The 143,639-nt window shown below is 45.1% G+C and overlaps 1 protein-coding gene across 1 annotated transcript; it reads right to left on the minus strand.

Moving 5' to 3' along the window:
- Nucleotides 1-22,158: 22,158 nt before the first annotated feature.
- On the minus strand, nt 22,159-95,105 carry TET2 (tet methylcytosine dioxygenase 2). The gene is made up of 10 exons (XM_035540101.2): nt 94,970-95,105; nt 43,141-46,519; nt 40,809-40,899; nt 37,165-37,258; nt 35,820-36,028; nt 34,880-35,030; nt 32,630-32,719; nt 29,937-30,074; nt 28,203-28,563; nt 22,159-26,878 (listed from the first exon to the last, which is right to left on the minus strand). Exons 2-10 carry the CDS (start codon nt 46,472-46,474, stop codon nt 25,473-25,475), a joined length of 5,874 nt encoding a protein of 1,957 aa, XP_035395994.1. The 5' UTR covers nt 46,475-46,519; nt 94,970-95,105; the 3' UTR covers nt 22,159-25,472.
- Nucleotides 95,106-143,639: the final 48,534 nt, after the last annotated feature.

The raw sequence follows: 143,639 nt of genomic DNA on the forward strand, positions 1-143,639 counted from the left end.
TTCGTACGGTCACAATAACTAGCCACATTTGTTAGTAGCTTCCCATTTATTAGGGATTCTGGTGTATATGCTGCTGTCTCTGCATTTGGCTTTTCATTTAAGCCGATGATGTTTGTTTCACTGAAAGTGTGGTGTTTCGACCATATGCTCAAATGTTAACACGTTTAATGCCAGCAGCAGCAGAATATTTACATTAAAAGATGTGGAGCCAAGTTAAACTTGATTGCAACTTTATTAACTGGATTATAGTATTATCAGCAAAAAGCAGCTGTGATAATCAATTGAATGATCTCTTGCTTTTTTTTTTTCCTCTTTTTTCCAAACAAACTCAGGCAGATCTGCCCTTGTTGGAAGTTGTGCTCTAATTACTGTCTTAGGTCCTTGTGCAGCAGGGTAGAGGGGGTTCCAAGAGGCATTCCAGCTGGACCCGAAACCCTGGAAAGGGAGGGACAGGAACATAAGCATATCCAGGGTTTCATTCCATACTCCCTTGTGTCAGGGGAGTAAGGAAATGTTCCATGTTTTCTTTCAACAGGGCACTATTTAGCTGTGTTAAATTAAGCAGCAGTTCTGGAAGAGAGATTTTACAGGTGAGGCTGAGGCACTTGAGTGGACTGTCCCCAAAAGGCTGTGGGTGCCGTGTCTGCCTATAGCAAATGCCTCGTGAGGTTTCTACCTCTCAGATCAGGCTTGCGAAGATTTGATATTTTGATTGCGTAAGTGAACCAAGGACGTTCTGATAGAAATGGCTACTGGACAGATAAGCAGGCATTTCAAGTCAGCAAGTTTGAGGAAGTGGTCACAGCAAGGCGGGGTGTGAAGGGTTAGTGGTGGACATCTCTTCTGCAGTGCTGCAGCCAGGGGAAATGGCCTGTTTCTAGACAGCGTCAGAACTGGGGCTGTAAAGCAGGGCTAAAATCTCTCTGCTTTGTGTTAAACAGTAGTGAGCAGGTGGTTGCCTCTCCAGTGAGTTACAACTAACTGGTGCCAGGATCTGACCGTGAAGCTCAGACTTTGCATAAGCATTCAGCCTTCAAAAAAAAATAAATGCCCTCACAACAATCTCAAACCGTGGATCTTCATCTAAAAAATCTTTGCCAGTTTGGAAAGAGGATGAGAAGAGTCTGTCTTTTTATAGTTCCCCTTTCCATCTGAAAAAGAGAACCGTCTGAGGAGCACAGAAAGGAGAAGTTCAACCAACTCTTTTATGGTTTGCTGGCAACCACTTGGCCATTTTTCTTCCTCCCCACCCTGTCTCCCTTCCAAACTTGTTGATTCTAGTTAGACCCACTCTAGATGATCTTGGAGAGGAGTGACAGGGAGTTAACATCGTGGTATGATCCAAATACAAGTGATTTCTACAGAAGATGGAGCTTCTGCATCCCATATGCATTTTGTACTCAATATGGCTAGCCCTCAGGGGAGTTCTGCCTCTGTTGAGACAAGAAGGCGATGGATGGGGCACATAATTAGGAGTGAAAAGCTGAGGAACTTGCAGAGAGGAAAGATGAATCTGCCACATGGCATGAGGCAGAAATAGAGACTGCAGACAACTTTGTCTTTGCTGAGCTGATGTTTCTAAGGCTGGGGATGGTGACCGTTCAGACGACGTGAGGACTCGCACACTCATTTCTGGAGTGCACAGATTTGTCGGAAGGGGCATTGGGGCTGGACTTGTCTGGGTACACAAAGCGAGAGGAGGTGGAACGCACTGCAGTTCCTCAGCTCCCACCGTTACTGTAGGCACCAGCTACTTCTGAAAAGAGGACAGGCTTAGGGGGAACAGTTGATTGATTTACTTTGTAGGCCATCAAGCTTTCAAGTCATCTTGTCTTATTTTCCTAGTTAGCGTCTTCTCAAGAAAAGATCCTGTCTGATGCAGGCGCTGACCCAAGAAGGAAAACAGTAGTTGGAAACGTCAGGAGGAACAGGAAGGAGTACTTCCACATTTGCAGGAATTTTAACATTTGGTAATGCATTTACCATGGTTTTCCGATTTTCTTTTTTCCTTTTGGCCTGTATTTAGTGACTTGGTCCAATTTCTTGTAATGAGTTAGAACAGACAATGTTTTCTTCATTAAGGTGATTACATCTGAAAGTCTTCTGGAAAGCATGGCTCAGTGATGCAGGCAAATGAAAATAAGTTCAAACCTTAAAACATGTCTCCCCCTCCCCCCAAAACATAAAGATTAAGTTAAAATGAAAGTGTTATCCAAAGCAAACAGTGGGCTTAAGTCTAAGTTGATTTTCTTTCCTCTTGAAGTAGTTGGAAAATTGTCTCTTGCATTGCAAATTCCAAGTTGGAAGTGCGGCCGTGCTTTATGAGACTCGATTCCCAAGACCTATTACAGATGTTGATTTCTATATGTGATTCAGGGGTTATGGCAAGTGACAGATTTACAGCATGAGGACTTTCTACTTTTATTGCAGACTGAGTCATTTAGTGACCTTTGGGTGACTCTTGGTTAAACACCTACATAAGAAGCTCGATCTGCAGTGAGAAACTGCCACAGCTTCCCGGTGCTGCGCTTTGGCGTGGCCAAGACCCACGCAGAGGGGCCGAGACGGCTGCCCCTCGCTGTTGTCTGCCATCAGCAGGGGCAGCTAAGCAGCTGCCTTCTCTGGCAGTCCTTCTCCTTCCCTTTCCTCGCTTCTTGCCTCACAGAAGAGCAACCACAGAGCTTCTCGCTGCATGCACGGAGACAGGGACGGGAAAGGGGAAGTGGGGCAGCGTGGCAGCTCAGAGGGCTGCCTTCCTGGAAGCATGCTGCTTCCTAAGGATGTGTGCGTGCATGTGGCAGTTATGGCATTGCCTTTCTTTCCCTGATGCAGGACGCTTGGTTGAATGTTCTGTTTGCTTTCTTAACTTTGAAATGAGTTTGTGGCAAACATTTCAATACCCTGAGTGGAAATAAGCTGTTTGGATGTCCAGGAGACTCACAGGAGGTGAGGGAAGAGAAAAGGGAGTAAGATGAGGAGAACTGACAGCTTCATCCAGGTCAGCTTCCCAGTTAGCACTGCGTGGCAGTCAGATGACTGAGTGCAGCTGCACGGTCGCAGTATCCACATCCCCACTGACTCAGTGCTTTGTTGGACTTCAGCACGACCAGGCAGGGGAGGTAAAGGCAGTGGCTTCTGGGACCCACTGCCAGGTCTCTGCTGCTGCTTCTCGTGCTGAGACACTGGAAACAGTGAAATCCCTTCATGTGCCACAAACCACGCTCCCTGAAAACCCAGGCTTACAGGGCAAAGCACAAAGAAGTCTTGTGCAAACGAGTAAATGCTCAAAGGTTGCTAGTTTCCACCTTCAGCATTGTCTTTCTTATACAAAAGGACGTGGTGGCAGATGTAGGGCTGCTGGCAGTCACAGGAAGAGACGTTCAGCTGCATGGGCAGTATTTACTGTCTCCATTTCCTCCAGAGAAACAACTGTAGGCGGCCTGGTTTTATCACCTATCACTTTGAACTCGCTTTGCACCTCACGTAAGGCGTGCATACCACAGTTTGGGAAGTCCTGACCTAGATGAAGGGACTGCTCTCAAGCCTGTTTGAAAATATCGTGCCAAAAGTGAATGTTGCTTCTAAAAGGAGCCATTGCTGGTGGCATGCAGCAAATCAACGGTGGTGTTACTTATCTGATAACCAGCAGCACTTCTGAATCAGACCCAATATTTTGATTTCTCAAAACTTAATCCAACACGATGGAAAAAATAGGCAGAGGAGGGAGAAGCAGACGGGGAGGTGACCGAGTTCTGCTGCTGTAATGCTTTGGCTTCTCTGAACGCATCAGAGAGGGACGGGAGAGGTGCTCGTGGCTGGATGTGGTGAAGCAACTCCTGGAGAAAGTGTGAATCTGAAAGCCTTGGAGCCGTTTGGGCCATGAGCCTTGTTTCACTTGATGACAGAGAAGGAGGAAACTGGAGTATAGGAAGTCAGACCCCAGCTAAAGTCGAGCCCGTCTTCTGTCAGGCAAAGGGTATCCTGAAGGGCTGGCAAGGCTGGGCTGGCAGCAGGGCAGGGTGCTGCTGCCCCACCACTTCAGGGGTGGCCTTGGCTGCTTCTGTGGAGGGGTGGGAGAAAGAGAAGCTCTTCTTCAGTACTGGCTACAGTATTTCTCTGCTGCTCTGGAAATGCTCCAAGGCTTCAGTACCTTGTGTTGAATATACTTAAAACGGCTTTGATTATGTCTTGGGGCTGTTACAACATGCCTACTCTACTATTTTCACAGAACGCTATGTGTTAGTAGAAGAGGAGTGGGATTATATGCATGTGAGAGATCCTGGACAAGCTGGTTGTGAGCTTTGCAGCTTTTTCTTCTTAAAACAAACAAACACAAATGCTGCTTTTCCATTGGGGAATTTTGAAATGTTCACACTAAGCAGCTGGGTTTTCAGCTGTTGCAGGTATTAGACAACAGCAAGAAAATCTTCCATCATGACCTGTCACAGCCTTTCTTGAACAGCTGGGTTCATTGCTTGTCCTGCAACAGTAATCCTCAGCTTTTCGACTTGTTACCTGCACGATGGCTCCTCAAAGTTGTAAGCTAAGAATATCAAAAACTGAAATAATGAAATTGCAAAAGTCTAAGTGCATCCTTGACATTCACAAATTATGGGAGCTACAGTAAGTTGCTGTTGGGAATGAATGGGTGTTTGGAAGTGACCTATTTGGAAGATATTTTTCCTTTTTAAAAAATGCTAAATACTTTTTTCCCCATTGCAATGCAAGTGACTGCTTAATAACACCACTTTAAATTGTAGGGTTTTTTTTGTGACTAGTAACACTGAAAAATATTTATTGAAGTATGCAAATAAAATTCTTACTCGCTGACCTTCTCCACTCTGACCCGTGACCTTTTTCCCCGTGTTACCTGACCTTCTCTGACCTATGACGACGTCTTTTGTCTTTTCTGGCCTCTTCTTTTTTTAATCTCATCTTCTCTTACATCCTCTTTGACCATCTGTGACCATCTCTTCTCTGACCTTGTCAGACCTTCTCTTGTCAGACTTTCTCTTGTAGGACCTTCTTTGAGGTTAGAAAACATGTCTGGGAAGACAAAGCAAGAGAAGGTCAGAGTGTGCCAGAGAACATCGGAGAGGATCAGAGATGCTCACAGAAGGCCAGAGAGTGTCAAAGAAGCTCAGACAAGGTCAAAGAAGATTGCAACTTACTCTTTAATAAACAGGGCAGGGGAAAGGCAATGATGCAATGGGGGAAGTGGGAGCGGATACATTTTGGGTCCTCTGCTTAACTGTCACTTTAAGAAGCCCAAAAAACACGGCCTGTATAAGTGTTAGGACTTCTTCAGAAACCCTGGTTATAATTGCTATGGTTTAGTTTGTTTTTGCCGTGGTCAATAAAGGGGCTGTTTGCAGTATCGGTGGAACCAATCCTGAAAAATTTGACTGAGAATATCCTGTAGGCTTCCTTTACTTGGAGGCTAATATGTCTATTTCTGGCATGAATCTGCGTATTGTTTAGATTAAAATCTGCTTTGCATGGTCAGCATAATTGAAAGCCTTCTAACTCCAACATTATCAACACAAAAATAATTTTAATCACAAATAAAAAGGCAGGAAATAACATGCATTACTTGAAAGAGAACACTCAGCTTTCATGTTCAGGTTTTTAAGGCTAACAGTTACTTTCCCTTCTCCTGCTTTCAAATCAAAACCCTAGCTCTGCTTTTACCTTGGTTTTTGGTGCCTTTCAAACCTCCCCAAAAGCTGAGAAGCAGGCAGCTGTGATCTGTAATTGCTCGGATAAATAAAAGTGGACTTCTGCTGTGTCTAGTCAAGAATCATGTTTGAGATTGGAACCGTGAGTGCATTGTTGCTGCATTACAGAAATACAAGCATGGGGACGGTGTGAAGTGGAACTGCCGGATCTAGCCAGACCAGGGACCTGGTGCACTGCAAACGTGTTCAAATTCTGTGTGCAACAACAGCAAGTAATTCCTGGGTGGGGTCTCTACTCTCACATGTACAGCAGCCAAGGCCATTTCAGCTGGCTGATTGCATGGGATGGGTGTCTGGAAGATGACAGAAGTGGAGACAGCAGAGTCAGGAGGAAGGGATGCGGAAGGAGAGTACTGCCTTGCACCAGCTTGTATACATTGAGAGTAGTACATTGAGAGTTTTTTGGCCATAGCCAAAAAAGATGCATTTAAAAAGAGAGTGGATTTTCTGTCATGCTTGTCCCTCCCCTTTACACTCCTTCTGGCACTGTAAGTTTTTATAAAGAAAATTGTGATGTAAGGGTGAGACACCTTAAAGAATTAGTAGGCGAATACCAGCTCTCTGAAGACAAGTACAGTCTGTCTCGGAGGACTGGTTGATTATCCAACAGCAATTTGATCTCATGCTCTGTTGGTTCAGTGATCTGACACACAGTGTTGGCATTGTTATTTAGGGTGTTTCACGTAAACCAGTATGAGCTGGTTTATCCTGTTTAGAGTGTAAGCTAGTTCTCCCTCTTCCCGCAACTGAATCTAATAATTTCATTGCAGTGAATGCTTTCCTTATTTGTCTCTGAGCTCTTAACCGTGGTCATGAACAAAACAGCTATGACCTCTGTCTTTGACGTGAGGTTGTCAGGCTTTCCTTCATATAAGACAAGGGCTACTGCCTTATCTTGCTTTGGGATAGCTGCTCCCCATTAGCTTTGGAATGAAATCTTTTATAAAGGGTGGCGGTGTCTGAAGAACCTTTGTAACATCAGTGTTTCTCAGGCTACGGTCCTGGATTGCTGCTCGGCCATAGAACATGGAACAGTGTCCTAGGGAGGCTGGAAAACCCTCGCCTGGAGCACAGGCTGCTCTCCCTGTGCTCTTCTTATGTGCTGCCTCCAGAGGTTAGAGTAGTCAGACCTCCTATTTCTGTGGAAATTCAGCCCCTGTGAAGCTGAACAGGTGGATCCGAGTCCCAGCAAGTAGGCAGGGAGCAATGTTGAATTCCCACATCCTGAGTGAATGAGCGCTCTAACCGCTGAGGAAGGGCACAGAAACTGCTGCTTCCTCTGGCCACGCTGTGCAGCAAAGATGTTGCCCTCCCTCGGTTTCATCGGAGCAAAGGGGCAGGCAGGGCAGAGCTCAACGTGCTGAACTGCAAACAGAAGGAAGGGCCTGCTGCTGCCCTGCATAAAGAGCATGAGCCCCAGAAGAGGTGGCTTTGAGGAGCTTCTCCTTCCTCAGTCCTCCCTGGTGCTGTGTTCACCAGCTCATCACAGTGAGCCGTTTGGTGAGGATCTCGCTCTGAAGCACCAAGCTTTTCCTGTGCTTTGCACGGGGAACCTGCTTGCTTAAATCCCAACTGTTGCTTCTGCTGCAAAATCTAGAGGTTAAAATCGTTAAGTGCTTTTGTGCAGCCCTGCTGTGCAGAAATCCTCTGTCCACAGGTAGGTTAATAGCTTGTTCCTTAGGGGGCATTAACACCACAGTGCTCTCAAGGGTAGGAAGCGCTCATACTGGGAAAAAGTAACATTTGGTACTGCTTCCTTTCCAGGCCTTCCCCGCAGCAGCGCGTATATCAAATACACACAGCCCCACCCTGCACGCTGGCTGCACAGTTGTGACAGTTGAGCAGAGCTAAAGGAGCCAACGTAACGCCCGGCCCCGCGCCCCACCTGCGCTGCGGGCTGCTCTCAGCGCCTGCCGGTTGTGAGATTTGCATCTGCACAAGGGTTTCTTCCCTGAAAAAAAAGGCAAAGCAAAGAGCAGGCAGCCTTCCAGCCAGCCACCCTGATAAAGCTTATCAGTCACCGCGGCAGCAAAAGTGGGGTGAGGATAGCTCGTAACACTTGCAGCTCTTTGCTGTTAGAGGCGATGAGATGACGCAGGGCTGAGAGTCGGTTCCTTCCATTTCGGGGCAATTCTGCTGCTGGTGGGGCATCCTCCAGCAGTTAGATAAAAATCCAGCCGTAGCGTGTACAAAGCCCGCACTGATGTTTCCATGGGCCTAACATTCAATTTCTCAGTGTCCACTTGCATATAAAGCAATTTAAAGAAATATTGGCGCAGGAAAAACCAGTCCAGTTTGTCTAGAGTGCTCTAAGGTGCCAGGGGTGGTCTGACGCCTGGAGTCCTGGTGCCCTACACTTTACTGTCATTCCAGAATGGATGGCACCTTTCTCTCAAATAAGCAGCATGCTTAGCAAGAGAAATAAGGAGAGAGCACCTCTCCCAGTGGCTGTGATAATGTGTTGGCATTTTCTTAGGTAGCTCTGGACTTGCAGCACCTGCTCAACAACTGGTGGCCCCGAACTCTGAAGTTTCTGTGTATATTTAGCATTCCCTGCTCTGGATGGATGCCTTCTTTCTTTCTAAGCTAAGACCAAGCACTGAGGCAATTTAGTTTCAAGATAATAATGCCTTTAGTTAAATAAACCCAAGACCCTACCATTTTTTTCAATGTATCTCTAACCCATTTACCACAAATTATGGCTTTCCATGTTTGCACTGCTGTGGCTGTGCTGGTTCCTGATGTGGGCTCATTAATAGATTATTTCCTTGTTAGCTGCAGGTAGAGCTTTGACCTAGAGCTGATTAGGGAAAAGAACTTCTGTATCTATTGTCTTTTCTCTCTCATAATTAGTATAATTATGCTTCTATGTCCCAGACAGAAATCTCAGCCAGCCTGCTGTGGAGCCACAGAAACAGTCTGGACTGCAGAAATGGGAGATTGCTGCTGGGCAAGGGATGGACGGGTTCTGTAGTGTCAGAGAAAATCTGAATTACAGCATTACAAAGAAAGCAGCCAAACCAGTGGTGAGAGTTCCCTTCCTCCCCGCCCAGTTAAATCTAATTAACCAGGAGGAATGCAAAAGCAGGTTCTGTCATTTCCACTTTTTTAAGATAAATTGGTGTGCCTACGAGACAGAATTTTTTTAAGGGCACAGTATTTCAAATTTGGAGGTGGAAAACAGGCAGTGCTGGGGAGGAGAGCACCCCAATGAAACCGCTCTGGGTTTGACACGGCAATACAGCTTTGTAGTAACGTGCTCACACGGAGGCCTGCTCTCTGCAGACTTGTGCTGGCCGGGAGCGCTCACAGCTGAGTGCAGTGGGCGGCTCTGGCACTGGGTCTGGCTGCGGGGGCTGGTTGCTTCCCTGCCTTCCACAGGTGTAGGGGCTTCCCTTCCCAGGGTGCAGCGGCAGAGGCCAGCTGCCTCTGATGTCAGGTTACAAAACAAAGAGGGGAGAGGACTCTCTTGAAGGTAGATCCTTAGCAGCCTGTAGGGAGGAACCAGTTAATGAGGTGAGTTTGGTTTTGTATCGGGCTTTTATGAAGCTTCAACGTTTTTGAATGTAGCACTGAGTTCCTAAAGATCTCAGCTGAGGTGAAGTTAAGGTTTGCTTTAAAAAGGGGGAGGCTAAACTATGAGCGTGCCTGGAAAGCGTTAAGAGGCTTAACTGGCAAGAAATCTCAATGTGCAGGAGTTTAAGTGTACATTTGAGGAGACTAACGGCTGTCTTTGTTGCCTCCTGCCCTTCCCACGTGTTTGCAACTCAGAGTATGTGCTGCTTTTGCTTGTAGCGCAACTGGGCAGACAGGATTTAGCAGGACTGTAGTTCTTCATGGCCTTCTCACAGATTATTGCTGTGGTACTGTGGAAGTGTGATTCCTCTCGTGAAAGGACAGCTGTACCTAGACAGTTCCCAGCAGGACCGAAATGCCAAGCTTAATAGGAGAAAGGGGATTGTGGTACAAGGTAATGGTGAGGGTGCAGCAACTCCAAGTTCTTCCTTGGGCTCAGGGCTTGGATTCTCCACCTCAGGCCTTGCAAAGGACTTGCCCAGGGAGGTGGAAACAGTTTCAATCCATCCCACTGTGTTAATCTTGCAGCCTAGGGGAGTTAGAGTTGTAGTCCAAGTACCTGTATCTGAAGTGGAAAGCAAGGCTCTAGGGTTTCATGCTCTTGCCCACATCGTGGTAAATGCATGAACAGACTTTGGATGCTGTTAGCTCAAGCCTTAGGATGCTTTCTTGGGAACTAAGAATGATACATTTGGATTGACTCCAAAAAGGAAGGAGATTTAAGGCCTAATCTACCACCTTTCAGCTAAATGCCTCACTATTTGTGGTCTGAAGGAAGTGACTCCTGCTCTAAGAGTAGGACTGTGGGTGCTTGTTCTTAACCTGAGGATGTGCGTTCTTCATTAACCAGTGTTTAATAAGCTCCTGAAGGCCCAGGGCAAGCTGTAGGAGCTCTCTGCCAGGAGTCCTGGGTTGTGTCGCTTGTCCCCGCACCTCTTCTTGAGGTACCTGGTTGTATCTGCGCTTTGGGTGAGCTTAGTGATTCCATTAACACGGTCCCAGGTTGTGCTCCAAGCCTGGTGATCACGTTGGATCGTGCAGTGCTACCTGTGGAGCTGCTGAGTCCCTGGTTGGGCTGAGCTGCTTGCTGGTAGCATCAGCTTTGCCAGGAAATACATCACAAACTTGTGTGAGTACTTGGTGTACTAGAGTACCTGTCAGCTGGCAGGGGATGGTGGGATTTCCTCGTTTGTTTTCACTATACGATTTCAAAATAAATCTCTAAATGAAAAAATAACCCAGTTAAAAATGGAAAAAGCACTCGGGGTTGTGCTGCTGCATCCCGTGGTGTAAATATCCATTTTCTCTCTGTGCCCCACGAGTGGTGAAATAACCTGGGAGAGAGTAGGGTGTCTGTAATCCCACGTCCCTGGCTCCCAGCCTGAAGGTGCTCCATAAGCAGAACCGTAGATGAGATGAGATGTGATGTGGGGTGTGCAGTGCTTTTATGTGGCAGGGGAATGAGCGTAAGGCTGCGAGCAGGGTTCTTGGGATGTGCTGTGAGAAAGTAAAAGGCTTGTGTGGTGTTAGAGGAACCACAAAAGAAGCGCCTTGATGCTTGGAGGAGTCCATTCCTGCACTGCGTGGTTTTCAGGCTATGAGTAAATGTTCTCGCAGCTAGTGATTGTCTGAATTTTTAATATGCCATTGATAGGACTGTAGTGTTAGTGTAATAATTAACACGTTTTGGAGGTAATTAAGCACAAGAGCTTGTATGTCTAAACTAGGATAGTGGCTCGAGGCCCAAGGAAATGGGTAAAATTTCTGGTCGAGTGGAATGATCCTGCTCAATCCTGGAGAAATCCAAAGAGAAATTTGAGATTTTAAGCAAAGGAGAAACTGCCTGCATCTGGAAACACTTTAGGCTTCAGCTAGGTTTTACGAATTTTAAGAGACCACGTTCCAGCTAGGAAGTGTGAATTGGTTTATTAACTGGCTGTTGGTGACCTTTTTCTCTGTTTATTTATGTTGCTAATGCTTTCTGTGCATTAAATAAAGCAAGAAATCACAGCTCTCGTTTTTTCTCCTGTGGAGCTTTACTTTGCTGTGTGAAACCTCTCCGTGTAGCTGATAAGGAGCAAGCTGTGTTAGAGGTGTAGCTATTCCAAGTAAGACAGGGCTCCCAAGGTAAGCTGGGCTGGGTGGAGGCTTGGGAGTGCCCACGAGCAGGGGCTGCCTGGGTCCACGTTTCGGTGGGGACAAGCCCCACAAGCAAGGCTGGTGCAGCACAGGAGGAGGAACTGGGTGATCCTAACCTATTCAGACAACTTGCTGACTGTTTACTAACCAAATAAATAAACCTGCCTTCCGACCCTATCCAGATTGAGTCAGGTCATTTTACGAGATGTCTGTTTTGGTTACACGGGTGCTTGTGTTTTCTTAGGGAGAAAGATAATGAAGAGGAGCGAGACCGGCTGACTTGTAGTGTATGTGTGAATGTTCTCGTGTTTGCTCCAGGGCTTTCCTTACCTCCCGTTTGCTCCTCTCCTTGAAGTGTAGTATTTTTTTTTTCCTAGACTTTCTGACTGTAATTTGTTTTTATTAGTGATCCAGTCATCGTGCCACCTTCCAGCCTAAGGGAATTAGTCATCCCCAGCTCCTTTCTTCCTTTCTAATTTCCAAGGTGCCTTAAAATCAAATGTGAAGCCCTGCAGTTTGGGTGTGGCTCCCCTGGGTGAGTACTTGCAGGTGGTGTGGCTGATTGTTGCTCACTAACTTTCCTTTGCAAGTACCAAAAGTGAAGGTCCTTGATGTTCCTTTTTTAATGCTTCTTTTAAAATCAAGCAGACAAAAGGGTCATTCCAATTCCCAGCCGCTTTGTTAGTGCCTTTACAGGTTAGAAATAATTTTGAAATAACTTACGAAATTTTCTTTGAACAGAAATAACAGTGATAAGTAGAAGTCTCCTAAAAATTCCGGTGATACTTTTCCTTTTTTCCCCAAAGATTCCTTTGCTAGCTGATGGTTTTGAGTCAGTTGGGGTGACAAGCCTGTTAGAAGAGTGGAGAGCTCGAAAAGGGCACGATGGCTGCTGGAAAGCTGCAGTCAGCACATGGTGGGGTTTAAAGTGCTCAGATGGCTGAGGGATGATTTCACAGTATAAAAAAGAGTCTGGGCATCCCAAACGGGTAACAACCTGGGTAGTGGTGCTCACTGAAGACCCCAGTTACCTTCTCTGTTAGGGTGATTCTGTTTCTGACACGTCGTTAGATCCCTTCTGCACCTAAAAAGGGATGTGGAGATCCAAATTCCTGCAGGGATCCGGAGATTTGCAAACTGCAGCAACTAGCATGGCCCCAAAGAGGCCCTTCATGGTTGTTATTGACCTCTTTGTGGTGCCAGCTCTGAAAACTGCATTTGGGCTGCCCCAGCTTGATTTCTCTGCTGTTCCTGGGGGTTCACTTTACCCCCAGCTCCTTGTGCTCTGTTCCTGGGCACGTTCTGTCAGTAGCATTGTCTGCGTAGGGTTTGCATTAGGGTCCCTGCATGTGGAGCCTATCAGATGGAGGCCTCTGTTACAAACGAGAAACCTGGCACTTAGCACCTTACCTTCACTTCATAAATGATCCTCTTTGGCTTGGCCTGACTTCCTGCAGCACTGCAACAGGCGGCTGTAAAATCGCATCCACAGCAAGAAAGTGTTGCAATCTCTCTGTCATCCCCCTTCTGTATCATGCCAGGATTGTGCTGATTTTCACTATTTCTGTTTTTTTCTTTTAAGGAGGAAATTGAATGAGACAAAGCTTGCTCCTCTCTCACTCTCAAGCCAGTCTTTTCTCCATCATGTGTGACACGTTCAGAACTTCCCAGTCCGTGTCTTCCTTTAATTGGTAGCAGTTACAAGCTGGTGCCTCCTGTTCGATGTCACGTGTGTACATCTTGGAGTAAAAAGTGTATTTGGCCTGGTTGGAGGTCAGCAAAAATTGCTTGATGGCTGTATTGCTCCTAACAAATAGGCGAGAGTGAATGCAGCTCAGTCAGTTTTGGGTCGTTTCTTGTACCTTCACAGCTATTCTGTGCTCTGCAGAATGCCCGTGTTGTCTTGAGCTTTCCCACAAGCCAGCATCCTGTATCCATTGTAATCTTAGTGCTCTAAAACTTTACAAATTGCCTTTTGGGAAGGACCTTTGAAGAAGCAAGCTGTTGTGAGGGTTTCTGGCATCTTGAAAGGGTGAGAGGCTTGGCACAGCGCTGTTCTCAATAGCTCTTGCAGGCTGAGCTCAGCCTTGTAAGCAAGGCTCTGTTTACAGGAAAAACCATGCATTTCCTAAACTGTCTCCCTGCATCTGTACTGCTTATATCCCAGGTTTTGCCATGTACCAGAGACTATTTTAGGAGCATTCAAAAACTGCATAAACAAGATTTGCCTTTTGTAAATCTGTAATTACAGGAGGAGAAAAAAAAAAGGTATTTTAATAAGTATTGAAATAGGTGTTTATGTAGCGTGATCTACAGTTGGTCTGCACTCCTACTTTTCAAAGTGGCTAGCTGAGCGTTGGATGGTTGATGTGAGACATTAAAAAGAAGCTGAAGTACCTGCCTATATTCTCATAATCAGGTGGCTTTAAAAGGTTTCAAGCTGTGCACTCTGAAAAACTTGGAAGGCTCCAAGAGCTTGTAGCATATTTGGCCACGTACTTTCTATAGACTTCAAGATGTTGCTTCATTCTTTCCCTTGGACCCTAGTGATAAGGGGTGTGTGTGTTTGCTTTCCACATGTATAGAGTTAAACTAAAGGAAGAGAATTTGAGTATCTTTGCTTCAAATTACCTTGCCTCTAGAGAGTGCATTGGAGTAGAAACTACTCCTTGCCCTAGTGCCATTTGTGGTTCCCAGCAGCCCTGTAGAGCTCAGTGCTGGTTAGTCAGGGTGCTGCCCTTCTGTAACACAGCACAACGATGTGCCTGAAGCTTTACAGTCGAGCAGCTTGCCGAAGAAGGCTCGGACAAGGTTTGTACAGCGAGCTGTTTTGTTCACCACTGTGTGGTTATTTCCAACCAAGGCAATACAGCATGCCCGTGATGCTGAAAGCCGGTCCTTTTACATCACTCAGACATCCAGAAGCATCCTTGTTGAACTGTGCAGCACTTCTGTAGCTGAAAGTTGATTCTGTCCTCTGTTTTTCTTCTTTTTTTTTTTTTCCTCTTCCTCTCAGCTAGCCAGTTCTGGATGTGGTATGATTAGACTCAGGAAAGAAATCATTTTGTATGGATTTCTACTGGTAAAAAAAAAAAAATAGTCAGCAGATCTGCATCTCTGGGGATTTTATTTTTTAATTTTTTTTTCCAGACATGACAGCATCTTTCCTGTCTCTTGATGATGCAAATAGGATTTTATGGGTCATAATGAAATATTTTATCGATCATATTATGAAAAATCAATGGAAAAAGTTGCCCTGGCTGTCAATTCTGTGGTGCCTACAATATATGCAGTGACAGGTTTGACTGCTCACCATTGTGGCTGAGAAGAGAATACCTTGGGGTGCCCAATTATAGCAGCAGTGAGAGGAAATTCAGAAGAGTAATTTTGGCTTCCTTCATTGCCTTTATGTTGGCCTCTGAATGAGTGGCCGTTCCACTCCTTTCAGATTTCACAGCAGCAAGAGCACTAATGGCAACTCTGTGCAATTTTGACTTCTCATGTCCATGAGATTGAATCAATGCTTTTCCTTCCACATTTAGTAAAACAATTTTCCACGCACACTGAGCAGCTATTCTTGTCTATACCTGCTTTGAGATGGGCTAGATGAACTGGAAGATTTTATAGAAAGCTCTCTCTTCTTTCTTTCTCTTCTGCTCCTGCCACCCCCCCCCCCCCCCGTTTTATTTTTATTTTTTTATGAGCTGCAGATTGACAATGGAGTAATTCCTCTAAAGGAGGTAGTTTTTAAGGGAAAGAAGTGGAAAAGCCAAGTGTTTTAACAGGGCTCATCTCATAAAGGGTGGAAGTTTAAAGCAGGAAAGAAGAATGTTAACAGAACCAGAAAACAGCAGCTGAGCTCTCTCAGCTCAAGGAAGGATATGCACTTCAGGCCCTGTTACCGTAGCATCTGAACACCTGAATTGTTAATGTGTTTATTGCTATAACATTCCTGCGTGGCTTGGAGCAGAATCTTTTGCAAGGGAACTGTGACCTAGAAACCCAGTAATGACATTAGGTACCTAAAGGTGGTTCTGAGCAGAGTTTAGGTGCTGAAATCCATTCCTGCAGTCAGTAAGTTCCCTGTTCAGCTACCTCTGGAGGTGCTGCATCTACGGACAACTGGATTTTGCTTTTGTATTGCCTAGGACTGCTCAGAATTGGAGTCCCACTACGTAGCTCCTAAAGAAGCGTGCCCTGACCCCAAAACAAAGCATTCCTCTGCCCAAGTTCTGACCAAAACGTGCTGGTTTTTCAGGGGAGCTGAGCTTCTGATGAGCATCATTTCTCTGTTTTGGTCAATTTTAAAGCATAGATGGAAAAGGAGGGAGCCTAGTGGGGAAGGTGCTTCTTGGTGAAGACAAAGGCTGGGGTCAAGCGCTGTCGCTGAGCACTGTCTCTTAGTGTGCTGTTTAGCATGAAGATCGCATCCATGTGCAGAAATGAGAACAGGCAGCAGAGCTCTCCATTCCCACACCACAAAGTCATGCTTCCCCTTAGGCATAGTTCTCTCCCTCTGGTCCAGCAGATACGTGATTATAATTTAGGCTGAGTGTCAGGAGCAACTCATTCCTCAAGGATAGGGATGTCTTGGACTCTCTTGCTCCCTCTGTACCCTTTGTACCAAAGGCCTGAGTCTCTTATGGCAGTAGTTTAAAAATGGTGACCGTGCTTCTTAAGAGGAACCCGGCTGCATTTTTGGAAAACATCTGCATGTTGGTGGGCAAGAGATCTCTTTCCAGCTTCTGTGGCAGGAGGTCATGTGTAACTTAAAATCTCTCTTAACTGTAATTGATTGATCACAGTTAACTGAACAAGCAGGGACTTTGTTTGCCCTTCACCAGGGGCTGTTTGGGAATAGCCATGAGCAGGAAGACCGTCCACGGATCAGACAGTGTCTGGGCACTGCTTAGCTTGTGCTCCAGCAGCAAGGAGGCAGACATCAAATAGGCAGCAGATCTCTTTGGTTTGTTTTTATCAGCACAAGGTGTAACGCATAAGCCCTTCTAAAAGAGGGCGGTGGTTTTCCTAGTGTGATATTGTGCTGCGTAATATCATAATAGTGTGATAGTGTAAATTTTTCCCTAGTGTAAATTATGCTGCAGAGATCCACCTCCAGAGAAATCTAACAGCAACACACAGTTGGTGACTATCACCTGGCAGTGAACTTCCTCTCTGGAAGAAAACGGCTCCAACGTTCCCAACTACTTAAGACCGACTATAGTTGGCTGTATGGCTACTTAGTTATGTATTTATGTAGCTCTACAGTGTCATACTATAAATGCACGGATAGAGAGCACACACAAATATTTGTTGGGCACACAAACTTCTCAGGTCTCCTTTAGGCTTTTCTAACACAGTTCTCCAGCAAGGTTCCGTAAGGTTTTCTTCTTTTTTTTTTTTGGGGGGGGGGGGGGGGGGGTGGGTCTAAGTACACTTCTCTCCGCTTGCCTGTGTTCCCCAACGAAGCAGCTGCTGCCGTGCAGGACATGGTGTCAGAGGCACTGCTTTCTCCGTGTAGCAGCTGCAGGAGCTCTGAAACCTTGTGGCTACACTTGACCTGGTTTCCTCGACAAAAGCACATCTGGTTTTCAGTTCGATTTAACCTGGAAACCATGTCTCTGTGCTGGGGCTGGGATTCCTGAATTGCACACGCTTCTTTACAACTCCGGTGTGTTGCTGCTGGGCAAATTACCAAGATGGCAAATCCAAAACGTTCCCCGTGTGCTCTCCCAGTAGTCCTATAGGAGAGGCCCACCTCCTCACAGCGGTCACTGTTGATACAGGTGAGTTCCCTCGGTGCTCCCGCTAGTTCAGCTGGTTTTTGTTGCCCGGGGTTTTGGCCAGAAGAGCCCAGGGTGTCCTCTGTGAGGCTGGCGTGTGGTGGCCTCAGTCCCTGTCTTCCCTGGAGCAGCTCAGCTGAGGAACTTGTGCAGCGTGCCCAAGGGTGCTGCAGGAACCTGGGTGAAGATGGAAATAGGCTGCTCTTGTTTGCGCCCTGTGCCAGTGACATCCGAGTGCTCTGGTGCGAAGGAGCAGTCATCTTCACCTTAAATAAGAGCTGGGAGGATAAGTGCCTGCAAACTGCAGCCCTCTGACAAAGTGCATGCTTGTGGTGTGGCGAGCGTTAACAGCAGAGTGACACAGAGGCGAGATTTGCCAGGGTTACTGATTACAAGACACTTAAATTCTGGAAGAGCAGGCAAGCTTGAGGCTTTAAAATTCTGCCTTATACGGTCCCTTCCAGTCTCCTGTCCCTCTGCCTCGGGGAGGCTGTGTGGGTGCCGCAAAGGTTCAAAGGCAGCCGTAATACAGAGCCTGGATGATTTTGGCGAGGGCCCGGACTGAAGGGGCTGTCATGCAAAACAAATGTGCTGGGGGTGGTTGGTGGTGGAGGGAACAGCTAATAGATGTTTTCCCTTTGCTGGACATCTGTCACCTGCCCCCACGCCAACCCTCCCTCTGTTCCTAGCAAAGCATTTGCTGCCATTAATGAGGGCTGAATTCCTGCTGTCTGACCAGCTTTATACCTGTCCAAATGTCAGCAGACCTCGGGCCGCGCAGGTGGGGAGAAGGGCTAGTCGCAGGAAATCTGGTGCCTCTCTTTCAGGGGGGAGAGATGGGAAAATGCCACCCCCCGTCTAAATCAGGCACGTTCGCTGTGACGGTAATTGGAATGCAGACTGGGAGCCCCAGGATGCCACTTTCCCCATCCCTTTTCAGAGCAGACTGCACTTTAAGCCATCCCCTCCAGTTAAATGTCTTTACCAAAGTGGTCTCTGTGAAGGCTTACATACAGGAAGATAATGGTGCTGTCATTTTTACAAATAATCACAACAGGAGCAGAAAAATAAGAGGAAGATGATTATGCCTGAAAATCCAGCAAGGTTCCACTCGCTAATGCGGTGGAAGCTAAAAGAAAGCTGAACCACAGTTGCGAGCTGCTACTGCCAGGCACCAGACCAGCTTTTGTGCGGTGACTTAGGAGCATGCAGTTGTGTTTCCATGACATTAGGAGGAAGTGTGCTTACCCTGGAATGGTTTTCCTCGTGTAAAGTACTAGGAAGACAAAGCGGTTAATGTGCTAGTTGAAGCAAATCCTGACTGGGAGAAACAGGTTAACCTTGATTAGCTTGGCTGCCTTGTGAAGGAAGAAACTGTGAACCCTCTCATGGCCTCCTCCAGCAGTGACGCTGTTTGTATGCTGAGGATTAAACCCCATCTTAAAATGAAGTGGAACAGCAGGCTCCCCCTCCCTCCCTCCGCTCTGCCGTATAACGATTTGAAGTGTTTTGTGGCATGGAAGAACTTTGGGAGGACGGGAGCGACGTGCCTGCACATACAGCCAGAATATTTTAAGGCATTTGCATCCTGGATGCTCTGAATCGGCTCAGGGAGGGCCTGAATATCAAAGTGCTCAAAGCACTGGCCTAATGGAAAAATGGTCTGGGGGGAAAGTGGTACCATAGGGCTCCTTCCTACATCTGAAAGGAACAGGGACAGACTCCAAACCTGGAAGGAAGGCAGCCATGTGCAGTGAAAAATAAGGCAACGTCTGAACTTAAAGGCTTGGGGTACGTGTTTATACCACACAGTGGGAAGTGTGTGACTCCTCTCCCGATGGCTGGCATCTGGGCACCCCTCTTGTGCTCACAGGGGCTCGTGCATGGATTGGGGCTGCTGGCACCCCACTGATAACGAGGTGGCTGAACTGAGCATGCTGTTAGGGGCTCGAGTGCTTTGGGGCTCAGTACGTGAGTCAAGCACACAGCATCAAGCCCCAGTTTCCTCTGTTGATCAGAAAGGATGGCAGGATAGTAGGTCTTTAATAGGTATCTCCCTGTTTGTTACTTTCTTATTCCAGTGCAAATTTTTTCCTCTCCCTCTAAACAGGAGGATTTTTAATCAGCAGCACTTTCTGTGCTTGCTTCATACATACCAGTTACTCCCTTTGCAGGTCAGAGGTGAGGCAAGTAAAACATGGAGCTGATTGACTTCTTTGTGAGTTCTGCAAGAATTGCTCCTAGTACAATATTTGCCCTAATTAAACCAACTTAGGGAATCATTTACAGGTTGAAGTAAAGGGACCCACTTAATACATAAGCTCAGCTGGAAAACAGAACGTCTGGTGCAGTGATGGAGGGAGAACAGTTGCTGTAGCTCATGGGAGGAGCAGGGGCTAAAGCTGTCAGTCCTCAGACAAAATGGTCAGTTGCTGAATGCCTTAAAATTGTTAGTTATGTCCACACTAGGTAAGTGTAGCTGGGTGTAACAGAAATTTGACAGATGCATGTTCTTCAGGAAAAAATGTTACTGCGCCAGTTAAACAGCAGACTGTTGAGTTACTGCTGAGATGTGGTGGGAGCACCACCATTAAAATTGGTGGATGCTGGACTGTCAGCAAGCTTCAGTGAGGTTGGCATGACACTTGTCATGTGAGTGTGCAAGTCACCAAGATCCCTGCCTTGCAGCTCTGTAGGTAGGCATGTTGCTGTACTCTTCTGAGCAGAGAGATACCAAACCAATTGTGTGTTTCTAAAAGCTCTGCTTTGTGGCTAGGTGTCAAAGCGCAGGGTTTGCCTTTAAATCCAAGGTCTTGCTTCCGTGCTTTGAGACCTACCTGAATGAGAGATTTGGCTTTTTAAAATGTCATAATTAGTATTTTAAAGTACTGGTGAAAAAGTGCATGCAGAGAAACCACCACTTCTTAATCCATGCCTTCTCTTGTAAGATGATTTATTTTGGAGTGGTAAAACCTTTTGTTTATTTGTTTCTTCCCCACTCCTCCATGCTGGCTACCTTTCTGTGTCTTTGAGCAAACCACGTGTTGCTCTTAAATTTGCCTGGGGTTTGTTCACGCCTGGCTTGGCTTGTCATAGCCATTTTGGTCATTCCCATAAAAAAAAATGTATATATCATCTTCTGAGTCTCTGAGGTGTTAAGGCAGGAAACAGCCAGACAGAAGACTAAGAGGAGGAGGAGCAAGGCAGGAGCTACCTGTGGGAGCTGGATGCTCAGCTGCATGCCCCCAGGTGCAGCTCATTTCTGAGGGCTAGTCCCTGCAGTCTGGGGACTGACGGAGGTGGTACCTTGATCGCAGCCACCTGAGACATGAGCAGACTGCTCCGTGCTGGGGAGAGCGCGTGTTTGTGGGAGCAGCATGGTTAAGCAGGTACCATTTGACTTTGGCCTTGACCAGGGAGGGTTACGCATTGTTAGCAGCGCCTCTGAAGCGAGATCTGTCAAGAACTGCACTGAAGAGAGCTGCTTATGTGAAAAGGCAGCCGGTGGGAACGTTCATTAATGGCAGGACTTTTTCCTGGGAAGGCTAAAGGGGTGATAGACCTTTTGTTAAAGCTAGTGCATCTGTCAGTTCCAGCTGTCTAATGCATTAAAGGGCACCTGCACACAGAAAAGAGCAACACTTGGCTGCCGCAGTGGGTTCGCCTGCCTTGAGACGTTCCCATCTGGGAATATGCCCAGAGCCAGGGGTGAACATCACAGCTTTTCTGAGTTTTAAATCACTGATTCCCCAAGACACTTAGCCATATAAATGTACGGAGCATGGAGGCTTTCCCAAGGTGCATAGCATTGATGGATGGGGTAACCGGGGTTGACAGCAGACCTGGGGTCTTTAAAAAAGCAAGCTTGAAAAGCATGAAAGTGCTGATTGTTGCAGCGCTGTTTTGCAGCCACAGAGAGAGCAATTTCTGCCTCTTCTCACAGGAGAGGATATTGCAGGTTTCTGTCCTGATATCCCTTGAAGTTAAAAGAAGGGGCTGCGAAAATATGCTTTTGTCTAGTGCTCGCCAGTGCAGGAACATGTGTCCTGGTATTCGTTTAGACATAATTTCTTACTGCTTTTTTTTCCCTAGATTGTTTGATTTAAATTATACATGAGATTTTATTTTATCATTTTGTTTCTTAATACTGTCCACTGGAGCATCCTGACATTTGGAGTAATTAGAAACCAACTGAAAAATGCATAAATGGGTAGAAATAAACACCCAAAAAAACCATCCGAACCCCAGACTCCCTCTTGTTCTGCCTCTCCCCTCTGCCAGGTGTGTTTCCATGGCTGTTACTTGAGCAGTAAGCAAATTCCAGCAGTGAGTATGCCACATTCACCTGTGTCCACAGATACCAGGAAGAAGCCAGTGATGATGCTCTACAGCCTCTTCCTGTCCCTAAAAACGCCTCCCTCCATCACTTCAGACACGGATTTTATTTAGCAGTAGCCTGTGCTGGGTAGTGCCCGAAATCTTTAAAGGCTGGAGTCAAAGCAGACCTAGGAATAAGCATGGTGTCTGGGTCTCCTGGTTTGGAGTCTCCTATGATGTGTTTCATTTAAGCTTTTCAGTCGAGGAAGATAGAGGGGGGCTGAAACAGTGTGGTGTGCGTGGATGCTTTGCTGAGAAGTTTGGGCCTGCTTCTTTCCTGCTGCTTCTGAAGCTCAGGAACGGCGTTATCCCCATACAGCAGTCAATGCGCTCAATTTCTAGGCTGCTCAAGTATGCAGTTTCCTCTGTTTCTCATAACAGCTTTAATTTCTACAGCTAGCAGCTTCCCCAGCCCTGTAATTGTCATCCGGTCCCTACAGGGCTCCTGGCCTGTGGTTGGCACTAGGGGTCCAGTTTCAGCACGCTGCTGTTGTTGCTAACTGATAAAAGTGACAGGGAAAGACAAGGTTCTCCAGGACAGACTTAGAGTGCATTAAATAAATATAAATTTTATTAAAAACACCCACATCTCAGCGTTATCAGGAATGATATAATAATAAACAGCTTTCAAATAACCTGCATTACATTACAATACTTACAGTATTTATAACCATCCTCAGATTCTTTTTATAGACATACCAAACATTTCATGAAAATGAATGAAACTAAAGTAAAAAAAAAAAAAAAGTAGAACATAAGCATAGAAAATGCACACAGAAGTTCATTACCTTAGTGTCAAACTGCTAAAGTTTCCTACACAAGTTAACCACTAGCTTTAGAAGTGAACTTTATACCACTGTGCGTCAATCAAGATGAAAAATTCATTCAAGTAAAGTTGACACCACTCAGAAGCATCTTCAAGTATGGCTATAGTCAACCTGATAATCCTATACAAGCAATTTTATGTCTGCTTTGTCATTCGATCCAACTGAGGCAGGGTTCTGTACACCAAAAATTACAGTTCGGGTATTTACAATACATAACTGATTCACCAACTAAGCTTCCTGCTCTTGCTGCCAGCAGTTTGGCAAATGACAGTGCACGGCATGTTAACCAAACGTCTACTGTGGATCAGATGAATAATATAGGACTTAAAACATAATCACCAAAAGATGAAGATTAGAAATGATTTAATTAATCTGACACATAACCATCATTAAATTTTTCTTTAAAAAGGCGAAACTTTTGTTTCAATGCAGTGGGTAAAGTCACAGACTGAGAATTAAAAAAAAAACAAAATTGCCATAATAAATATTTGACCATTAAACCCAAAGGCCTCCTTTGATTTACTCAAGTTAGGTTGTGATTCTGTTAGATAAAATTTCTTTTGACCGAACTTAATCTTACAGTATATTGCACAAGATATATCTGGGACATGGAGGTTTGCATGTTTAGGGAAGCCCTTGTACAGACTGTACCTTTTTATACTTTTATTTTATTTATTACAGTATCCAAGAAGCCTTGTTTAGAGAGTGACTTGAAAAACTCTAGCAAACAGTCACTTGCCAAACCCCTGCCTTACATTTTTCCCTTTAATCAGCTCAGTGCATTCTACTTTCTTTTGTTTATTCATTTGAAACAGGCAAAACATTCTAAATCTCTTAAACACTTTCATTACAATAAAAAGAGCTAACGAATTTACAAAATTAGTTTTAGTTACATCAATACATGTACAAGAAAAATTAGAGAAGGGATTCAAAAGAAAAGCATTAAATCCCTGAAGAAAAAAAGAAAAAACAAAACAAAAGAATAATATATTTAACCTACAACAGCTTTACATACACACAGGTGACACATTGGCATAGGAGAACATGAGCTGAAATATCCCTGAATTTTTAGAACCAAAAAAAAAAAGTTGAAGTTCAAGTTATACTTGCTAAAATGTCAAGTATTGAGAGAGTTTTTTTTTGTTTTGTTTTTTTTTCAAAGGCTATTGGGGGAAAAAAGATGGTATACAATATATAAACTTTCACACTCAGTTCAATATCCTATTGCCAAACTAGTGTTGAGGTATATGACAAGTAGGAACATCACTCAAACCTTTTAATGTATTTTTAGCTCACATTATGATATATTTGTAGCAGGCTGAGTAGCACCATGATGTGAATTCAGCTCAAAACCCAAATATATATAGATTTAATATTTTTACAGTACTAAAATACTAAAGCATTGCGTTAAAAAAAGTTTTGTTTACAATTTAATTTACTATACAACTCTCCTGCTTTTTTTAATAGAAATTAATGTTTTAAAACCACCACAGCAAGCCAGCTGCCTATTTTTTTTTTCTATTTAATCAACGGAATCACACAGAACTAACCCTGTTTCATTCATCTTGTGTAGGCATCGGTCTGCTCAATCTTCCTGGAAAAGAGGACACTTGCACCGAGAAATGACTTACACCACAATGTACATAATTATCAACACAAAAGCAGTCTGCCATTCAATAGTTGAAGAGCATACAGATCTTTAAAAACAGCAGAAGCCCAAGCTAACTAGTTGTAGTCTGTTGCATGCTGCTAATTATTACCTGTGGTTAATATAAAATTCTTTCCTTAAAACTGTACATATTTGAGCAATGAACTTGTCATAATTGTAGAAAACAGTTTACAGTATAGCTGTGTGAGATGAGCACCAGAAAAACATGTGTTTTGTGTACTAAAGTATTCCCTTATATCCAGTAAGCCCCATTTTTACCATAACTGACTGTATTAAAAATGGATATGTAGCCCACTAGCAGATGCATGGCTAAAACAAAAGTATTTAAAAGCTTTTTTTTTTATTTTAAAAAAATTATCTTTGCATTTTAAAATCAAAGTAAACTCTTTTTTTTTTTTTTAATGTCTTAGTACCTTAGCATTGTTGAAGTTGCCAAGCTTAGGTAGACAAAGTGCTTTTGAAACACTATTTTAAAAAAAAATATCTCTCTCTATATTTTATTGTCCTTTTCTAGGACTTGACTGGATGAGCAAAATCCAGAGGTCTTTGTAATTCCCATATGTTAAAAAGTAAGCTTATTTTAACACCAGGTAAATTCAATACATACATGAATGAAAAGGTCCTCCCTGTTGTTGAAGAACATTTGAATACATCATTGACATTTTAATTGTTATAAAGGCATTAACTGTTTGACTGTTAAAATAAAGACACCGTTCTCTTAGATAGCACCATGTTTTTAGAATATCCAAACAAATTCAGTGTTTTGCTGTCTATTCATTATGTTTTATATGTATCTACTTTGTTAAATAAAATCAAGAGACTAATAAGATTACAGTAAAAACTGCATGTTAAAAAGCCATAATTCCAGTATTTCAGTACATCATAGATTCAGCACCAGATGTTATTTTAAGATTCCTGCAGTTGTAATACTACAGTATTATTTTTTAGGATTTTTTTTTGCTCCTGTTCCATGACTATGCAAACTCAATGACATTAAAAGTGGTCACAGATGTGCAAAACTGTAAGAAAAAAAAATCCATTTGCAGATTCTCTCTTTCAGTAATGGAGCCAGTGTTTTCAAATGTAAATTGTGAAACACTTTTTGTTTTGTTTTTGTTTTTGCATAGGATGCTTTGGTCTTGTTTCCTACATGCCATCTGTGACCACTTAAAAACCAGTGGAAAAGAAGTGCGCTAGTGAGATTACCTCTTTTTGCTGGTGTGCTGAGGCTTTTTCCACCGATGAGTTTAATAAAAACACTGTTTTCTCCTCCACCCTTGCCTTCCCCAAAACCTAAACGAGAACTACCCTACTGATGAGTTGTTTTTTTTTTTCAAATGAGGTAACCAACGAAGGTGTGAAGTTAGATATATCTGTTGTAAGGCCCTGTAACCCGTGTAAAGGCATATGGAGATGTTGTTACTGTGGAGTCTGTGGTGACCGACAGCGTCCGTTGTGCAAGAGACTTGATGAAGCGCACGTACGTTGGCTCCGAGGGTTCATGTGGCTCAGCAGGCTCCCGCTTTGCTTTTTTGCCATAAGATTTCTGAGGCACGTAGTCTGGACCGTATTTTTCACATTCCTCTTCTTTCTCTCTTGCCTTCTCAGCCATCTTGGCCTCCCACAGAGCCAGACCGTGTTTTGGCTCGTTCATACTCTTGTGCTGGTAAAAGACAAGGGATATTCTGGTGGGATGGTTCCTGTTGGGATTTTTTAGGGGGGTCGTTGCATGGAGCTCACGCTTTGCACACTCTATGAGAATTGACCCATGAGATGGAGCAACTGCCACTCCTCCAATTTCTGGATCCAGGAAGCTCTGTTCACTATCTGACCAGACTTCATCAGGATCCTCTGCTTTTTCAGGATTCAGCACATCGGTTTTATCTAAACCACCTTGGGGAGTAGTCCTATCATGGTTTTGACCTGGAAGCATGCTAGACAAACCATTGACTGCATGTGAAATCATTTCGCTATCCTTATTTTGGAGGTGCAACGAATTAGGAGGACCACTAAACATACTTGGAGCAGGATGGTAGTCGTGTGCTAAATGTGGAGGGGGTTGCACATGGTGATGTTCAGTGTTTTTATTCATGGAGGCATAGTCCATGCTTGGATTACTCAGATTAGATTTTAACCTTGAGGCTACCTCCAAAAAATGACCATCAGCCTCGTGGGTGGAGTAAGAGGAGAAAGACCCTACGTGGTGTACATTTGGTCTAATGGTGCAATTACTGAAGGAGTCTACCTGCATATTTTGGTTTCCATAATTCAAGTATTTGGGACCAAAACTCTGGTTATTCCCAAACCTGTGCTGGTATAATGTTTGAATGGGTGGCAGGCTTAGTTTAGACATAGGGTCTTGGCTCTGACAGCTATACAAGTCCATGTGCTGATGCTGGGAGGGGTAGGAGCCCAAGTAAGAGGGGCAGTTGTCCATTGGCATGTTTCCATTGCATGGGTACGGTGGATACTGGTTATTTTGACTTAACGATCCTGAATAAGGGTTCATGGGACTGGAAGAATTCAAATAAGACCCCGCAGGCTGTGATGAGGTGGTGTAAAGGTTCATGGGACTGGACCCTCCATAGGGATCTGAAGTGTATGAAGAGCTTGGATAACCACCAGCTGGATTAGGCAACCTTACATACAGATTTGCAGAACCTGAACCCGAGTAAGAGTTAATAGGATTTGACTGAGAGCTGTTAGGGAGAGTGCGCTGGGGATGTTGCTGCTGTTGTTGTGAGGCTGGTCCTGAAAGGCGTAAAAGATCTGTAGACGTGAAAAGAAAAGAACAAGCGAGCTTTTTTCTTTTTTTTTTCTTTTTTAAAATGCATACTTTATAGATTCCTTATGATATGTATCTATGAGTTTTCTAAGAAAAGTCTATCATATGATACATTAACAGAGGTTCCCTTTCTCATATCTCAAATGCCAGGCTTTAAGAAGCTGAATAAATACTAAGGCTACTTTTCCTTCTTGGCGTGCATCCAGCGAGATCAGATGCTAGCAGCAACGGGGAAGAGAGGACAGTGCAATCTGTTCAGAGTCACATGCACAAAGTCCAAAGAGTTGAATCATCATTTAAGTAGTCCATGAAATGGAGCATCGAAGTGCTCCCAAAAAGCCTCCCAAAAAGGTCGCACAAGGTGACCTTCTTTTCCCTGAGAATAAACAAATAAATTCTGCTACATCTATATTTATAGAACTGCCTCAGAAAAATGGACCTAGCTTAATGTTAAAAAAATAAATAAAATAACAAAGGTGACATTCACTGATAGAGAGAACATTTCAGTACCAAGTGAGATTAATTGAAGACACAAGGGAAAAGCCATCATTCATTAAAGTGCAATGGCATAGTTTAATGGTTAGAGCCCCAGCCTGGGTCACAGGACAGCTGACTTCTATTCATAGGTATCTCGGTGACCTTTTGGGCAGCCTTGGAGGTATCGCTTTATTCCTGTCTGTGGAAGCTGCTGTAACAATAAAATAGTCATGAGAGGGAGGAACTCCTTTGCCCAGGATTCTAAATCTACTGATGAGAACTGTCAGGGATTGTTAAATGGATTTTTAAACTCTTACTCCACTATGGAAAAACCTCTGCTCTGCTTTTGGTCTTGAAGCAGAGTATTTGTATATATAGTGGTAAAGAGGCTGGGCTAGAATCCACTCAGATTATGATGTTCTCTGCAACAGTGGCAGACAGTGAGTGATGTGCAGGTCACTTTTTCTTCAGCAGCAACATCACACACTTCTCTTCATAGCTCCTAGCACCAGTAGTCTTTTAAAGGTACTTTGCAATACATTGAGTTTGTAGAAGCACCTGACTTCTACAGGTGTTAACTATCCAGTCATGGATTTCTCATGGCTTTTTTTTTTTTTTTTTTTTTTTGCTTCTCCAGAGTTGACCACAGTTTGGCATTCTAGTATTTATAAACATACAATATTGATATTTACATTCAAGAATTCTCTTTGCTTTTTGTTTAAAATGTTCTTGTGCTGTGAAAAATGTTTTTTTAGAGACTCATTGTAAATGGCCTCAGTTTCTAGGAAGCTTACCGCTTGATAAAGATCCTGATCAGACTCATGTGTTTACCTGCTAGCTGCTTTGCATGACCTGCCGCTTCAGAGTTGCCTTGCTTGTTGCGTGCTGCAGCAGACTTGTCTCTTTCAGCTTTGCTAGACCCATTCTCCAAGGAGGAAAGCTTTTCTGCAGCTGCCTTCTTTGCTTCTAGCTTCCTTTGCCGGCACGTCTTAACAGGCTCTGCTAACATCCTTACTTTCCGACGAAAGGAGGTAAGGACCTGGATGCTGCCATTCCTCTTCTTCTCCTCCTGGCCTTCAGCGCTTCCAAACTCATCCACATCAGAGACTTTGTATAACGGGAGCACGTGGAGCTGCTCATCTTCAGGTGTTTGGCCAATTTCACGATTGTCTTCTCTAGTTAGTGTGCAAACCTGTCAGAAAGGTGTGTTAGAGTAACTCTCTCAAACCAGTCTGAGAAGAAGTTGCCTGAAATACTAGCTTGTGTGTTTTACCTTGCCCTGACACTGTCAGCATCTGGAAAGTTGCTTGGAAACTTTAAGTTTCTGCTCAGTTTAAGCATTATCACAAGAAGTCTGCAATTTCATTTCTTCCATTGCTCTGTTGGACAGTGTAAATAGAAACACAAAGTATATACATCTATGTTTCTTGTACCTGTACTGAAATGAGCAGTATAGTTGGATATCACCTAAAGTGAAATAAACTGTGTGGTCCATAGCACTGCATGGGCAGGGAGCTAAAACAGTGAGAACTGGGACTTTGTACCCAACTGAAGATTTTGCTATGCTAGATTATTAGCCAGGTACCTATTTGAAGTAGTGAGGAATATACTGCCATTGTATTTCACACCCCCTTACAATGGCAGGTTCCAGCACTTTGCAAAGGAGCAAGTCATGTTAACGTGCATGAAGATTTCAGGAGGGTCCTGTTGTGTCTTGTAGCATGCTCATTGTGTTAGCTCCAGCTAAAACAGGCATTGGGAGTATCTCAGTGGAGAAGAAGATGCTGATACAGACGTACTCTGTGGCAGAATCATTGAATCAGCCAATCTTAGGAAGAAAGCTCAACTAGGAATATGTATTTGATTGGTCGTGGTTGGCTTTTCAACTAAGTCAGACCCTGGAAACAGGGCAAATTTTAGTTGTTACTGGATTGTCACAGAGAGAGAATAAGCAGGGAACAGAAATAATCCAATACACATTGAAAAAAAGGCTAGTTTTTCTGATATCTTAAACAGAAGTGTTGCTGCAAATGCAGTGCTCAGAAGAGTTCAGAATGGAAAAGGGTCAAGTGAGCACGTACATTACTAAGGGTGGCAAGGCTTGCAGACTTTATTCTCGTCCCAAGCAGGAATGAAATCCACAACTTTCTAAACTCTCCTCGGAAGAAAGTTATGGAAAGAAGTCGTCTGTTTCTGTTTTTATTTTATTAGAAGATATATAATCCAAAGTAGTTATAAAAAAAAATTTCAAGACGACAAATATAAATCATTTTGTTCCAGGAACGCTGAAACAGGCATTTCAGCCCTGCTGGAACCTTCCTTCCATTGTCTCCACGGTTTCTCTTTTACCAGTTCTATATTAAACCTTTCTTTAATACATCATCAGTCTCATTCAGTTGAATGAAAAATTGTGTAGGGGGTAATAAGTTAGCTCAATTACTGCTTAACGTTTCTTTTTTTAGCAATCTACGTTATGCAATTATAAATTTAAACAGGCTGAAGATAATGAATTAACTATATGCAATTAGCGCTGGAATAAGGAGGCTCTGTGCATCGCTGACTTACCAGTGTACTCCCGTTCTGCATATTGTGTAAGTCTCTGTGAGCATGAGCACAGAAATCCAGGCAGGCAGTGACCCCGGAGAATGGGCGACCTTCTTTTAACCCCAGGCGACACTCGGGTGCTCTGTGTTCGTACTCGATCTGCAATCAGGCAACAGGTATCACTGCAACACACGGGCTTAGCACTGAACAACAGGCAGGTCTCCTAACATCTTCGGCGTGGTAACATACGGCTCTTAAAGGCAAATAAAATCAAGCAATTTTGTGGCAGTTTTATATGCCTACTTCATTCCTTGCTGCTTTCTTCCCTGTTACCTTCTGTCTCTGCTGTGATTGTGAAACTGGCCAGAAATACTTTTCTGTGCATATTACTTCTGATTCCCTGCCAGTGGTTTGTGTTTTTACATGACAAATACAATGCATGGTTTTGGTGTCTGGCACTGTAAGAGTGATGTGTGTTTGTGTAGTCTGGAAATATACCAAGCTATTAAGGGAAAATGACTTTAGAAAACTGACTTCAGAATGACTTCATGAAAAATAATAATTTGCTTTCTGATTTGTAATATTTTGGCACACTAAAAGCCTATTTCATTAGCTTTAGTGCAGCACTAACCCCTGACCAAAATGATAATTCAGTCAAGGCAGTATTTTCTATACATGTACTCATTATTAAGGAGCTTTGAAAAGAGTTTATAGTGCAACAATAAACTTTACACAAAAAGAAGGGATTTTGTAATGAAAGATCAAGCCTCACACAAATGGCAGTTTCATATTATATTTAGAAAATCAAAAATGAAACCCCATTTGTAAAATGCTTTGCTGAAATTCCTGTTCTAAGTTAATGGGAAATTAGAAATTTTGCCAAGTCTTGATCCAGGATCACTAAAAAGATGTCTAGTTTGCTCACAGTAATTTTGCTTTTAATATTTGGAATATTTACTTCACTGGAATCTAAAAACAAAAAATCAGAAGAAAACTTGAAACATGGAGACTCCTTTGGAATCCAATGAGAGTGGTTTGAAGTGTTATCCACATGAAAATTTGGTTAGATTTAAAGGGTGTGTTTAAAATGTATCTCTGCAAAGGTTGTATGTAATGTTCTGCTGGGTCCAGTTGTATAAACAGACGCTTTCCAATTCTAGATATTAATGCTGCTGCAGTCCCGACATGGATTAGAACAAACTTTGGAATTTGGAATCTCTTCTCAGGATTCGTAGCTTGGGATATTCTATGATTCAAAAGGGGACTGGCTTTGGTTAGAGCTTTGGTTTTTTATAACCTGTTACTGCAGCCATACAAATTAGGTCTTGCTCATCTCCCATTGAAGACACTGACAATAGCTTGATCTCTGTTTCCCCACAAATTCAAGGTTTGTGTGGAAGTCCTGAAATAGGCCAGGCTATACACATTGCTTATTATCTAAGGTAAAAGTTGAAACTTGCAAAAGTATGTATTTTCAGCTAATGTCAGGCTTACGGTTTATATGAAGAACTTTTATGAGAAAAGAAAAGCAACCCAAGCAAAGAACCATTTTATTTTTCACCACCCCCTCATTTTTAATTCTTCCTCTTCCTTTTTTCTCTTGAAGAATGTCTCTACGATATTTGGAGAGATAACCACAGCTAGTGGGCACGTAGCCACAGTTTCCTTCATAATGAGTCTCCAAGCGTTATCTGATCAGGTAAGTGAAATCGGATCAGTCTGTACTAAACCTGCTTACCCTGTCTAGTTGCTAGTAAATACGCAGTAAAGGAGTGAATTTAACTGCAAATATAAATGGAGAGTTTCATGTTAGCTTACTGTTTGCATTACAGTGGAAAATCTGTTCTGTGCTGATTGCTACAGCAAGTAAGTGTTTTGACTGGGCTTAATGTTGTCAACAGGAAAGAAAGAAGATGTCATAGTTTGCAGTGGTGCTGGTAGTCAGGAGGCTGTAAGTTCTGTGAGTGTTTGTAATGGTAGCAAGCCTGAACAACAAAAATGAAGGCCAATAGTTAACATATTTCAAAGGGTACGGCGTCAAATTTTGATGCAAATATCTGAAAGGTGTTTGGTGAAGGAATAGAGGTGAGAGGTAGCCACACCTGGGAGCCTCATACAGCTTTGAATGTGCTAGCACCTGTGAATACTGACCAACAGAAAGCTGCACGCACCACCTCCTCGTGCAAGAACGCTGGTGCAGGCACTTGCATGCATATGCAGGGCTGAGCGTGTTCAAATATGAAGCTTTGTTTTAAAAGCATGTCTGTAATGGCCACTTTGGTGAAAACTGTCACTTGAGAGAGCAGAACTGAAACTGTAGTTTCAAGACTCAAGTGCAATATAATTCACTGCCTAATGACACTGTTACCAGTCTTGAACCACCTCTGTGGCTGTTTTGCTAGTTTGGCTGGTGAATCACTCTAAATCCAGAAGCCTTGTGTTGTAAAGCTGGATTTCTGATCAAGTGTGAGGTAATATTGTTGTGTTTATGTAGGTGAAAAGATTAGCTTTATTTAGTGGATAAAATTCTGCTAGTTTTACTTTTGAAAGCATTTTAAGTGGCATTGAGGATTTCCATTTGTCTTTAGCCTGATGTCAAAGGAACGCTGGTACAAAATGTACATGAATGGTATGGCTCAAAGATAAAACACTGGGGAAAGTGTGGTAAAAATCAGATTCTGTGACTGTTCCAGTTCCCTTTCCCCCCACCATACCTGGTTGTTGTATGCATCGGGTGCAAGCTTCTTGTAGGTGGGCGCCATCAGGGTTGACAGATTCTGCAAATTGGATTCTAGTTTTTCTTCCTGTTAGCAGATGAAATAGAGTTCAATGACATTTTCCCTACTGTATGTATGGACCTAAAAAGTTACGGTCTGTTAAAATGCAGTGATAGATATGTAAAGGTCTAAATCGTGGTCATTCTGGTTTAGACAATAACTATTGTGAATCTCCTTTTAGTTATATTGTTTCACAGCCTTGAAAGAGACGTAATAGTAGGGTAGTGTGATCCTTGTGAGAGGATATCACAGACTATAATCTTAATTTGGTTTATATTAAAAAGAATTTATAATTTTTCGATATGAAGATGTTTTAGGTCCAAGCATGATGACCCTCATTATTTTCTCTACTGGAGTTTTGGGAAAATAATACTCTTTAGAAAGCTTGAGAGAAATAATATCTGAATGCTCCATGAAGTAAATCTGGCTAATTTAAGGGTTTTACACACTGTGATAACAGCACTTCAACATATTTAAATTGTCTTTTCATGCAGCAATTTAAAATTATTGTAATACATCAGACTTCAAAAAGTTCCCAATCCTTAAGCAATCAAGAATTGTGGACATGCCTAGGAGTTGGTGCTATGCAGGTAGGAGTGACCACATTTCATCTTTCAGTAAGGAGATGTACATGCTCTCAAAATGAAGGGCTCTTTAAAAATGAAGTACTCCAGTAACACACTCCAGAGTTGCTCCCCATCCTCTCAGGAAGAGAATTCCAAATTCAAGACCTTGCTTATACGAGGCCCTTATTTTTCATTTCAAATACACAGAGAACGGTGGTATAATGGAGCGGTGTACTTGCTTTTAGGAGTTTGTATATTTCATGAAGGTGTGAAAAACCTATGGGTTTGACAGAGAGACGTTTGGTACATTAAAGTTTTGTATCTCCTCCTAAAACTGAAATTTGGGACTCCAAAATGACACTGTGAAATTGTCAGAGAACATCTTGCTGTGACCTTTTGTATGGCCTGCAGGTTACCATTTGTAAGCATAACTTTGAGCATTTATTGGTGAGGATCCTATTTGTGTTGTCTGTATCACCTATAAACCGAGTCTATGCTATGAGACCCTTGTCTGGATGTGTGCCCCTGCCTTCGGGAACAGGACTGGAGGGTAGAACCATCCTCTCTGCCCAGCTCTGGCTTGCATGGAAGCAAATCCAGGAATGCAAGTTGGAAGAGTGCCCTGGTGAGCTCCGGCCAGGTATCCAGCTTAGAAAATTCAGGGGGTTTAGGATTGCAGCTATGATAAAGAAGGCTTTGTACCACAATATGATTGAAGGAGAGCTATTTTGTAATTCTGGGGGACACAGAGGAGCAGCAGGGAGGAAAAACTATATGGTAATTATGATGATATTCTAAATAAAGTGTGCTATTTTCAGCACAGGCCATAGCATGCGGGCATGCCTGACTCTCTGATCATGTACAAGAAATGTTTGGGTTTGTGTAAGATCCCAGAATATAGTGAAAGCTCTGGACCTATGCATCAGTATATGAGCAGCAGACTGGGGACTAAATTTGCACGTGCATGCCAAAAACCAAGCTAGGCCATTAGAGCCTCCCAGACACATGAATAACTGGAGGCGTCCAGGACTCGCTGCAATCATACCTTCAGAGATACCCTGTGTCCAAGCTAAGGTCAATGCAGTTTTACTCTGACTCGTTTTAAATGGTTGCCAGTTTGCTGTAACACAGAGCCCGGTCTGGAAACTATCAGTGGGGCAAGACTGTATGTAGAACGAGGCTTCCTATCCTCTTATTCCTATTGTACTCTCAGAGTTTCGCCACATTAGTCTCCGTGCAGTCTGCTCTGGTTCCCAGTTGCAATGTTATACGCCTTCAGCTGGTAAACCTTCCACTCTGCCACTGGGGAATGCCCGATTGCAGGCCTAACACGGGCACAATCATTCAGGCCGTGCCCTTTCTTCTAATTGTGAAAGCCTGCAAACATGGTTTCAAGTCTCAGGGCTTTTACCAGCTGTCAGAATTTGGACAGTCAATTCAGCTGGCTCAGTGACTGGAATCAATCAGCTCTGCCTGGCAGTTATTTAATGGCCCTACATGTGTGCGACTCAAGCAGGGCTCTGCCCCCCTGCTCTCTTGCACTGGATCTCTTATTTGCAGAGTGACAGAAAACATTTCCTTGCAAATGAGGCACATTTTCATTTTAGAAATGGACACCAACCTCTTTTGGATCATCCCCCATCAGCTTAAACTTTCTTGGAATCTTGCTTCTGGCAAACTTACAACCATTGTAGTACATGCTCCAGGAGCAACCAAAGGAAAATGAAGCACCACAAGTTTCAGGGTCCAGCCCTTGACATGCACAGGTCCGTCTAAAGAAGAAGAGAACACAGTTGTTAGCAGCAGAAGGGTCACCCCGGGGTGCTCCTACAGCGAGTGTCGGCATTCTGCCAGTGATGTAGGGAACCACCAGTCCTGGATCTTCTTCCATCGGTAAATAATGAGGAAATGGAAGAGGGAGTCATACGCATTGTAACAGAGGAATTTATTGCAATGAGTAGTTGCGTGGTTGGAAAGCAAGTTTCCTATATTTATCTTAGAAACCTGGGTTAGCTCAAAAGAGTGTATGTCTGCATGGAGTCTTCACAGGTAGTTCACTAATGGTACCTGAAAGGGCGTATGCTGCTGGCACTGCAAGACTGGAGCTCTCTGACAAGCATTTGGCAAAGATTTCCGAAATACGACTGTACCCACGAAGCCAAAGCATGTAAAATGCAGTGATAGCTAAGTTATTTTGATCTAAATGTTCCTTGCTGTCAGAAAGACATGGAAAAAAAGAGTGTAATTTCTTTAGATTCAGGCTAGCTTCTGTAGGCATACGGTATGATTTAGTGCACCTAGTTTTCATTTCAAGGTGTCTGCTTTCCTGGGCCCAGCTGCGATCTTCTTTTAAATCATCTTCCTTTAAATACACAGCGAGGCTTCACAACTCTGGGAAGATGTTTTTTCCCTACTTTTTAACAACATTTGCTTTGCTCTCCTCAAAAGGTTTGTGGGTTTTCTGACTGTCTGAAACGGTTGGGAAGGTATGTGCGTTTATGGGAAAAGAGCAAGTGGAGATGCCAGGTCCCCAGCTGAAGCAAACCCTTTGTGTCACTTACTCTTCATTCAGGGCACACCGCCGGTTCGTGAGCGTGCCATACTTTCTCAGGGTGTCGGTGAGTTCAGAATACAGCTTGTCGGCCAGGCTTGTCGGGATTCCCTCCCAGACCAGGATGAGAATCACGATCACCGCCGTCTCGCACGTGTGGCCCGCTCGCTCGCGCACCAAGCAGAGTAGCTTTTCTTCCTGACTGCTTCTGCGGACTACCTGCATGCACAGCAACACACACCCCCAGAGCCCCAACACAAACAATGCATTTCTTAATGTGAAGAGTAAGAGAATAGGAAACCTCAGCACTAGTGTGCGTGGGGGGAGGTTACTTCTATTTCCCTCTTCCTCTTTGTTTCTGGCAACTTGCACCATTCTTCCCCTCTACTGATAGGGGCCAGGGCATGAACCTCTTCCCTTTAATGAAGCTCTGAGTGTCTTGACTGATGGCATGGCGGTGGAAACCAGCTGTGCACGGTATCCCCCATGCTCTGATTTAGCAGAAATACTCTCCTGAATCTGCACTATGGTATGAGTGACCAAGCTGGATTAGGAAGCAAAAGGAACGGAGCAGTGAGGTGCCTACCTGTGCAGAGCTGGCTGCTGGACACCTGCACTTAATGCAGGAGCCATGTGGGGAATGGAAGGCAGCTGAGGAAGAGACTCAATAGCTTGACAAGGGAGCTCTCTCCCTTTTCCTGCCATGCTTAAACAGCTAATCTTGTCACCAGCCACTCTGTTTTGTGGCCTTGCCTGCCCTGACTCACAGAAACGTTATGGCAATGAGAGGAAAGCAGTACACGGCTCAAGTAAGAGTGTCCCTGCTTCTCAGTGCTTGTGCTACTGTGGGTATTTCTGTACAAAGGTGCAGTATGGCATGCATAAACACTTATAATCATATATCAGTTTTTCCTCATCCCGTCTTTCCCCAGCCTACCCAAACCACTCAGTACTTTGTGCCAAAGTAAGGCAGTGTTTGCTAAGAGGGTGTACTAATACCTCTCTCCAACTGGGAGTGCGTTTTAAAAACATCACCGTGGTGTACTTCCTGCACTTATTTGTAGGTAAAATTAAACAGCAGAGAGAATGGCTGGAGTCATGGATCTTAAATCTAAGTTTAACTGCCTTCCTTCTCAGGTTTTCATACCTTCAGGCCAAATTTTATTCTTGCTGTTTTCCATGCAGCTCAAGTAAATGCAGTGTGAGAGATAGTGGTGGGAACGGGCTGCGGGCGCCCTGTGGTGAGCTATTTTAAGTTCCCCAGTGTCAACTAACAGAAGGACGTCACTGCTGGCTGCGTACAGGAACCATCACACTGACCTAGATTAGCATTAACGTTTGTGGACATCACTTACCCATTTAGCAATAGGACATCCTTGAGAACTTTTGCCTTCTTTCCCAGTGTAGACCACCCTCTCAATCCTTATAGCTTTACCCTTCTGTCCAAATCTTAAACAAACAAAAACACGTACAATAAGCAGATTCATTTGGTTCTGCACAAACACTTAAAAGATGGAGTACATTCACCGGTCTTATCTTAAAAAATAAATACTAGGAATTACAGGGAAGGGTGTGCAATGCAGTTTATCTGGCTGATTTTATTATGGTGCCGAATTAATATGTTAAAAGAGGCAAATGGCTTTAGTACATCACAGCGGAGTGAAAATTATCTGTAACACATTAATATCCCCAAACCTTTTAACTGTTTCTCTAGAGAAGTTGTTATAGATGACATTTTGAAAAGTGGACTTGAAGTCTCTCTGTTTTGGGAAGGAAACTTACATTTTTCTGTAATTTCTGGCTTAAATTTTAAGTTATCATTCTGAAATTTATATAATTAAGTTGTCAAGGAACAGCTGGTATGCAGTAGTCACTCTATTAATTTTCTGTGCTTGTTTCTCGCTTAGATACAGTGTGAATCAGTTAAGCCATGATTAATTTGCTTCATATCTATTTCCTTTACTTTATCATCCGGTCATAAATTGTTACTTATTTACTTCTGCCAGACTTCTATACTGAATTAGGATCACGAGGTGCCCTCAAATGATGCCATTTGTGTGTCTTTTTGGGATAAAGGCAGGCAAGCTCGACTCCTGCTGTAGCATTCAGTCGAGGTGATGATGCAGTCAGGGCAGAACTGAGCCCCAGAGCTGTTCAGAACAAATGAGATCCACTTCCTATGTCCTCTGATGGACCAGGTGGAAATATATGGCAAATGCTAAGTGAAGCAAGTCTTGAATTAACAGCAAGCATCAGACCTGTTGAGCTTTTTCTGAGCTTATTCTCGCCCCAGGGCTGCTGCAGCTGGGGGTGCCCACCTGCTGAGCCAAGAGCGTGCCGGGGCTGAGGTGAGGCTGCTGCTCGAAGCCTGCGTGTTAGAGACCTCAGTGGCTGCAAAGTTGCAGATCCAGCTTCGGTGCTGACTTGGCTGCGTTTCAGGGACTGGGCAAATTCCACCTCCAGCTCCCTTTCGTGTATCTGCTGCTCTCATTGGTGTTGCTTTTTTTTTTATATATATAACCAAGCATGGGGACTAAGTCACAATGTTCCTGCTTTTTGCCTGTTACCTATGGAGCAATCAAGATAGTTCCTTCGTGTTACACAGCCATTTAAAGCTGCTTTGAGAACTTTTGACCTTTCATCCCTCTTGTTTTTGCACTAAAATCTTGGTGACATATTTAAGAGCAAATTACTTATATTTAAAACTTCTGTCATGTAAAGGAAATGAAAAATACTTTTAGATGTGATCTCATTGTGAAATTTCAGTGTCACAGGAAATTATACAAATAAAATCAGGTCGTACTACACATGTTCTGCAGGCAACTGTTAGATCACTTTTTCCTACTTAGTCTTGGATGTTAGTATACATTTGTTTCTTTAATTAGCCACATAAACATTTTTCAATCTTAACATTTTCTATCAGTCTGCTGATCTGGATTGCAGGACAACTGTGTGGATGCCACTATCAATCTATCTTGAGCACTGCAAATGAAATGGACTTTGTCTCACATCTCTTCAAGTGTCACAGAAGAATTTGTGCCTGATGTTTGTCATGCTTGCTTTCAGTCCAGAGCTCACTGGCTTCAAAATGGGAGCAAAATTCACTGAGCATGAAGTAGGGACTGGGAGAAGGAAGAGGTAAAAAAAATATGTATCCACCATGGATTCTGCAAGAAACTAGGGTAGCTAAAATATCAACTATCAGTACCAATTCAAATCCTGGTTTGTTTGGCAGTGCTAATACCTTAAAAGTCAATTCATGTTCATGGGAAGATAGTTTAAAAGTGCTTAGGTTGTGATTAATGTCACCAACTGTACACACGTGCTTGAGAATTTCTTTAGAGTGTTTTTTTTTTCTTAGGGATACAAAATTAGCTAACAAGAAGGAGCTCTGGAGTTCTTCTGTCCTGGGATCACACAGTTCATGCAATATGAACAGTTGTAAGCTTGCCATTGTTCAAGCAGTTTCTGTTAGACTCTGCTGAACCTGGCTGCCTATACGTATGTTATCTGTAATCTCTCAGGATTTCCTTCTGCCAACATAAAATGAAATTAATGGGACGGGAAAAGGAAAAAAAGACAAGGTCGGTATTAAGGATGGAAAATCATGTTCCTAAGTCAAGGAATGAAAAAAGTTTCATCTCTAATAATTGACATGATGACACAAATGACTTTCCTGTTTCATGTACTATTTGTGAATATTAAAGAATTAAACAGTCAACTAGAGCCTTGGAGGTAAATTGTAAGAAGCTTCTCAGGAGGGTCAGCGTTCACTCTCCCTTCCCAAGAAGCAGCTGATTTGTGCAGCTTACATGCATTTGAGCTGCTCACAAAGCTGAAAACAAGTAGTGGGGCAAGCCCTGCCCAGGAGTTACAGGGAAGGAGGTGCTAAGAGAAAGGACCTTAGTACTAATCACTTAGAGATAATCCTAAGGATTTAATATGCTATTAATGGTCCATGGCCGTGCAGTGATGAGCACAAGCTAGCAGACCCTGCTGAGAAACCGTTCTCCTTAGCTCAAGACGAGCGCTGCACAGACACCTATTTGCTTTTGGTGTTCAGAGTTTTAAGGTATTAACAAATCAAATTCCCATCTGTCTCAGACTTACTGGGGAGCTTTTGTTTGCTTGTTTGTTCAGAAGGGAACTGAATTCCCAGATACCACTAAAAACCTGGCATTTACTGTCCATGCTTTCCAAAACCTACAAGTAATGCAGAATCCACAGTGCCAAAGTCACTTTTGTGTGAAGAGTTTTTAATTCATATCTTAGAAATGCTGGTGGATTTTGCACTTTTACATTTTTCTAAATAGTGTAGATCACATATCCATTCTGAACCATTCGGAATCCCTTGTTGGGTTTGACTTTGGTTGACATATACATTACAGGATGCAACGCAATGCAGGAATATCCACAGCTGAGATAAGGCTGGTTTTGTGCAATGCTCCGAGGGAGAGGGATGTTTTGTCACAAACCTAATTCTTGATTCTTGGGCTGAAATCCTATCTAGTAGCCTTGTTCCACACCTCTGGAAGTGACTGAGTTAGGTTTAGTCCTTTAGGGTTGTACTATATACTTAATAATTGGCGGGCGGGAAGGAGAGAGATAATTTTGGAGTCTGGTATTCTGCCCTCTGTCCTCCTCCCACCTTGGCATCCTTGTATGCAGAGGGAACACCAGGTCCATGCCTGCTCTGAGAGCCATTGCCAGCTGCCTTGCCTTGCTTGGCAGCCTGGTGAATACTTGTTCCTGCTCCGGTTTGCTGGCGTCGGTCTCAAAGCGCGCAGCCTGTGCCAGCCAGCTGACTATTAGCCCTGTCAAATATTGTGACTCTCTGGTGAATAGCACAGCGCGTCATGTTGGCAACACGGGGGGAGCTAAGCCTACAAGTAATTACTTGATTTGCAATTGTTTATTTCTTTATGTGCAAAAGCTGGAAAAATTCTGACATCCACAAAAGGATAAACGTTAATCTGCCCTGTGCCTTTGCACTAATTACCTTTCTTCCATGATTTCTCTAATAGCTGCCACATTAGGACCGGCTCCTAGATGGGTATAAAATGGACCTTCATCTTTTTCAATAATTTGCTCTGTTTAAAACAAAATAAAAGTTATTACTTTGAAGCTTAATTCTTTAACGTAAAAAAGTCACATTGCAAAACTTACATCTAGCTGGTTAGAATACTGCTGTTGGGTCTTGGGTCAGTTTTCATACACTTATGTCTTAAAGTACGCCCATGAAATATGTAGAAAACATGCAAAGCACGTGGCTAATTCTGCAAATAGCCATGATATGGACTGTGTGCTTTTTGCTAGCACAAACAGTTGTTTCACATCTCGGGCTTTACACTGAAATTCAAAAGGCATTTTCCCGTTATCACTGAATGATTGTTTCTCTTTCTCCCACTTCCTCCTCTCCCAATATCTAGAAAGGAGGATAAATGGGATACCAATGGTAAATATTGACATTAGTGAGCTGTACAGTACTTGTTTTTCAGCAGATATGTTATATAGGAACCTACAGCTTGAGAAAGTGGCTGTTAAGGTTGCACAGAGAATTTCTGCCACCCACAAAAAGACTCTGTGAAATGAAAAAAGCAAGTTTGCTGAAAGAAATCCTGCACAAGGCCTACTGAAACTGCTTGCATGCTAAGAACGTGGCCTCAGTTCTGTGTGTGTGTAGGTAGGACCATGCCTGCATTCACAGCAGATGCTGTGCGTTTGTTTTGATACAGGGAGGCAGGCTCCAGGAGCACGAGGGAAATGGTCGGGCTCTGCTGGGGTGCAGGAGAGCAGGTGGGGCTGTGCTGACGTGGCTGAGGGCCGGCTCTCTGGGATGCTAACTCTAGAGGCTGAGTGAGGTGATGCTGCTCTCGACGTACAGCCTCTGGAAGCATGATGAAGGCATGCTATAAACCTGAACGTGTCGATGGAGAAATGGTTTAACTTGCATCTCCTTAAAAAGTAATACTGGTAGGAAAGAACAATAAGCTCTATCAATGACTCTGTAGCAATGGGGTCTTCAAAGAGGACAGGATCTGGGTTTCATGCTCCTTTACTTCCTAAAGGGTCTGCTAAGACTGAAGGGTTAAAACATGAGTGGAAAATAAGCTCTTCTTGCTTAGTTACCAGCTGCAGTACTGGCTACAAAAAAAAAAAAAAAAAAAAAAAAAAAAAGAACAAAATCATTGCCTGAAAAATGTTTTGCCAACTGCATTGGAGAATGGTCTTAAACCAAACCAAAACAATTTTAGGGTTAAAAAAACCCTCTACATGTTATAGGTTATTTCTTATAAAAGAAAAAGGAACAGCAAGGAACTGGCTTCTAGTTTCCTTCCTGGGAGCTTTGAAAATCCATTACTTTCTCTTTTTGCTCCCATGGAGCATCTCTGAGACACAGCCCCAGGCATCTGAAAAGACAAAAAGGTCCATTTTGCAGTTTTGGAGGAGCATTGCTTCAACTTTCCTTTTTTAGTTGGTGTGAAATCCCAGGCTGTTATGGCCAGTAAGTGAAACTTACAACAAAGGTTTTACTTTTCTCTTGGTTGGTGCTGAAGCACTTGTACCTTTTGCTTCAGTCTGAATAATTTATCCCGTGGTAGAGTCTGAAAACGCCTGGCCATGTGTGGTGCCAGTGTATGAAAGCTTGGGGTACAGGGCCTTGCCTGACGCTGTGCTTTTCTTTCCTCTGTTCAATTCTTCTGCTTCTGGGGACTGGGTGTGCTGTGAAGAAATACCAAGGGTCCCCCTTGCTGCTTGTATGGCTTCTCTAAGAAACTGCTTAGCCTTGCAGTAGACAAGTGAGTCAACAGGGTGATAAACTCTTGCAACAAGTGAGGAATAATCTAGCATTCCTTCTTTGCTTAGGTTTTACTGAGGCAAACTTCAACAATCTCACTGCTAGAGCAAAAAACGGAGTAAGGATCGCAAGTTTTGGACCCAAGACATGTTTTATAAACGCTATATCTAGCCTTGACAAATACATTAGATTATAAAGTTGTGACCTACTTTTTATCAGTGTGTTGTTATTACATGTCTGCTGCTTAAGGAGAATGGGAGTGAGGGGATATGTTACCGTCTACAAGCTTTCTGACTGTAAAAGCATGTACCTAACTTTATGAAATACTGAGCAAGGGCCCACGTGTAGGGTTGGCTAAGTGGAGCAGGCGTAAGTGTAGAAAAATTGCTGTACGTCTTTACTAATTGCTGTTCTGAAAAACAAAAAGCCCAACCTCCAAGAAAAACACCCGACTAACCCCTGCAATCTGAACTCAAAGGCTAGTTTCCCTGCTGTGAACTAATATGCTTTTAGTACACCTCTCAGCACTTACCAACACAGCTGCAAGATGGGAAGTCATACTGGGTTTTGGCAGGTGTGTCCAATAAATTTTTTACAGGAGTATCCAGTAACTTGGAAGGTGAGTCTAAAAAATTATTGAGAACAGTTCCAGCTGTTCTTTTGGTCGGGGTTTTCTCAGCAGACGAGTTAGCTTGTTGTTCTGAGATTGGGGTCTGAGTGTCAAATTCTGCAGCACAGGTGTTTCTCGATAGGATGGTAATAGGGCCTGCTGTTTCAACCTTCACATGTTTAGGTGATTTGACAGTAAAAGTCTTGTGATCAAACAGTGATTTGACCTGTATCTGTTTTAGCTGCTGTTCCATTGTCTCAATGATGCTCTTTTGTTGCATGTTCTCGCAGCTGAAGTGCTGATTCTCTTGTTTAATTGTTTTTTTCCACATTTTGTTTTCTAGCTGTCCAGTTGATGGACGCATGCAGACGTTAGACTTTGTGCCAGCCTCAATTTTGATAGGCTTGCGTGCTGTGCTGGGGCCGAGCTCGGGTTTGGGTTGCTGGTACGCCTGTTGCTCCTGTTTTTGTAAGAGATGCCACCTTAGGGCAGCGTGCTTTTGAAAATCCTTCTGGGTTTGGGTCTGCAGATGACAGCCTCTCTGCTCTGGGGCGTGCGGGGGAGTTTGCTGGCTGTGTGGTAAGTACCGCTGGGGCATCTGTGGGGCTTGGTGGCTGGGGAGCTCTTGATTCAGGCTGCCCCCGTAGCCTTGTGTCTGCTGGAGCGGCAGCTGTATCACCGAAGCTTGTTGTGTCTGTTGCTCTTGTTCTTGAAAACAGTGATTCACATCTTGCTTGGGGGGCAAGTTGTTTGAAAAATACTGCACGTGCTGCAAGTCCTGCATTTTCTTGGCCCCAAAGCGTTCGACATTCGCGGCGTTTTCCTTCTCAGAAATCAAGTGCACGTTGTTTGGGCAGGGATGCTGCAGACCAGCGTTTGTTTTCTGACTGTAGAGGGGAGCCTTGTTGTTCACGCTCTGTACCTGCTCTAGCCCCAGCTGAGGGCTGTGCAGCGGGAAGGCAGCCGGTTTCATGTACTTATTCCCAGTTTGAAAACACTCATCTGTTTTAAGCTGGCTGAAGGATGTCCTGTCTAGCTGCTGCTCCAGGGTGCTTTGGGAATGGGAGACGGCTTGGGGCGGTTCTTTACTTCTCATTTGCAGAGCCTGTTGCTGGTTGGGGGTTAGCTGCGGACTGCACAGCAGCTGGGTCTGCTGTGCCTGCTTTTGGAGCATCTGTTGCAAAATGTGTGAATGCAAGAATTGCTCGCTTTCCCCTGGCGGGGGATTCAAGTGCTGCTGTTTCAGCGGGGCCCCTAGGGGCTGTTCGGCTGGTTGTTCAGGTCTTTGCTGGAAATGGAGCTGCTGCGCAGGGTGCTGTTGCACTTGGGACTTGCGGGGGGGATCCATCTTGGCAAGCTGGGGCTGCGGCGAGTGTTTCTGGAACAGCAGCTGGGGGTCAGCTGTGGGATGCGGCTGCAGCTGGGAGGTCTCGCTTTTGTACAGCGGGGGAATTTGTTCCTGTTGCATTATCTTCTGGCTCTGGGGCTGTCCCGACGGCCCCTTTAATGCATCAGGACTTCCAGCATACTGCTTTGTATAGGCTGTTTCGGGTGTGTTTGCCTGGAACTGAAGAATTGATCGGAGTAACGCTTCGCTGGGCTTGTGGGGAGGCTCTCCCTGGCGGAACTGTGTGGAAACCAACTCGATCCAGGCCGGCTTCGAGTAACGCTGAGGCTGTTGCACAGGCTCTTTCGCTTGGTCCTTCTCTTTGTCAGGAGGAATCTCAGGTTCTCTCTGTCCTGGGAAATGCTGACAGCGTTGCGGCAACTCACCGTCACTTCCGCACGCCTGCAGGCTTTGGAGGGGAGGCTCTGGCGGTGGCGGCATTTCTTCTGGGCGCTGCTGAATCAAGGCGGCCGCAGCAGCTCGGGGATTGCTTTCGCTGACATCTTGTTGTGATGTTGGCACCTGCTGCGGAAGTCTTTGCGGAGGGTGAAGTTGCTGCTGGCTGAGGTTGGGACTCTCTGGCACCAGTCCCTGCTGCTGCCCTTCGTTTTCGATCTCTCCAGGAAGAGTTTCCTCGCCGTTGTCATAGGAGTGGCGTCCTTCTCGCGCCACGCCGGACAGCGCACTGTTCATTTCTGGAGCAGGAGGAGTGGAGGAATCTTTATGAAACATTGAGTTCTGTTTAAAGAAAGCACCATTATTTTCTGCGTGCTCAGAAAACCTTTCCAGAGCGGTGTTCTGAGCTTGCAGGTTACTGCTGGAACTTAAAGAGAGGTCTTGGTTGGGAACCTGCCCTACACTTCCACGAACAGTACTGTTTCCTACAGATAACTGGTGTGTATCATAGCCTGGAATCTGTTGCTGTAGCTGTAGTTCTGGTTTCTGAAGCGAACAGCTACCTGGCAATACAGGTGGTTTACTGGAGTCTTCTGCATTGTAGACCTCAGTAACCACTACAGCTGGCACTTGAGGCAGCTCAGAGTTTGAGGTCTGTGGGGAAGTGATCTGCCCTGAGGTATGGGATGAATGCGTTGTCTCATAGGACAACTCATTAGTAGCCTGACTGGTAATGGCATTGATATGAGATGTGTTCTTCTGCATTGCTATGGAAACATGTTCTGGATAATATTGAGACAGTGTTTTCTCCAGGAGTTCACCATGCATGCTTTCCATGGAAGAGGCAGAAACTGTAGCACCATTAGGCATTGGCACCGCCTTGTTCTTAAGTAGTAAGACAATGTCCCTGTTGTGGCAATGAACATTTTCCCGCTCCTGCTCATTCTGAATCAGGAGGTCATGAGGGTTTTCAGAACCACCACTGTTGTATCTTGTAGACGGTATCAACTCTGAGGCTTCATTTTCTTGTCCTGTAAAGCTCTCGGCTTTCTTCTCGCTGTAACAATTGGAGACACTTGGTTTTTCATAGTTATCATCTGGCTCAGCTTTTTCTCCGTTCACCTCTTTGTCTTGTTTCACTTTCTTGCTCTGATGAAGTCCATACAGAGAGGGCTCACTAAAAGTGCGTTTAATCCCACCGTTTTGCATATATTTGGAGCATACTTTCATTTCTTGTAAAAGGTCAGGGCTAACGCGGTGGTTTGGACTTCCCTTCACGTGGGGCACTCCGTAGTTGCTTTTAATGAATAGCCGCTTGTGGTCTCCATTTACTTCGACTTCAGGCCTCTCTGTCGCCGGACTTCCATTCTGTAGCTTCACTGCAGAAGGCTCTGCCTGGCACACGGGAGATTGTGGTATTAGAAATGGACTCAATCTATTGCCGTCAACATGGTTGGTTCTGTCCTGTTCCATCTGGCCTGCTCCGGGGCCATCCACAAGGCTACCCTCTGAACGTATCTGCGAGAGAAAAGAAACGGGAGAGAACTAAGTCAGGTCTAGTTTCACTCAACAGATAGCAGATTACTGATTCCTGCACCCGCCGTCCCGACGGGTTTCTACATGCAACAGCAGCTCACAGGCGCACCTGAGAGGAGGCTCGCTGCCCTGTTGGATTTGGCAGCTCCATGCGTCCCCCTTATTGCAGGTTTATTCTTCAGGATGAAAAGAGTGTGAAAATACCGACCCATTTCTTACCCCCATTGAACACACAAACAGCTGTTTTGCCAAAAAGAGCTCTCATAATGGTGGAAAAAATACTCTCTGCTTTTGAATGATTTGCATAGGCTCCCCTGTCGCCGCTTTTTCTCCTTAGTAAGGCAGAAAGTCATGCAGAAACCCTGGTTCCCAGACTCGGTGCTAATCCTGTTATTTGATTAAGTGTGCCAAACCCCTTTTGTGTGACTTGAAGGATTATTGCCACCAAGCTTGCCAATTAGAGGGGAAAACCTCCTTTTTTCAGTCTTCAGCTGTCTGACAAGGTCTTTTAAAACTGGCATTCCAAAAGCCCATGCAAGTGGCACAATCCACACATGAGACAAAGCCTCGCCTGATTGCCATCCATAGGATTCTTACACTTAATCAACATCTTGATAATGTTGATAGAAACAAATTAAGAGATTTCAGAAAGGTTTGATGGAAATGGTATTTTTTCAGGTATTGGTATTCTTTTAAATTTAGACTATAGACATCAGGCGTGGCTTAAACTCTGCATTAGGGTTTTGAACTGAGCTTCAAAGCTCCTTCTTTGTTTGGAGATGAAGTCCTATTTTCTTCTCTAACCTTTATATTTTATTTATAAAATTAGTTTTTTCTTTAGCTGAAAGTACTGACAATGTGCAGTGAACAAATTCCATATAGCGACAATCTAATTCTGTTCACATGGATCTTCCCAAGATCCCGGTTAACGGAGATAATTCATAGAAAATTCACAATTCACAGAAAATTCACAGTCCTGCTTAACATAAAGCCTTTGTTTGACTCTGCTTGTAATTTATTCTTTGTTGGCTTTATGGTTCTCAAACAGTTGCGAATGACAGAAGACAGACTGGCAGAGGGTCTTCCAGATGTGAGATCACACAGGAAATTTGGACTCATGCACGTCTTTGCCCTGCAGGCTTTATTTTTAGTTTGTGTAAATGTGAATTTGAAGGCTTCCCCGTTACCAGGCTTTGCCTGGCTGGACTGCAGAGTCAGCACCAGCACTGCACGTGGCTGCCGTTGCCACTACACAGGAGTTACTGCTACACTGGAAAAATTTCTGTCATCACAGTTGCTCTGCTTATGTATGTATCCTACATTAATCTTATAAAAAAAAAAAAAGAAAGAAGATACTAAGGAACATCTAATTTATACAGTTTTCAGTGCAGTATTCCCTTACTCAACTAAGCAATATGATTCTAAAATGCTTTTTAAGGTAATATTAATGCCTGAGATTCATTACTTCTGGCAGAAGCACATCTGCTTACACCTCTAATTTTGGTATCAGGACAATTCAAACATAAATATTGACTGGCAAGCACCTATATGACAAATTGGATTCACTTCATCCTTATCCCAAACTAGGTCTTAGATTTACTTTTGACCTCCTGAAGTTCTTTACTTTCCGTACTGAATTTATCTTTTGTGTGACGGAAGTAGAGAAGTTCTCTCTGCAAATATCAGGACTTAAAAAAAGAGTTGTTGAAGTGAAAGCTAAGAATATGGCAACGGAAAAGAACATTTGTCCATCTTCTCTATGTTCTTGACAAGGTAAGGCAAGCTTCTTCCCTTCTACATATATTTTGGTATATTTCCCAAGCTTGCTTTAAAACACCCCAAGAGATGAGCCTTTGCAGCTTTCCCAGAGAGACTGTATTCCACTCTAGAGAGAAAGCAGTGTGAGAAAGATTCCTCTGACGTGTCATTCTAGGCTGGGCGGCAGAATTACGCTCCCAGAGTGTCTCAAAAAATAAGATCTCAGCCTAATTTGAAAACCATTCTTTGCCTTCACACCTTTCATTCCTAGAAACTGCAGCTGAACCACAGCTCAGACATGAGTGTGTAGGCTGCTCTATTTCACAAGTAAGAAATGAAATAAAAGGAACCGTAGTAATTAACACTGTGCTGTCAAACTGCTTCTAAAATATTTATTTCTTCAAAAACAAACAATAAAAATTAGTCTGTATGGTTGAGCCATGAGAAACTTCCTTCAGCCCTCAACGTCTGTCTTGTTTGTCGTGTTCTGATGTAGCAGATGGGTTACAGCTTAATTCCACCTAAGAATTCCCAGATGATCTTTCTTCTTGGCTTCTTACAAATAGGTAAAACCACCTTTTTTGTTTAGAAGCGGCGGCTGTCTGACTTGTCTAATGTTAGCGTACCCCTTGAAGGAATGCATCTGGGCTTCAGAAAAGAGTCTTAGGTTCACACTGCCCTTAAAAACCACAAGGTTATTTTCACTGCGTGGCAAGGATTATTATTCACAGTATTCTCAAAAACCTCACAGTGTGAGTCAGCCGATTCCCCTGAGTTCTGATCAACTCCAGTGTAAAAGGCATTGGTCTTAGGCATTGCAAAGGACAATCACTCAGTTCTTCAAAATACTAAGTTAATTCATTGATTAACAGTGGCAGATCTACGTTCTTTAAAATGCAGCTAGGGTTGTGGTGACTTTACGTTACACTTTGGTCTCTCTGCCTACGCTCTGTTATTCGAAGTCCTCTTGAGTTACATCTTAGCACAAATGTAGCTCAAGCAATCACAGTGCTTATTTGTAATTTAAAACTGGCAAAAGGCAAGTGGCAGCCATGCCTTTATTACTGGTTTTAACTAGGGCACTGTGAAGATATTCTTGATGCTACTACTCAGCAGACCTGGCTGGGCCTTATGAAGTCTCTGCATTCATACAAAGTCTTTGCACTTCATCATTGTCGTGGGATGATATGTCTGTCCCTTAAAGTAGATCTGCCTTTCCCTAAGTTAGCAGTTAGGCATTTTTCTCTTTCCCATAACTGTATTTTATTCAGACTATTTAGTAGCTCCACATATTCTTCCTCAGCTATAATTCATTAGAAATTCAAGTCACATCAGCAGCATCTGTGAAACAATTACTGCATCTAGGACTGACTCTGCAGTCTAATCCATCATAATTATGACTGGCCTCTTTGAAGATGCCACGATGCGTGACTTAAATATAGCACATTACTGTGCAAATGGATCAGCATCTCATTCCACCAATATGCATTCAGGTTATAATTCAGTCCACCGCTGTTTGACTTTCGCAAATACAAGCCATGTATGTAGATCTATTTCTCCCTACATATGGGGCACAAATTGGAAACCAAGCATTGAAGGAGACTTGGAGATTTTTTAGGTTTATGGGTGAGTTTGGCATATTCCTGCCACCTCTAACAGTACAGGAAAACGGAAAGGCTGTGGAGGGCACTGTTATCTGTGTGACAAGCAGTCCTATGGCAACAAAAGTACTTCTAGCTATGGTTTGTTGTTTGTTTGCTTTCCCCATGGAAAATTTTTCTTTAATTTAAGCCAGTTCTAGAGATTCATACTTCATTTTGTACAGCACCCGTACCTCGGGACTTTGTGAGTGCAAAGCGGCTCAGATGAAGGACTGGACAAACACCTGCTGCAGGGGAGCACAATCTTTTCAAAGCTGGGTGAGAAACCCCACAGAAAAAGTAGGTAGGGGAATGCTGGGTTAGGGTACTCATGGCCCTGAAAGGACTGAAAGGTGGGATGTCAGACGGTGGCTCCCCCTTCTAGGGTTAGCTGGGTTGGAAGTACACCTCCTCAGAGGCTTTTCTGCCCTGCAGAACTGCACCTCTTCTCTCCTCAGAAGCTCGTGCCATTGGCAAAGAGGTCTAAAGCCTGAACTGCTGTCCTTCCTAAGTAAGGACACTCATACACAGCATTATCAGAAAGCTCCACTTGCAGACAAATATTGCAAGTCTCAAGTTTTAACTCTAAGGTCTCTCTGAGGAACAGTCTGTAATGCAGAGCTCTGTCCTGACGCCTGCCGAGCAGTACTGAATCCCTCCGTAACAGACCAAGTGCAATTCATCAGAGCACAGGCAATTCACTGTAAGAACTTCAGCACTAAAAATTGAAATCTTCTGGACTTACTCACAAAATACGTGATATTGTTTCTGGTTAACTCAGAGTCAGTGTTCTCTTTTTAATTCTGGAAGAAGATGTGTAAGCAGTTAACGATGCTCAACACCAGGGTTTACAGCTGTGTGGTTATCGTGGCATGTCATTTTTCTCTGGTCTATTTTAATAAATTCTGTTTCAGCTGTGCCTTGGGTTAACACCTGTAGGCAAGAAGCTTTCTCCTTTAGTCACTGGGAGAAAAAAAGTCACTACAGAGAAAAGATGTTAACTCGGATCACTAGCCGGTGAAGTAATACATCAAAGCTTCTTATTAGTGAAACATTTTCATTATTGTTGGGATAAAATGTTGCACATATGGAAACCGTTGCATAGTTTAAGCATTTCGCATACGTTTTGCACTGAAGGTGCTTCGTGCTTACCCACTGAGAAGCAAAGCAAGTTTCCCCATGGAGACCAGCGGGAGAGGCAAGGCCAGGAATATGCCTGCCCACACTCCGGGTGGCTTGTCCTTTGAGGACAGCTTCTTCCCAAGCCAGGATTGCTGGTAGGTTGTAATAAATACAGTGCCATCTAACCCCAAATCCCACACTGGCCTGAAAGAAGTTCCCTATAGTGGAAGTGGAAGGGTATGGCAGCGAGGAGTGCAGACTGCCTCACGTGATTCCTTCGCTGGAGATTCCTGTGGCAGCTGCTCTGTTGTTGTTCGAAGCAGAGCTATCCTACAAAATAGAGATTGCTTTCATGCTAAAGGTGAATTGAGGCTCTGAACCCCACGACATACCCTAAGGATTTGCTCCCTTCCCCACCAGCATCACTGTTGCCCCACTGCAAGTGTGGTGGCTGAGGAAAATGCAGTGCAACTGCATTGCAGATTTGAAGGAGGGCCCCAGAAAGACAAGGACACTCTGTTGTTAGCTGGGCTCTGTGGCTTACAATGGGGTCCTTCTGCACTGCATTCAGCTGTCTCTTCATTTGGATAGTATATTTATTCAGTGCATTAGAAATGGAAAAAAAGAAAAAGAAAAAAAACTGCATAAAGATGCAGTGCATTCTCTGTCACTTGAAGTCCTTAAGTTAAGATGACATTTTTTTCGTAAAATGAATATATATCTTGTTTTCTTACTGTGGCTTTAAATAGCAGTTATGGGGTTAATGTAGAAACTACTGGATGAGGCTCTGTGACTGTATTCTGCAGGAGGTCATATTACATGAATGTAATTGTCTTCTCTGGTATTTAGATCTATGAATAATCTGTGTCAAATAGGAGAGAAAATGTGGGATGGTTAAAATTTGTTACCTCATTTATCCTTAATTTACAGGGAAAATGGTGACTAGTGAATATAGATATAAGCAGACATAAGGGAATGAAGGGCATGGGATTTGTGAAATATGAGGATTAATAATTCATTAAACCTTATCCAAGCTAGAAGCCTCATAATTCATGCATTTTTAAACCAAGTAGTGCTCGCCCCCCTTCAATTTATTGACAGCACTGCTTGCATTTCAGTGATGCAATGATCTAATCGCAAAAGCACTTGAATCAGTTGATTTTTGACCTTAAAGCAGAGAGCAAGAGAGTAAAGCTGAACTGGTCTGCCCAGTGGTTTCCCCTTGCTGCATTGTATAACCATCAACAAGACTGGGTCCTGCAGAAAGCCTACAAAGGCATGAAAAACTGCACTACCTGACAGTTGCATAAAATCATGGAGAGTGACAATTAAATGCTTCTACAGGATGGGTGGAAAAAACCAATTATGCAAAGGGAATGAATTCAGGAATACGAAATGCGAGTAAATAGGAATTATAATGTCACCTCACAAGCTCTGCAGTTCCTATTTTTTCTCACTTACACTTATATGGCCCAGGCTTTGCACCTAACTGTACCATGCAGCACTTGTAAGAGAAGAAGCCAACTCTTCCAGTCATTCATCGCGCCGCCCCAGTAGCACCAGACTGGAAAGCTCCATTTGCGGAAGCAGGCTGGGTTTAAGTGATAAAAGACCTTCCTGCTGCAATAACCAGAACGTTCAAGACAAGGTTAGCACCTACTCTTGTTCTGGCTGGTTGTGAGCTCGTATCTGTGGCTGAGAGTAGAAGTTTGTTGGATCCAGGTGGTTTATACCGACAGGCCATCGCACATAGCTGTAATGCTTCCCCGTCACCCTGTCTGGTGTAACCTTGGGTGTTGGCATGCCAACGTACTCTAAGACCAGTATTGCTCAATTTCTTGAGCACCACTTTGACTGTTTTACATCCTTCTCAAAGCCAGGGCAGCTGACCTAAAACACCTTTTTGCCTTTGCTGTTTGCAAGAGCCACTGCAGTTGGTAATTGTAGTAGGGAAAGTGTTGGGGGTGGGAGCTGGAGCCCCGAAAGCTGGGGATGCTCCAATAAGTATGCTCTGAGAGAGATGTTTCTATGCCTGGGCAAAGTCAGAAATGTTTCTTCTCTTGTGTGCCTGCCTGTGAAGTCTGTACCAGCAAAATTGTTTCAAATCGCAAGCCAAGCAGGGCATCACCGTGGCAATTCACCAACAATTGTGGATTCAACATCCGGAAAAATGTTGGAGGAGAAAAGCAAAGCTAAGCCACTGTTTTTCTTCATTTCAGCCAGCTACGTTAGGTGTAGGTGTGTCAAGTAAAGGCTGGCAAGGTGGAGTGGGCCGCGTTATCTGGTGCATAAGCACTGAATCAATACTCAGACCGGTTTATTCCTTGAAAAATGGTGGAATTCAAGGGGTGACTTCCTCTTGGGTACTTCAGCTACCCCATGTGTCAAATGGTAATGATGAGACTGGTGGCTGATTAAAATCAGCTACATGAAAGCAATAGCTAGCTGCTAATGTTCTGGCTGAGCTCTGTAGTGCTGCGTGCCTCTTTGGGAGCATGAGAGCTTGCCAGAATAAGCAAGCGTTGGTGGCTGAACCATTCTTCAAGACACACTTGATGTTATCAACCTGCCATTTAGGGAAGGTTACCAAGAGGTCAATGTCATCATTATCTTCCAGTTTCTGTGATCTTTGTCCATCTGGCTTCAGACCTGGATATAGCACGGATTTCTTGGGTTGATCACTTCCTGACACCAGTCGAAGGTCGGTTATCCGTGATGATTTCATCACAGCTGCCGGCAGAGTTGAGCAATTCATGATTAAAGAGTGCATCCTCCTTGGGAGCTAGAAGCAACGGGTGAGATTCTCTTGCCTCTCTTCAGCCCTTACTATAAAGAAGTAAGGGTCCAAAGGAAGAGCCACTGGCAGACTTTAGGACTTGCTAAAAGATTTTAGCATTTCATCGTGTTGGGTCAGTAATATTAGAAAATGGGGACAAAAATGGTCCTGTTTGGCATTTGGATGGAAGAAAAGCAACAGAAGAGAATTAAGTGTTGTAGGCAGCAGCATCCTCAGAAAGCCTGTTTCCACAGCTCTGTTTTCTATTATCCTTTGAACTTCAAATAGGAAATCCTGTTGGGTCTCCCAGTTCTGCCAAAACCAGAATTTTGGATGAGGTGCAGTTATCTTAACATTTCTTCTCCAAAAGTTGAAGGTGAAGGCCGAACTGAGAGGAGACGGGCTGGGGAGAACACAACAACTGTCCCAAGCGCCAATTACTGCAAGGATCGCTCTGACTGATGCCCCCAGCTGACAAAGCATAGCTTTCATCCCCTCTGCTGGCCTCACTTACGGTATTAAACCCCTATACACACTCCTCCTCTGTTTTTTTTCCATGCCTCCGCCACACCTAGGCTGGGACGCTGTAGTAAAACTTGATTTTCAGCTGCGATTCCTGCCTGTTGAGAAACAACAGGCATCTCCCGCGCCAGGCAGCGCGCTGCGGCGTGCCCGAGGGGCAGGTGCTGGGGATCCCCCAGGGGCGGCGAGCCGCGAGGTGCCCGCCTGCGAGATGCTGCCTGCCTCGTCCAGGGGATTTTACTTTCAGATGGCGAAGATGGAGGAGTTGAGCCAAAACAAGGGTTTGGAAAGAGTTGCGCTGTTTTAACCATTGCATGATTTGATTTAAAAAGGGGTTTTCATGCCCGCTTGTGACTTTTTTTTTCTTTCTTTCTATTTGTGTCTTGTATGACTTACAGACCAATAGCTTGTAAAGAAATGGGGAAAATAGGTTTGTGAGGGGCCTGAGGAGATGAGCCAACCTGTTTTCAAAGGTCTCTATTGATGAAGGTTGCATGATAACCCACAGTTACATACAGTGCTTCATTAACCTTACTTATTAGAAAGTTTCTACCATTCAAAACAAACCTACATCACCTCTTCCTACCACTGACTTGCAGAGCCTTGTTTTCTTCTGCACCATGTTTTTTTTCCACTGTATAACTGAAGACTTATGAATGCTCACCTATCAGACAGAGTAAACAAACCAGTCTGTGACATCCGATCTCCTTGCTGGGTGGATCTCTGTCCACACCATTTGGTCCTGGACCAGATGCACCAAGGTCACAAAGCAAATGTGAGGGTCTGCTCCTCAGAGAGCTCATGCATACACCGCATTTTGCTGGATTTTCCCTGGGTTAAGACGTCTGATATACAAGCAGCTATGATACGTGCCTGTAAACCGCTCTAAATCCTGTGTGAATCAACTTGGCTCTCCCCCAGTACTTAAAGTCACAGTTTTATTCCCTAAGTTTGAGAGGGACGGTGTAAATCGCATTGAAACTCACTTCTTTGAGCAGTACTTTACAGTGGAGGCTGTTCCCTTAAAGACTTCCCTTGAAGCCTCTGACTTCAATATGTTTAAGTCTGCAAACTACTGGCACAGACATCTTTTCTGACTTCCACGGTTGCTGAGGCACCACAGAAGATAAGAATCTAATGCATTTTTAGAGGTCTATTAGAAGATGCTCCCTGGAGCTACAGTTACCATTCAGCTTCTTTCTGCGTTTGTGTGTGGTCTTCAGGAGAAGTTTTAATGTGGGTTATTGCAATCTACACGCAACAATGGCGTGGATTATCGTGCTGAAATCTACATCTGAGAAAATAGTTACAATTGCCTCTCCAGATGTACATGAGATGAAAGACAAGGTGTTTTTGATGACCAGAGCCAGCTGACGACCCAAGAGCAGTGGAAGATCTAACCTCGATAAAAGCACAGCTCTGAGAAAGAAACGTGGGAGTTGGCGCTGCCTCGCCCCGGCCCTGACCGAGCAAAATGCGCGGCACGGATACTGCTGCCGTTCCCTTTGCTTTTAGGTTGGAGATGAAGATGTGGGGCTAAATTTTCTTTTTGAATACTTGACATACTAGTTTGAAAAGAACTTGGGCATCGACCAATCTTAGATAAAACGGCCCGGGGCCCAAACAAATCAAAAGTCAAGAGACACCCACTTCACATCATGCCAGTATTTATCAAGGAGATACAGCCTAGCGTCTTAAGGTTGACTTGAAAATCAGATTTTCTGTAGTTACTTTCCTGGCTACAGTAATTCCACCCCCACTTCCCCATCCTTCTAATTTTATCTTTTTATTTTTTTACACGAAAATTTTATTTTTTCTTTACAAGAACACGATTAATCCTGATCTGGGAATCAAACTACAGGCTGAAGTTTGTTCTTCCACAAAACTGAGGCAATTTTAGAGCTCCTTCTTATCCTGTTACATCCTTGCTTCCAAATAACTTGTATTATACCTACAGCTGTTTAACATTCAAAAATAAATGGACAGTATGGGGGTAACTGCGTATTTTGTGACAAGGAGCACTTAGTTAGCTCCTAGAGAAGAAGGCTCATTGCGAGGAGGCTTGTAGCATTTGCCTTTCTGAGGAATCTCCCTTCAGTGTTCCAGAAACTGGAAACCAGGAACAAGTTGAGATTTCACGAGCAGGATTCCTATTTAAAAATACAGTCCTAACTTGAAGGCTTCTCCCTTCTACCACATGACAGGACTGGATAAAAATTTGGGATTACTGTGCCGAGAAAGGGTTGGAATCCCAGAATGAGCTGCCATTCCTACTTTCCTTTAATTTCCAATAATTCAAAGCACATTCTTTCTCCCGTTTAAATTTTCCTCTTTATGGCAAGATGCAACATGAAGAGACAGAGAATTCACTGCCGCCAAGCTGAAAGAGCGGGGAAAAAATTGGCAGATTGTGTTTTAAGTCTCGTTAAGACTTTTAAACACCCGCAGCTGACACTTGGAAGAGCGGTATTTGAACAGTCCTAAAGGGAACTTCAACGCTCCTCTCTCTGTCATTCCTTTTCAAATATTTTCAAAGCTTTGAAAACAGTCGGTTGTTCTTCATTCTGGCAACTCGCCACCACCGACTGCCAGCTCAAATCAGTTCACGGTCTCCCGAGGTATCCGGTAGCCCAAGTGGGCTTGAGAGAGTTTGAAACTCTAATGAAAGACCTTTGATATTTGGGGATATTAAGAGACGTAGAGGGACGGGTAAGTTAAAGGAAGCATTGTCAGTTCCCGCAAAGCCTGCTTCATGTAGCCAGTCACGAGACAGCGCTTCACCAAGCGGTGGTTGTCCATCCGTAGCGTAGTCATGCTTTTGGAGCACAGAGCAGCAGTATGCACAGAGCTCGCCGCTGTACAGTATGCGCCCGACTTCATTTAGAGAGCTGGGAAGTATATACAGATCTGAGATATTGGACGACTTTGAATGAAACTCATTAATCATAGCTGGGACTTGATTCAGCTTAGGTAAACATCTTTACTACAGCCAGTGACAATTATAGGAGCATTTTAACTCTTCGCTCTTCCTTGGGAGGGCAGCAGGTGAGTTCGCCTCCAAAGGGTCAGGTGCCTGGTTTGGGGATTTAAATACGCACCTCTGCGAGGAGGACCTGACCCCACAAGCTCACACCTGGGAAGATCGTGTTAAGTGTTTGCCAGCCCGGTCCTTCAGCCAGATGTCTAATAAGCACAGTGGTCTTGGGCTGTCAGGAGTGCAGGTGAAGGGACGAACGCCTTGCAGTGCGCTGGTCAGGTTCCTGTGGGTTCACCCGCGCCCTTGCACGTGAAGTGTGATTGCAGCTGACAACAGAAACCTTTGCTCCTTCCTCCACCCCCTCCCCAAAACCTGTAGGGGAGAGGACAGGGCTGGGCGCAAAGCCAGGAAGGCAGAGCCGTGCGTTAAGCTCTGCTGTACTCAACTGGTTTTGTTCAGAAGAAAACACAATGCAATGTGTGTTCGGTGGTAATGCTTCTGTACAGCCTTTGGGGGAATAAGCAGCTGCTTTTCCTCTAAAAATCAGAAAGTGGGGTGGGAGAAAGAGACAGCAGTCAGGATACTAAGAGTCTAATGCAGTTGTCGGAGCTAGCATGCATGCCAGTGTCATGCATGTAGGACATGTAATATTTGCTTTAACAACTTGAGGGTCAGCCAGGTTGATTATGAGAAAACGAGCTAGTCCTTCTGCTGTGGGAAGGGTGGGAGACAATGATAAAGGACAGTTTGTCTGCTCATTACATTCCCCAGCAAACAACCCCTCCTAACAGCCTCATCTAGCTCGCAAGAGCTTGCGTGTAATTGATGTGTAATAAATCAGAAGCGTGCTTCAACTCCCCAAGCCAAAATGATTTTAAAAGTTTATGATAGGTATTGATGATTAAACAACCGTTCTGGAAAGTTAGTTGCACCTAAAATTAGAACTAAAAATGAGATTGGGGGTGTTGGGGTAATATGACAGGTGACTTGTACGATCAGGATGCTGGCTACTGCAATGTGAAATATTTGTTGGCTCTTTTGCCTCCCTTCCCTCATACACCACAATATACCCCGGCAGCATAAAATCTTAGCCTGTGCCTTAGCTTTGCTGGCTTCATTGAAAATATTCAATGTCTCAAAAACAGCTGCTACTACTTAATGATCTTTGGGTAACTAAGGCTGATTTCTTTTGTTATGCTCTCTGAAGATTAAATTTTGCTCCGGACTCCCTCGCCTGAAGGAGGCTATTGTAAAACAAGATACTCAGAAACCAGCAAAAAGATGTTAAAGCTAAACCAGAAAACCAAAACACTTTAACTCGAGCAGTGCTGCTGCTGCCAGTGAGTTCACGAAAAGATGCTGAGATTCTGCTAAAAGCAGTGTTGCTTTATAACAAGCTGCGCAGCCTTGCAGAAGAATAACATCTGCATGGTAGAATAAGAGACTCCTCTTTGATGTTGGGTTTTAAAATCTGATTTGATCAACCCGGCATCAGGCAAGTAACTAGATGCTGGTACACATGGCTATTGCTTGAGATGGTGGGAGGGAAATGCAAAGCTGGAGGATTTGCAGTCCCTTTACAAGAGACCCGTTGCGGAGAGCTTGCATCTAATGAATGCTGAAAAGCCTGATCAGGATTGCAAAGGAAATTGCTACAAAAGATTAAAATATGTGGTCAGCAGTAATAACTCTCGGTCTGTTTGTTGTCTCAGATTGTGTTTGTGTTGGAGGAAAGTTTGCTGCACTCCAGATAGCAGCAAGGAAGAAGGAGAGAGGTTTTAAGAGAGATTTTCCATGACAAGGTTAACAGGAGGAAGCGGATGGGGACAGGGAGAATGTGCTCTGCAGAGCTGCAGGAAACTGAAGCTGAAGGAAGGCAGCACAGTAACTAGAAATTACTGCTTGAGACTTGTCATTAGGTGGCTACGAACACCAACGTTAGTTTTGGGGGATGAAATTACTGAGGGCTGCCAACGGACCCAGACTTCAAAGGGGCCTTTGCTGGGTGTTTGGTGCCGGGGCTCCCCCCTTGCTCCAGAGCTAAAAGTGATGTGAGCTCCGAACTTAGAGCATATCTGGGGCTGACTGCAGAACTAAAAGCTGCCGCTATTCCTGCAGGTTATAAAAAGCTTCCCTTTTTCAAAGCAACAAAAGGATGGATGCCTACAGAATAACATTGTAAGCGAAGGAGTCAGAGGAGGACTGTAATGAAATTCTGGCTGAAATGATTGCGGCGTTTTATCTTCTATGCTCTGTGTTTGTCTACTGCTTAGAATTTTAATAGTGATTCAAAGGCCCAAGGAAGGCAGGAGAATCCAGCTAATTCCTGCAGATACGGCTGATGAGAAAAGCCTCCCTTCTTAATTGAAAGTTTGAGCTCTTGCTTTGCAACTACTGCACTCATTTCCAAGTAATTGAAATACTTTGATTCAAATCAATCTTTATAGGAACTTTCCCACGTGACCCTCCCTATCTTCCAGCACAGAGCAACTCCACGTTTCCCTGATCCTGCCGACTTGCACTGAAATCCTCTCCTCAGATCTAGCCTGGTACCAGGAGACATGCTCATCTGACCCGAGATACCAGCTGCAGGATTTATGAAGCCACTTCTTTGAGGCTGGCTGTCTCTGGAGAGCCCTCCTGCTCCCTGCAGCGAGCCCTGGGTTTGTGAGCAATGCTGTGGGTTGCACATGACACCACTTAGCCTGCCTTTTACATTCCAGCCGAAACAGGGAGGGCATCAGCCCTAGCCAGTCATTTTGCTGATATAGGTCATAGTCACGGATACAGATTCAGAGAATTACTATAACCAGTACGTAGCAATGTACAAGGCTTGGGAAATGCACGTTTGGTAGGCATATAAATTGCTCGCTGTCACCTCTGTCAAATGTGCTGATATACATTTATAATATACAGGACTAGATCAATCAAAGCAAACAATGCCCACATTATCATTTCAGAGATTTGCATTGCGTGCCCAGGGCACGCAGACAATACCTAGTATAGAAGCTTATAGTTTCTCTTACAGCTTAGAAGAGAAATAGCTATAAGAGAAGAAATAGCTGTAAGAGAAATAGCTATACTTCAAAGTTTTAAATGAACTTCTCTGCCTTGAGATTTAGTGGGTTTTCAATAGACGGACTGAAGAGAGGGGCAGTGGTAACAGCTCTTGTTAACCCTTTGGACTTCACTTGTGGCCTCGTCATCACTTTAGATTTAGCTTTAGGCAGTTTTCACATTGCATTCAGCTACTTAAAGAAGTACAAAGTAATCTGTTACTTTATTTATGCTGTCATTTGCCCATATTATGCGTGGAAAAGCTGAGCATAAAATTTAGCATCTGTTGCAATGGATAGGAAAACTCAGCTAGACCAGAGGTGGCATTTGCACAGAAACATTACAGACTCTAGTACCTTAGAGGTGCTACTTTCAATAACAGGAAAGTAAGTCGGTGGTATTTTGTATATTGTTCATGCCCCAATAACTCCCACAGTGCTCTTCTTTTGTAATACTGAGCCTTTCTTTGCTTGACAATGTTTATTTGCATTCTTTGTGTTCTTTGCTCGAAGGGAAACTCTTCTGTGAGCATTTCTCTTTTTTTTCGAAAAAAACACCACTAATTTCAAAGTCTTTTTTCTGTATTCCTCATCTTTTCAAAGGGAAAAATAGATTTATAATATCTGAATGAAGAAAAAATGATGGATAATATTTAGTACTCGATGCGTCCAAAGAGCAAAGATCATCAACTTTCTCTTTCATTGTTGTAGTTAGAAAGTATATTTAACGAAGTTATGCTGTCAAATAGACTGGGAAGATCGACCAATTCTCTCACTTGCTATCTTGTAGTTATGGCACAGAGCTCAGTTAAAATGAAGTCACTGTATACGACAAATTAGAAACTCTATGTTTCTTCACTGAAAGCCTTTGGTGCGTTTAAAATGCGCAGAGAAGCTGCACTGTAGGTCCATGCCCTGTACATGTTACTCCTGAACGTGTATTCCAAAATCCACCAACTGACCTGTGTGGCTGCTTTACTGCTTATAGAAGTAATTATTCGTCTACTGTCTTACAGAAGAGGGCTATTCCTAGAAGACCCCCCAAATCCATAAAAGTGTGTATTTTCATATCCTGTACAACTTTGGACCACAGTCAGCATCTGTCTTCCAAGCAGAATTGCAAAATGCTTTTCAGCTGGAAACCCAATCAGTAATGGAAAGGCAGAAATCTTTCTTTCCTCGGTTCCACAGTCCTCACAGTTGAATTGTTTTTATTGTTTTCATTTCAACATTGAGAGTTGCTGAGGAAGGAAGAAAATCTAGGCAAATCCCTCAGTTCCACTGCCTGTCCTACAGAAAAGGTTCTATATTCATGTTTCTTTTATTCTTCCAAATTTTAAAACAGAGTTAAGATTCTTCCTGACCATCTTTAGGGGGTGAGGGAAAGGGATTATTGTTTAGTTTTCAGTGGTGTTTTAGAAGTGTAGAAAAAGAAACAGTCATAATGAAGAGCGGTATCTTCTCCTAGTAGTAGGCTACACATACAAGTGGTGTAGCAAGATTATAGTTTTCCAAGGCTAAACTCTGCAAGCAGAGTGTAGTTCAGACAGAAAGCGGGAATCTTTTAAGATTAGGAGCAGAGGAGCTGCAGAAATGTAGAGTCTTCTTCGCAGTTGACCTTTCCTCTCCTTGAGCTCATGGGTGTTTGTTCAAGAAGTAGAAATTCTTGTTCTTGCTGTGCGCCGAGGAGATAAGGACAGTATCACAGGGGGAGGGTGTTGTGTTTTCCTAAAAGGTAAGTTGTTTAAGAAGGGAGGAAGAGGACAGACAGAAACTGTTTGGGGGAGATGTTTTGCCTAGGGGAAGGAGAAAGTACACAGCATCACGGCTGAGATCAGTTACACTGAAAAACTGTAAGGAAAAGAGATGGGCAGTGTGTGGAGGGACCCGAAACTGGGAGAAGGGAAATGCACCCACCCAGGCTGCAATGGCAGAGATCAGCATTCAGACTGAAACTCACATTTTCAGAGAAAGAAAGGGTTTCTTTTTTATCATCTTTAATGGAGAAGAAAAGAAAAATGCAAATGTAGGAAATCTTGTCGTGCCTGGGCTAAGAAATCCCTCAGAGTCACTAATGCACTGAATGAATCCTGTTTTAGGCAGGTAATGACTCGAAACTCCCTGCTGAAAACAAAGGCGATTCGCAGCGATGCGTGACAGCTGCAGAAGCAATGTGACTGTGAGATGGCACAGTTATTCCCGTTCCAGGGCCGATGGGAGTTTATCTAAGGATAAAAGAGGGAGGGATTCCCCCCACAAGGTCAGGGCGGGAGAGGGACCCAGGGGGAGACCAGCTGTCTGCTCTTACTAACCTCTAATCCAGGAGGACAGCTTTGCTCTGCTGCTGCTCTGAAGGACAGGTTAGACTGAACGCCAATGAGGTGTCAGCCATCTAGGAAGTCATCTTGTTTCATTGCTTTTGCTTTTTTTTGCTATTGTGTTTTTTTTTTTTTTTCTACTCGCAAGTGAAACAAGCACTCGAGGAGTTCCTGAACCCAGGCTGCCCGGCTCCTCAGCCTTGCAAGCAGCTCTGCTGCTCACCCAGGGGCTTACCAGCACTTCACAAAAGGCCCTGATAGTACCTAAACTCAGATGCTCACCAGATAGATGGTTTTATGTGCTCCGCAGAAGAATAGGCCTTTGTCAGAGTTAGATGATAGCTGACTTTGTTTTGCAGGGGGAGGGGAGTTTTCTCAATTTCTCTGTATTTCTATTCAGCTGCTGCAGAAACATTCCCATCTGCTTTGAATCTACATTTTAATTCCAAATCCTAGCAAGAAACGAGGCAAGCTGGCTTGCTGTGCCTGGCAAAGCACACACACAGCAAGTTGCTGAACCCAGAGCTGTTCCAAAATCCAGGAACGTAACAAACTCTAAAGCCAAGTTACCTGGCTTTGTGCTCTGTTCAACCATACGATGATGATAATCAGAAAATGGGTTTCATCAGTACGTTCTTTACATGTTGCCAGTTGCTCGGCAGTACGCGCTTTCTTTGTTGTCTTCTCTGCCAGGACAATTTGGAGTTAGGAAATGACACGGTAAAAAACCACAACAAAAACCATTTAATTTCTCTGGAGAAAGCAGGCAGTGGGCATTTGCTTGCTCTCCCGCGTGATTAATGGATAGACAAAACAGAGGACGCGAATTAAATTGTTTAGCCTCATTTGTAACAGCAACATGTGGTGTGACATGATTTTTGCCACTAACAGTGGCATCTTGCATGTGTGTATATATATATATATAATATGAATGCTCAAGGTCTTTTTTTTTCCTTTACGGTCTGCACAGTTTGAGTTTTTGCTTGCCTCTGCAAGTGCAGGAAATTTTATCCCTAACTGTCAACAGGTGTCAGAAACAGAAGCAGCTGGAGCCAGAGCCCTACGAGATTTCTGTTCTGATCTGATAAACTTGCAAATAAACCACATGCAACTTCTGTTATGGACACCCAGCAAAGGCTAATCGTGATGCAGACCCTCAGTTAATTTCTGTGCCTGTTTCACAAGCTGTAGCAGGGGGATAGTGAATGATATACAGGCTAGCTCACAGGCTGATAAGAAGCAGAACTGCCTCTTAAATTGCTCCTTGCTGAAAGGAATCAGAGAAATGCGAGTTATTTGCATCACGTTCTAGAGAGAGTATAATTTAAGGGAATTTTCTTGTGATGGAAAGAAAATGGACAAGTGAAACTGTTGAAGCAAACCTAAGCTGTTAGTTGTGGGAAAAGACAGAAAAGGAGAAGAGGGTTTACTGTGAGCTGAAAAGAATTGAAAGATGCCCATTCAAATGCTTCATCTGCCTGCTAATTTTAATTAAGACTCCTCCTTTGTAACTATGCCACAGAGCCTGAGTCTCTTAAAAAAAAAAAAAATGTTGTCACTAGGCAGATTTCTGTGAGTCTCCTGATTGAATCATCATTTTAATCTCCTCGCTGCCACCCCCCTCTCCCCAGCAGAAGCTACCGGCTGCATTAGCTGACAATTAACATGCTAAGAAATGCTGCTGCGCTCCTCGGGGACTTTCAGTGATGCAAAACACTGTTTTGCTGTGTGAGAAAAAAGCTGAAACCTGCCAGTGTTAAACCATCCTGTGCTTTTTGAAGCCTGGATGCACGTCTTGTTTCCAGCAGGAAAAAAATGTTCTTCCTAAACTTCTTTTGTGGAGAAATAAATATTCCTTTCCTTCAATTCCTCCCCTCTTGTCCCCGCCAAAAATAACCTCTCGGACTTTGGAGAACTTGATAAATGCAGTGACCTTTGGGAAGAAAAACCAGGCGGTGACAAAACTGCTGGCTGGGTTTGTGTTTGCTTGGTGTCCTTGTGCTTTCTGGGATCCCTCCTTGTCCTGGTGTGACTTGCTGGTGTTTTGTCTCTCTGTGCTAATACAGCACTAGGAGCAGCCCCTCGCTCCCCGCCAGGCGGGGTCCTGCCCTCCTGCACTGCCCTGCTCCGATCCCACCGCAGCCCAGCCGGCCTCACGCAGCTGGGGCACTGGTCCCAGTCAGACGACAGTCACTGGTCCCAGTAAGGCGGCACCCACTGGGCCAGGCTACACGAAAAGGAGAGGGGAGGGAAAAAGGCAACGAATGGATCCCCCCCACCTTCTCCCTCTGCCACCTTTGTGCGCTGCGGCTCCAGCCCAGGCGAGGTCTGCCCGCAGGGACGTGCTAATTGAGATGCTGTTTGGCAGCAGCCTGTGTCCTTGCACAAACGTTCACAAAATGACTAATTAAAAACAAGTCTCTTTGCTCCGCTTCCTTCCCTCGACGAGTTAGCATAGGCACGTTTTTCCTTTCATTATTTTATGGACAACAATAAAGGACACGCTAAGGAAAGAGCACTTTGGAACGGTTTTGTCTGAAAAAATACCAAGGGTGGGTGTCCCTTTCTTCCCCCCCCAGCCGAATGGCAGCTCGCCTCGCTGGGAAGATGGAAACCAAGAGGAAGTCGTGCAAGAGGGGATGCATGGGGAAAGGTGGGCTGCTCCAAGCAGCTATTAATTAGAGCAAAAAAAGAAGAAAAACGCTTAATCAAAAAAGAAGAAAAGAATGCTTAAGCATAGGAGTTCTGTTTCTGCTGTCTGAAAGTACTTTGGGAACTCAATTTGAGAAGGACCAGATTTTCTGTGAGCTGACAGGAGCGCAGAGAGTCAGGTCTGGGTGAGGAAACTCCGGCTCTGCTGCTCGGCTCTGCTGTCCTCCCACAGCTGCACTCAGGACCGAGAAGGCACAGGACAGGAGCGCAGAGTGTCGCGCCGTTCCAAAAGGCGCACGTGATGCCAGGCAGAGCTCCTAATTACATCACAGATAGTCGTGGTGTAATCACGGAAACATGCGAGGAATGGGAGTAGCTTTAATTCAGGAAAAAGAACTAAGCAGGTTGTGTAATGGGGAAAACCAGCGAAAGCAGGAAGAGAAAGCAGCAGCGAGGTGACTGCTGCAGAACGGGCAGCAGGATGATTCCCACGTCGATCTCAGCTCATGGAGCAACAGGCACGAAGAACAGATTTTCATCTAGCTATCGTGCATGGCGAACATGTGCTCTGTGCCTAAGGAAAACTCCGAGGAACTGCTCTCACTGTTACTCCACAGAAGGCGAGTTCCTCGCTCTCCGAACGCGGGACTAATTGCTGTGAAACTCTGAAGTGCTCGAGAGCTTTCCCGAGGCTTGTTTAAGCAGAGGGCTTTCTCTGGAGGCACAGCAGGCACGTCCATGGGGAGAAAGGAGTCGGCTGCTCGTGAGGACCTCGATCTCTCGAGTTGGAGAGGAGCAGCACTGCCGTGCTGGAAAAAGCTGCGTGCGCATCCATCCACGTGCTCTGGAGATGCCGAGAGGCAGCACTGGCCATGCCAGCCGAGGCTGGAAGGGACCGTGGGGTGGTGTAGGTTGATGGCAGACATTATTCTTCCCGGCAGCCGCTCGGGAAGCCTTAAGGAAGCTCAATACAAGAAATGAGCAGGTTGGGACAAACCACCGAGTGGTGTTTAACCACAGTCATGCAGATCTCGGGCATCTCGTGGGGATTCATGAAACCAATTTGGTAGTTAATGTAATTAGAAACTTCACGGGAATTACAGAAGTACCTATCTGAATCTCAAGAAATCTAAATGTCCCTGCAGAGACGGTCCTTAGGACCTGTTTTACCAGCAGTGAGGTGTGCAGGTTCAGCTCCGTGTGGATCAGGTGCTGATCCACCTCTCCTGCAAGGGACCTGAGCTCTGCTGTGCGGTGCTCGTGGTTTGGGAGCCAGCTCTGTGACAAGTCTGGCACTGATCAGCTGTCCCATACGCACTCTGTGGCACTGCTGCTGACCTCCATGCGATCCTGTCAATACGTGGACCATCGCCAGGATCGGCCTTACCAAGCTTACGTCAAAGCGTTAGGCAAAAAATAGAAAAGTGCAGGAGCAATTCCACCTCGAGCTGTGATATCAGACCTCCCCTGCTAAGCAGGTGAGCTCATTTTAAAAAGTTCCATGGAAAAGCCAGATACTGCAAGAAGCAGGGCTCATGTTTTCTTATGTTTCTTTTCTTATGTAAAACCATCTTCTCCAAACCTTGGTGCAGAAAGACAAACTAGCTTGATTTACACACACAAAAACCTGTCTTGCTGTGAAACAGTTAACTACATTTTTGTTCAGAGCGAGGGGAGGGCAGGGAGGGAAAGGAGCGATCTTTATATGTTGGGGTTTTATTTGTGTAAACTGAACAGAACACCTTGACAAGCTTCGGGATACACAGCGCTATATATAGCAATGTGAGTAATTGTATTACTGAGCATGATGCCATGTGCAAGCCAGAATATTCCCCAGTGTCTGCGACCATGTGCTTTCCTTCCCCCCTCCAGCCTTACCCAGGTCATTCTAAATCACTTCAGCATTATCTGAAATAATTTTTTCTTCCCTTTTATGGTAGCTCTTTCTGTATGAACACTATGTCCTCCTGTACTGTGTGCTCAAAGCCTCCCAGTTTGTCCCATGTTTTTTACTGAATAAATACCTTCACTAGGGCTTTGCAAAGCTGTATCTATCGCATTACCTCATTGCTGGAAGAGAGATGAAGTGTAATGACGTGAGAGTCGGTGGATCAATACACCACCAGGCTGATGATTCCTCCAGAATTGGTACCTATCTGTTGTTGTTCTGAATTACTTACAGAGCTCGTTAGTCCCAACACTGACCTAAGAAATAAAGTCTTTCCAGCTGAGGCAGTCACACAAGGGGTTTCGCTGCTGTTGCCTGTATTTTGAGGTTTAAGAACACAGTGCTGTGAGCTGGTATTTCTTATTCCTGAGTTTAAAAGCAAATGCTAAGTGACACGGACAGGAATGTGACCGTTCCTGACTTGGGACCCGCTTTATGCTTTCCAAGCAGGTAGTTCTGTGAGCAGCAAAACGCGGGGAGCTGTGAATCCTTGGGGTTTGCTTTTCCCGGGCAACTGCGAGTTGCAGCAGAAGCTTTTCCCATGGCTGGAGCATGTGTACGGGCTCTCTCCCATGAGGATTCTCCGGCATTTAATTACAAGTGAAGTTATGCATTTGCCGTTCCCTCACTCGGGATGCTTACAGGGCTTTTTTCCTTCACCCAGCTTCCGATCTCACAGCAGTTGGAGCGCTCACTCCGTCACGCCGCTGAAACCAGCCAGTTGACTCAGGCTCCGTCTGTGGGGGATGCGCAGGCACACATGCACAGCATCATCACATATTACTCATTTTGCTGGGAAACCAGTTGAAGATACATATATATTTCTAGCCACAGATGGACATGTGATGGTAGCAGCTTTTGATAGCGAGGTGAATGGTCACTGGGATTAATGGGTCAGAGAAATCTGCGCAAACCAAAGAGCAGAAGGCAGAACTGCAAGTCAGGGGAAGACAGGGAGAGCACTGTCTGTAAGAACTGGAAGCAGAGACAACAGAGAAGGTAATTTTAAAGCAATTCTGGACAGTGGTTTCTTCCATCGAGCCCTGGACCCCGCAGGGCCGTTGGAGATTGTGTGAGGAGCTCCTCTGGAGGCAAGCGGAGCAGGTCTACGGGAGACTCTCACCCTCTGAGTTCACCGAGACAGGTGAGAATTTAAAAGTTACAGGTAAAGTTACTGCACTGTGGTACTGGCAGGAAGACAGGGCTTTGGATTGGCAGCTTTTTGTTTTGTACGGAGAGAGAGAAATGGGGCGACACGTTTTGGGGAAAGCAAGTCAAAGTGTTTGACAGTGGACCCAGAGCAGTGCTGCAGAAAGGGACGGTGCAGAGAGGTGCTGCAGCTGAGAAAAACTTGGTGTTGTTTCAATGCAGGTTAAGCCATGCAGCTGCAGGATAAGGGTTTTGTGCTGGGCACCGGTTTTTCCCAGAGAACAACTTCACACGCGTTAAAATGAAAGGCTTGGAGCCTCTGAACGAAAAGGGACAGGAAGCTGGGAGTATGTCAGAGGAAGTCCCTTCCTAATTTCTAATTTGGGAAGGGAACTGTTTTGGAAACAGCTGAAGGTGGCTGCAAAGTTTGGTGACAGGAACTGAAGAGAGAGGCTTGAGGGATGGGAAGGGAAACGGGGTAGTCACATGAACAGAAAATGTGTGGGTGCTTTGGGAGAAAGCAGGCTGCAAAGAAATAAGTCAGGAAAGTGCTGTTCAGATCCAGAGACAGATGCAGAGCTTGGATAGATTAGAGAAATCAAATGTATGGCCTTCTTTGGGCATGGGGAAAAAAGCAGTGAGATGAAAGGAAGGATCTCAAAGGAGGGCAGGAACAGATGAGCAGGAATGTGGAACGGGGAAGGTTAGATAGGAAAAAAGAGGTTATGGATACAGTGGAAGAAAAAGCTTACGAAAGCAAGTTTTGAAATAAAGCAGTGATGCTTCTCAGCTTGTAGAAAGTGAACAGAACAAGCGAGAGGTGAAACAAAGTTGAAACAGCCAAGAAAGGAGACTAGAGAGAAGTAAGACTTTCTGTTTTCTTCCTTTTAAAGCCATGCCAGTAACAAAATTGTAAGGTTTGGCCTTCTGGCAGCAATGACTGTTGCTCTTACCCACTTCCAGAGCTAGTGTGGTGTGACCAAATGGTAACAGCGATGGGCATGACGCTATCAAGGTCTCCTGTGACTGCCCAGGTGACCCAAGCGAATGAGTTCGATGACTTCACGCATCTAGCTGGTTTATAATAGCCACGATGAGCTTCCCATTCAAAACGATCAAATGGCTTATACGATATCTTTCCTGTGACCCATGGAACCGAATCTGTGTCACGGAGTAAGGTCACTACACTGTCAGCTGGGTGACAAACCTAGTTTGAGCATTGACTCGGGATTGCAGGCCATGGGCCTCGGGCCAAGGGATGTCGAGCGTGCCACAGAGGTGACGCGCTTACTCCTGGTGGATGGCTTCCAGCCGACCGGCACGCGGCCACGCCGTCCCCGCGCCAAATTCATGGAAAGGCAACTGGGCACCTCTGAGGGGAACGGCTCGCCTGGCTGCCCAGACGGACGTGGAGCCGTGCTGCTGAAGCCAGCAGAGGAGGAAGGGAACCTGTCGGGTTGCCGCTGGCTGCCCGTACCCAGCTTTCTAAGGACGCAGGCCGTGTGCGGGAGACACCCTGTTTGCTTTGGCCAAAAAAATCGGAGAGTTTTGCAAGAAATGGAGAAGCCAAGGGCAGATGTTGTGCTGCCGTACATCGGGGTAGCTCCACTGATCTCAGCAGAGCCATGCTGATCTACATCTGTTGAGTTTTGGCTCGAGGTCTGAACAATTGCGTTAGCACAATGAGGCTGTTTCACCTCCGCTGTACCAGGGTACTGTTCTGGTCGAACAGAGACGTGAACCTGCCCCCTCGTGCATTACTGCTAAGATACGTTGGCGCTGAGTGTGCTTGGGGTTTCTGCGTTGCTTAGAGCAGGTAGCAACCTCGCTGCTGCAGTTTAATTCTTCAAACAGTGCCATGACAACTGTACTGCACGGTGCCTGCCGGGTTCAGGCAAGGACAGAGCGGAGCGCACGTCAACAGTGGAGCTGCAAATGAGGTAATGTGTTATCAGCAGGCAGGTCAGGGCTCTATATATCAACTCCTGGAGCACAGAGCGACTAAAAATAACTTTCTATTGCAAGTGCCCATTTCCCGAAGAAGGAAATGCCCTCGTTTAACACCTCGCACCCCAAACAAACCAGGAATGACTTATCGCAGTTCCTGCATCCCTTGATATCCCAGTGGTCTGGCTGGATGGCTGGCCCGAGTGCTCTGCTTTCACCTCCAGGTGACCAGAAGTCAAGAGCAATATTAAGACCTGAGCAACACCGGCCACATCCCCATCATCTGACTGTGCCCGTGGGTAATATTACAGCTATGTACTGGTCTCTCTCAGCAATGTGTGTCTGGAGCAAGTATGGGACTGAACTCTTCCTCGTGCTTTTTGAGGCACACATCAGCAGATCGAGACCTAGACTGCTAAACAAACTCACGTCAGCTCCCCACTTGGATCTCAACTGCGGACAGAGAAGCACTTGGCTTCTGTTATTAATCCAGACTTTGTACCTGGACACAGAAACCAGAGAGATCCCAAGCAAATAATATTTCTGCTGCGGTTTAAAAGAAAAAAAAAATCACTATTCACTTGTAGCTTACAGTGTGCTCTAGGAGGTTTATTTCAGTTAAGCTGCAGTGGATGTTTTGGACTTAGCCTTGTATGAAGAGGTCTGCAGGACAACACCTCAGCGTGAAGGGTACGAGCCTGATGTCCCTGGTGCTCTGGAGCTAGACTGGCTCAAGTCAAGGGAAGAACTGCATGAGGTCCAGTTTCTTGAGAGCGTTGGGCAAAAAACAAAGGAAAAGCAACAACAAAAAAAAACTTGGGTACTCAAATTGTATTTATGCATCTTCATCAAAAAATATTTATCTGATTTTGGTTGGCAACAAGTTTCACTACCTTGTACAGCCCTGGAACATGATGCTTTTATTACTGGCTGATTACTGTTCCCCCTCCCCACCTAATAATTATTACCTTTCCAGATGTTTACATGAGTAAGTCACGGAGTATGCTGATTCTATCTAATTATAGTGGCAGATTTACAGTTGTGCTACTACAGGCCAATATAATCATCTGAAGATACCACAGCTTTGAGAACCCTCAACAGAGGACAAAAGTTTGCAATAAGCAAATAAATAAATGCAGCCTCAAAGAAAGAAAAAGTTTTTAAAAAGCAGTTGCTACTAGCTACACAAGAAGCAAGCTTTCCCGAAATAAATAATCCGTGGCCCATATCCTAGTGACCAAAACCACAGGTGTTTTATTAACACACGTAATAAGTAATGAGCTTAAAAGGGCCACTGGACCAGGCAGGCCAAAACTCCTCTGCATTTGCATTAGTTGACTCAGGACTGGGTTGGTGTTTTTTGTTTTTTGTTTTGCCTGACTACAGACAGTGCACCGCGGCTAAAAAGGACAATTAAGTGCTGCTGCTGAGCATGTCTCTTCTTCCCATGCTGCACACCCTGGCAACAAATCAATTTTGTCTTTCGCTGGGAGACTTTCTCCCTCGCTGCCTGCTCGGAATTACTCTCCCAGAATCCTCTCGAGCAGCTTTTCTTCCCTCCGCAATTCTTCCTGCCAGTTGCCACTTTAGTAAATAGCACATTGCTAGCAATAACTTTATTTTTTCCATTCCCTCCAAAGGTTAAATATAGGTGAATGTTTTATTCTTTATAACAAGTAATTGACATGCATGAGCCAACTTTCTGTTCAGAACATAATTTGTATTCTTGAGAGATCTGTGCGTATTCTTGTTCATATTGCTTCTTCCCTGAAGGGATCTGGAAGGGGGAGGAGAGGGAGAAGCTTTTAAAGTTTGGCTCACAAAAGTTACAGAGAAAGATCTAGGCTTTCAGCTCCATCAGATAAATGGTAATGTAACTGCACAATGTACAGTACCGCAGCACGTACCGATAGGAAAAGAACAGAGTAAATAAGGGGGAGAGGAAGGAGGGGGAGAAGGGAAGTCAGCAAGCAGAGAAACGAGATTACTGCTCAGTGTCCAAGCCAGCTTGCTGCTACAACAGAAATTGTCGGAAATGTTGATCCAGAAATTTGGTGGGCTTACTTTCCTCATCGCAGATATAATTCAGGTGGGGCGGTAGTGGGAACTTTCTAATTAAGTCAGTGCAGCTCTTTGTGTCTGTGCACTTAGGAGGCTTTTGCTTAATCAAACTTAATGATTTGATCCCAAGATCCCTGAAATCAGATTTAGTTCATTGACTTCAGCGGTTTAGAACAGAGTTGTAAGAAGCGCTGTTTTTAGGGGGGTGCAGTGGGGGTGCTTAAGGAGTGTGCTCTTTTTTTTTTTCTGGTATAATTCAAGAGCCTTCTCATGTGGTTGCATCTTCTTGTGAGAAGGTTTTTTTCAGAATTTCTGTACAAAAAGAGTGTCAGCATATATGCAGCGCCTGTAATTTAGAACATAGCTGGCGGGTTGCGGTCTCCTCGGTCGGGCTGGTGGGTGTGGTGGGTGCAGCTGCGTAATCCTTACCGTGCCGTAATCTGTCAGCTGCCACTTCAGGCCTTTAATTTTACCCGATGAGGGCAAATCTTTAGTTTGTAGGAAGGATCTCCAGCCCCCTTGCATATATTTTTTTTCAAGACTAAACAAACGTACACATCGCTTTAGCAAACATGCAGCAGACTGCAAACTCAATGTGAAATTGCATTTAAAGAGCTGATATTCACACTTTCGCTGTAAGGGTAGGTCCTGCCTATTGGAGGTAACCCCATTAGCTTGCAACATTCAAATTTGTGGTTTCAGAAGAGTGAATAGTGTATTTTTACTCAAGAAAATACAATTTACAGAGTTGACACAAGATCATCTACTAGAAGCATGTTAGTGTGGCAACTTCAGGAGACTTAGCTAGTGGATAGTCTGTCTTCATGCTCCCTAGGTTACAGTGTCCTCATGTAGCCCCTCACTTCTGCTTGCCCACTGCACCCACTAGTAAGCACACATGTGCTTGTTGTCTAGCAAAAAATTACTCTGCATACTAAGTACCGACAACTTACCCAGATGCAGCCACCTCTCTGGTACAATGAAAGCCCAAAAGAGCACCACGAGGTTATTCTTTCCACTCAAACTTTATTTCAAACAGGTGTGCAAAGGGAACGTATCAGAGAGATTTAAATAGAAGGTGAAGCAGACTGTAAATTTCCATCTACGCTTGGTCTAATTAAAGCGATGAACGTACTCGAGACTGAGAATTTTGTTTAGAGTAATCCCCTTATCAAAATTGTCATATGCCAGGAAATGTTAGAAGCAGAATTTCTCGTTCCCTGTATTCTCGAGCTACTGTGTCTGCCATTTAAATATCAACATTTCTCAACAGCTTTCGGTTTAGCCCACAAAGGTTTCCCACAGCAGCTACAGGCTGAGTTACGAGCCCCTTACTCATACTGGTGATTAGTTAATTCCACAAATAGCTCCACTGACTGCGATGGGATCACATTTAATTATGACTGCATCAACATAAAAGATTTCCAGCCCTTTAGGACTGATGCAGATAGTGTCATGAGATAATCACAACACTGGTGTTCCCAGAGGTTACGGTCATCAGGCTTTTTTGCTGCTTCTGCTAGGGTGAGTGATAAGCCCTTGCACAGCAGACAAGTGGCAATGTGTTACTCTTGCAAGCCATGCTAAGCCTGGCTTCCTTGCTTTTTTTTTTTCATTGTTACCTTCCTACAAAGAGCCCTTTGCCTCTTCTCTGTCTTCCATTTACCACAAAAGCAGCATTTTAAGCTCAAGGGTGCAAGGGTTTTTCTCAACGGTAAGCTGTCTCGCTCAGTGGGGTCCCGAGTTTTGCAACTCCAACCAGTATTTGCATTTACAAATGATTAACAGATCATACAGAAAAATGATTTTCCTGTGCTATTTATGTACTGCAGCAACTTCGTCAGGGCTCAGCTGAGCCAGGGGCCCCCTCCTATGAGCCACTAAAGGGACATATAAAGTGCTTTGATTCCCCTCACTGTTGTCTGTTTCTTCCCAAAGGGCTATATTGTGGGTTGCTTACATGGATGCAGTTAAAACCACATGCGATCTCACTGCAGTCAATGAAACTATTTGTGAGATTAACTAATCATCACAGTGGAAAAGCGCTCACGTTAGGTTTATCGTTGATGGAGAGAAAAGGAGAAGACACTTGTCAGTGCAGCGACTACAATCCCATGTAGAGCAGCAGCCCCAGGCAGGGACTGGGAACAGGTGCTCTGGGATGGAGGAAGCCCTCCCAAGGCTACCGAGGGCCAGATCCACATGTGGACCTCTGGGTTGCCCATTACCCTTGTGGCCCTTCTGCTGGTGTCCTTGGGATGGGTTTCCTATTGAGCTTTCACTGCCTGCTACGAAGCTTTCTTTTTTGAGAACTGCCATGCAATAGCCTAAAATAGCCTGCCCCATCCATCCTGAGTGCAGCTGGGCAGAGTTCCTTCATAATATCTGTCATGCCTAAAAATATTCTTGTTATGAAAATAGAGACAGAGATACTATGTCTGTTTTCATGTGCTGAGCTTGTGTTTAGTGTACGTGCAAGTGCACGCGGAGTAAATCTGAGCGCAAGGTTCCTGGTCCATGGAACGTGAGTGCTGTCCTGAAGAGTTATCTGAAACAGCGAGCTGAGGAAGGGCTCGATGTTCATGTTTCAGAGTATTTGTCCATAGCCCTACTGCTGCGCTACAGATAAACCTAAAGCAAAGCAGACAATGTAGAAGGCAGGACGGGGAATACCTCTAACTTGTAGGGATGTTGAGCTTCCCCTGTGAAGCAGTGCTGTTCATGGGAAGACTGCAGGGGCAAGAAACACAACCGGAAGTGAGGCAGACCAAGCCTCATGAGCAAGGTGAAGTATAATGTTTGAGTGATTCCAAGGAAAGGCACTACGAGACGGCACGAAGTAGGCAAGGTGCACTTTGGTTGCTGTGTTGAGGATGACAGTGGTGAGGGCCATGGTGACAAAGCAGAAAGGTGGGAGGTATTTTAGATCATATGTGGTTTTCCTCCTCCGAAAGTTTTAAGTCACAGAAAAAGCCCATAGAGGAATCAGATATGACCATAGAGAAACAGGAACTGATTAGACAAATTCAGTCTCAGGGCAGAGGAAAACCCTATTAGTTGAGAGTTTCTCACGGCCTCTCTCTCTCACTCTCTCCCCTCCCAGCCCCCACCTTCCCACCCCTCTCTCTCCCTCCCTCTTTAAATTATGATGTGTTCAGGTTCCTAGAAGAGGCAAAGCTTGAAACTGGGCCTGCCCAGCTTAGGTGAAGCTAGAGGCTGTTTTGAAGTGTGAAGGGAGGCATATGAAGCACAAACATCTGCTGGGAACAGAAAGACCCAAGAGGAAGGCTGAAGCAGAGAAAATGTCCAAGCTGTCTCCAGTTCCCCCTGAACCTAGCCCAGGCCAGCAGCACTGCTACCTTGCCATGAGATGCAAGTTCCAGCAAGGTGGCCGGCTTTTATGAAAGATGGGTATTTCTCACAAGTGCTATCTTTACATCAGATTACTGTATTTCCATGTGGTTTTTTTTTTTAAATGGTTGCTTTGCAGCTTTCCTTGTTTCATAGTTTCTATGGTTCTGCAACCACTATCTCTGTATGCTTGCCCTCTGTGACTTCTGAAAATGACTTCTCAGTTCCCTGGAGGGAGAGAAATGGGCAGATGAGGCAGCACTTCCCTGTCCAGTTCTGCTCTGGAGAACCAGTAAACCTTCCAAACAGACTGCCATTTCCCCTCCTAAACACCCTGATTTAGTGCAAACTCATATTCACATATATAATTAACATTTTAAAAGGCTTTCTAAAGTCTGTATCATAGCCTATAGGATTTTTTGCTGCATGCAGAGGAATATAGGTACTTTCAGGCTAAAACAGTTTTGGCAACACAAAGAAAACCAGAGACAGTAATGAAAAAACAAAATCCCTGAAAGTACATGTTGTGTCCTTCCCTGTGTTTTAGGCTGCAACAACTGTGTTGATAGGCAACGTGAGATATGCAGGGATGAAGTAAACAAAAAGCATGCCGATTGCAAAGTAAATATTTGGGTGTTTTAGCTAACTGTTTGTGGGTGTTTTGTGCTTTTAAATTTGTTTGTATTAATGTCTGAGTCCAACTCACCTTCCAGAAAAGAGATAACTGAAATGATCTGCCTCCTGCCCAGAGTCATCTCCCCCATCAATACTTGTGCTTATCTCTCTTCTCATGTTTCTTGTTTTTTCAAGCAGCTCTTTAGCAAGCCGCAAAAATGTTAGCTATCCAGCCAGCTTTGAGTGGACCCCGGCTGAAGTAAATATTCCACGCAGGCATACTGTCTTCATTTTCCATTTCTTGGTTCGTCCTCTTTGGGCCTGCTACATGTAGATCAAGAGCCTCTAAAATGTTTAGAGAGGAGACCATGCACTACAGAAACTATGGCTTTCACAGCGCTGTGTTTCTATAGTAACCATCTTATTAAAGCACTGCAGCCATCTGCTTTAAATATTAACTTCACAAGACCATCAGGACTAGCTTAAAACAGTATCACATGTTCATTAAATATTAAAACTCGAAACAAAAGGAGAGAACTACAGGAGAGAGCTCTTTCCTGTTCCTTCTATCTAATCTTTGAGAAAAAAAAACAACAACAAAAAAAAACACAACACTGGCTTGCTGCTTTTAGATAATTTAACAGCTCGTCCCACTGCTTTAGAAATGACGCTTTAAGTGACCACACTAGCTGCTGGTGGCATGAACTACAACTTTTGGGGTGCTGCAAAAACAAACAAATGGAGAAAACAGCTTCCTGGGATGGGTGATCACTTTGTACACACACGTTCACCCCAATGTCGGATCTTCTTCACCCCGTTTTGGTAGCAGAACTCTCTTAAGGACCGTGGCAGTCTTCCGAGGAGACGGCCAGCAGCTGCTGAGGGCCACGCTGGAGCCAACAGCTGTCTGGTGCTCTGGTTTTGTCAGTCTGCTAAAGGGCAGGCGCCTGGGAGAAAGGTATAAATGGTAATGTGTTAACCCCTCCAGGCTGTGGCTAATGAGCAGGAGCCTAGACGCTGGCCTAATTCATAGAAATGCCTGCTGCTTCCAAAAAACCTGCACCAGCAACAGGTTGTGACAGCAAAGTCCTTGGGTTAAGTACACCAGATCCTATTTGTTCCCTTTGAGCAATTTGAAATATGTTGCCTTTTGCTCTCTTTCTTCAAACTGTGCTAGACAGCTGAAGGTGAGCTCCTGAGAGCCCCTCTCTGCCATTAACAGAGGAGCTCACCCTCTCACGTTATTATCTCTGTGCTACTCTTGCTCCCCCCTAGCTCCCTGCTACCCGTTTTAAGGCCCTCACCCAGAACAGGCTCTTGTGATCAAAGTGATGAGGCACGGGAACATGCATCGTGTGCAAGTTTCACCCGAAAGTTTCACTGGACCAAAAAGAGGAGAATTCAGATCTTCCCATGGCAAAGCCACAGACCACTGGCACTTGAACGAAAGAAAACTATTTTCTAGTTTTTCAAATTCTCTGAAACACGCTTCTAGCTCCATCCACTACAGCTTAATGAAACCATAGTTAATACTGTGATAAGTACCGTCATCGTAACGTAAAACCATCTGGTTTTCTCACCTCTCTTTACTGGTGCCCCACAGTGCCAGCACCTACACTAAGCTGCTCCTGATGCTATCTCGATCTTCTTCGGTGAGAGAGAACTCTTTGTGCTGTGCACAAAACAGCAGCCATGCACCCAGGTAACAAAGACGTGGTCCTTGTCCAAGAAATTCACACTCTAGTGGATCAACAGACCCTCACACAAGTGCGTAATTACTTATTTTACAATTCACCCAGCATGCATTTTCTCCTGCTTAGTGACACTGACTTCTCTGTTCTCACACAGTAACCTTTTTTCTGAAGTTCTGGTGTTTCTTGTGTTGGTAACTCAAGGGCAACGTCTCAGAAGGCAGGAAAAACCTCAAGCACAGACACTGAATGAGGAACAGCTGCCTAAGTTGCTGTTCTGTGAGCTACAGCGGACATCCAGCTGAACAGCTGGTGTCAAAACTTTAGAGAAAAAAGGCAGTTTTAGTCCCGTTTGTGTGGCTCTGTCAGGCATAAAGTTACCTTTCTTCTCAGGCTCAGTGAGGCCTCAGCTGGGATGCTATATCTTTCTAAAAGGAGGAAAGTTGATCAAAAAGAGAAGACTTGGAAGAATACAGAATCTCTACTAGCAGATTCAAGAGCAGATTGTCCAAGTATTTGTCATAAGTGACAGAGTTATGATTGATCTGGCTTGGGGGAAAGAGAGTGGGTGAAGTGGCCTCCTCCAGGGCTATTTCATGCACCTTTTGGGAACAACCTGTCCACGTTTCTCACTGTTGTGTACTGGTATGGGGAAACTCCCTTTGGTGTATCCTGGTGAGAATTTTCCTGGACAAGCACACAACCAAACCTGCACGGTCACAGGCCTCAAGGGCTTCCCAGAGAGAAGATGCTGACCACTGTTCCCCCTGGAGTTAAACAACCCCTGTTTTCCACATCAAACTTCATGCAGGAGCATTGCTTCCTTTTTACATGGAGTTTTGTGATGTTTGCCGTGCTTGAGACTCCTACCACAAGGAAAGACAACTAAAAAATCAAGCTTCCACGGCAGTGGAGTGTGAGTAAAAGACCTGATTTTGCTGCTTCTTGTGTATTTATATTGAATTCATAAATCAGGGTTTCTTCTGCTTGCCTGTTACATAATAAAGACTGTTTTCTTTCATTGATGTATAATTTGGCCTCTGGAAACGGGGGTTTCATCATATTTTGAAGCTTTGGAGGTTGGCCATGGCCAAAGGGTAAAGCACAGTAGCATTTCTTGCAGCACTGAACGATGTGGTAAGAAACATCAGCACCTCACTGGTTTTATCCCACGAACACAAAGAAGAGCCACTGGTGGGATGGTTCAGCCAACTTTTTTTTAAATTTTTTTTAGCCTACTCTATAATGCAGGGTTTTCTCTTTCCTAAGAACCTCTCTGGGCAATTTTGCCTAATACATTCCCTGGCAGTGTAAAAATCTTGTTCCTAAAAAATGCTTGTTCCTTTCATTGCTTTTGTTCTTTTTGCCACATGTTGTAGTTCTTTTGACTTGAATTAACAGGACTACTTTGTATTTAAGAGGGGTGATGCAAAGTCTTTTGTGCTGAGCAGATACTGTGCAGGTCTGTTGATGTTCCTACCTTGCCTTCCAACGCTACGGGCAGTTGTTAACATAACTTAATGTGCCATCCAGCAGGTGTTCTGTATGCTTTCCTTCCCTGTGCACAAAATGAGTAAGAGTTGGCCTGTTACGGAACCATGTTCTGCTGAGATAGCAATGAGTAAGGGAGACAGAGGAACAATGTGGTCCCTGTCTGCCTACCTCCTGGGCCAGGGAGTCCTCCCTCTGACTCATTCAGTGCTGCAAATTTTGATAGGGCAACTCAGACCCTCTCCAAGACTCCCAGCTCCCATCCCATAAAGAGACATCAGTGGAAAACCCGTGAGGTAAATACCACAGGTGCTCTTTCATCTCTTCTCCAGCTGCCCCTGTGTTTTGGTAGATTGGCTGTGGTGGGGAAGATGGGCTTGGCAGAAAATCATAAATCGGTCAAGAATCTCTCTCTCATACACACCCATGGCAGAGAAAGCTATGGCTGGGGACAGCCATTGGGTATGCCAAGTAATTCATTTCCCCAGCTTTGTACTGACCTGATTATTGACCTGTTTATGTTCCATGTATAAGAAAAATTAAGAGTCCTGAGTCTGTTCCCTGGTAGCTGGGCAAAACTCTTTAGTAAGAATTGTACTTATGCATCTGAAGACATAATTAAACTTTAGGTGTGCCTTTTGCTGAACTTGTTGAACAAGATTTCCATTACTTTTTTACCTAGAGGACAAACCCATGACAGAGTCTGTATTTATTTTGAGATACTCATCTAAACTGACACAATGGTGGTTATTCACCCTGTAGCATGCAATGGTAAATTTTAGTATTTTCTTCCATCCTGTCTCCAACTTAAAAGCATGGAGTTAAATAATCTTTATCATAAGCAGCATTTCTTTCATTACATTTTGTTCATTGAAAGAGTCTGCTCTTATAATGTAAGAAGTCATCATTAATGGTCATAATGAGAAGATTCTGAGTCAAAGATGTGCTAGACGCATCATTTGTGTATCTGTATAGATCTTCCCCTGGTTAAGTTAAATGTTCTGGTAAAGCCTGCAGACATCATAAATACTAATAAACTAGTCCTGGTAAGCCTCGATACTTTCTGATTCAGAACATTTTCAAAAAGTGCTTCGGGACTACTGGAGAATGACTCTAGAAGCTGTACTATGCTGCACCCAGTAAAAAAGCTACACAAATTCGGAGAAGATGAGATTAAGACTGTTGGTTCTCCTTTCTCTGAGGCTTCCCATACTTGTACAGATTCACTGTAAGGTGGATTTGCTTTCCACAGGCAGAAGAAAGGCCACAAAAAACACTTAAAATAAGACCATAGCAGTGACCCATTTTCAGTTCTTCCATTCTTATTCCTAGGTCTATTATACACACTGTAATGAACACCATGATGAACATTCAGCAGTGAAGAGACATCAATAACTGATGGAAACACATTTGCTCACATGCCGAAAGCAACATTAAAACTGAGCTAGGAGTTGGGACAAAACCAGTGTGGGGCTGAGCTGCAGAGCTCTTCACCTTCTCTGGCTAGAGCTATCTGACCACATGAAGGCAGCTGGTGACCAGCTCTGGCCTCCCTGCCTCATGTTGTTTAAATAATAAAAGATATCTACAGCAGCTTTGGTGATTCTTAATGCAGAGCTGCCATGGATACGGATGGAAAAGGTGAAGACTCTGGACTAGCTCTATGCTTGCAGGAGTTGCCTTCAGTAATGGGACAGAAGCACGTTGGGAAAGAGGCACGGAGAAGCTCGTAGCGTGTCTTTCCTAAGGGCTTTGCCGTTATGATATTTACAAACACCGAGATGTATCATAGTAACTGGTATAAAATAGAACTATGATCTTTCTACTATCTTGTCTCCCTCAGAAAGGTCAACCTTGCTGTCTGGGAGGAAAAAAAAACAACCCTTCACCACTTAGTAGGCTTTTGCAAAGCTGGGAGTAAGTAAATTGTTTGATTTCAAAAGTAAAAATTGGAAGTGATTTATTAACAAGCATGGGTTATTTTTTGCTAGTTTAGCAGCTTTTTCAAGAAGGCTGTGTTTATCTTTGGCAACCAGTCACGGTTGTATAGCCTGTCTTCCTCCACATACATGCTTTTCTGAGAAAACTTCAAGAAGGCTAGAGTCTGTCAACAACCAATCATCAGACCACGTCCTTCCATTTTACAATAAACTGCTAACTTCTAGGAAGGAAACTGTCTTAGGGTAATTTTAAGTACAATACAAACTTCCTTGAAGAACTTCAAGCATAAGGAAGAGACAAATTGATTTTTCTAATAAGCATCTAGTACTTCCAAAAGCGATTAAAAAAATACATATGGAGAAGAAGTGTGGACATCTGACAGCTGAGTGTAAGGCCTGGTTTGCTAGAGGGACATTTTTTTTCTTGAGGCCCATGCCAAAAAGTACAGTGGTATTCATATTCTGTAGAGAAAGGTGTGTCACTTGAAACTACTAAGCCGTCCTTTTCCTAACCGGATGGTCACTATCCAACAGCGAGGCATTCATTAGCACCTGACTGCAAGTGTTAATAAAGAAATAAAAAGGGAACTGTCAATCAGGAAGCACACAATCACAGAGTGTTCTTTTATTTTAGCCAAAGTAAGCCAGCTTTGCACTTCCTTACCACTCTGAAAATTTTATGTACTTTGAGTCAGTTCAGCAAAGAAACAAACTTATGGTGACGAAGAACACAGTCACCTTTATCCCCGAGCTGCTGAATCACTCACCCGCTCCTGCTAGCTAATAGTAACTATTTTTAGGTTACGGTGGAAAATTCTCTCGTGTTGGCAATGATATTTCAAATGAGTTTGGAAGCAAAATCACCTTCCCGAGCGCCTCAATGTGCGCTCAGAGTCTGCGCTCTGCTCGCCCGCCTCGTACTCGCTCCCCGCTCTGGCGATCTAGGTCAGCCTCGCGCAGGAGATGCGGCATTTGCTGGCTCTTTCATAACTGCCCGTAAGAGTTCTGGGGTCATGTTTGTAAACACTGCAGCCATGTGCGCGCGAGCACGTGGCGAGGCATCAAACCGACCCAGAGCGCCAGGTGGGGAGGTAAACCTTGGCACTGGTATCGATGTCGCTAAGCCGGCTAGCGCCAACTCTCTGGCCGGCACATTCCCCTTGTAGCCGCGTGAAGCGCGCCGGCGGGTTGCCTGAAGGGAAAAACGGGAACCTTTTTCCTGCACGTGGCACACGTGGGCGCGTCTTGGTGTCGAGGCAGGTTCCTTCTCTCAGCCGTAAGCAAATGGCAGTGCTTTGAAAGGTTCTCAAGGAAAACAAAACTCACTTCTGCCCTCGGTCAGCAAAACTGGAGCCAGCGTGGTCCCTCAACACAATGCCAAACTATGGCTATTAGGAGAAAGAATTGTCTAAGGGCATGTTGCCAGGGTTTCCAAAATGACTTCAAAGACAGATAACCGAGACATCGTGTCTGTAATAGTTTTTTGCTGGCTTTGCACTGATGAAATTAAGACCACATTTCAGGCATTTGAGGAACTAGCTCCTAAATTATTCCTGTTTATCGGCAGAAGTTGCGTGAAGCTAGATATGGCCAGTACAAACAAAAGTCACAAGTCTTTCATTTCCCCTTAAAGAGGAGCTAGCAGATACAGCCACCCAAAGGCTAGGGAAAGTTTCATCTCACCCTGGCCACGCACTTCACATGCTTGGAGACGAAGTATGCAGGAGGGGGGAACAGCCTGCGCTCGCCGACCCTCCCTCTCTCTCTCCCTCCCTCTCCTACCATTCTGTTTCAAGCGCAGCTGTAAGTCTGGTTTGCTTTGACCTTTGCTGGGAGAGCTGAGAATAGGACAAAGAGTTAAAGTGTTACCAGTCCCTGCTGAGTTTGCACTTCTCAGGCCCTGCGAGCCAGAGGCGGCTGCGAGAGGGTGTGCATGCAGCACTGCGGAGGGCGAGCGGGAGGGAGAGTAAAACAAAAGGAGAAAAATAAACAGTGCACACCCTGAAACACAACAGGGGAACACGTACAGAAAAATGCCTGTCTTTGAAGAACACGGACTTCTCTGTTTCTCTTGGTGTAGTTGTATCTTGTTATCTGAACTCAAGGTACGGTAGATATAGGAGTCCTTGAACTCTTAACTCATGAGGAGAGCAGCAAAAAGTAAGTCAATACAATTTTAGCTGAGTGCCTGGAAAGAAGCATGCTTTGTCTTTTTGTGCCCTGGCTATGGCAGGCCATTTAATACAGCAACGCACAGCTGTCCAAACCTCTTGCTTGCTGTATGCCAATGGCCTGCCAAAACAAAGCAGAACTGAGGCAGTCCTCTCCTGGTGATAACGCAACTGTGGCCCCGAACACTGGCTGTTCCGAGCATCTTGCATTTCACTGAGACTTGTCTCTTACATCTGGACAAAAAGGGTTCCCTGGTTTGTCAATGAGAAATAGAAAAGGCGCCCATGCACTTGCACAGGCTTTCTGAAATCCTGCCCTACTGTAAGCGTTACCCAGTTCCCTAGCAGCGTCTCTGGAAAGCAGAGAAGTACCCTCCTCGCTGTTGCATGTCTGTCTAGCTAGCGCTCTCCAGCGCTGCTACTCTATCGAGCAATAAAGTTTCTATTTTTGACTCACCGTGGACGACCTTGCTCTAAACCCCGGGCTGAATATCGCTTAAAAGTAAAACGAGCAAACCCTAGCACGCTAGCAGGCTCCGTCAGCTCAGCCTTTTGCTGCGATTGCCGCCAGCGGCCGCAGCCGTGGGTGACAAACGGGCTGGCGCAAGCCGCGGCAAGGTCCTACAGCGTGGCACCCTCTGGCCCGTCACACAGCGCCCTGGGGAAGCCTGGGACAGTGTTTGTAAACACCGCGGCCACGTGCGCACCAGCCACGTGGGGACCCGGCTGCCGAACCTCCAGACTGCCAGGGGACCGGCGAAAACAGGGGGGAGCCAGGAGGCAAGCCCCCACGCTAGCTCTCGGTCCTTCTGCGTTGTGGTTTGCAGCGCTGTTGGATCTATAAACATGGCAGGGAAAAATCCATCTGTCCTTCACGGTCAACTGCCTCTGTCAGCGTCCAAGGGAATGCTGCCCGAGCTAAATTACCCATTGGATTTTATTTCCGAATGCATTTCATCATGGATTGTATCACGAGTCTCTGAACCTGCTGAAGTTACTTGGGGTGGGCTCTCGGTTATATGCATTAAGCACCAAAACAGGCAGCTCGAGCTACAGCCACCTGGGCCTAAGAATCCCCAACAAATCCCAAAGACACCAAAATTCACCGTCTCCGAGTGAGGTCTAGGAGACTGTTACATAGAAAGCTACAAATGCTGCCCGGTTTGTGTCACCTGCACAGGTCTGTACATCCCGACTCCAGCAGAGAGAAGTTTTGGCAGCAAATTAAAGGTTTTTTTTTTCCTTTTTCTTTGAGCTCCGCTACCGAGTATGACATCAGCGCGAGGGTTCGTGAACCCTGACGAACCTTTAATTGATAAAACAGATCAAAACAGGAGTCGTGTGGTAGGTTTGGGCTGGCGTACAGAACAGTTTGCAGACTGTGGGAAATCTTGCCTGAATGAATAGGAGGATCAAGGGTATTAAAGGTTAATGGGAATTATTGGAGTACCTACTTACTGAAATGACATTACACAACTCTGTCCTACTCACTGCAATTAACCGACACAACGTACTGTTTTTAATTATAATTAGCTCATTGTGAGATTCTGCTTGTTTGTTTGGAGGTGCATGGAGACATCTGCAGCACCAGTAAGATTGAGATAATACCCTTCCTTCCCTGCACCTTTTCTCACTTGGAGTTGAGGGTTTCAGCAGTGCCATAGTCCAAGCAGTACACAAAAGCAGTCCTCTTCCCTGAGGAGACAAACAACAGAATTTGAGGCACAATTTGCTGGCTTGTTTTGGAGGAGCACTGCTGCTTTAAAGGTCCTGAGACTCCTCCAGAAGGGGAAGGAGACAAAAAAAAAAAAAAAAAAAAAGCTAAACCAAAAAACCCCGATGTGCTGTCAATTAACAGAAAATGTTACTGAAAAACAGCTTCTGAAAAAAGTGAAAAGCTACTCGTTTCTGATTCTAGTTTCTGTTTCTTAAAATTGATACTTCTGTTATCTTAGTAAGCAGAGAAAACTATCTGTAAACTTCTGAATGAGCAGGAAGGAGGGTATCATGGGTAAAGCACTGGGGCATAAGAGATATGGGTTCAGTTCCCAGCTATACCACAGCTTTCCTGTATGTCTTTTAGTTTAGTTCTGTTTTGCCTTTAAAAAAAAAGTACTGAAATGAATGGCTCCAGCAAAGTTTGCACCACGTTTTGTGATCTGTGTGCGCTTTGGCTCTCAGTTGTTGCTTATTAATTTTCTACCCTTTCTCTTACTCCCTGCGTGTTTTGCCTGCTCATTAATACGAGCACCCTAGGGAAAAGGCTGCAGCAGTGCTGGTTAGGAACTCCTCTGAACTCACACAGAGCAGGTAGCAATAGCAGCTTTGCTTTATTTACTGCAAATATTTAGTTTTTTGGAAGGCAGCTGTCTGCCTCTGCTTTGCGTTATAAACAAGAGTCACTAACACTCTAGCCCTTGTGTGCTGCCAGGCTTCTTTTTTTTTTTCTTCAACTGTCTCCTTTGCTGCATTAAATAGCAAAATGGAACAGAAATGGCTTGTGTTTGTACAGCCCCAAGCACAGTGGGATTCTGTTTCATGGCTGGGATATGAGGTGCCTCCTAATGCGCAATAATTAATTTCACTCTATCCACTCCTTATATTTAGAAGCATCAGAATTGCCATCCCAAACTAGACTCATGCTACGGCTTGTCCCACAAAGTATCTCCAGCCAGCTAGCAGCAGTTGCTTCAAGAAAAAGCAGCTGTGCGGAAGGTAGTTACAGACTCACTCTTCCAGAGGCAAAACTTTCTAATGCATCAGCTAGGCTCTGTATTTTCTAGGAAATGTGCTAACTTGCAACTGCTTCGAAAACTTTTTTTTAAAGTAAAAATCATTTTGTAGCCTCTAAACTCCCCTCTGCATTTTTTCTACCTATTTCCTTCCTCTTCCCCCAAAAGAGGGAAAAATGCCCCCCAAACTATTTTATTTTTTTCCAGTTGCTTCAAAGTATGTGGGTCTGAGGAGGTGTCTCTCTCCCGTGCCTTCCCACAGGCCAACTGCTTCTGTTCCGTGAAGGAACAATCAATAGGGCTTTGTGAAAATGCAGGGGCTGCCATCAGTTTGCAGGCTCACACGTCAGCTGACAGCACCAGCGAGGGGGGCACCTAATATATTGTCAACTGCACAACACAGGCATGGTGGAAAGATACATAAAAATATGTATTTTCCCCTACCTAATCTCTTCCACTTGTCAGGCACTACATGTAGTAACGCAGAGAAAAATACATCAGCCTAATTCTTATCCTTCCCACTACTTTCTCACACCTTCCAAAGCTGCTTCTCTGCATTAAGGATCACATGGGAGCAGAAAAGCTCAGGTCCAAACTTACTTAAAAAGACCAAGTGCGCTGTGGAAAGTATGGAGAGTGCCACAAAAACAACAGAGAACTGAAAGACTGCATTTTTCTGTTTTGTGCATTTTTCATTTTTATAAATACCAAGAGTGCATTTCCCCATTTGCTCCCTGCTTTCAGCTGTTGCTGGGTCTGTGCTGTGTACACTTACAAACTGACTGTGTGGAGTGGGTCTCATTAGCAGACATTTGGGGGAGAGGAAATCTATGCTGGCTATATGAGATAAATAAGGGTTAAATCCAGCCCTCTTCAGTTGCTCAGCTTTCATGCTTTTGATTTTTACTGTTGCCATTTTAGTAATACTCCAGACCTTTTGGGGCAGATCAAGTTGAAAGCAAAACAGGCAAGGTAGCAAAGGAGCACAGTGGGAACAAAAAGGTTGCCTTTTAAAACTTAAAAAATAAAAAATGTGAAGGTCTTTAATACGAACATGCACCCCCACACAGTTTTCCAAATCCCAGAGAAAGGCAAGTCCAATGTATCTTCCAGCTTTCAAATGTTCTCTTTCAGGGATAAACTGCATTCTTCTTCTTAAGCTATACATGCACTTTAAGCTTCAAGGAAATCTCTCCATTCTGTGAACTTTAGTAACTTGGGGGGAAGGGAAGCAACTCCTGCCTTACTGCAACAAGTCCTTTTCCTCATTTTACTGTGAACAGAACAGTAATGCTACTTTCACACAGGAGGAAACATGCAATCATTCTTTTCTCCTTTTTGCTTACATAAGGGCTGAAGGAGTTGTGTGTCCTTTGGCAAGTAGAAGAATTGTATAACTTCAAAGTATGTGACTTCAAACACGAGTGAAGTAGCACCGAGAGAACAAACAGATTAAACAAAGATGAAAAAAAAGTATCAGGAGCATGAAGATGGGGGTGAGTGCTGCATGGACAGTTGTCAGCTCTCGTGCGAAGGTACGAATACAGAGTGCGACTGATTAAAGGACGCTGAAGTCGAGGGCAAAACTTTCGTGTCAGCATCAGGCCCAGGGTTAACGTTTACCCTTTGATCTCTGTAACAGCACTAAAAGTGGCAAGAGGAGGAACAAGCACTGCAAACTCAGAAATGCCTTTTTCGCATATTCCCTTACATATTCTTTTATTCTTGCTTGTCGCCTCCTGCAAGAACAGCTGTGGCAAGAGTAATGGGAACCATGGGTCAAAGAAGTCAGAAGGACATGAAAGGAGGTGAAGAGCTTTGCGAAACAGCAGCAGGTTCTGGATCTCACACAAGCAGCTGTGTCAAGCAAATGAGAAGACAGGTGAGAAGGAAAGTGCTGGAGCACAGTAACAAAATGCAATGGTTGTAAGCGCAGTTCATGTAAAATGGAAGCAACTGGTGTGAACATACAACAAATGGCAAAAGTCACAGGTACAGCAAGTGCACTGGCCTCCAGCCACCGCTGCATGATAGTGAATGCCATGACTCATGCAGACACATTCAGAATAAGGAAGAGGCCAACTGCTGCCTCTCTGTACGGAAAAACCAGTTCTTGGGACTCGTTTTTCAGACGGAGCGATGTCCTCCGTATGCAGTCCCAAGGGAGCCTGAAAATCGTGCCCGGGTCTCGAAATGAACGTTTCTGGAAGAGGAGCAGCACCTCTGCTAACAAGGCCCCACGGAGCACATGGCACGGGCTCAAAGTGTCTCCTCCGATGGGAACCTGTTTGACAGCTTCGGCTACAGGGGGTGGCCCGAAACCCGTGCTTCTGGCCAGCTGAGCCGCCTTTTCAGCTGAGCTTCCTGAAGCCATCTTGGCAAGATGACCCCAGTAATTACCAACACTTCCCTCCTCCCCCCTGCTTTTTTAACAGCAGGTCGGTGGCATTATTCTTTGGGTAGAGAAGCACAGAAATCTCCACTGAGCTTCTTGTGCCTCGTGGAGATCTACAGCTTGCCTCGCAGCGCGCGGTATTAACTTTCGTAACAGCAACGCCTCGTTGTGTCAACATGTCTCATTAAGTAATAAAGACTTTCAGCTATTTGATTTTACTTATAAAGTTAGCAGCCTTCATGATTTCTTTCTTGTTCGTTAAAGAGGGAATTGTTCTAGTATTCCAACAGGCAGTGAGTCATGCCTAATGAAGGGAAAAATATATTAACAACTTACGGTGGGACCCTTATATTGCGAAGAGCTGCTCTTGTAAACTTTGGGGATTGGATTCCTTACACGTTTTTGAAAAGGCCAAGGGGCGGAATCATTCGAAACCTTTGCAACAATTCCCTTAACGGTGTCTCACAGCCTGGGTCAGCCCATTCCAAGCAAACGTGTCGACACAGACGGCGGAGGGGGAAACGGGCGTCTGCGAGAGGCACCAGCGGCCTAGGATGGAACACAGACGCAGCAAGCCGAGCCAAAACCCCAACGACAGCCCGCTTCCTTAAGCTCCTCTGCGTGCTGGATTTCTTCCCCCCTCCCGCGAGGACCGGGCCATTCCTAGGACTCCAGCCTCCTGCTCCTCGCTGGCTGCGTGGAGGCAGCTGCCGAGGATGCTGGGACACTGTTTGTAAACACTTGGCCACGTGCGCGCGACCGCGTGGAGAGTCATCGTCCTGAGCGCAACGTCTGCCCGCCCGGGGAGCTGCGGTGCGAGCGCGCTGCCGCCAGATCCTTTTCCAGCGCGGCTCGACTTCAAGCAGCTCGTGCCAGGACATTTGGAAGACAAGGCTTAGACTGTTTATGCGTTATTAGAAAGAAGATTAAGCAGAAGAGTTAAGTTTTAGTCACCAACATGTGAATTTGGGGATAGCGTAGCTCACGAGGAGTAACGAATGCAGAAGTCATTACTCTTTTTACATGTCTGCAAAAAATCCTGCTCCAACCTGGAAGCTCCTCCTCCCCCAGACATACACTGGTGAAACCCATATTCGTACCCTGGAAACCCACGTGGAATATGGTCAAGGTCAGAAGCACTAATGGGGAACGCATGAAGATATTTCACATTGCTTAAATTGCATCATAGTAATTAATTACAAAATGGCAAGGCCACTGCCCTGTACACATGGAAAACACTTCCAAGGGGTGCCTCTTGCTTATCTTAGCTGTCAAGCCACTCACCTGCTGCTCACTGCTTTGCTACCGCACGCAAGAGGAACAAATGCTTCTTCCAAATACAACATGCTTTTAATAAAAAAATTTCCCTTTTCATTTCTCATGTAGAAATTCTTTTTGGATCTAACAGTCATGTTCTCATCCAGGACTACAGAAGCTTTTTCACAGTGCGATCTTGATAGGAAAGCTTGGAAAGTTTTCCACCACTTTTCCAGTAAGTGGTGGAGCAGGACAGCATCGCACAGACTTGTGGAAGCACTGGCCTTTACCTCATCATGGAATTTTTACTTGTTGCTTCAGCAGTCAAACATGTTTCTGAAGAAACATACCTTTTGTATGCAAGGTACATGGAGAAACTGTCTTAAAAGACACGCTTTACTTGGTTAAGATTAAAATGCTGAACTTCCCTGTCTTGTTGAACTTGAGTATAGGACAAGTCTGTTCCTCTGCACACTGCAATAGCAATGCTGCATGGTAGTTGCTGTTTTTAAAAGACAAGGTTAAAAAAAAATAAAGGAAACACACCAAGAATTAGGTCAAACTGAAGCCTCGATACTGCAAGCCTCTATTTATTTGTCAGAATAATCTTACTGGGGTTTCTCGCCATATGTATGCTACAAGGCACTCCAACTTGGAACACACAACTCCACAGAAAACTTGCGTTTTGAAGGAGAGCCTGAATTCTACTCAGGCTGCTAAGATGATTCGGCTTTTTGGAAGGTGTTTGACAGAGGTGAACACGCCTACTTGAAAAGATAGACAGCAATTTAAATCTTTAAGTCTTTTAATTGTTGAAGTGTATTGCAAAGCATAGCAACTCTGTTTGAGTTGTCCCCTGATTTAAAACCTTTTGTGGTGAACAACTAGTAGAGCTTTCTGGTCCCCTTGTGAGGCAGGGCATTTCTGCTCCTTCCTTCCATCCTATGTGGAAGGAATTAGCTGCTAGTTGTTCCTCTGTTTCAAACCTTGTTTTTCTCCACCTTCCTTCTGTTAGCCCCTGCTGTGTAATGTGAGACATATTCCCAGCATTTTAATCCGAACAACTTTTCGTGCCAGTCATCAGCTGTCCTTGGGATTAGTCCAGCTGATGCTGGAGGCTCGCAGCTTCACTCCTTAACCCCACCACCTCTGCCTCCACACGCTGAGCAATGCCTTGGGAAAGGGGTGGGTTTTTTAAGAGACTTGCCTACCCTAAGGGAAGGCAGAAGTGATTTCTTTTCAATGGGTGACTGAGAAGATGATTACTCATGGTACTTTCCATTTCTAACATTTTATTATCTAGGATATTGGGACAAGCTATGCAAATTGAAGACGCAACCAGTGACGATCTGAAAGTGTACTGGCTTGAACTGCAGCAACTTGTTTCTAGTTACTTGTTCACTGTTTAAAAGGATACATTTCCTGCAGAATATCATTAAATGAGTAAGAAGGTATTCACTGCCTTACGGAGAATGGGATCAGGATAATGCTGCAAGTGTGATTGATTCATATAATTCCCTTTTTGGCTTTCAGCCATGATGCAGTCATATGCTTTATCTCCGTTCAGACTACAGCTTTTTTTTTTTTTTTAAGTAATGAATCATAGTACATCCCACTCCATTTCAGAACCAGCACATTGCCTTTCAAAATGATGTCACAACACTTTGCTGCTGCTGGCTGACTGCCTCAACAGCAATCAGGGAGCTGGACTAAATAAATACCGTATATTATTTGGCAAAATCATTTGTGGTTGTGTTCTCCAGCGCCGTTTCCAAGATAACCACCAACTCTACTTGAAACTTGGCAACTTTGTTCTACCACTTTCAGGCTCCAGTTGTGAAGCTGGCTTACAGATGCTGCTACCACACTTAGAGCTACTGTGTGGCAGTCAAGCGAGAGCAGTAGAAGGGTCACCGTGATAAGCCAAATTTGACAGCTCATCTGAAATCCCGCCGTGAAAAGTGGACAATGTAAAAACAACTTGTGTCTCTTGCTTCTGCAGGAGCCAAATATCTACCACTCAGAACGAAACGGAGCGAGTGATTTAAAGCCACCGCTTCAGCACGCGCTGTGAAAGCCACTCTGCTGCCATTTATTCACAAGCAACTCGGAGGCAAGCTAGAAGTGAAACACTCCTGATAGTCCCAAACAGGGCCGGTAACATCGTTCCAACCCAAACTTCACGTTTTTCAACATCTGAGCGGCAGGTTTGTTCCAAAACATGTTTTTTCCCCTATAGAACCATTTGTCTGTTACTAACCTATAAAGGAACCGTATGTGGGACTGCATCCCACCAGCACCTGAAGTGCTTGGGGTGAGAGGATGGTCCCTTCAGCCCCAGCAGCAGCCGGAGTCTCCCGATCCTGCACGCAGAAACCAAAACGTTTACAACCTCCCATTCCCGTTACCCAATGCAGCGCTAGTGCCAACAAGAGACCTTGGAAATCTGTCCGTCATAATACAGCTCCTCGGCGGGCACACGTTTCGAGTTCTTTAAACAATGTTGACATGCCAAAGTCTAGGACCATGCGCACTCTATCAAAACAATGCCAGTCTCCCTGGCCAAAGGCCAGGAATCAGCACAATGCTAAAGTCCTCGTTCAAAGCCTTACTATGAGCGGTGATAGTTTGGCAAATTCAGGAGCCTCAGTGTCTCCCGCGCAACCCCTTCTTTTGAATATTTGTTAACAATTAATTCTGAAACAGGCAACACAAAACCAGTTTCTGAGGTCCCTGGAAGTGTTTGCAAAGCTTCTCGATGTCCCTCCCCCAAACGAGACAACTATTTCCACTGAAACGTGACTTTTGAGTGCTTCATTTGGTGAACAGCAGCTTAGTCCCACCACCTAAACACCGTGACTTTTCACTTCTTTGCCCTCCCTTTTTTCTTTCCCCTGCACTGTGGCTGCTAGATTTAAATGTCTTCTGACTTCCCTGGCAGGGTTCACACTACACTTTCCATGACACCGAGAAAGAGTCAAAATATTGCCCAACAGCAATTTATTTACATTGGTTCCAAATTGCTGGTTTTTTGCAGGAAGATATCCAAGATGCATACATTCTTTCAAAGCGTTAACAGCAGCAAATCTGGCAGACCAAAAAGTTCTTGCCCTGCTAGATTTACCAGCATTTTCAAGACACAATAGACAGGAGTATAATGGAAAGAATATACTTGGGGAGCAGGAAAAGAAATACACAAATCTGTCAAAATTGCTACAGATGCAGCAATGTAGTATCAATGTTTCATACCCAGCTTTAGCTGAGTCTTTTCGGGAGAAAAAAAGTATCAGACATTTAGCACCAGAGAACTGAAGCCTAGAAAGCCTTGGAGGACAGCAGCAACTGCTGAGTGCTGCCTGCTCGAGAAAGAGCTGAAAGAAGTAGTGTGACAGGCTATCAAAAACTGTTATGTGACCATTCTTAGTTACAGAGCTTTAACCATAATACACAAGCAAGCAGAAAACTATACATAAACAGCATAAGCTTACCTTTATTCAGAAGGGTGAGAGAAGTCAGTTTTTGAGGCGACGAGGAAAAGAAAGGAGAAGCCCACCAAGAGGGTGAGGAGTTTGGGGACAGGTAACAACGACTGAGGGGCGAGCAGCCCTAAGGACTCAGAGAAACACGTTCGTTTTCTGCGGCTACTGATAAAAGGGGCTAATGCGTTCATCACACATCACTTAAGCAAATTTGTCTAACTCCCAGAAGATAAGAGGTAGAATGATTTATAACCCACGGCCAGCCTGCCACGCCGAGGGCTTCTCTTTAAAGGACACCGCAGGGACCACGGTGTCGGTTTTGCCACCTTCCAACCAGCCAGATCACCCCGCAGCTCGCCCTCCTACACGACCCCGGGCCATTAGCATCTCACCGCCGGCGACCGCGTCCCGCTTTGCACTTCACAACCCCCGGAGAAAGTGCCGGGGCGGAATACACACGAGCGAAGGAAGGTACGACGTACTACAGCTCACCCCCTGCTGCAGCGAGCCAACCTGCCATTCACATGCAAGCAGCGCGGCCTCATTAGCCGGCGAGCAACACCCACTGCCCTGCTTTCACTGGGGACACTATCTGTCTCCTCACCGCCGCGACTCCCCAGCTCCCGAGGAGGAGGAGGAGGAGGAGGAAGGCAGGCAGCCCGGCTCGCCGCCGCCGTGCCCGGGTGCCGCTCGAGGGCTGCGCGATTTGCATGCGGCTCATCATGGAAAACAAACCTTGTGATGAGGGCTCGCCGAGCGGGGCAGGGAGCGAAGGGGCTGCCGCCTCTCCGCGGCCGAGGGGGCGGCTCGGGGTCCGCTCGTGTCCACCCCCCCCCCCCCCCCAGGCGACGTTTTTTTTGGGGGGACGCGCCCCCCGCAGCCCGTTTCCCCGCAGCCACGTTGTGCAAGCGGCCCCGACGGCAGGATTTAGCAACGCGGGTCGGTGGGGGAGAGAAAAATAAGAGGAAAAAAAGAAAAAAAAAAAAAAAAAAAAAAGGGAAGCCTGGCGGCGAGGCTCGCAGCCGCTTCCCCCTCGCCCCCCAGGAGCGGGTTTCGCTTCCCCCCGGCCCCCCTCGCCGCCCCGCCTTTGTGTCGGCCGGGGCCGGGGAGCGCCACAAAGCCGGGGCCGGCCAGCAGCCCCGCTCCCGGAGCCCCCCGGAGGGGTGTGCGGCCGGGCCGAGCCCCCCGCCCGGACAAAGGCTCGGGGCCGGGGCCGGCGGCGCCCCCCGGCGCCTCTGTCAGGCGGCCGCCATGTTGGGGGCGCCGCGGCGACCACCCCCCGCGGGCGCCCCGCCGACCCCCGTCCCTCTCCGCGTCCCTCTCCCCTCCCTCCCTCCCTCCTCTCCCTCCCCGCACGCCGCCGGCCGCCGGGAGCCGCCCTGACCTGCGCCGCGTTCCTCCGCCCTGCCGCCGGGCAGCCCGCACCGCCCCGCGCCGCGCTGCGCTCCGCTCCCCGCTCCTACAGGGCCGCCATCTTGCTTCCTTCTGCTCCGCGCCCGCCGGGACCCCGCACCCAGCGGCACGCGGCGCCCTGACGTCGGCGACCGCCCCGCGCGCCGCCCCGCGCGCGCACCGCTCCCCCCCCCCCCCCCAACCAGCGCCGCGCGCCCCCGTGATGCGGCCGCGGGGGCGGGCACGGGCACGCGCATGGACCCCCCCCGCCCGCCCCCCCCGGCTTCCTTACCGGGCTTGTTCCGGCGTGAGGGGCTTTCCTCGGTTCGGCTTCTATTTTCTTGATTTCGGGCTTCTTTTTCGGGCTTTTAAGCCTTTTTTTTTTCTTTTTGCTTTTTTTGCCTTTTTTATTTCCTTTTTTTTCCATTTTTCTTCTTTTTCTCTTTTGCTTTTTTCCTTTTTCTTTGGCTTTCTTTCCCCTTTTTTATTTCCCTTTTTCCAATTTTCTTCCTTTTTTCTTTTGTTTTCTTCCTTTTTTTCTTTTTATTTGGCCTTTTTTCACCTTTTTATGTCATTTTTTTCCACTTTTCTTCATTTTTTCATTTGTGTTTTTTTTCACTTTTTTATATGGCTTCTTTCTCTTTTTTTGCTTTTTTTCCTTTATTTTTTTCCCATTTTCTATTTTTCTCCTTTTTTTGCTTTTTTTCTCTTTTGACTTTTTTTGCTTTCTTTTGCTTTTTAAAATTTCCTTTTCCCATTTTGCCTTTTCTATTTTCTTTTTTTTCCTTTTTCCCTTTTCCTTTTTTTACTTTTCCTTTTTTCTTTTTCCTTTTTCTTTTCATTTTTTCCTTTGTTCTTTTTTCCTTTTATTTTTTTCTTTTTTCCTGTGTTCTTTTTTCCTTTTTTTGCTTTTTTGCTTTTTTTATTTTTTATCTCCTTTTTCTTTTTTCTTGTGTTTTCTTTTCTTCTTTTCTTTTTTCTTTCCTTTTTTTTTTTTGACCCCTTTTCCTCCCTCCCCCCCCCCACCTCGGCAATCAGGAGCAGGGCACCCATGGGGGCTGTGTGTCTCCCCACGGCAGCCGCAGCCCCTCTGGGCAGGGGTTTCACCACAGGAGCAGAGGCCCTACCAGATCACCTGAGAAGCGGGCAGTGTCACTGGGTAACACGTTGGCTATTGAAAAAAATATACATTAAAAAAAACAATCACACCCCAAACACCCCCCCACATAAATCAGCAGCAAAATCTCCCCCACATTCTTCCAAAGGAAGCCCCGTGTCACGACCCACGTGCCACAGCCAAGAGGATGTCCAGCAGCACGGCTGCCTGCCTTTGCATGCCCATGAAACAGCAGGGCGATGCTGGCACTTGTATTTCGTTTTTCCCTGCAGGAGAACCCCCCCGAGCAAGACCCAGCCACTCCGCATCTCCCCGGCCTCCTCAGCAGGTGACAGACCCCGGCTTCGCCTCCCCGCGCTGCTCCAGACAAGTAAGGGGCTGCCAAACCCATGCCCTCAGGCTTCCACACTCCCAAAACACCACCTCGGTGTCCTCACTGGAGCAGCTCTACCTGGGCCGGCATTTTGGGGACGCGGAGGGCTTTTTGGGGCTGCACGGTGCTCCCACCCCACCCCACAGGCCGCTTTGCCCCCCGAGGCTGGGGGGAAACTGAGTCCCCGGCCCCGGGAAAGCAGCAAGGCAGGCAGGGCAGGGCGCTTTTTAGGAAGCTCGAGTGGTCGCAGAAGTGATTTGCTTTCCGCATCACGGGTTGCTGCCTGGGTTTTGGTTTTGCTTTAATTTCTGCAGAGCCTGCCAGGAGCAGCCCAGAGGTGTGAGGCTCCCCCTGCCACCCACCCTAGCTTGGCCACGCCGCCAGTGCTGTTTCGGGCCCCCGTCAGTGTCAGGGTTTTGGGGCTGCCTGGAGCTCGCCCTCCCCGGCCCAGGGAAACGTGCTGGCCCGCTTGTCCTGCCCCATATGGAAATACATGGGTTTTCAACACAAAGGTCTTTGTGTTTGCTTCTGTGGACCTGACTTCAGCAGCGTCTCGTTGACAAACCTGTGCAAATAAGCTTGGTCTGTCTCTTTCCAGAAGAGCAAACGACACAAAGAACGGTCAAGGTCTGTCTTGATCTTGCCACTTTTTTTGTGTGTGTGCGCCTTCACAGCAGCTGCTTGCTTTCCAGCAGGCTTCAGTCAGCATTTCAAACTCATTTAAGTCTTTATGTACGTGAGATCCCGGGGTTGCTTTTTCGCCCTGGCGTGGCACATCCAGCTGATACCTTGGGTGCAAAGTGCGGCTCCCTGTGCTCAGCGAGCTCACCGACGGCTCACCTCCGTCCCCTGCTCCTTCTCCCTCTGCACAGCACCAGCCTGGCCTCCCTCCAGGTGCTTTTCCACTGTGTTTGCAGTGCTGGGTGAGCCGACCCTACTTGGCACAGCTTGAGCTCATCCCAGCTGAAGGAAGAGGTGCCTGTTTTTGGCACCCTGGTTTTTGGACCCTGCCCTGCGCTGCCGGCTTCGAGCCCTTTGCACAAGCGAGCAGCTGCAGGGCTGGTGAGGTGAAAAAAAAAAGAAAACCAAAAACCCGCCAACCACCCCGAAGCCACCAGCGGGGTTTTTACGCCAAGATGGGATTCTTTGCTGTTCTGCCCCTGCTCCTGTGCTCGAGATAAGAAAGAGACAACTCATGCATATCTGACCTGCACGTACGAATGTGGGAGAAGCGTGCATTTTTTAAATGCTTCCTGTCATAGGTGTGGTTCGCTTCTCTATTCTTTTCTTTCACCCTCCTGTTTTTTTTTCTTTTTTTTTGTGTTGTTTTGTTTTGAACTTCCCTGCCCTAATGACAGCCCGCTGTAATCAACAGGCTGGATAAAACCCGGAGCAGCCCTGCTGAACCAGCCTCCCACGACACCGGGCACGCTCGCCGAAGCCTCCCCTTCTCGGCGCGGTGCTGCTAAGCTCTCTTGACCTACAAGCCTCCTAATTGACCCGCTGCCCTCCCATAGTCCTGCCACGTTTTGACAGACCGCAGGACCTCTTGGCTTCCAAATCAGCTGCTTTCTGCTACACACACCTCTGTCAGACGCGGCTCGCTCCACGGTGCGGGTTTCCTGATATCTGGGAGCAGCCGAAGGGGAGAGGCGCAGATCCAAGTTCCCTCCTGGAGCAGCTCCGTTGACTTCCACGTATTTATTGAATGAGAAAATTTGACCCATTTTATCTTGCCACGTCTCTGCCTATCAAACGGGGAGGAACAAATGCCTGAACTTGACCACAGCGACGAGTGACCTAAAACCTCCCCACATCCTCACCCTAAAAGAGCTGGGGAAAAAGATGATAAAACAGAGTGGTTGCTGATAATGTCTAGGCTTAAAATCCTAAACCTCAGCCCAGGACTGGCCAACCTCCCAAGTCATAGCCCCCTACAGCAGGTCTCTTAAAATCCAGAGAAGAAAGCATGCCTTATGTGTCTATGTGATGGAGCAGCAAGCTCCAGACCATGCATCCACCAGACCTGCTCGCTTCTTCCTGCAATGTCCACAGGAACTAAAAAAGGGAGAGAAGAAAAAGAAAGAATGTCTCATTCACCTCCTGAACGTGCTGTTCCCAGCCTGAAGCTGTGCGTGTGTTTCAAAAAAGCTGCAAAGGGAGAATGTGCAGCTTCTCTGAAAAGGCACTTAAATCAGGCACTGCTCTGGAGCTGATTCTGCCAGGCAGGCCAGGTGGGCTTTTGCCTCTGTAAGCAGTGAAAAGAAAAATACAGCAATTTCAGCTTCAAACGATTACATGCATGGAGTCAAGAGTCCTACCAAAAGACAGATATTTGGGGGAGCAGTTTCAGGTTATATATGAAATTGTGCTCCTTCTTTCCCCAGGTGAAACCATCCTTCAGTGCAAGGCTGGGACATTTCACAGGCAGAGTGTCAGTTCAAAAGCATCCTGCCACTTGGCAGTGGTAGCGTTTGTGCGTGCAATTATGCATTGCACACGCTAATTGGATTGACAGGTTAAAAACCACCTGTGCCAGGGGAAAAGCTTGCTCCCCATGCCCAGTGCCTTGGGAGCAAGGGACAGGCGGGCTGTGAAGGAGTCTGGGGTGCCCAGGGTGCAAGCCATGAGCTGTTTTCTTCTAACTCCAAAGCTGCAATGAGCAAATCTGGCTGTAGCTGACCGACGGGGTATCCTGTGTTTGTCCCCCTCAAACCTTTGTGTAAAACACTCAGGAGGACGCACAGTGCAAAACACTTTTCACCCTGCACTGAAGAATAAGCGGGTTTATATTAACTGTCTGCTCCACACGGTGGGCCAAATTTTTGGACTTAATATTTCTGTGTGAAAACCAGTTTGACGCCAAAATTATTTTGTTTCTACTGAGCCTGCAGCTCCCCACATTGTTTCATGCATGCTGTCTTGGCCCTGTGAGGAAGGGTGAATATCGCCATGAGAGGCTCGACAGCCCCTTTGCCTCCCAAGCAAACTGGGGAGCCTGGAGGACTGGCACGGTCAGCATGATGGGCCAAAAAAACCCCTCTAAAGGTCCTTTCTCTGTGTATATGTTGATCTCTGTCTTCCACTGAGGGACACGTGTTCTTCACAGGCCGTGTCCGGATCACAGCAGCATCCACCAGGCCCTGTCAGGACGAGGTGTTGCAATGCCTGTGGGAAAGGCAGCGGGACCAGTTCAGCTAACCATCATTTTTCTGTGCTTTATACACACACACGGGGCTTTCTCGGGTCCCAAGACATCCGTTTGTGCGTGCAGGATCCCACCCCACGGCCTAGCTTCAAAGCTGACGGATGGGGCCGACACCATCCCTCCTCTGCCCTGACCCAAAATACGCTCAGGTGGGCTGAGCAGCAGTGGCTGCAGATGTTCTGGGGGCCACTGCCCTGTGTCCCTGAATGCGATTTTGGGTTCATAACAAATTCAAGGAGAATGGCTAAGGGTTAAATCCCTGTGGGTGCTGTTCCCCAAGAGGTGCTTGGTGCGATTTCTCCTTGGAAACTGACCCCAGCTTCCTCAGAAAATGAGGGTAGAAGATAAACATGGGACTGAGCACTTTTCTCATCCAAACTGCTTTTTTAAAATGGATGTCTGAAGAGAGACTGCAGTGCCTATAGGGGAAAGGTGGCTTCTTTCAGATAAGCTTGACATCCACGGGTGTCATTAGTGGCAATAACAGAGAATCAGTAGTGCTCACTTTTATTTAGATCATTTCCAATATGTAGATTGAACATAACGACTGCGGATTTCAGGAATTTGGTTGTTTTACCCAGTTCATTACACGAGGAGGGAGAAGGTCTTGCTATTGATTTGGACAAGGCAATGAGACCTCGTGTAGTGCAGCCTGAGAAGCCTGCCCAGATGGGTGGTGACAGCCTGCCCCGTCTCCTCCGTCCCATGGGGTGCTGTGGGACACGGCAAAAATGGTTCTGTGGAGCTGGTAAAAAGTAGTGGCAGTCGTAACAGGAATTGTAGCTGCTGGGACAATCTCTGCTTTGCTATTTTTTTTTTTGTGGAAAATTAGGTGTATTAAAATGTGATTGCTGTGCAATGGGAGATCGTGGCCACAGGCTCTGAAGGCCACATTTCCTGCAATGTATTTTCTTTTCGTCTGGGAAAAAGCTATAGATGAGCCCCCCGCCTGTGTGCCAGCATCCTATTCTCTGTGAGGTCCCCAGACTGAAGCAGCTTAAGGGGCATGAGTTGTAGAGGGCAGCTTCAGAAAATTTAGGATGCTTTCAGGGCATCTCAAGTGAGGGAATCTGCTGTATGAAATTTTTGCTTTCAGCCCCACGTTGCCTTGCTTTTCCATTTGTGAATAAGACAACTAATGCCCTTATCGGCAGAGGGATTTAGTGAAGATAAACAGATTTGTTTTTAATTCCTTCAGAAACTGTGCCAGAGGTATGGAAAATAAACAGGAAGCGTTTGGAGCCCCAGCAGAGCTGCAGCAGCACGACGTGCCCGGCACTGCGGAGGCTTGGGGGACAAGCCACAGGTACAGGCTCCACAGGTACAGGCGAAGAGGGGCACGGCTCACTTAGGGAACAGCGAGGAGAGCAAATGGGGGTCCTATGCCAGGAGAATGATCTCTGGAGGTGGAGAGGAGGCTCGGTGGGGCAGAGGGGATGGCTCTGGGGTGCTGCTCTCAGTAGGGACGAGGGAAGCCCTGCGAAGGTGGCCGCAGCCTCCGTGGGGGCACATCCAAATGATTCTGGCAATTTGGAGAGGGTTCGGACCTGCCAGCTTGCCATCATTTCGTGACCGTTTTTGGCAGGTCAGAAAGACTTGTCTACCCCTGGGAGGTGCAAAGAAGCTCAATCTATTTATTTCAAGACAGGGAAGGTTGAGTTCATCGTCCTCAAATGGACTCAAGGAAAAGAAAACACTTTTAGTAGTTGTGAGTTCTTTGACCTGGCAGACAACGGCAAAGCAAAATGCCACAGACAGTGACTAAAGGTAGATTCCTTCTAAAAGGTTCTAATTTTTAAGTGCAAGCAGAGCTTTTTCTTAATTCGTTGTGGACAGGGGAAGTGGCAGAGCCTTTCTGTGGAGGCTGTGCCTGCAGGAGGCAGTGTGGCGAGCTCAGAGACGGCCGGCATGGTGCAGCCTAGTCCGTGGGTTGTGGCTGTATGCCGCTCGTGCTGCTGCTTTGGTTCAAGGGCGACACAAGGGGTTAACCCGAAGAGATTAATTCTCAAGCAACAAAAATAATCGAGGCTGCTCAGCCCGAGGGAGGTCAGGGGAGCAGCAAGTTTATGGAAAGGGCAGGGCTCAAATTAATAAACGTGGGTGGGACAGAAACGGCGAGGTGCATTCGTCTTTCACATCTAGTCACCCATATTAATCGGTGCTAATTGCATTAACGGGACCGAACCAGCAATGTGGCTGGCTTTCCCCAGCGCAGGGAGCCAGGGCCTCTCTCAAGGGAGGGTAGCGACCTTCCACATCCATCCATCTGCCTCTGCGTTAGATTAGTGGCACGATAAGTGTGTGTACGTATGTAAATCTGTGTTATTTAACATAGCTGATACTTTTCTCCCAACTCCATGGGGCTGCCACAAGGAAGGTGGGACCCCTGCCTGCATGCAGAGCTGCTGTGTGCTCTTGATCCAATAATCTCAAGGAATTTGTGTTTTTTAACCAATGCTATAGCCTTTGGAGGGAAGCATCAGCTGCTAACATCAGCGAGGGATGAAGACCAAGTGAAGCACGGAGGGCTGGCCAGGCTGCAGAGGGGGAGCTGGCAGGTGGCAGCAACTTGGGGCCCTGCCAAAATAAGAAGGCTGTGAGCAGCAAGTAGGAAAAACTTAAAACACGGAGCCGGGGAAGGGGCTAGAAGGAGGGGTTGCTGTTTATGCTCATTTGTTGTTGAAGGAGACCTGAAGTCTCGGTGGCTGATGGCTCACTGTGAGGCACCGAGTACTGTGGTGAAAGGTGGTGATGGGAGATGCCCTTTCCATCCCCACCAGCGAGCTCCAAGATCTCATTGTGACCCCTGAAATCCCAGCATGGTCCCTGAAATCCCAGTGTGGTCCCAAAAGAGGCAAGCAGCTGGAGAAGAGAAGCTGAGGAGGGGCTGGCATGGTGCACAGGTTTTCACAGTCGATAAAAAGGAGATATGCTTCAAAATCATCATTTTGGAGCAGTTTGCTGTAGTGTGGAAGGAATCTCCTTGCAAGGGGGTGGGTAAAATAACACCAGGGGGTAGCAAGGGATGGAAGAGGGGAGGAAATGAAGCTGGTTTTAGGGCAATGACTTGTGGGGGGAAGAGGAGCTGCCCCTGCATGGGGGAGTTTCTGGGGTGCCCTTTGGGGCAGGCATTGGCTGGCTTTTTGAGATGCTTCTCCTCCCGGAGCAGATTAAAAATCTGTGCCGATTTTCATCGCTGCGAAACGCTTGTGCCCACTGTTGTGCTGATCCTGCTTTTCCTTGGCAGCTTCTGCGTAGCTGTATGTAAATTCAGGCATATAAAGGCATGTAATGACAGCGGTGGGGTGCTTGCAGGCACGCCGGTGGCCGCACCGCAGAGGCAGCCCCCGGAGGACATCGACCTGGGGCTGGCTGCTGCATCGTGGCACAGCTCCTGCTGCTGTCGGGTTTATCCGCCGAATCCCAAGGGTGGAGAAAAGCTTTTAATTGAAATATCCAGGCTCTTTAAAGTCTGAGGAGAAATCTCAGAGGGGCTTTAACCCCTGTAATTCAGGAGGGCAGCGCGGCTTGCTCTTGCAGGAGGGGGATTTGGAGTGGGGTTTCCCCATGGAGAGATGCGGCCACGTCTTGCCTCAGCGGTGCACTCCGGTGCAGCAGGAGCCCCACTCGCGTTCTGATGCTTTCTGCTATATTTAGGCAGCACGAAAGCCTGTCGTGTCCTTGAGGTGCGTTGTGTCTCCTGAGGTAGTGCTGCTGGGTAGGATATTGCCTATAAAATGCCCATCCTGTTGAATGTGCAACGTCAGGACTTGATTTTTTTGTTGTCGTCGTTCATTTCCTCAGCATATTTATTTAACATTAAGGTGTTGAGAATATATACGTAGGGGAAAAAAAACAGCCATCAGATAATCTGCAAAATCACCGATGGCTTCTCCCAGTCCTATAGAGGAAGCGTTGCTCTCTGCATATCAAAGCCAACACAAACCAGCCCAAACAACTGCGAAGTCATCAGCCAAGGCTGTGGATGCCAGTAGTTCTAATATTAAGCCTTCTGGTGCTCTCTCTGGAATCGCCTGCCTTGATTGCATCCCGTTACATTTGCAATCTGCTTTCTGCTATCAGCAGATAGGCTGTCAGCCATTTAAATTCTCATTCTGAAAAATCTGAGAGTGCTTGGGTTAGGGGTTTTTCTTTTTCTGGCTTTTTTTTTTTTCGCTCTGGCAAGAACATTTTGATTCCCAGAGGGCAGCCTGGGGAAGGGCTTGTTCTTCCTCCTTTCGTCTGTATCTGTCCTCTCTTGGGTTTGCTTTCCAAGGAAAGGTGGGAGAAAGTGATGCCTGGCACTGTGTCCCTTGTCCCCTTGCTCCAGGACTGTGGGCTGGTATTGACACAGTCCCGGTGCTTCTGTCTGGCCAACGTGCTGAGCTGCCGTCAATATCGAGGAGGAATCGCCTGCTATTTTTAGGAAGGCTGTTATTGGCAAGGTAGAGGGGGAAATGGGAGAGGAAAAGGAAAAGCTGCAGAAATTGCACGGTTTTCCTCCAGGAAAGGAGCAAAGAACAACAACATCTGGAAAAGAGGAGGCAAAACTTCCTTCGCCATCAGGACCGAGGTGTCCTGGTGCTGTTGGGGTGAGCCGTGGGCTGTCCCCCCGCTTTGTGCCCCGATGCTGGAGGGCACTGGCAGCACCACTATCAGAACCGAGGGAGATGTATGGGCACCTATATGGAAGTATTGATGTGTGTACGTGCAGGGTTTTATCCAGAACAATCAGGGTTTTATCCTGGGGCCACTCTGCCAGCTCTCCCTGTCCCTTCCCATCACCTCTGCAAGGGTGAAAAAGGCTCTCTGTTCAGTTCATTTCATCCAAAAACAAGGAAAAGGATGCTCAACTTTTTTCAGAAGTGGCACTCAGCGCCAATACCCTCCAAATTATGGCTGCACGCATACAGGCACCCAGATACACATATCTACATATGCATATACATAGCATGAACACCCGAGGCACTTATTGGCACCAGTGGCACAGAGGTGCCGTGTCCTCGTCCCCTTGGGAGGTTGGGTGTCATCCCTACCCCACTGCCAGCACAGGCACCCCCTGTTTCACTCAGTGCGGCCGTTTCTTCTCTGAGTCAGGGCAGGTGGAGATGATTCATCCCCAGCATCAGTGCGATGCTCATCTGCATGCTCTCAGGCTAGACGGCTTTTTTTTCTCTATATATTTTTCTTTTTTTTTCTCTATTTTATTTTCTCCAATTCCCCAGATGATTCATCTGCTCATGCCAGCGCTTCAGAAGCGTCAGTCCCCAGGGCACTGACTTCTGCAGACGGTCTTCTAGGCGAACCCAGCCACCTTTCCCCTCCCTCTCTGCTGAGCAGTGCCGTTTTGGCTGTTTGTACTCATTGCTTTCTTATTTACTCACAGGTTTATGCCCCAAAACGAAGTGCCCCAAAGAGCTGAATGCGGTCAGTGCACGGCGAGGAGAAGGCAGCCCAGCGTGGGGCTGCGGAGAGCCCCCTAATCTTCAGTAAGCACCTTTATTAAACACCTTGAAAAATAACAATGGTTTCCTAGAATACTCCAGCAGATGTGAAATTTGCCTTTCCTACTATTTTCACAGCTTGCGGATGCCCCCTTTTCCCCTCTGAAAATAAGAGTGCTGTAAAAAGCCTGTCTTCCTAATTGAATGTGTGTGTAGACTCTGAAGGTGCAATCTAATATAATTAATGCTAATTAATTATTACATGGTCAAACGAGCAGGAAATGCACATGCAAGCTCAAAAAAATTAATTATATGAAAATAAGATAATCGCCTGTGTGTTCAGATACACATTTATCTGAGCAAGTGTGTACTCAGCATTTTAAAAAGGGTTACTAAAGAAAAAAAAAAGCTGTGAACAGAAGAAACCATTTCCTAAAATACTCTCTCCTGCATATTAAAAAAAAAAAAAAAAGTTAGCAAAAATAGCCAAAGTTGAGAAAAAGAGGCTAGCTTCAGTATCTTCAGAGGGGAAAATACTGACATCACACTTGTGCAGCACACAGCAGCACTTGCTGTGTACACAACATCGATATATATACATATAAAACCAGAAAGGTCCAAAATGTTGCTAAGCATACTTTCAGTGTGCGGTGGTTTGTTTTTTTTCTGCAAATGGGGGAAAGCAAGGTGTGAATGCTGGCAGGTGAGTGTCCGAGAGCTGCGGGACGGGGCACTACGGTGTTGTAGCATCGGCCAGATGCTGCCCTGCTGACTGCTGCAGCTGTGTCCAGACACATGCAAGTTCCTGTGCAAATATGAAAAAGCCTGCACGCGAAGTTGCAAGAGCTGTCGGGATCCAGGTTTTCCTCCCACGTTGCTTTTTCCCCGTCGGCTTCTCTTCCATGTGGTGCAAGCGTAAAAATGACACGGAAAGGTTTGGCAGAGCGGGAATGGCATTACGTTGCTAAATCCCACCCCGGCGCTTCATTTTGAAGAATGGTGTTATTCAAGGGATGATGATAAACAGAGCTGCAAAGCATGTTTGATCCCTTCTTCTTTGTTACTCAGGCTTTGGGGTTGTTTTCCCCCAGCATTATGCTTGGCTCTCAGGCAGACCCGTCTGTGCCTCTGGGTATGGAAAAAATGATGGGAGACCTCCAGCAGCTGGAGTTCAACTAGCAGCCGCTAACCCCACAGCCTTCGCTTATGGCTTTCATCAAAACAGGACATGCTGTCGGATGCCTTAGTTTTGATGCAGCTGCATCCCATTTTTTTTAACGCTGCTGCATCATCAGATGAGGATTTTGGCTCGCAGCAGAGGCTGCAGCAGGAGGAGGGTGGTGAGGAGCACCTGGCCACGATGGGACAGGGACCTGGGACACCCATTTTCTTACCAAACAAACCCATTTTCTAGCTGCAGACACAAAACAGGGGAGCAGAAGTGCGTACTCTGTGCGCATTAGTGGCTGTGGTCGGTTCAGATGTTCAGCTAAAGTCTCCTCTGCTTGAAGGTATGCTGCTGTAGGAGCACCACTGCGGGTTGCTGGTGGTCTGCTGTCCATTGTGGACAATGCAGAGATATATCTATACCAGGAGCTCCAAATGAGGGGAGGGTCTCCTCTCTGAAAGTAACAGCAACGCTGATTTGGGATTCATTGAATATTTCATCCTGGCACAGCCATCAGGTCGACCTCCAGGAAGTGGATGGATGGAAGTGTGAGGAGTGTGCGACCTGTGTTAAATTAGAAATAATCATTAAAGCCAACAGTGGTTCCAAAGAGCCACAGCAGGCCCTTTCCAGTAATTGATTTTTCTGGGAGCCCTGCGGATAGAGCCTTTTTTTCTTATATATAATGGATCTGTCCCCCGGCGATTAACTAAGTAATTCCTCCAGCAATTACATCCTCTCCGAAATGACAGCTTCGTGGCTTAGGACGTACAGCTCTGATCCCCACACCACAAAGTTCACCCCCTGGGCCAGTCCCAGCCTATCTCTCCGACATCCCTGCGCCTCCCAGACCCGGCCGCCCCACGCTCGATCCTCCGAGCTGCCTGCCTGGGCATGGGAACCTCACTGCAGCTTCTGCGTCCTGCAATGCAAGTTGCCTCCGTGCCTCCAGCACAATTAGCAGAGCGTAATCAGCCGCTGTCAGCCTGCAGTGGGAGCTGCACGGGCACAGCTTTTCCCAGGAGAAAGCTGTAAACCTGGGAGCATACGATGGAAACAAGCCCTCGTGGCCACTGGCCAAGAGCAAACGATTACAAGGTAGCAGGGGCACCCACTTCCTTTAGCTTCTTATAAACCGGATAATTATCCTCTGGCTTTGATGCTGTGTCATCAGCGCAGTGTTGGCTTGTCAAGTTGGCAGGACCCCGTGCAGTCTTAGCAACAGGAAGTTTCTTCTGTGAATGCTTAAAACTTTAATAATTATTTATTGAATAGGTAGGACAAGAGCCAGGACATAGCAGAAATGCGAGCGGTTTCCCAGGAGACCTTCCAAACTCTTTGAGATACTCGCAAGTCCAGCTGTAAAGTTATTAAAAGAAAAGAAAATCTCTAAAGAGCTCTTGGCTGTTTTTCTTCTCTTTGTCTCTCTTGTTTACCTGGACAAATCTCTTCAATCTGCCTTTATTTAGTAAAGTTAAGGAAACCATTTTCTTTTATAAACTGAATCCTTCCTGAATGATCTTGGTGGAAGAGATAGAAGAAGGGAATACAAATCACAGCACCAAATTTATTCCTAACAAAGGGAGCTGTTGCTGCTAGTCCTGAGACAAACAGATAAGTCCAGTAATTATAGATAAGTGCTTTTGTTTGATCTGTATAACTATTTCTGCATTTGCAGGTAATTTCCCTTGGGCGTTCACAAGCAGGTGGGAAGAAGTTCTTATACAGGCTGTATTTTAATTTATTTTCAATTGACTTCTTGATGAGCAAACAAACAACTTTCATTTTTAGGACTAAACCTTTTTCCTGAGACTTTTTATGAACTAAAGTTGTGATTTCTTTTTAATATTATACTTTCTGAGTTTTGCCCTTTTCCCTGAGTAAGTCAGCAAATAAAATGAAGTACCCTCTTACTTAATTCTTGATTTTTCCCAGTAAAAAAAAAAATAAAATAAAATAAAAATGCCCTGACATCTTGCAAGTCCTTATTACAAGTTAGGGGCCCAAAGCGCTGATCAATATTTGTCCTAACTCTGCTAGATGCTATACAAACTTCTCCAGAGAAGTGAGAATTGTGTGTGAATAACTGAAAACCTTCACTTTCCAGGTTTCAGATTCCTATGAAAACCCACTGGGACACTTTCCAGACGTATACACAAGGACACAAATGCCTTGCTAAACCCCATACATCCCCACACTTAACAACCTAACACGCAACTGGGATTTTAAGGCTGCTGGCAGGAACATTTCCCTGGCCAGGAGTTTTGAAAGGGGATGCAAGCTGAAGCCAGCTCTATAACTAAGCAATGAAGTCAGTTGTTTGATATCCCAGCTTCCCTGAAAGAAAGTCAAAACCATGAGGCAGGTTGATAAGCTAGTGGTACAGCCCATGCATTTGTTGAGAAAATGCACTTTCTGGACAAAATCTCACCACCATCTTTGTGTTTCCATGTGATTATGAGAAATTTCAGGGGGTTCTGCTAGGGAAGGGTGTATTTCTTAACGAGCAAAGTGAGCACAATAGAAGGCTGCTTGAAAACACGATGGGAAATTGTTATTTTAGTGTTGACAGAGCAGATGTTCAAGAATACTTAAAGCAAACCAGATACACTGAGCTTTTGTCTTGCTCTTCTTCTTCTTCTGCACTCTTTCTGGTCCCAAGAGCAGTGGCCTCGCTCCAGAACAACAGCATTCACTCCTCCTGCTTTCAGGCTCAGCTAGGGCCTGATGGCAACCCCAAAAGGGGTGGCCAGGTGGTCTGGCTGAAGATGCAGGTAGCTGGATACTTCACCATTTATTTTGGGGTGCTGATGTTGGTTTAAGGGGGGAATGAATGGTGGCAGTGAGAGCACAGGCCAAGAAATATGCCTGCTTTGAATAGTGCTTGGTGGCTTTGTGGTAGCTGCCCCCTCATGAAGGGTTGAACACCCTTTGGTGGCCCTGTTGTAGTGCCTCTTCATGAGGGGTGGCCACCCTTGGTCTGATGGCAATTCCAGGCCTCTTGTGGTCAAAGGAAACCTCAAGCTTGGCAGTGCTGTGACTGAAAGCTACGTCTGGACTTGTTGCAGCTCTGCTTCTTACAGTGAAGCTTCAAGGATGGCCCAGCCTGTTATTGAACTGGCTGGAGGAAGGTCACTATAAGGTAAAATTGCTGCAATGTATTTGTTACTACTCTCCTGATAGGACAGCGAAGGGGTTGCCCAGAAGGGGAGGTTCCTCAGCCACCTGAGCAGGAGGTCTGTGGACCACAGTCTATGCATTGTGACAGGGATATGTGTATAGTATAGTCAGGTCGCTCTGCTCCCAGCCTCCTGATCAGTCTCTCTCATTGCAGGGCAATCTGGCCCGGCTCAGCTGAGGAACATTGCTTGTTGGTGGGTACGGCACAAAACCCATCCCAGAAGGTCACACCAAGTGCTTGGCCTAAGTCTCAGCTCTTGTCTCTGCCCAACTAAAAATCCAAAACTTTTAGTGCATATACATATGTATTTCATTCCTCCACGCCCCAATCTGACTAAATAAAAGGGATTAGCAATGGTGTCTCATAGACCCTAAAATTCACATGTGAGTACTCTGTAGCCTGAACTGAAACCATGACTTTTTTCCATGAGTTTGTGAGGTCTTGTCCAGATATATTCTTAGGATTCTGCTCTCAAGAAATGCACGTGCTAACACATTAAATGGGGTCCAAGTGAAGACTTGAGCACTGATCCATGATGGTCCACAGTATTGAATTGTGATGAGTTTCTTGGGTCCATGCCCACCTGTGCTCCCCATGCTGCCTGGTAGGAAGGAGAGCTCACTTTGCGTGAGCCCACGCCCTTCACCATGACCCATCTCCTGTGTTAGACCAGACGTCATCCCAGTATCTCCTCAAGAATGAGGTGCAGCAGAAACCTCCAAGTCAACAAGGAGGATTTATTTATTTCGCTCTTTGTCAGTTTTGACACTGATCTTTAACTGGTTCTTCCAGCTACCTCTGGGCATGTCTAAGCTGGTTTGACCAATTCCCATTAGATTTTCCCTTGTTTTCTCCTTTCTTGAGCAGTTTCTGGGACCAGACAAATGGAAGATGACATCTCCTACTTAGGACCAAAGAATAGCTTCTGGGATAATGTTTGACAGCATAATTGTGCCTGGCAGTGAAGGAGCACCGGTGTTTAATTGTGGGCCATGTTAGTGTCAGCTAGGTGTAGAGGGAATGAGTGTGTAATAAGTATTTGACACAGTTCATTATCAGTCATGGTAGATTAAATAACAAGACATACATTAACTCATTTAATAATTATCTACCATCATATCAACTTGATAAAAGAGTACTATTAAATAAGTCTGACATTGTATTAATACAGTCTTTAATTTTTAACATGGAAGATTAAGATAAAGCAACTGCCAAGGACTGTATTGTAACACCTTCTCCAGCTATCTTGGGGTAAACATCTTTTGGACAGAGTTAAAGCCTCCTGGGGTTAGTTAGTGTTAACTCCCATGTCTGGCATTTTTCTGAAACCTTGAGTATTTGTATTAATTGCTCACATTCCTTTGGGAAAGAGCCAGCTAGGCATGGACACCTGCTGCAGCAGAGCTGACTGCGGAGAAGGGAAGGCAAGGATGTGCTGAAAGCACGCAGGGCACAGATGCCCTACGTAGGGCAGCACTAGGAGGAAAGGCAGCCAAGAGAGCTGGCTTAGGTCTGTCTCAAGCTTCCTCTGTGGGTTTGAGTTCTCACTTCACCTCTTTTTGCATCACTTCTCTGTATAAAAATATGAATATCAGCCTTTCTTTTTCCATGCTGTTTCATTCGCTGTGTCATGGCTAGCACTGCGGTGCTGGAGGCCATACCACATGTAAGGTTAACCACGTTTCCAGAGCTGGTTAGAGAGGTATGAGAGCGTAAGAGCTGCTGCCTGTGCTGCCCCGTTTGCGTTTCTGTTGACCGCATGGAAAGTCCTGGTTTACGCTAATGCAGCAACAAAAGCAGCGTGTGGTTTGTGAGTGGCTTGAGCTGGTTACATCTATCAGGTGTCCTCTTCATAGTGAAATACTAGTAGGAAGTGGGATGAGAAACAAACGCTTTGGTTATAACCATGATGTAGAAATCGGTTGCATGTCTCTGTTTCCTTTGATTTCGCTTTCGTTGCCGCTGACGGGCTTTCTTCTGGCGGTGCTTTTTTGTGTCACTTGGGCAGCGCATATCCTCCAGCAGGACCTTTCATCTCGCCCTCACTTGAACACGTGCACAAGAAAGCTGCTGGTGGGAATCACACCCAGCAGGAGGTGGTGGAGCAGGAGGTGCCAGGGTGCATGGTGGGTGCCCAGGGGAAAGCGGAGGTGGGGTGTGCTGCCCCGGCAAGAGCCTCCACAAAGAAAGCTGGTGACTTGCTATGGGACACTGCTCCAGGGATTTCTCTTCTATGAATTTGCCTGATGCTTTTGTAAGCCACTGTAAGCTCTCGGCACCCACGGTGTGCTCCCCAGTTAGGCTAGTCACCATGCAGATGGCTGTCTTTTCCATTTTTAGTGTGCTGCCTGCTAGCTCCTGTCCATTCCCTCTTAGATCCCATGTGAAAATGACAGTGAGCAATCCCTATCTGTTTTATATGACATCGTTCATTGTCTTTGCTACAGCACTGGGCAAGTTCCTACATGTTCATGTATGCTTGTAGAAAACGTTTTGTGGCATTCTTGTTAACATTTAGCAAAGCCAGTTTAATTTCAGAAGTTAGATTTAAGTTTTTTGTTTTTGTTGTTTGTTTGCTTTTTCTGGAAAAAATGTTAGAAGATAAGTATTTTCTTTGTAAATAATGCTAACTAACTTGAATATTAATTTCTGTCAGTTATTTTTTGTGCTGATATGGAAGGCTAAGTGGCCATGCTGTAAAGAGATTGCAGAGGTCTTTATCAAAGGAACTTAAATGTTGTTACGCTGGTTCATTCCTTGCTAAATACTGCAGTAATGCCAGCGGCCAGTATAAAAAATAACGGTGGGCTCGGAAAAACAAAAGTCAGCTTAAAATCATAGGAATGAGAGGATATATATTTATATCTGTTTGCCTCTTATATTCTTTCTGTGCTTTTTTTTTTTTCTTTTATTTATCTGAGACTGCTGTTTATGCTTGCAAGGGCTTTTCCTACACTCCTATGCTGTTTCAGCATTTTGTTTTTCGTTACATTGAAAACCAGGTTCCCATGATATTACTCAGCTGAATGGCCAATGCTTTAAGAAAAGCAAATATGACAAGATACTTGATGAAATCATGGAAGATGGCAAGCTATGGTGGCTGTATAAAGCACCTTTTCTAGTGAAGCAAGTTGACTAGACAGTTGGGGGAGGGAACAGGTAGATTTATTCTGAAAATCACATTAACAATGTTCACGCAGGAAAATGAGCTCTTGATGGGAGGTGCTAATTGATATTAATTAAACAACTTACAGATTATATGATTAGTATTGACCCACAATATTAAAACAGTAAATTAGTTATAGAGTGGGCAAGACTACGATACAGGAAATTAAATAAGTTAATAAATCAAAATTAATGGATGTCTGGAACAATTATAGTCATTAGTGGAACTACAGTCATTCTAAATATGTAAAGGGAAGTCCATAAAAGCTAATAATGTTACTGTGGAAAGGGATTTCTTGGGACACAGTGGAGATACCGGCAACACCAGAACACACGCTTGGTATTGAAGAGGGGCCTCCAGTATGGGTACGCCTGTGGATGGGGGGCATTGCTCCCTGTGGCTTTTTTTAGGCTGCCTGGACAAACTGCATCCATGTTCCTCAGCCCTTCTCACAATGGACTAAAAGAGAAGGGAAAGACCCCTGCTAAATTCAACAGCGAAGCCTTCCTCAATGTGAGTGGAATGATACACTTGGTATCAGACTATGAAATCTTACATATACCTAGGAGGTTTCCATCCGTGGAAGAGAGAAGGGCTTGCAGGCACAACATGAAATATTTCCACTGCTAAGTACACAGTACCTTGTACTCGAATCAGGAGATCTTGCTTTTCTATGTGAAGGCCCAGGTCCTGGTCACCTCTGCAAACCAGAGCAGCTGGCTTCTGAACTGTCAGGACAGGCACACAGGACATACCCAGGACTATTTCTGAGTACAGAGAGAAACATGAACCTGAACCTAAAACAGGGTAAAGGAGGTGATATGCTCTGCATTTGATCGCCCTTATTCATGTCACACCACATTGTTAGCGTATGTGAAAATGCATTGAAGCATTAACACACAATAACCAGGAAACTGAAGATCACCAGGCATTTTGTGTCCAGAAGCAAAGTTGTACTCTGTTACTGAGGCAGATTTAATCAACAGGAACCAGTTCTGGAGGGCAGTAACAGATAAGCAAAGAAATTAGTCCCAGAGTCGTTGTAATTAAAAACATCTGGGTGATGTCAGCCTGCCTACAAGGCCATTTTCATGAAGAGTTTGTGAGCACTCCTAAAATCCTCTTACTAATTGGCAACATCAAGCCTCTGCATTACATGCCACACTTTTTTTTCTGCGTGTGTGTATCCGTGTCTGTGTGATATTTATGGGCTTGAGTATTCCCACAAATACCGTTTCCCTTTTTTTAAATGTTGGAAAAGCAACGCCACTTAGGAATTTACAAGGACAAATCGATGGCCAGACTCTAGAGCAGATGGAAATATTTAACAAATTTCTATATCCATTGGAGAGTCTTACCACAGATGTATCTTAAGCAGAGACATTAGCCAAGTCTTTTTTTGGACACAGGGAAATGGTCTTTTATGTGAGATTTTTCTTTTTGCTGACTTGGTGGAAGCAAAGGAGCTGTATTTCTACTGATAGGTGGGCTACCTCAGGGCTAGTGGCAGGGGTGAGCACAGGATGGGACATCCAGCAGGTGCCGGTGGGAACTGGCAACTCTCTGCTCTTCTCCAGGATGGGGAAGTGAAGGGTTGGCTGGATTGGCCAGTGTGGGAAAGATCAGTAAGACTTTCTGATGAGGAAGGACTAATATCCTTAATGGCCAAAAGGGCTTTTTACTGTTGTTTTAAATTATTGTTTAATTGATGAACAACCATGAATATTATCATTCATAGGTTTGGCAACTTGCATTGTCCCCATCAATAGGTAAATTTCACAGCATAGTGGCTTATTTTACAGTCTGAGTGAGAGTCATCCTCATTAATATTAATGAGAGGCTGTCAAATCAAAGAGAGTTGGGGTCTTTTTAAGGTGCTCTCCATGTTATTTTATGGGTTTCAATGTGGGGTTGCAGGGGAATGGATGCTTCAACAAAAACTTGCTGCTGCTACAAAGATTGGTATGGAAGGGGGTGTTAAGGGGGCCTGTGAGCAGGACATATTTTACAGCAAAACATTACCAGCATCTCCATTAATGGACTGGTGTGGGAAATTTCGGCTGCACTAAAATTAACCTGTATTGTTTAAGCATTTTATCAGACTGATCTAATCTTCATTGTCAGGCATTTATAACATTATTGTAGCTGTGGTATCTATGCATGCTATAAAACTTTCTAAAACTGCAAATGTTTTATGCTAGAAAGTGAGTTTTCTCTGAGTAAATGTGTCTCTGGAGCAGAGACTACTTGTGCTGTCTTTGTTGTACAGAAGAATATAATTTTTTTTCTTTTAGGGTGAGGCCACAGTAATAAATCCCAAGCTTGTTGCAACTGACTTTATGTCTGTGTACAGCAAACAACGTCATCCTTGCACCCAGCTCTTTAGGGAGCAGCCTCTGGTACATGCTGCATACATTGCTCCCTTCCAGAGGTGCTGTGCTGTGGCTGCCCCAGCCCTGGCCACATCTTGCAGCTCTTCAGCAAGCCCTCTGGCTATGCACACCAAAACTGCCGCAGGAAAAAAAAAAAAAAAGAAAAAAAAAGAAAATAGCTGTCTCTCTGTAGATATTTTAAACAAAAGAGAAGAGCCATGCTCTGACCTCGCTGCTGCAATGTGCTCACCATATTGTTTCCATCAGCCCCAGCGAGGCTGTGTTTTATGAAGCGCACAAATAGCAATCCCAGTAGCAGGGGCTGTTCTGGAGATACTTTTGGCTATTTTGGAGATACTTTTTCCTTTTTTTTTATTATTTTTTTTCCCAGCATGCAGTGTCTTGAAAATATTTTAAGTTGTTTTTTTTTTTTCCTACATAGAAAATAGATTTTTTAAAAAACAAAATTTGTGTCTTAGGAATATACTAGGAGTGAAAACTGGCCAGGCATTACTAACACCCAGCTTTACAAGCTCAGATAGGATCAGACTGTGCCATCCACACTCAGATCCTGCCCGTGCATGCTGCAGGAAAGCCATCTCCGTCTCTCCAGAGAAGCTGGAGATCTTCAGAGGATAGGGTGCTGACTGCCCCCTGTTCTGCCCGCTCCCAGTGCGTTTTTCTCCGGGTATCCCCACAGTTCGCTTGCTTGCTTTGCAAATTATTTTGTACTGCTTACACCACTAATAAAAGAGTGTTGTGCAAGGCCTGGCTTTTAGAAGAAAAGCAGACTGGCTTTGCAGCCTGCTGCCAGCCCTACCCACCACAGCACTTTCAGCTTTAAAAGACTTTATCCAGTCAAACACCACTGACAGGTCATATTTCGAGGAAGCAAGCCAAAAATGTTTTCACTGTTTGGTTGGGTAAATTCAAGCACCTTAACCCCGGAGCACCCTCCTCACCTGCTCACTCTGCCTTTTAAAATTGTTTCTGTGCAGGATGAAGCACAGCTCGGCTGTTTGTGCGCTGAAACATGAGTAAAATGCTACATTTTCCATAGCATTACAAACAGATAAACAATCACTTGGTAAAGATAACTGGGAGGAAAGAGAGACAGACCCCCCAAAGGTGATTTTTATTAGTATCTGCAGGCTCTGCTCCTACTGTTATCCCCTTGTAATAACACTGTTTATCCAAAATGGAAAGGCAAGAGTCTGGTCCTACCCTCTACTGCCACCGGCAAGATGGGGGCACCACAGGCCTGGGCCTGGCAGAGGCCGCCATTTTGTGTGCCACAGAGCTGAGCAGTAAACACAGTCCCTGGGGGGAAAACTCTCAGCTGGTGCAAATTATCACAGCAATTAATGTGCTGTTTTGTAAGTATAACAATTTACACCAGATGATAATCTTCCCCCTGGCCTGAAAGAATTACCAATTTTAGCACATGATCCGATAAAGCCAGCTACAATCGCAAACTGCTGTGATTTACATGCACTGGTAAAAAACCACTTTTCTTCCATATTTGTTTGAATTGAGAGCATTAAATGCAACATTTACCTTCTTCTCCTTCCCTATGATATGCACCTGTTGAGCACCTACCCTGCAGGTGCTGCTGTCAGATTTTGGGTGTTGCTCTCCCATCTGAGGGCCTTCTCAGCATAACTGAGGATAATGTGGCTGGGCAAGAGTGGTCTCTGCCCTGGGGTTCTCCTTCTTGTGCTGGTTTGTTACCCTGTGCCATAGGGGTTTGTTGTTCTGAGGAGTGGATTTTTTTAAAATTTTTGATCTTGTCCTAAGGATTTGCCTAAAACTAGCTATGGTTGCTGACTTGAAGAGTCTTTGCAGGGATCTTTGGAAGTGGGACAGCAATCCAGGTTTGCAGAGTTGTAGTCAAAGGTGTATTTCCTTGCCTGAAGGATGAGGAATAACAAGGTCAGCAGGAAATCCTCCTTGAACCCCCACCTCTGCATGAGGCCTGATGCTTCAGGGGTGTCCTCATCTAGTTCCTTAAGGCAGGTAAGCCCTTATCCATTATTACTTTTTTTATGCTCCACTTGGGCTTTGGTGCATGTAAGACCACCAGTGTGGTCCACTCCATCATTGCTGTCTTGCTAGAAGCAGAGCTGAAGGCTGTTGGGGTGCTATAAATTTTTTAAGATGCATGTAGAGCTTCAACAACATCTACAGGAGGAATTTGAGGATTTGTCTGTGGATTTAGGTACCTAAATTGTCATTTTATTGCTATCTAAGTGGTGTGTGTAGTTTGGTGTGGGATGCTGTTGTCCCTCTTGTATACATACGCTTTTAAGCCTATGCTTTACACTGCTACAGCTCACAGGAAGGAGGGCCATTCATATGTACTGTACATCTAACACAGATGTGCACTAGGCTGGATCCAGGTCTGAATTTTAGCCTGGAGGTGTTCCAGATGCTTCTGCTGTTACATGTGTACAATGGAAACAGGATTTATCTCGCTGGTTAAGCACTTTTGCATTCTGCAGGATATAGACATTACTGTTATAATAATGGTTATGGTAATTTCCAAGGTAGGTGATAAATCTATCACTTAATGCATGTATTCCTTAATTAGACAGTAAGGGTAACGTCACTATTTGGAGTAGAAGGAAATGCAAGTGAGGTCAGCATTTAAAATCTAAAACTCAAATGATTCTTTTCTTTGTAAGGGTAAGGGGGATTGTTTAAAAATAATAAACTGTGGTGATTTATATGGCATCCTCTTGCCTTATAAAAAGCACAGATTAAAATTGCAGAAGCTTTAATGGACCCAATGGAGAAAAGTCTTAACTTTAATCCTAGCAGACATTTTAAAACCATAAGAAGATACAGAGTATAGATTTTAAAAAGGCAAAACAAAACGCTTAACTTTCAGCAGTTAACAAAAGGCCACTCCAATAACAGAAAGCTACATAACTTTGAGGAAAGAGTGCAAGTCATCACTGCAACCCAATTAAATGATGATGGTGAGACCCAGTGGGCAACTGCGGGTAGCAAATGTGAACAGGGATTCTTAGGGTTGATGGAGTGTTGGACATCCTCCAGGAGAGGAGGCTGGTTGGCTGAGTAGCCTGTGGTCAGTGATTTACCACTCAGGCTGATGACTGGCTTCACATCTCCAGAGCTATAAGAAGAAACCAGAGCTGTGGTCTCTTACTGTCTGGGTGAAGCCAGGAAGAAGCTCAGGGATTAGAGGAGGGAGATGACTTTCTGCTCCTTTGAATGTATTTGCTTGTAAGGTGAGCTAAGCACATGCTTTGAGGAAGCCCAGGGCTATGGGGGGAGACCATGGGCAGGAGAAGCTATGCATGTCCCTGCAATGCTGAAGCATGGGTCAAAGCAGTTTAGGAAGGTGGCTTGACTCATACAGTTTTTACTGTGACGGATTGCTGGGCATGCTCTGTATCTTTGTCCCATCTCCTTCATTTTCATTTACTGAAAATAGTTCTTTTGTACAGACCTTACAGTTAACTTTCTGTGTCAGGAAGCTTTCCAGGTGCTGCTTTAGAGACCAACAGCCCATGAGCCTGGGGCCTTCATAAAGAGCTCTGCAGTCTTTTCTGTAGCTTCTGGATTAGTATTATTAGTACTGCACACTTTGCATCAAACCTATGTGAGCTCCTCTCTCAAAGGGCCTTAGAACAGGGAATAAATTACAGTTTTTGCAGGAAAAAGGAACAAGTCAGTCAGTTTAAAATTTCACACAGTTAGCTTGCAGACTCTCTGCTAGGGCTGTGCAACTTTTTATTCCGTGAACTTTTAAGAGGATATGTTTGAAGCTGGGCTGCCACTGTAGTTCAACCCTTCCTGCCTTATTTTTCACTGCTGGTACTTTTTCCTTTCAATTAAAGTGCTTTTTACACCAAAATCAATAGAGTTGGACTCTGAGTACACCTGATGTAACAGGTAGCTTTAAGGAAAAATAGGTTTGCATTTAGGGCATTTTTAGCTGATTTGCACCATAACAAGCAGTTTCTGTCTGTGGTCCTAAATGTGAGTGATAGGGGGTTTGTCACTCAGTCTCACCTGATGCAGAAGATTTCCTCCATCTGGAGCTTCTCTTTTCTGTCGAGTTCCATCCTTCCACAGAGAAGCTAGGAGGGTTGGATTGTTAATTAATAATGTACTAAGGATATTGTCTTAAGCCTCACGCTGTCAGTGCAGTAAAACAAAGCACTGATTTACTGAGTTCTTTCTTTTTTTTTTCCTCCCTTAAAAGGCTACTTTTTTTTTTTTTAACAACAAAAAAGGTTGTAGTTGCCACTACAACCTTGTTTATAGTGGCAAAACCTAGACATAGTGAAACTGCTGCATGTGCTGGAGGGAGGGAAAACCCCTGTCTTCCCCCCTCTGCCAGGAACAGAGTGTATATAAAACTGATAAGCTTGTTTAAGTTAAAAAACCCATAAACTAGGCTGAAAACAGTGTGCAGCACTTCCTAAACAGCAGTTCCCTGAGACATCCTAGGTGGCCTTGGTGTGTTGGCTGGGATGGATGTGTCTGTGGAGCTGTGGGAGGAGATGTGCTGGGGAACACCAGCCATGCACCCCCAGACACTGATTTCTAACTTTCTTTTTTTAGGGGAGCTAATTTTAACTTACATCAGCTGAACACAGATCAAATTTGGGATGAATATGTCAGTCAATCCACAGACCACTGTCCTCATGAGGAATGAGTTGCTCAGACCTGCTTGCGTTCATTTCATACACCAAGATAATTACCTTGCGTTAGCATACAGGTGAGGGTATTAAAAAAGGAAAATCAATAAGACATATCAGAGGTGCCATTCAAGTATAAAGTCCCTATCGTTTTCTTGACTCAGATTCCGCAATTACCAAAAATTAGCCCATTATATGCTCATGGTCCTTTCAAACCGTAGGGCAGCCCTGTGGGCAGGGAGCGTGGTGACAATGTGAGCCGCACTCTGTTCAAACACTGCCCGACAGAATTAAACATAGGACTCCTCCAGCCTCCACATCTCCATTCAGGAGCTTGACAGCACCAGCATTATTTTAGTATAGATTTAAGTGCATTTTCCTATCTTACAGCTTTTCTTAGCTGTTTGCTGGAGAGATCCAGATGTGCTTTTTTTTGGTTGATTGAAGCAACTGGGGAGATCTCTTATTGCTGCAGTCTCTCCTGTGGCCAGCTGTGGGTGCTGGGTGTCACCGCAGCTCCGTCAGGTGCAGCAGGTCTGCCACCACAGTGATACTATCTGACTTTTCACGCAACTGGAGTCAGGGGACAACAGGGTCCTGGGGCCGCTCGGGCAGCAGGTTAATCTGTCCTGACAGCAGAGCTGTCGAGATATCTTTGCGTAATGGGCCTGGGGATAATTGGGTTTAGCACTCAAGGCCAAGCCGTGAACCCTGGGGCAAAGGGATGGATAATTGGGATTTCCCCCCTGCGGGGATAAAAGGTCCTCTGCTTCTTGCACAGAGTTTGGGGTGATGAGCCAGAACTTGCAGACCCATCCTCACAGTGAAAACCCTTTCAGTATCACCCTCTCCTTGTTGACTTCTTTTCTTTTTCCCCTTCTAATGGTTAATTTCAAAGGAATATTTTAAGGAAAAAATCACATTGATATAAAACTTTTTTTTTAAATTGTGGTCTTATACAGCATTTCTAACCATCCTTATGAAATAACAATAGTAAAAGTTACAGAAGTCATAGTGGAAAGATGAAACATAGCAAAAAGTAATTTAAAATGCAAATTTGCCAGAGAAACTGAAAGGAAAAAAAACAAAACTACTAATAATCCAACCCTAATTGCAGTGCTTTCTCTCATCGTCACTTCAAAAGCTCTGCGTGTTACCTCCCTCCCTTCGGGACGGCCTCAGCCGCGGCTGTGCTGCCACACTCTGACCTCTCCAGCGAAATACGTTTGACCCGAAATAAAATGGATGAGAGAGGGGAAGGAGGCGGCTTAGGAGGCAGCGAAATGCAGCAGGTGCCCCCTCGCTTGGTCTTTGCCAGACGGGCGTGTGGCCACCGGTTGGCCATCGAAGGTGTCCTCAAGGATGTCACGGAGGCAACCACACTTCGTGGTCTCGGTGAGTCTGGCCTTTTGTGAACGTCCGGGTGGTTTCTGGGGCTGTTTGCACTCGAGGTGCCTTGAGGCTTTCTGAAAGGCAGTGGCATTGTTTCAGCAGCAGTTGGCACCGCGGTTCCTATAAACCAGATTGGTCTCTGGTGGCAGTGGGCACTTGCGTTCACATTAGCTGCGATGCGATGCAAATTCTGGAGCTGCAGGTTAGGGACTTGAAGGCAGGCGAGGGAGCTGCAGCCACTGGCCAGGGCTTGACAGCAGCAGGGCTGAGCAAAGGTTATTTATTTCAATGTAGCAGCATCGTAATGAAAAATTTATTGCCTCTGACAGGAGAGGAGCTCACCTGGCTCCTTCCCTGCTGATGGATGGGAAGGGGAATGAGCTTTTACTTGCCTGCAGAGAAGAAAAATCCATGAAGAAGCCCAGACCAAGCTCTCCTTGTTCGAAGGGCTGCCAGGAGCTCTTACAGACATTCTGGGGATGGGGCACTACCGAAGTAGTGATGGTCAGAGCGGAGGCATGCTGTAAAATGAGAATGTTTGCTAAATGGTTTTTTTTAAAGCAGAATTGAGTGGTAAGTGGGAATGCTTCCCTGCAGGCTGGCAGAAGGACACAGTTGGTATCACACGTTTTAGCAGCTGGCATGTTAATGAGGCCATTTTTATTGAAATGAGCTAAATACTATTAACATTTGTGGACTCCCAACTGATTTCTGAAGCATTTATTGAACTTCAAAAAGTGCTTCAAGAATCAATTAAAAATAGTTTTTTAGATTTGATAGAAAGAAGACCGAAGAATATTCTGCAGTCACATTTACACTTATCTGAACACATCTTACCTTTGTGTAGCTGACTTGAAACAGTTTCTTCTTTTTTTATTTTTTTTTCCATTTTTTCTGTGCTCTACATAATGCTTAAAAATATGTCTTTTGAGAAACCGATAAGGTAGTTTGTAGCCAATGTGACTTTGGTGGGTCTGAGTTTCCTGCACAGGAAGATGGGCTGTGTGCAGTTGAAAGAATATATGGCTTCCACCATACAGTGGTTGCACTTGGCTATCTTTGGCAGTGGATTTAAAATAAACTTGTTAATTTGTTATTAAATTAAATATAAACATTAATAATTAAAATACTAATAAAATGGTTTATTCTGAAAAGAAAAAGCAGTAGAGAACTGCCTGTCTTGGTGTTGCAGGAGGAGTGGATGGCAAACAGCAGACAGGTCTGGAGACATCTCTCCCCAGGCAGGTCTGGAGACCCGTGCCAAACCCCACCACAGCACAGGATGGTGAAACGTTCTCTGCTCCTCTGGTGTCTCCACTGACTGGCCAAGAGCTGCAGCCAGCTCAACATTTAAAGTGCTGTGACAAAGTCGTATTGCTGCCTCTGGTTCTTACCTTGTCTCAAACTAAGCAATTATTGGCCACTATGATTATTTTTTCATCGGCTTCCTTTGAAGGAGAAAAACCAAACTTCCCCCCCCACACCCCTCCCCCCAAAAAAAAAACAAGCAAAAGAAACTCACGAAGAATACACATCACATACAAAAATAAACCAATATGCATTAAAAGAGGCACTTGTATAAATATACCTAGAAGTGGTTGATCTTTTTCCCCCTTTCCTCATTCAACTTGAATCCTTTCCCAAACATTAAAAATAGACTGGTCTGAAGGAAAGCAGCAGAAACACGCTGGTACTCGGCTGCCTTTAACATCAACCCTGTGTGTCCCCAGCTCTCCGAGCAGCTACCCGGCCAGTATCCATGTGGTGGGAGTGTGCCCCAGGATCATTTCGAATAACCAGAAATTTTCATCTGGGTTATTTGGGGGGAGGTTCACATTATTCACTAAATTTGTAGGATGGTGGCAGCAAACAGCGAAGTCGGCTCAATGAGGGCCCCGAGTACTCGAAGGGGTCAAAGGCTGGGAAGTGATTTGGGGTACGCAGGCAGCATAAACCCAGCTGGTCATGGCTTGTTGCTTTGAATATTGCATAAGTGACTTGAATGCTCGGTCTCTTTGGATGCTGAACGGTTTTATGGCAGCTCTGCCCTGAAAGCTTTACATGGCTGGGGTCCTTGTGGACTGGCCACTTAGGTGGTCACCTTCACTAAAATTAATAATGCTGTTCGATTGGGATGGGATTGTTCCCAGTAGTTAACTGTGCAAGAGCCTGCTGGAAGATAAAGCAGCTGAAAACCTGAAGTCAGCAAAAGAATAGGGCAAACAACTGATAGGTGTCTGGGCTCCTCTTCCCAACTTGGCCAAGAGGACCTCTGCAGAAAGCTCTGCCATTAGACACTATTTCACTTCTATTTTAATTATTTTTCCCATGAGGATATGTACCTATGGCAGGGAGGTTTTGCTTAGGTGTGGCATGGGAGCAGATGCCCCAGGACCAGCAGCTGATGCTCTGTGGGGCTTGGCAGGTGCTCCATGCCACCGAACACAGCCATGCAATGGAGGTGATGGCTGTTTTGGTGAGACCCATGCGAAAATGGCAGGCTTCTTGGCATCACCAGTGCTGCGTGGTGCCCCACTGAAAGTGCAATCTCTGGTGGTTGGTTTTGAGAGGCCCCTCAGCCTCCCTAAAAAAAAAAAAAAAAAAAGAAAAGAAAAGCACATGAAATGGAGAAAAGCGTGTTTTAAAGATATGAGGCAAATGCAGGAGTATTTGTCTGAACTCTGCTCTCTGATGTTGCAGAGTGGTCAAAGTGAGGAAGCAAAGGGTTGAATGCTTTTAGTGCTTAAATAATTAATTCTTGGCACAAATGAAGCGTAAAGACTGATGGTGACCGGACCTAGCACTGCCTGTGTAGCAGTGGGCACAATTAGATGAGCAAAACCAGGTAATGTGGAACTCTTAGGTTTAGTTCATTTGTGTCAAAGGACCTTGAAATCCTGTGATGGTGCTGTAGCATCCTCCCCTTCCTCACCCCTACCCCTCAAAAAATAATAACAGAAAAAATGCAGCTTTAAATAGAAATCTCTCTGCCTGTGGAATTGTATTTAAAAAAAAAAAAAAGGCATGACTGAGTAAACATGAACTAAAAGGGCTGAATTTATCCTTCCTGTAACTTTGGCAGAGCTGATGCTATGGTCTGTGTCCGTGCGGGTGAAGTCATCGTGAATGGTAATGGGGATGGCCTTATAGTAGATGGCTGTAAATGTTTGCAGATATTCTGCTTTGGCACCAGAAGCATATTACTGTTGTGCAGATTTTCAGTACTGTGTGTCACATAAAACACAGAAATAGGACAAAGGAAGCTCTGTTTGGTTAAATGACCATATATTGAGCATTTGTCATAAACACAGTTTTGTAAGGCATTGGGAAACTGCTATCACTTACATTTTAAAAGCTTACTTGTAGACCAGCAGTCTCTAGGAAAACACAGTTTGAATCTTATTTTTTTTGCAATGGGGTAGTTTAAAGGGTTGGTTTGGGTGAATTTTTGCTTTGTGATTCACTGTTCTTGATCGTAAGCAAAGTTATTGTTGTGCTGCTGTTTCTTCAGGAATGGTATTGCTATTTTTTACTTCCCTGTGAATGGCAATAACATAAAGAAAGCTGGCATCAAGGATTGTGTTTTATAAGAAAAGAAAGAGGAAAGATGAAACGGCTACATATGGCAACATGGACAGTTTCCAACTGAATGGGGAAAAAAAAGAGTCCGATTTTTGCAGCATATACAGAGAATTGAACTGTATTTTTATGCAAATGCTTTAGAAAATGCAGCTCAGCAAAGGCTCTTTTCCTGCCATTGGCTGGAAAGCATTTTGAGCGCCTAAAGACTCGCATTTTCCACAAGAACTTCATGAGAAAGAATATAAAGAGGTAATAGAGCGTCTAAAAACATTATGCCTACCACAGTTTTTTTGTTTTTGTTTTTTTTTTTTATACTCAAGTTTCATCTCAAGAGTCAGCTAAAAGGAGGAGGCACCACCGTGCCTTTGACAAGCCCAACTAGTGATTGTTCCTTGCTGTTTTAACGTTTTTGTTGAGAAATGCAGGTCAAGAGCAATTTGTTTGTGGAGTGAAAGACAAGAAAGATGGTGTATGTTTGATGGTCCTGCTACCAGCAGAACCCCCTGACCTAAAAACCCTTTGGGACAGCACAACCTGCACGCAACGCTGGGATGTGGATGAGTGTGGCCCCAGATTAGGATGCTCCTTGGAGAAAGGGCTTAAGGAGCTGGGCCTCTTTACCAGCACGGGTGGGATGGGCAGACCTCCCAAGTGTTCTGTTCATATGAAAATAAATCACGCAGCGTTAAGCCTGGAAGCGTGTGCAGGGTGCCTGAGGGCATGTATCAAAGAAAATTTTCTAAAACAAGCCCAAAGGAAATAAACTTGCTTTTGCAGTCTTCCAGAAGGGGTACAAGAGGAGTCTTAGGCTGCCTGGCTGTCACTGTAACTTCTCCATGTATCTGTTTGCCATTAGAGTTAATTGTGACTGAAGGAGATGGTCTCCCGCGGATAGGCAGAAAGTGGCAATATATAAGCGTAAACCAGACAGAGGAGCGGCAGGCGAGAGACCTTGCAGAGGAAGGGAGCTGGTAGGTGAAATATAGAGCCGTGTTTAGTGCTGACACTTGTTTTATATGCAGTGCAACAGGAAGGCTAGGGGTGGCCGGCAGTGCCATTTCTCAGCGCCGGGTGAAGCACAGATGCAGGGCACGATTCCACCCATGGAAGCCAGGAGGGGATGGCACCAGATCGCCTCCGGTTGTGTTAAGCTGCTAGGGTTTAAAAGTTGGCTCCAAACATATTAGATTTGATCAGCTGGATGTCTGTCTGCTTTAAAAGAAAAAAAAACGAAGAGTGAAATTAGGTATTTTGACAAACAGTTTGAACCCTTCTGCATGTTTTAATTTTTAGCATTAACTTCAGTGCCCTTCCTGTAATTTCAAACATCTATAAAGAGATGAGTGGAAAAAAAAACAACGTATCATCATCTTATAGAATACATTCAAAGCTGGCTAGCATTCCTCTTAAATAACACTGCTCTGCCTCCCTCCTACCACCATGTTTGTCCATCATTTGTGGATAAATGTTAAAATGACCTGTTGGGATGAAAATGTCCTCATCACAGAGCCAAAGCTACTACTAGAAACGCTGAGGCTGAGAATGTGCATTTCTCTGCCGGCAGCAGGCAGGCAGCATACATTGAGTTCTGTTAGGTAAGCATTTTACCGAAATACTTTCTGTAGTAGTACCTCAGAAATGCTTTCCCGTACTCACAGAGGTGGGAAGCAATTCAGTGTATATTTTCTTTCCTACAGTCTCTTTATTAATACTGCTAAAGAAATTGTTCTGGACAGAAGAGAGAACCCTATTTTGGTTATGGGTATACACTTCAGGGATGCCCACGTTACATCAGCAGCAGCCAGCTTAAGCCAGAGGGCTTTTAAAGAACTGACGTTTCCTTGGTTCTTTGCCGTGAAGAATGCTAGGGACAATGAAGGAAGCTTACAAAGAGACATACTCTTGTAATTACCTGAGTAGCACCAAGAGACCATTAAATTCATCCCATCCTTGCAGCAGTGGTGGGACATGTTGGCGCAGGGCATGCTGCCACATGTTGAATTTGCAGGGGTGAGAAAAGCCATTGCTGTGGCTGGTGGCTGCTACACATTGCTGATGGCAGGAGTTGCACCAGAGGAGCTGAGGATGTGTTTAAGGCAAAATTTGCTGACAACAGCCACAGTCCCAATGCCGAATGCAGTTCTGGGCAGTGGGAGAGCCTTGCTTTGGTGCTCTGCAGCTCTCCTCGGCTCCCCGGGTATCTCATGGTGCATTCCCCAGGCTGAAATCAAGCAGAGTCAAAGCCTTGTAGAAAAACAGCAATTTCTGCACAGGGCGGACTATGCATGTGTGCGTGCAGTGTGACGGTATGGGTGATTTTGGGAAAAGGTGTGGTAAACATTTCGGTGATGGTGGCTTATTAAATAGAGGTTGAAGAAGGTGTGATGAAAAGACACACTAATGGATTGCCTACATTGAAGCTTAGAGCAGATGTAATACGTGGCCCCAGAAGTTAATATAAATGGCTTAATATTTGCAGATTTTATGTCAGGCAGTGATAACCAAAAGAAGAGGATTGGAAAACATGCCAATCTCAGGAGGAATGAACAACAAGGAAAAAAAAAAAACCAGGCATCGGACTCTCTCCCTGCTGAGCGCCATTGACCACTGAATTCAGAAAGCTCCCACAAGGTCAGACTTGTGATTTATTTCATATTGGGGATACCATTTGGGGCGATATACCAAGGAGAAGCGTGCTATATTGACAAGCTGTGCTGATGCTTTAAAGCTTAAGGTGTTGCTGATTTCCAGCCCGCTGGGTAAAGAGGCTAAGATTTTGTGCTTTGTTTCAATCGTGATTACAGCATGATGGGCTGATGGTCTTTCTGTGGTTGCTTCTTCACAAGAGTCACTGTTTTTTGTCTTTTTCATGTATATCAGCCACATAACTGTTTGGAAATAGCCTTTAGAAATGAGTATGGAAGAAAACTGCAAAGATTAGTACTTAAACACTTGTATGGACTATCTCTGTAAGTCCTGGAGCTGTCTGCACCTTCACTACTGCCAAATCCCAAGTTGAAGGGGGTCAAGAGCATTTCTGGAAGCCCTAGCTCTGGGATTCCTGCAATTCTTGCTTTCCATTAAAAGAGCAAGTTTCCAGCTGCTGTGATTGCAAAGAAAAGGTTGAAAATGTAAGCCCTAAGTATGGAAAAGCAACAGATGCAACTATAAAAAATATGATTTTTTTTTCCATTTAGTCCTGTTTTGAACTACTCCTCCTTTCTCCAAGCAGCTGATTCATTCTTTTGAATAGATTGTGTTGGCAATACTGTGTTTTTGTTCCCCAAGGGATAACTTCAGAGCTTTGCTTTCAAAACCACTTTGCCCAGTTTAGACATCTCTTAGAAAAACTAAATGAGAAGGAATTTGTAAGAAAAATTAATGATCTGGTACATAAATTTTTCACAACCTCGCACACGGATGGAGTGGGTTTGTAGAGTTGCAGAACTGCAGTGACTAATAATAGTAATAAAGGGTTTGATTGTATCATGTGGTTAAAGATAGTCATAATACTCTAATTGTCTTTGCAGTTTTCCCACTCCTTGCTGTGACATCAGCCCATCCCCAGACCATTACATCCTGCTCATGGCTCTTCTTTGTTGATAAATAATGAGTCATTATACGCCTTGCTCTATGACTTGCACAGCTGTATTGCCAAATTTTCCTCTCTGCAGAATGAATCCCCCTTTCCAAGGATTTAGTGTGCCTTTAAAATGGCAAAGTTTATCTGGCAACACACGTGCCCTTTAGCAGAGGATGGACTGGGTGAAATAAGGCTCTTGCTGGATGTTTTGTACTGGGAGCAGGCTCACCTACAGTAAACTGTATGTTTTTATTAATGACTAAACACTGCTACTTTGTACTGATGGTGCAAGCCACCACGTGCCAGGATTGGAGCTGGGAAATCCCAGGGCTGGGATTTCCATGGACTTCCTTGTAGGGCACATCGGAGCCAAAGACTCCAGAGCCCTGCTGTGACTCAGGCATCCAAACTACATGCTGTATCTTAGGATGCTTATGTGTAAACAGATGCACAAGGACATTACATGTTTTATCCACAAACACAAAACTGAATTGGTAATACTGAAATCAAAACTTGTTCTACAGCCTGCTGCTAGCTACGTGACACTTAGGAAGCTCTCCTAAAAAAACTTGACATGAAATCTAAAACAGATACTAATATGTATTAAAAAGTACAAGAAAGAGTTAGTGTTTTCCAAAATGACAAAAATACTTATGCACCCTGTGCTTTGACACTGAGAACATTCAAGAATGAAGGCTGTGTGAAGCCTGGCACTTTAAACAGTGGATTTGCGTAGTGGGAAGATAGAATGAAAGAAAACCACTAATTTAAAAATATGATCAAGCATGTGGCACAGCAAACTTGCAGTGATCAAGAACTGCTACACTAATACGAATGTCTTGCCAACGGATAGTGATCAATGCAGGATGCCTACTTTGTACAGATGACTTGGGGGAGATAGAGGAGTGAAGGGAAGACCCAAGGGTATAACAGATATTCAGTGAAGCAGGATATGTGATTCGTTTGTTTTTCCTTCCTCGCGTTAATAAATCATGCTTCTCGTGCTTGCAAAGCAAAGGAAGGTCAAGAGATAGGGTGGCCTGGGGAGTGGTGGCGAGTGGCCCTGGATGAAGGAGGGACAGGTGAAAACCAGAGCAAAGAGTGGGGTTGCTGAGTTGCTTTCAGGCCAGGTGGATGGCCTCCAGCCCTTGCTCATGTCTCTGTCTCCATGCCAGCCCTTTGCTCTCACTAGATTTGGAGCCCCAAATCCACCAGCTGTCAGACAAAAGTTCACCTCAAGCTGGCCTGGGGTGTGTGACAGGGTGTCTCTCCCAACACACCTTCTGCTGAAACGACAACCCTCTGCCTTCACCAAAACGCCATTATTTCACAGCAAAGCCCTTCACCGCTTGTGTATGTGCTGCTTTCTGCCCCACATCACAGCCTCCTCCACATCCCGCTGGGGCTGGAGGCCACCGAGAAGCCCTGTTGGTGGTGACGGCAAACCTCCACTCCCTGGCCCCATCTTGGAGTCGTGCTGGGTCTGCGGGACAGCGAGGCACCCTGAGGGCAGTGCGGTGAGCCCTTTGGGATAAACGAGAATTATAAATGATAATTATAAAACTCCGTGAGCCTTCCCTCCCTGCCATGTTGTGCAGCTGGCGGTTAAAACGTGATTACGCCCTAAACACCCCGTTAACAGCCTAGTCAACGCCGTAGCTCTGCCCTTCCCCTATTCTTATCTGCGCAAAGGGGACAAAAAAAGAGAAATAAAGCCCTTCCCGCGGGATTTACACCGCGACACCCGGTCTCTCCTCAGCGGGCCGCGGGGCGCCGGGGCGGGGCGGGCGGCGGCGGCAGGGGGCGGCGGCAGGGGGCGCTGCGGCCCCGTCGTTGCGGCGCCGTTGGCGCGGGGGCGGTGGGAGCCGTGATGCTAATTGGAGCCGACACGCGGCTCCTCCATCATCCTCCGGCAGCCCCCGCCGGCTCGCAGTGCCTGGGAGGCCGCCGCCGGGGAAGGTGTTGCCGCCGGGAGGCCGCCCCCCCCGCCTGGGGCGAGGCCCTGGAGCCGCGCCGTGCTGTGCAGTGCTGGCCCGGCGGCCATGTTGTCCCCCAGCGGGCGGCCGTGGCGGAGGCCGAGCGCCCCAGGGGCGTGACGAAGCAGAAAGCTGCGGGGAGAACACCCGCAGCTCTCGCTGTGTAATAATTAAGCTTAAAAGTCCCGCCCGCCACCCGCTTTTTTAAATAAAATTTAAATCCCGGGTGTTGTGTGTGCAAATACTGGCACGGTTCACGTAAATACTAAAGATCGGGGAGGTGCCAGCCCCGCGGACAAACGCCGGCCATGCCTGTGCCCTGCTGAGGTGAAGGAGAAGCACCTCGCCACAGCCGCCCCCCTGTCCCCAAACCGGGACAATGGCACCCTGTGGAGCCCGGTGGCACCGAGTGGTGTCCGGGTCTCTGCCCCAGGGGTTGGAAGTATGGCTGGTTTTCCTTGGGGAGATGCTGGCGGCCCAGCTGGTGGGGGTGGGAGTAGTCCATAAGGCTGGCCCCTACCCTGCTTGGCAGCTTTACACCTGAAGCTTTTTTGAAGGCAGTATTTAACCAGATAGACTTCTTTCAGCTGGGTAGTAGTTGAGGGGGAAAGTACCAAGTAACTGGGTGATGCCTCAAGGTTGTGTCTGTCTAGATACCAGTACTTCTGGAAATAATATATTAACACCTTTTCAGGTTGTGTCAGAGCTCCTTGATGTAGAGAAGGAGTTGGAGCATTCAGCAAGGCCACTTGTCAGTAGGAGAAGCTGCTAAGTGCCCACTCATCCCTCCTATCACACCCCTCCAGTGGCCTATGAGGTAGTTTTTGCTCTGTGCATGTTCTGAGGGAAGGTTTGTGGTGATTTGGTCCTGGGCTGTGCAGGACCCCCAGGCCTTGCAGAATTTACATATAACGTGTGTGTTTGGAAGGGCAGGACAGAGGTTATCAGGGGCTACTGGTTCTGGGTCCTTCTGTTCACCGCTGGCATTAGCAGATGAGCCCTGTCTGTCTCTTTATTCATATAGAGACTTATATTTTCCTAGGCACAGGATACAAACTAGGCTTGCAAGGGACTGCTTGCTTTTACAGGTTTGCCAGAATTGGGAATTCGAATTGATCAATTTCAGTCTTAAAGTTTTGGACTCTGAGGTTATTCCCACCCTCATTTTAAACAGGTATAAATCCAGAGTTAACTCCACTGAAGGAAGAGTTATGTGGCACAAAGCCACTGTGCATGTCTGTGAGCAGGTACAACTGACAGAAATAAAAATAACGAAGTAGTGGTGAATAAGCCGGGTACCTTACTTTCAGCCATAATAAGCAGGGTATCTGAGAAGCAGATGTTCTCCGTCTTGCAAGTGCTAGTCTCTAGCTGAACATGGCTGAGAAGGCAGTGAGGTCCCCTGAAGCCCTTGTGAGGCGTGAATGTATATACAGGTTTTAATGATGTCTTAGAGGCAGAGTCCCCGCAATCTGATCGCTACATGCAGAATTACAGTATTAGATACACTGCCAGACAAGTGATAGGCATGAATTGGCTTTACAGAGATCGGCCATTACATGTCTCCTTGTGTCTACCATAAGCTATTAATCAAAGTTAATGGATGTACTCTTCTGCAGCTTTGTTCTTTCAGGGCAGATTTATAACCCCAGGTTGGTCCCATAAGCACGGGTGCCATACATTACACCTCCTGATGATGTCTAGTGCTGGAGTGCAACATGTAAAGGGCTCCTTTACAACTGATGGTGGAGTAATTTTTGACAGGACTGGGCAGCTCTACTGCCCAGGGAATGGTTGTGCATTAGCAGGATGACAAAGGCTAGGTTTCTCCTGCCCTTTCGCTTTAACACGCTCCCTGATACCAGAGAATAGCTGTGTGCTGGACTGGGACAATACTTCTCTGACCAAATGAGCCCAAAACAAGCATGAGGAGAAACTCTTCACCCAGTCGCTGCTCCTCTGTTGTTACTGCTTGGACTTCACGTAAGCTTGACCTCTAAGAATATTTCATTGTCAAATACTTCTGTTTTTCTTCTTCCTATGGCCACCTAGAAAAGACTGCTCATCTTATGCATTAGAGAGGTTTGCTGTACAGGAATTTCTTAGTGTTTTCTTTATTTAAATAGCCTTTTTTGTTTCTTTGCATTGATTTCTTCTCTGGTATCGTGCAGTCACCTAGAATGGAAGGCAAGGATGTATCTATTTATCTTTGCTGTTACACTGTCAAAGAATATCCACCATTCCCCAACAAGAATTTTATTTATTTTTTGTGTGTGTTTACTTTTGGATCTTCACTTGCACTCCCAGCCCCTGCACATTTTAATGCCTTCTTAGATATTCTCTTTTCAAAATCCATCAAGTTTTTGCTTCCTCCCCCCCGCAAGCTCCCGCCTTTACCTTCTGGAGTTCTTTTTGAATTTCTTCTTTTTCATTCTGTGGCTGTTTGAAGTCCTGGTTCTGCTTTGTCACTGTGTCTCCCAGCATCTTCATGTTGGCTGTCAGGTTCCTCTTCACAGATTCACTTTTTAGCCATTTCCTCCAATGCAAACATTGCCCAGACAAAGCTGCTGGTAAACTTTGAACGGGCTTGCTATCTCTTCTAGTTGTGCTTCAGGGGTGTTTAGTTTGCCCATTGCCTTTTCAGTTTGGAGCTGAGAATTACCTGGAGTAGGTCACTGCAGTGTGACAGGTTTTTGTTCTTTTTAATGTTCATGTTTTTTATTTTGTTTTTGTTTGTTTATTTTTTATTATTATTTTTTTACATCTCTTTTCAAATGCTGTATAAGTTGAGTGTCATTCTGGGAACAGCACATCTTCTGTAGTGTTGCTCCTCAGGGGTATGGGCTCATACACCTCAAACACCTGCAAGTTCTGCACAGATTTTGTATTTAGTAACTTTGTCTTTAATAATCTGTCCCTTAAAGCCTTGGTTGTCTAAGGAAGGTCTATGAAGATGGGTTAATAAACAACAGCTTGCATCATTGCTGTGGTCCACGGAAGCAAACTCTTTTGTGGATAGTAGTTAGTGGTATAGAGCATAGATACTGGCCAGTGCCTTGTTCTGCATGTAACAAAGGTCTGGAGGTAGGTTCTGCTGGAGCCAGTTGCGCTGTAGAAGCTCCTGAATCCAATTTTGCTTGTTGTGTGGAAATAAAGGAGCCAAGTACAAACCCAGACAGTCCTGATAGAGTTGTATGAAACTGATAATCGCTAGGTTTCCAGGTGTGCCCGTTTCCAGTCGTACCATTTAAGTAACGTGCTACACCAGGCTTGCAGGAGTGTGCTGGTAGCATCTCGTGGACTTTACTGCCAACAGTGGAAATCCGTCTGTACCTTTCATTTCACATGGACACAGCAGCAGGACCAAAACACAAATCAACTTCTGAGTGAGGAACTGTGGCTGTGGTTTTACTCACAGGAGAACAAAATAAAGCAATGGGGTCAGTGCCTACAGCGAGTAAGTGAGGCTACTAGTCTGCCCTTCCGAGGATAGCGTTTGGGTCTCTTCTACCTTTGTGGAAGAGTCAGAAAAAAAAATCCTCAATCACATTTTTTGATCCCTAGTGACTGAGTAAATGAGTTTTCTAACTTGAAAACTTGTCTCTTTCTTTTTAGGCAAAAGTCTGGTTACTGGATTTCTATACTTCCAGTTCTTCCTAGAGGTGGACCTAGGTGGGCAAAGTGTTATGAAGTGGTAGATTTCATGAAGAAAACAAACTTTTCAAGGAGACCTGATCTGTTTTGGTGTGACATGAAATTTGGTGAAGGCTTATTGCAAGACAAAAAAAAATCACAGAAAAGGAGAAAAGGTTTAAAAAATGATTTAATTTTGTGTGGCCTTTTTTTTTTTTCTTTTCAGGTCAAAAATAGAGAGTAGAAGATTTAATACATTAAAGGCAAACATTTCCCCCCCCCCCTTTTTTTTTTCCTTAGCCATAATTTCCACCCCCCTTAGCTTTTATTTCAAGTAGATTAAACTGAAATTTTTTCTACCCATGATTGTTTTTTGTTTGGCCGTTGAACCAGATAATCCAATATTTGCACAGCTCTCCCTGGAGCTGCACAAAGAGGTAATGCTGTCATTATGATAGGTAGACCTCAGGAGATAGCGTGGAAACACAGGGTCTCCTAGCAGAAGCTCCCTGGCCTTTAAATGTTCACTCTCAGATCTTCAGGATTTCCCTGCAGATCTCTGGGCTATGTTATATTAGAGGGGTTGAAGTGTTGAGGGGGCTACACTTTCCCAAAGGAAGTCAGAGGAAAAATGCTATTCAGCACCAGGGCATGGAGTTCTTGGACTGTTCATGAGTATTTTTCCCCTAGGGAAAGATAAGGTTTCTAGTGCTAAATGGCAGGATTTATTCCTATATATGTTTGAGATTTATTTTCTTTGTGTTTTGTTATTGTTCTGAAAACAAGGTTATTTATATACATATATACCTCTTGTCACTGGTTCTTTTGTAGGTCAATGTACCTCGTTCTGTTTGTACAAAAATATTTGTTCTTAATTAAACTCACCTTTTCCTGTTTGCACCAAAACATCATGGGCTCATGAAAATTGCCTGACCTGTGAAACTGTCTGCTTGGACAGATGGCTTTTTCATGTCTATCCATTTGCATGTGGAAATTCGAAGTCTTACTTCTCTGTCTTAGGAAGGTAGTTGTATAAATTGTCGAAGCAAATGCCCACTGTTACATGCAGCTATATAAGTAGGTTTCGTGCTTGTGAAATTTGTTTGCACAAATACTCGAAGCCACCAAATTCTCCACCCAAACCTGCCACAGTTGCTCAGATCTTCCAACAATTACAGTCTAATTAGACCTGGCATTCAAAGTTGCCTCCAGCATTTGAAACAAAAGTAATTTAGTCGTAATAAAAGTGGTAGATTGACAGCTTTAGAGGCTGAACTCAGTTCATCTGCAAAACATACTCAAGGTGGGAAAAAGCTACAAGAATAGCCGCAGTGACTGTCTGAAGGGCTTGACCCCTGCCTTGAAGTGACAGCCTCCAAGGGATGAACATATGGGTAATTTTCTACAGGTCCCTCTACTGTCACTGCCAAGAGTGCTGCTAATTACTGACAATAATTAGTATATTGTCTGTAGTATGAATACTTTTCCACTAGGAAAAACACCTGATTCATTGTACAGCAACCATCAAATGCCCATCGTGTAGTGACAGCGTTTAGTAAGTTAAGAATTATTCTGAATTTGAACCACAGCTGGTGAGGTGAAAGGCTTTATCCTATTACCAGTCCCCAGAATCATTCTAGTCTACGGCGTGTGAGGCACAGGGCTGTGATTACCAATTCATTTCATAAAGGCCAACCATTTAAAATTCTCTCAAACTAGCAGCTGCTTGAGGAATGAAAAAGCACTTGGGTCTGGACAAATATTTTTTTCTTCTTCTGGGTTAATTTAAAAAGAAAAACAACAATTCTTTCCCCTGACAAATGAGACTTTCAATCAGCATTGAGCTATCGCTGCAGAAGGATAACCTGTCTTTGCTTACTTGACATATGGGATCCTTCCACTTCCAGAGGTGGAAGTCATGGTTAGACTGAAGAGCACTTGACAAAATAAGTCGCTTCATGTTACCAATCCATAAGAGGAATCATTTGGGTTTAATGGGGAGAAAAGAATAGGCAATCCACCCACTTTAGTTTGTTTGTGGTGCTGTTGAATTCTTTTATTGCTGTTGCTTATAACCACAGACAGAGGCAAGAAAGATTTATCCCGCTTTCCCCTCTCTTCCCTCTCCTTCTGTGCATTGGTTTCTATGCTCTAAAGTACTCATTTATGATGTAGGAGGGACCACGAGTGACTTCTGAAATCTGACAGGTTTCCAGATGCTGAGTTAGAATGCTCCTCATTGCAGGAGACATACCGTAGTTCAGTAGGCAGCAGGATTACAGGAGGTATATTTACCTTCAAGAATACTCATTTTCCCTATCTAATTATCTCTTCGTCTGCTGAGTCAGGAGGAAAATCAAAATCATCTTCTGGTTTAGATTGTGTTTTCTCAGGACTGACACGAGAATTCTGGGTGACATTCTCAAAAGCATTCAATTTAGTCGATCAAGAGACTGTGGCTTTTAGGAGCATCTGTTCCTCGGACGTCTTAGGGACATTAGAAAACAGTACCAATGGTTTGGAATAGGTAGAAGATTGCTGCCTTTATTGCCATCAGTATAGGGTAAGATCGCTATTTATGCTTTCAGATGAGGCTTTGAAAATGATGATTTCGTACATTCTAACTGGAAACCAAGCTGTCGATGAGACGTGTTTCAAAAGAGTAAGAGTTTGCACTAATATTTCCACTATACTTTTTTTATTTGTCTCTCTGCAATATATTTTCCTGACAACCACAAACTACTGCAGAGGAGGAAGAAGGTGGTTTGTGTGTGTGTGTATGTGTAAGGCATTTCATTTATGCTCAGGGCAGCTGGGGTTGTTTTCTTCTTTTCTACAACATTGCAGGGTGATGTTCAAATTCCTACTCCCCATTTGAAAATTGGGTATAAGCAAGAGGCTTTTCTGCCTGCTTTGTCAGTCTATTCTGCGCAGTCTACAAGCAGTTTCAGACAGAGGCTTTCTCTCCTTCCAGAACTATGAACGCTCCCAGTATGCATGCTTTAATGATCTAGAAATACCGTGCTATCACACTCACTGGCCACTTCTGATGTGGACCAATTGCACTGTACCCGCAGAGACATGCGCTGCGTGTCCTTTTCTCATCTGGCTCTGTTCCCTCAGCCCTACTTGACAAAAGCAGACTTTTCTCGATACAGCCCTGTCTGTGAACAACCACGACAGCCAGTAGCTTGTCTCCTCGTCTCCGACTGTATGCAGCTCTATCAGCAGTTTGGCCCAGCATCTAATACAGCGCAGCCTGAATCTCGCCAAAACACAAACCCTATGTGTAAGATAACAGCACAGGTGGAAGCCTTTCGGTTAGTAGCTGGTTTGTAGAATAGTTTGGGATCATTCAGGTTGATAAATGCTGCATGAGGTTAAAGCACTGTTGTGCCTCATGCTCGCATAAACTCAGGTTTCTCGGCTTTGCTGTGCAGGTTAAGTCATAGCAGATCTGTCTGGAGCACCCATTGAGGCTAAGCAGTGGTGTGTCTTCCACTTCATTGTTTGATATCAGATGTTTTATTAGGGAGTTAAAATAAAACTTGACCTAGACAAGGCAGGCCTCCCTGCTGTTTTTAGAATGTTATGCCATATTCCATGCCCGTATTTCGCAGGCCGGTGTGTAGTTAATGATGTGTGTCCTTCCTTACCTTGCTAATTGATGCACAAGCTTTGGGAGGTATGTATCATTATCTAATGTAATCATGCAGAAATGTAAAAACCGGAAAAGGGAGGAAAAGGGGAAAAAAAAAAAAAAGCCCACATTCCTTGATGTCTTAGCACAGTAGAAGCGTGTGGGGGTTGCCCCAGCAAGTTCAGAGCTGGAATGCCTCACGCTATTGCCGGGCTCCTCAGGCTTTGAACAGCCCGTGGCTCCAAACGCCTCCGTGATCCTGTTTAGAGAAGTCATTTTAAATGTGTCTGCTCCTTCTGCTGCCCCTTGCCCTGGCACCTGGCAAGAGGGCAGAGGAGCCTCTCCCTCCATTTTCTGCTCACTGATCTCCATCTCGCCGTCGTTCGCTTTCAGCTTGGGAGGCAGGTGTTCTGGAGGCCGTAGGCTCCTTTAATCCCTATTAAGAACAGCAGATCACAGTGGCCCCTCTGGCCTTGTTCCCTATGACTATGAAACTAGCTTTAGCTGCACAGAGATTTAATCTTTCTAGTGGAAATGTAGTGTTGGTCAAAGGTCTGTGCTGCATCTTTTAGGACAGTTTCTTAGCTCTGTGAAGTTAATCATGAGGCAGCGGCCGCTCCGAGTCGCAGATTTTGGCAGAAGGCTTCTGCAACAGATACGCCTTCTTGCAGCTCTCCTCTTTTGCGGGGAGAGATCCCGCAGAGGAAAGTCCCAAACTCTGCCAGAGGCAGGGAGCGGGCCTCTTGCAGGCTCCTGTTCTCACCACCACCCGTTTGGTGACCGGAGGGAGAGAACGAGTGGCCCTGGGGTGCGTTACGAGCTGCGTGGGGATGACAAGCAGCTCTGCGTCTCTGTTATCTTTAAACCCTAAACCTGTGCAGCCTGTCAGCTGCCCCAGGTCCTCACTGGGAGCGTAGACAGGGACAAGCCGAGGGGTCTCAGCTATGGACCAGTCGCTCCTTCAGCTGTTTCCCCCCCCAGGATTTGTGCCTCCATCTTCAGTTAATTTAGATCATACCTAAAGTGCGTCCACAACTACGTTTAAGCAAAAGTGGTTTCCATAGTAACACTGGAGCTTTCCTAAATGCAGTCGATGATGTAAACAACTAAAATGACTGTCACCCCAAATAGTTGTTTATTTCTTCGGTGTAGTTTATTGAGTATTTAAATCTGCTGTAGCACACACAACAGATTTACCACTTCTAAGTGTAACTTAGAGGAGTAACACGTTTTTTTCTTATTGCTTCATTTCAGCTGATCTGTTTCCATGTCAACCATGCACATTGATAAAGAATTGACATTCTGACTGCATGTGGCAGTACAGGGTACAAGGTGGCAGTTAAAATAAATCAATGTTTCTAATGATGCTGATGCTAAAACTGTGCCAAAATCCTGGGATTCCCATGCACAGTAGCCAGAGACTGCTTCTTCAGTCTGCAGAGAGCTAGGCAGGAATTCTCAAGGGAACAGAGTTTCTTTGCAAGGTTTTCAAGCCTCCTTGCTTACAGATGCAGAAGTACAGGGAAAGCAAACTCACTCTGTCTTTTTTTTTTGCGCTCACACACAGAAAAACGCACCTAGCACTGTGTGTTTGTGTCCACATGTGTGTTTGGTTTGGCTCATCCACTTCTAATCTAGGTGAGGTCTAGAAGTGCATAAAGCATGCATTAGAAAATAGATCTCAGTTCTTGGACTAAAAACCTGTTTTGAGTCAAGTTTCTGGTAAAAAAAAAAAAAAAAAAAGTGGAGCAGGAGGGCTTAATTACAACCTCCCCCACAGTTTCCTTGTAGTGAATAAATATATATTGAAATTGCTGAGGGACAAGAAGCATGGAGGCCCAGAAGGGCAATTTTTATACTCAGGGGCCTGTTCAACAAAGACCTGCACTTCAAATCGTGTACTAGGGGGATGAAAGTGGACTGCTTTTCTCTGTCTGTGTGAGCAGCATGTAGATTCACAATTGCCACAGTTGAAGTGTCATTGCTGTGTTTGTTTTGCTTTCTGTTAGTGCCTGGAGGGGCTAAGATCAGTGCCCACTGTATTAAACACCCCGTTTATACGCCATAGGAGAGATGGATGCAATCCACAGGAAGTCCCAGACTAAGCAGACAGCAAACAGGGAGAGAAAGGAGAGAAAATATTGCCCCCATTTTGCGGGGACAGGGAGGGGTTGAAAGGAGTTTTCAAAGCTGGAGATAGGAGGAGTGGCTTCCAGGAGACGCAGGTTCCCTACCTGCAGTCTGGGTGCCTGAAAATGCCTCATCTGCTGTTTGCTCAGGGCCATGCTGGAGTTTTGTGGCAGGGGTGGAAATCCAGCTAGGTGCTCCTGAATTGAAATGTGCTCATTTCCAAGGGAGACCATACTCTGGGAACACATTTCTGTGGAGGCATTCAGCTGTGTGGAGGCACTCTGTCTGGTTTGGAGTAGGTTTGAATTTGCAATTTCCATTGGTTTTGGGGACTGTACTAACCTCCTGTTGTTATAGGCATCCTAATGACATACCTAGTGATCTTAGTTGGTGTGGGTTCTCTTGGTAGCCAAAGGAAAGAAGCAGTGTCCGAGCAACAGTTCAGGTCACCTTCATCTGGTGTCTAGCACTGCCTACTGCTGCACGGTGAATGTATAAATTCACCTGTTATGTCTTTCATGTCATGGTGTTTTTGTCAGGTGTTTTTGTGTTTTTGTCAGGCCCACATTTCGGTGTTTTTGTCAGGCCCACAAACTATGTCTGGTGAGGTTTCTATTTTTAAATTAATTTCTAAGATATTGTTCTAGAGAAAAAAAATAAAAAAAGCACTGGTAAGGGTAGTGTGATTCCTGGTACCACTGAGGTGTACCAAAATGTGGTCAGTTTTTGCCCTCATGCATGCACAAAAGAGCAAACTCCAAACCTCAAATGTAGTCATTTACGTAATGGAGAACGGAGATGAATATAGTAAAACCCCCACATGTACTAATGCTAACGATCATTTTATTTCCAGATTGCATCCTTTGGAGGATCTCTGAGAGCTTCAGAAGGACTAAAGAATTATGCCTCGCAGCAGCCCATAAGGTGGTAAGTAGTATTACTGTATTTTGTAAATGTGCAAGAATTGTGGGATATTGATAAACAGAGAAATTGCCAAATCAGTCAAGGCAGCGGCAAATAACTTTTCCCTGTAGAAAAATATCACTCCTTCAAATACAAGACAGGTACAATGTTGATGTGTTTCAGCACACAAGCCATTGCCGAATGACTTTAATTTGATTGCCCATGAGTGAGACTCTCTTAGGGCGCATTCTGTGATTGTCACCGAGGTGGTATAACATGAAGAATAGATTGCAGCTGGGAGGGGATTTGTAATCTGTTTGTTGGTCTTGAATATTGGCTGTAGCTGACAGTAGAACAGCAGCTGGTTAGATGGGTCCACACAATAATGAGGGCTAAGAAGATCTAGCACTCTCTGTTGAACTGCTCTTGGCCTTCCTTATCATATTACTTCATCTCCTAGCTGCAGGGATTGGCAATCTTTCAAGGAGGTATGCACAGTGCTGTTTTTCCCGCTTGCATTAGAGGTAGGAAAGCAACAGAGGCTGTAAGTGCTGCTTCTATGAGGCCTGGCTGACTGGGGGGGTCCGGTCCTGTGTGGGGTAACACCCAGCACCTGCTTTGGAAGGAGGGAGGACCACGCAGGCATCCCTCCTAGCATCGCAGCCTCCAGTACCTGGCTGTGCCCTAGGTGGGGTCTCTCAATGGAAATCCTTTACCCCAGCCTTGTGGCGTTCAGCTGTCAGGCCGTGTTTCGGTACCGATAGCCATCATTCTGTGGAGATGTGACTAGCCATATGGTAGTGCTGCTTCTAGCACTATTTGGTTAGCTAACTTTAATTAACGGGCAATTATAATAACCAGAGAGACAAATACAATAACCTACTGTCATGCTTCATCATAAATGATGGCTGTTGTAGCCACGCTGATATTATTTGACTTAATATGAAGAAGGTGCTTGACATACACCACAGAGAATGAGATGAACGTGATGCATAAGACAAACTGGGTGTTAACATGTGGTCTTTGATGTTCAAAAGCTCTAGAAACCTGTCCATAATCAGTAGCAGCAGAGCTCTGAAGAATGAAAGGGCAGTCACAACCATTTATATACAAACTAATGCAAACCAGAAGAAATAACCAACCAAATAGCAGCTGAAGAAAGCTGAGACTTAGTCCCAGAAGCTCTGTACTAAAGGCCTGGACCTTAGCAGGAGTAGTAGACAAGATCCATTCCTAAGACACAACTAAGAAATCTTTGTGCAAAACAAAAGAAATATGTAAGTGATAGATGTCTAGTGATGTTTGGCTATAATTGCATGCAGCGTGACTACCGTGAAAATGTTAACCAAAGTCTTTCCACATCGGAAACCAAACCTTGCTCTTACAACCTAGGATTTCTTCTGAGCTTCGCTGAGGTGCAGTTTTGGAGCCAGAAAACTATATATAGAATTATAGAAAACTATAATTCTAATAATTGAACTTGCCCTTTTTTCACCAGTGTTGTCTGACACCAGAAGGGGGAGGATGAAAGAAACCAATTACTTTACAACTGTTTATGTAAAAAGCATGGTGTGGGAAAAGTATTTTTTTTTTTAATAAATCAAGTATATTACACTGTAGTCTTCTGCCATTCTAAAATATAAGAAAGCAAGAATTTGTCAGTGGCAAAATAAAAATACTATCTTGTGGGATTGTAATAGAATTGTAAAACAGATTCCCCTGCCTTTGGGATGAGGTAGCGAAAATGCAGGGTGTTGCTCACAGTTCTGCTTGGTTTCATTCAGAGTCTCTGTTGCCTTTTGTTGTCAATGGGGTGCAACTCCCACGGAGTGAAACATTGCTGATAGCGTGGGCTAAGTCAGTGCCTTAAAACAGCTGTATGCTGCATTAGGCAGCACCTCAGTGATTTGTAGGACTAATGAAATTGTACACTAACAACAGTGAACTGCGGCCAGTTTAAGGATCAGGACCAAAGGTTGCTTTTCAGGTAAGAAAAAGGGGAGGTTGAAAATACACAGACGAGCAAGAATACAGTGTTGTGAGCACTGATTCTTCTCCTTCTGCTGTTACTTTGCAACTAAGGTTGCAACCTGAAACATAATTAACTACAATACTGTTTTGAGCTTAAACTTCAAAGAGGCTCAGTTCTACTGATGAGGGTTGTGTAGGGCACGTGGGAAGAGCTTACTAAAATCTAGTGGGGCTTTTTGCTGGAGTGGACATTACTGAGCAGTCATTTTGCGACTGTTTGGAAGGACAGGCATGCCCTTCCTTGTCTGTCCGTGCTGGTGAAGATGGGGATGCAGGGACAGATTTCCCTGTCCCTGTACAGGAACCTGGTACCAAAGAGCACGCTGCAATGATTCAGTGTTGGTGGGTTTCTGGCCAAAAGCTGATTTGATTGAAAGAGCATGCAGTGACACATGCAATACTTTCTTCCTATGCTGCCCTGGCTGTGCCAGGTACGGTCCAGTTCTTTTTCTACTTCACAGCAGAGGTGCAGCGTAGCAAGTAACTGTCTGCTTGCTCCATTCACTCCCCATACCTGTGAGGGGAAGAGCTGCTCTTGCCACAGGAAGAACAGCTGTGGGTCTCAGCAATGACTGGCAAGTGCATATCACAGCAAAAGAGAGTTTTTAGGGTGTCAAAAACATCTCACCTTGGCTTTGTGTCTGGATGTTGAAATGCTGAGCCAGCGTCCCAATGCACTTCGTTATTCTGGAAGAAAGCTACTCCGATTACACCTCAGGTTCCTGCAAGGATCACTGGGGCCGGAGACTGGCCTATAATTGCAGCTGTCAGCTCACTGTTAAATGGAGAGATGTAAAATACCTCCTTGCACATCATTTATTAACATTTAAAACCCATCAGGGGACATATAAAACGTTTCTCTTTTTGTAACATTTATAAACTACTGAGAAGCACAGACACATTCCCCTATATTAATTACTCTAATTTAGGCAATGTCCGTGGAGGGCCCACCAGCTATGATTCCCCCCACAATCCTTTTATTTCTAGTCATTGCAGTTCCCCTGAGCCCATTCCAGCTGCAGATTCTCCTGGCGTGAAGCAGAGTAATGCTGGAGAGTGAATGTATTTCCAGACCTCGCATACATGAGGG

The sequence above is a fragment of the Cygnus atratus genome, chromosome 4 (genome assembly GCF_013377495.2).
Source record: "Cygnus atratus isolate AKBS03 ecotype Queensland, Australia chromosome 4, CAtr_DNAZoo_HiC_assembly, whole genome shotgun sequence".
Taxonomy (NCBI): domain Eukaryota; kingdom Metazoa; phylum Chordata; class Aves; order Anseriformes; family Anatidae; genus Cygnus; species Cygnus atratus.

Bases quoted from the DNA above. Each gene is read 5' to 3' on its own strand.
- TET2 (XM_035540101.2), bottom strand. From the start codon at position 46,474: ATGGAACAGGACAGAACCAACCATGTTGACGGCAATAGATTGAGTCCA. The intron at 40,900-43,140 runs GTAAGTGCTGAG...TGTTTTAAACAG, and splicing joins CCCATCTTGCAGCTGTGTTG to AGCAAATTATTGAAAAAGAT. The intron at 32,720-34,879 runs GTTGGTGTCCAT...ATCTGCTAACAG, and splicing joins TGGGGGATGATCCAAAAGAG to GAAGAAAAACTAGAATCCAA.